The following is a 134062-nucleotide window of genomic DNA, read 5'->3' on the forward strand; positions in this document are numbered from 1 at the left end:
TAGCTTGAAAACAATTAGCAGTTGAAAAGGATACATTCTGATTTTAGAGCTTTTAATTCAAATTCAGTAAATATTTCAGGTATGAGCTAAAATTCGCATTTATGGAATAAAAAGGAGCACACCTCACAGTTCTCCCTCTTTTTTTTATAATACTTTTTTTTTGTCTTTTTGCCTTTTCTAGGGCTGCTCCTGCGGCACATGGAGGTTCCCAGGCTAGGGGTCGAATTGGAGCTGTAGCCGCCGACCTACGCCAAACTGCAAAGAGTCACACAAGACAGAATCTCTATTTCTTCCTCTTTACAATCTCTGTGTCAGCATTTACTTCAAAACCACCGTTTTAAACAGAGCAGGGAGGAGTTCCCGTCATGGCTCAGTGGTTAACGAATCCGACCAGGAACCACGAGGTTGCGGGTTTGATCCCTGACCTCGCTCAGTGGGTTAAGGATCCTGCATTGCCATGAGCTGTGGTGTAGGTCACAGACATAATTCGGATCCCACGTGGCTGTGGCTGTGGTTGTGGTGTAGGCCGGTGGCTACAGCTCCGTTTGGACCCCTAGCCTGGGAACCTCCATATGCCACGGGAGCGGCCCTAGAAAAGGCAAAAAGACAAAAAAAAAAAAGATAAGGACCAGAAAATAATTTAAACATGCTAATTATATGTGCATATATACATTATGTATGCATGTCTATGCATATATGCGTAGGCATATATATATATACATACACAAAGGTATATGCACATGTCTGTATATGTGTGTATGTATTTAAAACCCCGTGGTAACATTTGCAGCAAATGTTCAGAACATCACTGAACAAAAGTTTTCTTGGAGATTCCCTGGTGATCTACTAGATAGGATTTGGTGCTTTCATCCCTGCGGCCCGGGTTCAATCTCCGGTCTGGGAACGGAGATCCCACATCAAGCTGCAGCACGCTGTGGCCAAAAAAAAAAAAAAAAAAAAAGGCTGTTTTGCAGGGGTGGGTACTCTGTCACAGACCCTGCTAACAATTGCCTGCGCGTGGTAAAAGTGAAAAACAGACCAAACTGTAGTGGGTTTTCTTCTTGCTTTTATATCTTCTGTGTACAATATTCCCTTACTGCCTGCTAATAGGGGAGACCCCTTCCTCCCTGCCCTCCTCAGCCAGGCGACACAGAACTTAGGAAGTGGTTGAGGACGAGGACGTGGGGAAGCGAAGCCCCCTAGGCATTGCTGGGAGGGGGTGTAGATGGGTGCCTCTCTGGGGGAGCGGGATGGACGGCCTCCCTGGGGTGTGAGGCTCCCCCTTCTGGCTGCAGACCCTATGCTGGGCACCTTCCCTTTTCTGTCTCTCTCTGGGTCCCCCCTGCTGACTGTGTCAGCTGCCCAGGTTCAGCCCCTGGGAAGAGGTGCAGGCAGGTGGGTGGTCAGAGGCTGGAGAGCGGAAGGGCAGGTGTCAGGCTTCTAGCTCCCTCCTGGCCAAGCGGCCAGCTCGGCAGTGGCAGTGACCTTCAGCAACTCTCTTCAGCTTCCTTGAGCCCCAGGTTCCCCGTTTGTCGGGTGGGGGTGGGGCAGGTTGTACTCCTCACCTCATTGGTCTGTTGCGCGGTTATTTGCTGTGTATCTCAGAGTCCAGAGAGGGAACTGCCCAGCTGCTGGGCATCTCTGTCCCCTCTCAAAGGCCATGGGACGAGGCTCAGAGATATCATTCATCGATGAATTAACAACGGGCACAAAACGTTCAGCATCTACCGTGTGCCAGGGAGGGCCCTAGGCTCTAGGAGCCCAGCGGGAAAACCCTGGTGTGGGCTTTCACCCTGGTAGAGGCTGCACATGGGTGGGGACAGTGTTGTGGCTTGAAGCCCTGACCCCCAGCACCTGAAGGTGACTTTATGTGGGTATAGGGTCATTGCAGGTGTGATGACTTAAGAGGAGGTCCACAGAGTTCCCATGGTGGTTCAGTGGGATAAGAACCTGACATAGTGTCCATGAGGATGCGGGTTCAATCTCTGGCCTTGCTCAGCGGATTAAGCATCCAGCGTTGCCATGCGCTGCCTAGCAGGTTGCAGATGTGGCTCCGATCTGGCATGGCTGTGGCTGTGGCATAGACTCTATGTGCAGCTCCGATTCAACCCCTAGCCTGGGAACTTCCATATGCTACAGGTGTGGCCCTAAGAAGAAAAAAAAGTGGAGATCCTACTGGATGGAGTCGGTGGGCCCTGACTCCAATATGACTGGTGTCCTTACAACAAGACGGCCATGTGAAAACAGCACCACCTGCGACTAGGAAGGTGGAGATTAAACTGACGCCTCTACAAGCCGGGGAGGCTGGGATGGCTGGGCGACCACCAGGAGCTAGGAGGAGGCAAGGGAGGCTTCCCCTGCAGGTTTCAGAGGGAGCACATGACCTTGGACTTCTAGCCTCCAGAGCCGCGAGACAATACATTTCTGTGGCTTTAAGCCTCCTGGGTTCGGGGACACTTTGCTGGGGGGGGGGGGGGGCAGGAATCCAACACAATGGACTGGCCAGAAGCAATTACATAATTACAGAAACCCACCAACTCTGGCAGTGAGGGCCCTGAAGGAAACCAAGCAGAGAGGCTTGCACGTCTTTTCTCTGCTGGGAAACCAGCCACCATGAACGGGGCCGCTTACACCCGCAGCCGTATGAGCTCACAGTTGCTGGGAGTCAGCAGCCTAGGTCGGCTTGACTGGGCTCTCTGGGGTTGACTGGAAGGTTCCCAGTTCCTGGCTGGTTGTTGGGCAGTCTGCTCTGTCTTCGGAGGCTGTCCCCTCCACCTTCAAAGCCCACAGGAGAGACTCTCCCTTCTGTGGAAACCCCTTTATGCTTTGAGTCTCTTTTCGGGAGTCACCTGATGAGGCCAGGCCCACCTGAGCACCGCCCCCCTTCCGATCCGAGATGGGAAACCTGAGTTCCAGCTGCCCTGTCCCTTGCCAGCCGCCCCAAGTCAGCATCTGACTGGGTAACCGGGAAGAGGTGTGTGGACCCCAGGACCGGGGCTCCTGGAGGAGGCGGGAGGGGGGGTCATTCCAGGCAAAAAAGGGTCGCCCGTCCAAGGCCACGAGATGAGATAGGCTGGTGTGTTCTAGGAGCTGGCCGAGCTGTTGTGGAGAGGAAACCAGACAGCAGTGAACCGGCAAGACTAACTCACTAACTCGGAGCTACACGTTCGACGTGTCAGCAGATGTCTGCGGGGGGGCCCGGCTCTCTCTCTGGCCCTCCCTCTCCGTGTGACCTTGGGTGGGTCACTTGCCCTGTTCCACCTCTGGATCCACCCATGCCCCCTCCCTCCTGGAGACGAAAGAGCTGCTTTGGATGGAGGGCAGAGAAGGGCAGCCGGGGCCTGGGCAGCCGGCTGGGCAGCAGCAAATATTTATGGAGCGCGGGTCGGTGCCAGGTACAGTGCTGGGCGTGGTGAGATAAGGGGCCTTGGAGCCCCAGGGACTTGGCTTCAGAGGCTGAATTCCAAGCCACCCGCCTGGGGGGCCAGGATTGGGGAGTGGAAACTGCTGCCGGTCTGGTACCCGGGAAAGGATGGCACAGCTCTCTCTGGCTGCATGTCCGTGGCCAGCTGGCCGTCCCCTTGGGGCCTCACAGCCCCTCACGTGCTCAGCCCCCAGCTCACCTGGGTCAATGCTCCATGTCCCTGTCCTCAAAAGCCCTCCTCCATCACATCCCCTGCCACGTGCCGGCCAGAAGCCCCGGCTCCTCACTCAGCGCTGCTTCTCTCTCTCCCCCACCACTCCGTCCGTCCGTCCGTCCGTCCATCCATCCGTCTCCCCCTCTCTCTCTTTGGCACTGATTTTTTTTCACATTGAAGCATAGTTGCTTTACAACGCTGTGTTAGTTTTGGCATACAACAAAGTGATTCCGTTAGACACACACAACACATTCCTTTTTTTTTTTTTTAAGATTCTTTTCCCTTCTAGGTTATTATAAGATATTGTATACTGTGTTTGTTTCAGGCGTACAGCAAAGTGATTCAGATATATATATATATACATACATTTCAGATCTGTTTGCCTTCTAGGTTATTACACAATATTGAACCCAGCTCCCTGTGTTTGCTTCACTCTCCCGTGACGGCAGCTGGCATCTAAAAACATGTAGGCTTGGGTTCCCAGTGTGACGCAGCGGAAACACATCCAACTAGGAACTGTGGGGCTGCAGTTTGATCCCTGGCCTCGTTCAGTGGGTCGGGGATCCGGCGTTGCTGTGACTGGGGTGTAGGTGACAGTGGCTCAGATCCAGCGTTGCTGTGGCTGCAGTGTAGGCCGGCAGCTGTAGTTCTGATTGGACCCCTACCTTGGGAACCTCCATAGGCTGCGGGTGTGGCCCTAAAAAGACAAAAAAAAAACCAAAAACAAAAAAACAGGTGGGCTTCAGTGGAACACATAGTGTCGTGTTGGGCTATAATATACACTGTTTATATAAGATTACATAGTATTTGTCACCTGATCCGCACGGATGCAAATAATTGACTCAATAAATAAATAAACGGGATGGAGAGGACAGAGCAAGTCCCCTGCGTGTATCTGGAACCCACCCCTCCAGAAGGGGCAGCGCCCCCTCTCCAATGGGCTGCACGCAGCGACTTGTTTGCAAAGAGGGGAAGGGTCACCTTACCACGTGGAAACCTGGCAAAGGCCCACCTCCCGCCAGGTGAGGCCGGTTAACCGCCTCAGCGAAGTCACGTGAGTACCGTGCCCTCCCCCAGAGGACGTGGTACCCGCGCCAGCGGCACCAGGGTCTGTCTGCCAGGGATGCCTCGAAATGCACCTGAGAAGGGACCACAGGCCAGTGGAGGTTCAGGAGGCAGGACGTAAGGCCATGGGGTGTCCTGGGTGGGATCCTGGGAGAGAAAGCCTTTCGGGAAGATGAGTGAAGCCTGAGGAGGGGGTGGCATTGGCTGGTAGAACTCTGCCAGGCCTGGTTTCTTGGTTTCGTACGGGAATGGGCGGGGACGGCAGGGGAACTTGGCTCCAGGCAGACAGGACAGCTCTGCACCACCGTAGCAGCTTCCCTGAAAATCTGAAACACGTCTAGAAGAAAAGGGTTCAGAAGAAAAGCAGGTGGGCTTAAGGGGGCTTTTGCTCCCACCCCTCTCCCCCACCCCAGCCTGTTCTCTAAACTCAAACCAGAGGGAATCTGTCGAATCAGGAGAGGGTGTTGTGCTTTCAGTATCCCTCAGCATTTATCCCACGGTAACATGCAACATGTAGGCATGCCACTGAGCGTGCATTTATTTTATCAAGGACGAGAGGCTGAAATAAATATTTGATATCTTGTTATGATAGGCCTGCTGATGTGTTTAGGGATGGTGTGGACTGCTGTTTGCAAGTTACTTTGAAATGAATTTTTTTTTTTTTTGCTGTGCCCAAGACATGTGGAAGTTCCCAGGCCAGGGACTGAACCTGCACCTCAGCAGCAACCCAAGCTGCTGCAGTGACAACGCCAGATCCTTAACCCGCTGCGCCACCAGAGAACTCCTGAAAAGAATTTTTAAAGGATCGATGTGTGAGGTCTGGCTGTAACTTCCATTCCGTTTTTCTGTGAACCTAAAATGGGTCTAGATAGTAAAATTTATTTTTTTGAAGAGCTGAACGCTGGGGTGTTTCCTGATGGCCTAGCGGGTTAAGCATCCACTGTTCTAACTGCCGTGGCTCAGGTCACTGTGGTGGCGTGGGTTCGATTCCTGGCCTGGGAATTTCTGCATGCTGTGGGCGTGGCAAAAAAATAGGTGGATGATGGTGGGATGAAAGGATGGCTAGATGGAAAGGTTTGCTATGAAAAACAGCAGAACAATAGAGCAAAATGCTAGGCGTGGACTCAGAGTGAGCGTGTATGTATTCATGCTATAATTCCTTCCATTTTCTATATGTGTTAAAATTTTCTGGACTTCCTGCTGTGGCGCAGAGGGTTAATGATCTGGCTTGTCTCTGGCATTGCTGGTTTGATCTCCACCTGATGCCTGGCCTCGGAACTTCCATATGCTGTGGGTGCAGCCCAAAAAAAGGGAAAAAATTTTTTTCAAGGTGTATATTTAAAATTTTTTTTCAGAGTTCCGTCACGGTGCAGTGAAAACAAATCTGACGAGGAACCATGAGGTTTCGGGTTCAATCCCCAGCCTTACTCAGTGGGTTAAGGATCCGGCATTGCCGTGAGCTGTGGTGTCGGTCTCAGACATGGCTCAGATCTGGCGTTGCTGGGGCTGTGGTCTAGGCCGGCAGCTACAGCTCTGATTAGATCCTTAGCCTGGGTGCCTCCATATGCCACAGGGGTGGCCCTAAAAAGCAATAAATAAATAAATACTTTTAAAAATTTTTTAAAAATTTTCATAGTAAGCTTTATTTAGTCATTTATTTGTTTTTGTCTTTTTAGGGCCCCATCCATGGCATGTGGAAGTTCCCAGGCCAGGGGTCGAATTGGAGCTGCAGCTGCCAGCCTACACCACAGCCATAGCCACACAGGATCTAAGCTGCATCGGCGACCTCCACCACAGCTCACGGCAACACTAGATCTTTAACCCAATGAGCCAAGTCAGGGATTGAACCCGCATCCTCATGGATACTAGTCAGGTTTGTTACCACTAAGCCATGACAGGAACTCCCATAGTAAAACTGAAAAGGGAAGTCAGGAGTTCCTGCTGTGGCTCAGCAGGTTACAAACCCAACCAGTATCCACAAGACGTGGGTCTGATCCCTGGCTTCGCTCAGTGGGTTAAGGATCTGGCATGGCTGTGGTGTAGGCCAGCAGCTGCGGCTCTGATTGGACCCCTAGCCTGGTTACTTCCATATGCCTCAGGGGCAGCCCCCCCCACCCGCCGAAAAACCCAAAACAAACAAAAGGAAAATCAAATAGTGCCAGCCTCTTCATGAGGCCCTCTGAGGCCCTCTCCTCATCTCATTTGGTGTAACGTCCTTGCAAGTGGCTACTGGATCTGGACCCACCCTCTGCCGTCTCCTGCCCCATCGCTCCCTCCCTCCGCTCAGGCTGGCCGCCCTGCCCCCTGGACACACCCATCACACCCCGACCTCAGGGCCTTTGCATCTGCTGTGCCCTCCCCAGGACACGTCCCCAGTTATCCGTGCGTCTCCCCACTTCGGCTCCTGCTGGGACAGGCCTGTAGTTCCTACCCCACCGGACCCAGTCCGGCCCCGCCCTGACCCTGCGGGCCCCCCCACCCCACACCCCAGATGCTTTATCACTTACTCGCTCACTGCGTTTTCATGTCTGTCTCCTCCCACCAGAATGGAAGCCCCACTGGGGAGAGGTGTGTGTCTGCTGTCCTCGGCCACTGGATGATCAGCCTCTTGGAGGGGTGCCCCACAGAGCTGGAGCGCAGTAAGTACCTGTCAGATCCATGCCCTCGGTGTACTTGTTTATCTGCATCTCCTACCACAGCGTAACCTTGACGTGTCCACTGATGTTTCGCCCACCTCTAAGCACAGGGCACTCCGCAAAGAATTTAGGATCATGGCGCAGTGGTTAACGAATTCGACTAGGAACCATGAGGTTGTGGGTTTGATCCCTGGCCTCGCTCAGTGGGTTAAGGATCTGGCGTTGCCATGAGCTGTGGTGTAGGGTGCAGATGAGGCTCGGATCCCGCGTTGCTGTGGCTCTGGTGTAGACCAGTGGCTACAGGTATGATTCAACCCCTAGCCTTGGAACCTCCATATGCCGCAGGAGCGGCCCAAGAAAAGGCAAAAAGTTTTTAAAAAAAGAGAAGAATTTAGGGTCACAGTTCTCCCTGTAGTGCAAGGGGTTAAGGATTCCCTGTGACCTATGCCACAGATGCAGCTTGGATTCAATCCCTGGCCTGGTAACTTCCGTAAGCCGTGGGTGTGGCCAGGAAAAAAAAAATTTTAGGATGAATGAATGAATGGAAGAATGAGAGTTCCCATTGTGGCTCAGTGGAAACAAATCTGACTAGTGTCCATGAGGACACAGGTTCGATGCCTGTCCTCGATCAGTGGGTTAAGGATCCCGAGTTGTTGTGGCTGTGTCCTGAGTTGCTGTGGCTGTGGTGTAGGCCAGTGGCTACAGGTCTGATTCGACCCCTAGCCCTGGAACTTCCATATGCCGTGGTGCAGCCCTAAAAAGCAAAAAAAAAAAAAAAAAAAAAAAAGAAAGAAAGAAAGAATGGGAGTTCCCGTCGTGGTTCAGTGGTTAGTGAATCCAACTAGGAACCATGAGGTTGCAGGTTTGATCCCTGGCCTTGCTCAGTGGGTTAAGGATCTGGCGTTGCCATGAGCTGTGGTGTAGGTTACAGACACAGCTCACATCCCGTGTGGCTATGGCTCTGGCGTAGGCCGGCGGCTACAGCTCCGACTGGACCCCTAGCCCGGGAACCTCCATATGCCACGGATGCAGCCCTAGAGAGGACAAAAAAAGACCAAAAAAAAAAAAAGTATGAACAGGGTAAGAATGAATCCTTGTGTCGGGGTTAAGAGCACAGGCTTTGGCGTGGACTAGACCTTGGTGTCTGAAGTCGAGGAGGGGAGATGCCTTCTTGTGGGACAGCCCTTAAACGGTGGCATCTGACGTCTCCAGAAAGACAGTGTGAGAACCGAATTGCATTGCAGACACCCAGCTGTGCTGCAGAATTGCTTAATGTGCCACCAAAGGTCACGCACATTTGGGGGTCGGAAGGGTCGGGAATGAGGGTTTCAGGAGTGGTGTGGTCCTAGGGAAGAAAAACAGGAGAGGCGTCCCCATCGCGGCTCAGTGCCAGCAAATCTGACCAGCATCCAAGAGGACGAAGGTTCAGTCCCTGCCCTTGCTCCGTGGGTTAGGGATCCGTTGTTGCCGTGAGCTGTGGTGTAGGTTGCAGACACGGTTCGGATTTGACATTGCTGTGGCTCTGGTGTAGGCCGGCGGCTCCAGCTCCGATTCCACCCCTAGGCTGGGAACCTCCATGTGCCTCAGGCGTGGCCCTAGAAAAGGCAAAAAAAAAGAAAGAAAGAAAAGGAAAAACAGGAGAATTTTTCTTTATATAGCTGGAGTAGCCATATGCATAGGGACAGAAAGTAGAAGGGTGATTGCTGGGGGCTGGACGGAGGGGAAACGGGGAGTCATTATTGTGTAATGGGGACTGAGGTTCAGTTGGGGATGATGAGAAAGTGCTGCAGATGGAGGACAGTGATGGTTACACACCCAGGTGACTATCCTTAATGCCTCCGAGCTGTACACTTAAATGGCTCACTTGGTAAATTTTATGTATGTTTTACCTCAATTAAAAAAAAAAAAAAAAAAAGAACTGGAGGACTTCCCATCATGGCTCAGCAGGTTAATGACCCAACATAGTATCCATGAGGATGTGGGATTGGCCTCGCTCAGTGGGTTAAGGATCCAGTGTTTGCCGTGAGCTGTGGTATAGGTCGTAGACGCGGCTGGGATCCTGTGTTGCTGGGGCTGTGGTGTAAGCCGGCAGCTATAGCTCCGATTTGACCCCTAGCCTGGGAACCTCCATAGGCCGTGGGAACAGCCCTAGAAAAGGCAAAAAGACAAAAAGACAAAGAAAAAAAAAGAAAGTAACGATGTGCTAATACAATTTACCACGTGGATGGACCTTGAAGACATTACATGAAGGAAGGCAGACACCAAAGGCTGCATGTTGTATGATCCACGTCTATGAAACATCCAGAAAAGGCAAATCTACAGGAACAGATAATACATTACTGGTTGTCCAGAACTGGAGGCGGACGTGGCTTCTGACAAAGAGGCACGAGAAATCTTGGGGGGCATGGAAATGCTCTAAATCCTCTGAATCGCCTAAAAATCATGCAATGGCTCACTCACATGGAGTGAATTCTGGGGGATCTAAATGGTACCTCGAGAAAGCTGCGGAAGAATTTAAAAAACAGAACCCATAATAGTATCTATCAAATGGTGCCGGTGTGAAGACCCAGGGCGCTAATCCCCGTAAATCTCCTTAGAAAGAGACAAGGGGTAACCACTCAGAAATGTGTCTTGGGTTCTGATGAACAGCGTGTGGGGATCCTCGATGTCCGACGCTCAGCACAGGGAACCACGAGGAACTGGGAGAGAGTCACAACCTCCACTGCTCTTGCTTCGTAAGGATAGGGACCCCTTGGTTATTTTATCACTTCCGGCATCTGTCCCACGGATGTGGACCTCAGTTTTCTCATCTGCAAAGTGGGAGAACGGGGCCCCATCTCTCAGGCCCGTTTCTTGCCATCGGTTCTGTATTTTGTTCTCGGAAGGCTCCTCTTCAGATGCAGCACATCTGCAAGGATGAGTGAGCGGGTGGGGGGGGGGAAGGTGGGGAGAGTACCTCTAGAGGGAGGGGGATGCTTTGGGGCTTGGGGACCAGGATGTGTGCAGGGAGGGGCCTTGGAAGTCGGGTCGTGTGGCTGGGAGCTGATGGTGAAAGTCGTCCCCGCCTGGGCCGGGTGCGGGGGGGCTCAGGGCGTGGAGCTGGTCCAGCCTGGGTTCAAATCCCATGTCCGCCATTTCCTAGCTGTGGGATCTGGACAAGAGACTTCTGCTCCGAGCACTGTTTCCACTTCTGGAAAATGGTGAGGATATTTCCTTGGTCCCAGTGGGGACCTAGGATTCCTGAGACCCTCTCTGTCCCAACCCGGGAGAAGAAGAATAACGAGGCCACGACAGCAAGGACCTCCTCCCAGCAGCCCACCCCTTTCTGCAGCCCTCGCACAAATGCAAAGGGCTTGATTCACGGTAGTGATCACGGGAGAGGGACAAGGGCCTACTTAGCATTCATCCTGTTGGCCCCGTCTATGAATGGGGCTACACGCTTGCCTCCTTCACTGAGTTGTGTCGATGAGATTGTGCAGAAAAGGTGTCTGGCCCACATTTGGAGGAGGTACCAGGGAGCCACTGAAGGTTCGGGGGGGAGGGAGGTGGTGGCTTGCATGTTGGGAAAGCACCTCCCAGCCCCTGCTTCTCCCCAACACCGGAGGTTTAGTTCCTGCTGCTGGGAGGATTTAGTGCTCTTCCTTGGAAACGCTGATTTATTCGTGCCCATATTTCATTATCCTTCATTTTCCCCCCTCGTCCATAAGCTCCATGAGAGCAGGTGCTCGGCTTGGTCTGTCTCATCCCTGGACCCCCGACTTCCAGCCCTGGGTGGCAGTGAACACAGAGATGAAGTGTCCAATGGGCCAGGCCTCCTTCCAAGGGCTCATCCAAGGTGTGTGGTTCAGTCTGGGGCAGTGGGATTCTGCAGAGCTCGGGGTGCTCCCTCCTCTCCCCTCCCTGACCGCCCCACCTGTCCAGCTTCCCTCCCGCCTGTGTTTTCACCTTCCCTCTCCAGCCTGGGTGATTCTGCTTGCTCCCCTGGAAAATAAGGATGACCCCCGCCCCCTCTCTCACCCCTGGCCTTACAGGCATGAAGATACCTGCATGGTCAGTGTCATTATGGGCATAGGGCCAGAGAGCTCCATCGGCAGGCCTGGGGTCGGAGGAAGAGGAGTTTAGGGAGAATTGACTTAGAGCCATCGTCGTCCCCCCCCCCACTACTGGGACCCAAACAAATGGGTTAAAAAAACACACATACACGCAGCTGGAGGATCTGGAGAAAGTGACACTTCCACCCGACCCCCAGGTCCTTGTGGTGTCTCAAACGTGCAGCCCCCACCCACCTCCACGTGGCCTTTGCCCGCGCTGTGCCCTCCCTCCTCCTGGCTCTTCCTTCAGGTCACAAGGTCAAATGCCATCTCACCAGAGGCTCTGCCTTCCCAATGGGTTCTCTCATCACAGCGCCCTGTAGTTTCCTTGGAAGCCCTTATCAATACCTGATGTTCGACTGCAGATTGGTTTATCATCTAGGGCAGAGAGGTCTAGTGGGATTTTTTTGCCATGTGGAATGTTCTAGATCTGTGCTAACAGGGTAGCCACCGGCCACGTGGGGATCCTGGGCACTTGAAATTGCATGATGGAGGAACTGAACTTGTCGTCTTAAAATTTTAATTATGTTATTGTAAGTGGACTGACTTATTCTCAATTTAAATGGAAACAGCCCCCTGTGGCTTGTGGCTAAACCATGTTGGATTGTGTAGGTCTGTGATTCCAGCTTCTCCTCGAGTGGCCTGCTCTTCTCTGCATCCCCAGGGCCTGCACTGTGCCTGGTCAGTGCTTGATGAGTGAATGCACGCAGGGATCACTGAAGATGCCCCGGGGGCAGATTGCAGCGTGTCTTCTCCCAGTGCTGTTTGTCCTCCGGAGCGTCTTGCTTGGCTGAGGGCCTCCTGTGGCCTGATGTGGGTACCTGCATCCTTCCTGCTCTGAACCCCAGCTCAGGGCCTGCTGGACAAACCCTGCTCATCCCAACGCCCTCAGCCAGCCCTCCCCCCACAGACAGCCTCACTCTCTCCAGCTCCACGAACTCACATTTATTCACAGACAAAGGGACAGGGGCAGACCTTTGCTCACGGGGGACCCCCAGGGCCTGGCAGTTCCAAAGAGGTGACGGTGTCCAGTGTGTGTAGTGGGGACAGCCAGGCCGGGGTCCCCCTCAGTCTCCATTCCTCTGGCTACGTACTCCGCTCCATCTGTGCATCAGTGTTGTGCCTTCAGACGTGTGCGGAGAAGAGCAGTTTCTAACCAGCATTGGGGGGCGGGGGGGCCTGGGGGTGGGCTACTGGGAGGGAGGGGCGGTCCAGCCCCTCCCCTTAGTGTCCAGGGCTGAACGGGGAGGGGTGGGTACACAGAGGCGGCGCCTCTCCTCAACTGCCCTCCTTCCTCTCGCAAACCAGGGAGCCGAACTGGAGGGGCCAAGAGCAGGTGTGAGGGTCAGGAGGCCAGGCCGCCCAGTCCCCGCAGGTGAGCCTTGCTGTCAATCTCTTCCTCCTCCATCTCGAAGGCTGAGTGGTCTTGGCTGTCGAAACACGAGGCGCTGAGGAAGACAGGGGGTGCCGGCGGCGACCGGGGCGGGGTGCCCGGGGAGGGCGGCTCTTCCTTGATGTGTGCGATGGGCAGCGGGAGCCCGTCTCCCTCCTGGCCGGCCGGGGGCGGCGGGGGCAGCGGGGGCGACGGCGGGGCCTGGGCCTGGAGCGCCTGCTGCGCGGCAGCGGCCCTCTCCAGCTCGGCGCGGTGGCAGCGCTGGTGGCGCAGGAGGCTGTAGGCGCGCGAGAAGCGCCGCGAGCAGTGCGGGCACGGGTGCGGGGCCGGGCCCCCCGCGTGCACCTGCGCGTGGCGGGCCAGGTCGGCCAGCCGCTTGAACTCCCGCTGGCAGCGCACGCACTGGAAGGGGCGCGCCCCCGAGTGGGTCACCCCGTGCTGCCGCAGGTGCGCCCGGCGCCGGAAACCTTTGCCGCACTCGGGGCACCAGAAGCGGGGCTCCCCGGCGGGGGGCCGGGCCGGGGCCGCGTCCCCTCCGTTCTGCCCGCCTTCTCCACCCTCCGCGGCGGCCCCGCACTCCGCCCCTTCGCCCCCCTCGGGCCCCTTCCCTGAGTTCCGTGCACCCGTTGCCTTCTCGTCCTTCTTGCCCGCCGTGGGCAGCGGGGCCAGGAGGCTGAGCGCGCCGTGGACTCGGCGGTGCTGGCGGAGGTAGGAGGCAAGGCGGAAGGCCAGGCCGCAGTCCGTGCACACGAAGGGGCGGTCGGTGGAGTGGACCAGCCGGTGACGGGACAGCGACCAGGGCCTGGCGAAGGCCTTGAGGCAGATGGAGCACTGGTGGCGCTTGGGGCGCGGCGGCGGCCCCCCTTCGCCCTCTTGTTCACCCTCGGGGCGCAGACACGGGTGCGCTTTGAGCTCGCCCTTGGTGGCGAAGGCTTCGCGGCAGCGGAGGCACAGCAGCGTCCAGTCGGCCTGGAGCAGAACCTGCTTCTCCTCCTGCCGCCCGGCCGCCAGCGCCAGCTCGGCCCTCAGCTCCGCTGCTCCGGCCTCGGCCTCCTCCTCCTCGGATTCGCGGGGCTCCACGCTCGTGGCCGCCGCCAGCGTGGCCGGCTCCACCGTGGACCACGTCTCAGGCCGCGCCACCGCTGCCTCCTCCTCCGCGGCTCCCGCTGCAGCAGAGGTGGGCTGCTCGGCACCCTTGCCCTGCAGGCCCCAGGCGGACTCGGCTGCCTCCTTGGCCGCCCTCTCGATGGCCAGCTCCACCCCGCCGCCCGCGTGCTCCTGGGCCAGGTGACGCCTGAGCTGGGCGGGCTCGGGGAAGGTGCGGGGGCAGGCGGCGCAGCGGAGCGGGGGCTGCGGCCCGTGGCCACGCAGGTGGCGCGAGAGGTGGGCAGGCCGGCGGAAGGCCTTGGGGCACAGGGGGCAGGCGTGGGGCCGCAGGCCCGAGTGGCTCAGCCTGTGCCGGGAGAGGTAGTAAGGGAAGCGGAAGAGGCGGCCACAGGTGGGGCAGGGCAGGGGTGCCCGAGGGGCTCCAGCGCCCCCCCTGCCACGGCCCCGGCCTCTACCACGGCCGCGGCCACGGCCCCGGCCCCGGCCCCGGTGAGGTGGGCTGCCCTGGGCTGGTGGAGGAGGCTGCGGATCCATGCCTGCAAAGAGAAAGGGGAGAGGTGGGGGGCGTGCAGAGACACAAGCAGCGAGAGAGAGACGGAGATGCAGAGGGGGTTAGACACTTAGCCCCCGAGGGAGAGAGTGGCGGACGAAAAAGGCAGAGGGGAGAGGCAGAGACCGGCAGAAACAGAAAGACAGCAGAGTGAGAGGCAGAAAGCGGGAGAGAGGGACGGGGGGACACCCAGCAGAGACAGAGATGAAGAGAAAACAAAGAGATGTGGGCAGACATGGTGCAAACAGAGATCAGAGGGACCAGGGCAGGGCCGAGGGAGGGAGAGATGGGAACAGAGGGAACAAGGCAGAGAGAGGCGCAGGAAGGGACAGGAGCAGACGAAGTCAGGGACTTGCTTTTTCTCCAGGGACCCCGCTGGAAGGGTTTGGGAGGGGCTGAGAACAAGCTTTTGGTGCCGGGACTGGAGAGGTGGGTGGGATTCAAAATCAGGAGGCCCGGAAATGGAGTGTGGGTGCCCAGATGCCAGGGGCTGGGAGAGGCCGGGAGTGGGGAGGGGGCTGGGGGCCCGGATTCCCGGGCTGAGGTTGGGGCCTGGGGGCAGGGAGGGTTGGGAGATGACTGGGAGCCAGCACCTGGGCTTCGGTAGGTGCAGTGTAGGGATTCCTGGGTCCCAGCCGGGAGAGGGCTGGAGGAGGGGGCTGGGCCCTTGAGACAAGGGACAGGAGGGGCCTGGGGGTCCCCGCTGCTCCAAATGTCCAGGGAGAAGGAGGCTAAGGGCCAGGCCCTGGACCCCCCAGGAAGACTGCTGGGGATCTGGAGCCCTAGGTCCCAAGGGGGGGGGCCCAATCTCCCCACTGGGCCCAGCCTGCAGCTCCCCGCAGGCATGATCAGCATAATTGGGGCCACCATCGAGGCCTCGCAGATTTCTGACCCCAGGACCTGGGGTTCGCCCCGATGGCTGGCGCCCCGTTCTTACCTCCGCCTCCTTTGCTCCTTTCTTCCTTCCCTGCGGCTGGCCGAGCCCGGACGGTGGTGGCGGGGAGGGAGGGCCCCGTGCGGGGTGGGGGGTGGAGGAGGCTGGGCTCGGTGTCACCGCCTAAGTGGTCCCCCCGGAAACCCGGCCTTTCATCAGAGCCTGAGAGAGGAAAGACTGGCTGGGAAGCCGGAAGAGGGTGGACGCGGGGACCCAGGGGGCGGAGGGGGAGGGCAGCTTGGACTCCAAGGTCCCATGAGGGGAGGGGACTGGCGGCCTGTCCTCTCGTCTCGGGGAGGGAGGAGGGGACTGGGGGCCCGGGAGGCTGGGTCCTGCCCCCCTCCCCTCCCAAACAGACACACACATTCATTCATTCCTTCAACAAATACACATTTATCAGGTCCTGTCTGTGCCAGGCACTGTGCTGGGCCAGGGAGGGTGGCCAGGAAAGGAGATGAATGAGGCAGTGACGGACGCTTCAGGGAGAGTACCGGGAATCTGGACCAGATCCTGGCTCCAGCCTCCCTGTGGCTGCCTGAGCACGTCCCCGTCTCTGCGCCTCCGTTGCCCCCTCTGCCATAGACCTTGCATGTACTCACTTGACTCTAGGAGACCAGTTCCTCACGCCGCTACATTATTCACTCAATCCTAAACCACCAGAATTTACTGAGTACCTACTATGGGCTAGCTCTGTCCTTGGTGCTGGAGCTGCCGAGGCAAAGACAGATGCCCTTGGACCCTGTCCTCAGGGAGCTCACAGTCTGATGAAGGAGGCAGAGAGACACAGACCCAGTTACCCTTCTGGACAGTGAGTTCTAAAGCAGTGATCAGGATGCGGTGGGATTGCGGGGAGGAGAGAAGGCAGATGAAGAGCGATTCCTTGAAAGCTTCCTGGACACAGGATATTTTGGCAGAAGCCTGGAGGAGGAACGCCAAGGGTGAGGAATGGGGGAAGCAATGGAAATGGGAGAGAAATGTCCCCGCATGGCCATATCTCAAATCCCAATGTGCAGCAGCAGAGGCTTGCCTGCTGCAGGAGTATACCTGCAGCTTAATGCTGATCATTCACGTGAAATCCATGCTAAACACTGTTGACCAGAATATGGGAAAGAGGAGTTCCTCTCGTGGCGCAGTGGTTAACGAATCCGACTAGGAACCATGAGGTTGCGGGTTTGATCCCTGGCCTCGCTCAGTGGGTTAAGGATCCATCGTGGCTGTGAGCTGTGGTGTAGGTTGCAGACGCAGCTCGGATCCCGCGTTGCTGTGGCTGTGGTGTAGGCGGGAGGCTACAGCTCCGATTCGACCCCTAGCCTGGGAACCTCCATATGCTGCAGAAGCAGCCCTAGAAAAGGCAAAAAGACAAAAAAAAAAAAAAAGAGGTAGAAGAAGAAGAATATGGGAAAGAAGTTTTCATACATGGCTGGGCGGGGAGTAAAAGTTGGAAGAGTTTTAATGAGTGAGCAATTCTGGAACTTATCCTTTGGCTAGATCTACTCATAAACATGCCCCAGATGGTACCAGTCAATCGCTGCAGTATTGTGCTTCCCTGCAAACGACAGGAAACTCACTAACTGGCCATCGGTCAGGGATTTGAGCGATTAATCTACCCAGCAGAATGACATGTATCCATAAAAAAAATGAAGACGTCCTCTGTGTCAAAATATGGAAAAGCTCCAAGTGATAACTTGAACGGGAGGAGAAACAGAAGGAGCACAGCCTCAAGTCTGCTCTATCTGCGCTTATCCGCGGGTTGTGTCTGGGAGAACTGGGAGGAGAGGGAAGAAACTGGCAACATTGTCTACCTCTTAGGACTGAAACTTACTACACTCTGTCCCTCGGTGCTTTTGGAATCTGAAGTCCTGGGAGTATGTTCTGTACCCAACTAAGTAAAGGAAAACAAACAAGGGATAATAGAAATAAATAAAATGAAAGTATATGATAGCTTCCTCTTGTACTCTACAAATACAAAAATATTTTTTCCTCCTTACATTAAGGAGTAGTAACACGATTCTCCCATTTCGCAGGGCAGGAAAGTGAGATACTGAGAGTTTCCAAGTAGGGAGTCTAAGTTTTTGCATTTCACAAAGAAATGGGAGAAATGATAGCGGGTCAGGAGCATGATGTTGAAAGGCACCTGGTCAGCGTTCCCGTCGTGGCTCAGTGGAAACGACTCTGACTGGCATTCATGAGGATGCGGGATCGATCCCTGGCTACGCTCAGTGTATTAAGGATCTGGCGCTGCTGCGAACTGTGGAGTAGGTCGGAGACGTGGCTGTGGCTGTGGCTTTGACTCCCTAGCCTGGGAACCTCCATGTGCTGTGGATATGGCCCTACGAAGCAAAATAAATAAATAAATAATTTTAAAAAAGCACCTGGGGGGGGGTTCCCGTTATGGCTCAGTGGTTAGCGAATCCGACTGGGAACGATGATGTTGTGGGTTCGATCCCTGGCCTTGCTCAGTGGGTTATAAGATCCAGCGTTGCCGAGAGCTGTGGTGTAGGTTGCAGATGCGGCTCGGATCCCGCGTTGCTGTGGCTGTGGTGTAGGCGGGCGGCTACAACTCCGATTCGACCCCTAGCCTGGGAACCTCCATATGCCGCGGGAGCGGCCCAAGAAATGGCAAAAAGACAAAAAAAAAAAAAAGGCACCTGGTCCATAATACTGTATTTTTAAGGGTTTATACATATGGAGCAAAAGTCTAAACACATCCATGGAAACAATAAACACCACATTTGGGGGTAAGAGTTACCTTGGAAAAGGGAGGGGCAAGCAGCTCTTGGGGGGGGAGGGGCTATGCCAGGAGTCAGGCTTATCTCAGGTTTTAAAGCTGGCGGACCATATAAGGGGTGGGTGCACTTTTTTAGTGGTTACATTACATTTTCACCATTTGAAGTGTGCATCTCAGTGGCGCCAAGGACATCCACAAAGTTGTGTAGCCATCCTCATTATCTACTTCGAGACATTTTCATCCCTGCAAACGGAAACCCAGATCCGTTCATCCGTCATTCCCAGTCCCTTCTCCCCCCTCCCCTGCCCCCCAGCTACTGGCAACCAAAAATCATCTTTCTGTCTCTATGGATTTGTCTGCTATGGATATTGCTATTGAGTCATCCAGCATATGGTCCGGATGACTGGCTTCTTTCAATTAGTGTTTTCGAGGTCCATCCTTGTAGTAGCCTGTGTCAGCACTTCATTCCTTTTTTGCTTATTTTATTTTATTTTTGTCTTTTTTGCCATTTCTTGGGCCACTCCTGCGGCATATGGAGGTTCCCAGGCCAGGGGTTGAATCGGAGCTGTAGCCACCAGCCTACGCCAGAGCTACAGCAACGTGGGATCCGAGCCTCGTCTGCGACCTACACCACAGCTCACGGCAACGCCGGATCCTTAACCCACTGAGCAAGGCCAGGGGCCGAACCTGCAACCTCATGGTTCCTAGTCGGATTCGTTAACCACTGCGTCACGACGGGAACTCCCTGCTTCTTTTCTTTTTATAGCCACACCTGCTGCATATGGAAGGTCTCAGGTGAGGGGTCCAGTTGGAGCTGCGGCTGAGGGCCTGCACCACAGACACAGCAGCACCGAATCCAAGCTGCATCTTCGACCTATGCCGCAGCTGAGCAGCCACCAGATCCCTAACCCAGTGAAGGAGGCCAGTGATGAAACCCGCATCCTCAGAGACACTATGTAGGGTTCTTAACCTGCTGAGCCGCAGCGGGAATGCCCTTTCATTCCTTTATATGGCTGAATAATATTCCATCGTATGGGCATACTGTATTTTATGTATTCATTTGCCTATGGCCGCTGGGTTGTTTCTAGTTTTTGGCTGTTGTGAACAGTTCTGTCACAAACATTTGTTACACGTTTTTGTTTTAATGGCTGTTTTCAGTTCTTCTGAGTATATACCTCGGGTATGTGAATGTGTTATTATTTTATTCTATTTTGAAGCCTTAAAATATTTTTTTTCCGCAATAAAAGAAACGGGAGTTCCTGTTGTGGCTCAGTGGAAACGACTCTGACTAGTATCCATGAGGATGCATGTTCAATCCCCGGCCTCACTCAGTGGGTTCAAAATCTGGCATTGCCCCGTGAGCTGTGGTGTAGGTGGCAGACGCCGCTCGGATCTGGCGTTGCTGTAGCTGTGGTGTAGGCCGGCGGCTGCAGGTCTGACCCCTGGCCTGGGAACCTCCATATGCCTTGGGTGAGGCCCCCCAAATAAATAAATAAATAAATGAAACGAATTCAGGGATGAAGGTGACGGGAAGGAAATTTCAGAGCGATCAGCATGTTGTGTGTGTGTGTAGGCAGGGGAGGAGGTGGGGATCGTGTCTTAAGGGAGATTTGGGGCCGCATCAAGGGCGATCAGAGCTGCTCGAGCAGCTCTGTCTGGCCGCCTGGGCCAGGCTGAATGCTGGATGCATTCCGAGTGTACTGAGAAGCCATTGAAAAGGTTTTAGGCTGGAGAGTCACATGATCCGATTAGTGTTTTAGAGACATTCCTGTGGGACTCGCGCGGAGGCCCCTCCGGATGCTGGAGAGCCCCAAGCAGGGAGCTGGGAGGCGGCGGGGCCGGGGTCCAGGTGAGAGATGGGGGCCTGAGCAGGGCTGGCCTCGGGTTGGGCAGGAGGTTCCCGGGCAGGGGGCGGGGCCTGGCGCTGATTGGCTCAGGGCTGCACCCCTGGCTGCCATTCCCGCCTCAACCGCCCCCTTATTGGCTCTCCCGCTTCCAGCCCCCTCCCTCTGGGATGCAGGAATCCACATCGTGTCAGTCCTGCCTTCAACCCCATTCCGGTGGCCCGCACCTCTTCCTCTCCACCTTCCTCACCTACAGCCCCCGCCCTGCGTGTCTGCACCCTGGAGCCTCCCTGACCTGATTCCTCCCTTTCTGCCTCTGCGTCGCCCTACGCCAGCCACGCTGCCTTCTGCGCTCGTTCGGACTCAGGGCCTTTGCACGTGCCGTTCATGGCCTGGAATGCCCGTCTCCTAGATGTTCACAGTGTTCCTGCTTCTTCCCAGGACACCTGTCCTGCCCACCTTACCTAACAGAGCTGGCCCATCATCCTCTTTCTTGTCCTTGCTCTGCCCTAATTGTCAGCACTGTACTTAGGGCAATCGAACATTAGGCTGCTTGTCGACTACCCTCCCCCCCTTGGCCTATTTCCCCTTCCACTGCAAAATCAACTCTCTGAGGTCAGGGGTTGGCTTCGCCTGTTCGTTTAATTGCTCTCTCCTCTGAAAGTCTCGCATCTAGACCAGTATTTGTGGGTGAATAAAGAGGGACGAAGGGTGGGAAGACATGAGGGGCACCCTGGAAGGAAGACTGCGGTGGCGGGTGTGCAGAGCGCAGGTGAGCGGGCAGGGCCTGAGGCCGGTCCACCCTTGCGCGCGCGGCGAGTCAGCTCCACCCACAGAGGTGGGAGTCGCCCTCATCTGGCCAGTGATTGCTGCTCTGAAAGGGTGGAGATCGCCCCCAGGATGAAATCCGCTCCCTCGGCCCCCGAACGTCAATGAACACATCGATAAAATGGGGCCACGGTTTCAGGAGTTGGGGACAAGGTCCAGCCCACCACCTGGCACTGGGAGACACTCGTGAAAGGGGGCTAGTCCCCTTCGCTACCGTCTCAGAAGAGAAGGGATTGGGGTGGAGGTGAGCTGAGGCGGGAGGTCCCTATTCGCTCCTCCGCCGCCAGGCGGCCATCTCCATGACAACCCTGGCCCTTTTCCAGGCCCTCCAGGGACCCGATCCCTGAGGGCGGCTCCTGCCCCTGGGGGCGGTGGCTTGTCTAAGGAGGCGGGTCTTGTTTCTCCAAGGCAGAGGATTTTTTTCTTTTTCTTTCTTTTCTTTTTTTTTTTTTTTTTAACCCCGTCTGATTTCCCCATCCTGAGCAGTAGTGGCCGAGTGGAAAGGACTATTTCTAAGGTTGAGGATTCCTAGGGGCCGACATAGAGCCTCGTCAAACGACAATTGTGGATCTCCAAGCAAAAAATGCTGGCGTTGAATGCCGAAGTCTTCCTTCTCCTTCTCTTAAACTTAACGCCCTTTTTCCTTGTGAAATATAAGATGTACAGATTAAAAGGGCACGGTATAAACGCACAGTTTAACACATAATTACAAAAGAATCACCAGATTAAGAAATGGAATGTTGGAGTTCCCGTCGTGGCACAGTGGTTAACGAATCCGACTAGGAACCATGAGGTTGTGGGTTCGATCCATGGCCTTGCTCCGTGTGTTAAGGATCTGGCGCTGCGGTGATCTGTGGTGTGGGTTACAGATGCGGCTCAGATCCTGCGTTGCTGTGGCTGTGGTGTAGGGCAGCAGCTATAGCTCTGATTAGACCCTTAGCCTGGGAACCTCCGTATGCCGTGGGAGCGGCTCAAGAAAAGGCAAAAAGACAAAAAAAAAAAAAAAAAGAAAAAAGAAAAGAAAAAAAAAGAAAGAAAGAAAGAAAGAAAAAAATGGAATGTTGGCGACCACCGCAGAACCCATAGACGTTTCTGCAATGTCCCATCCCGAGTTCAACCCCTCCAAACCCACCGTTCCGAGTTTCATGGAAAAAATGTTTTCCCTGCTCTTCTCGCACCCACAACGCATCCTCAATAATTTGACAATTTAGTTTTGCTTGCTTTTGTCTTTTTTTTTTTTTTTTTTGCTATTTCTTTGGGCCACTCCCGCAGCATATGGAGGTTCCCAGGCTAGGGGTCCAATCGGAGCTGTAGCCACTGGCCTACACCAGAGCCACAGCAACGCAGGATCCGAGCCGCGTCTGCGACCTACACCACAGCTCACGGCAACGCCGGATCGCTAACCCACTGAGCAGGGGCAGGGACCGAACCCGCAACCTCATGGTTCCTAGTCGGATTCGTTAACCACTGCGCCACCACGGGAACTCCTAGTTTTGCTTGCTTTTGAATGTTACGGAAAGGAAATGGTACCCCGTGCATCTGGTTGCTTGTATCTGGCTTCTTTGTATCTGTCATTCATATAATAGTGTGTATCTGTACTCGTTTATTCTCTTGCTGTATTCCACAGCATACTTTATTAATCATACGTTACGATCCATTCTGTTGTTGATGAATGTCTTAATCCTTTTGGTCTGATAGAACAAAACATTACAGACTGGCTCGGATCTGGCGTTGCTGTGGCTGTGTCTGCCAGCAGCTGCAGCTCCAACTCAACCAGCACGGGAACTTCCGCATACTGCAGGCACGGTCCTAAAAAGGAAAAGACAATACAAAAAACAAAACAAACAAACAACCCCCCCCCCCAAATCAGAGTTCCCATTGTGTCTCAGCAGGTTATGAATCAGAATAGTATCCACGGAGATGTGAGTTCGATCCCTGGCCTCAGTCAGTGGGTTAAGGGTCTGGTATTGCCGTGAGCTGTGGTGTAGGACACAGATGTGGCTCGGATCTGGCATTGCTGTGGCTGTGGTGTAGGCTCTAGCATAGGCCGGCAGCTGCAGCTCTGATTCAGCCCCTAGCCTGGGAACTTCCATATGCTGCAGGTGTGGCCCTAAAAAGCAAAAAAAAAAAAAAAAGACCCACAGACTGGAGGGCTTATACACAACAGAAATTTATTGCTTTCAGTTCTGGAAGTTGGGATGTCCCAGATCAAGATGCCAGCATGGTCATCTTCTGGTGAGGCCCCTATTCCTGGTTGATAGCCATAGGCGTTTTTGCTGTGTCCTCCTGGTGGCAGGGGCTAGGGATCCCTCTGGTGCTTCTTCTTTAAAGGCACTAATTACATTCATGGGGGCTCCACCCTCATGACTTAAGCATCTTCCAAAGGCTCCACCTCCAAATACCATCACATTAGGCATGAGGAGTCTGACAAATGATTTGTGGTGGGGAGACACCAACGCTCAGACCTTAGCAATGGACATGTCCATTGTGCTGAGTTCAGGGCCGTATATTTTTCTGCCGTGAATGTTCTTATAAGCAGCTCCTGGGGCGGGTGAACACGAGCTTCTCTAGGGTTCGTGCCTGTCCGTGGAACGTGCACAGCTTCAGCCTTATTAGAGCCTGCTCATCTCTCAAGCGCCTCCAACTTAAGATGCTCAGAACTCTTAATCCCTCCAGCCTCCACCCCGGCTTGTTCTCTCTCCGTTTTCTGGTCTTAATACAAAGAGCTACCACATAGCCAGTCCTTCCTGACTCCTCCTTTTCCCTTGCACACGCACACGCACAATGCACGCTGGTGCATTCCGCCTCCAGAATTCATCTGGAGCCCACCTCTTTCTGTCTATCCCTCTGCTCCCGGCCCCCAGCCCTCTCCCCTGGGGGACTGCAGTAGCCTTCACTCTGCCCCTCCAGGCCCTCGTCCACTCAGCAGCCAAGGGGAACCCTTGGAAATTGAGAGCGTCCTCACTTCCCTTCACACTTAAAATCGTGCTTGCCATTGCCCACAAAGCACAATCCAATGGCTCTCTTGGCCACCAAGGTGAGTGCCACCCTGTTTACCTCTGTACTCATCTCACCCACCCTGTCTTGTGCTCACTCCCGTCCCGGATCCATCCACGAGCCCACCCCGCCAGCCCCTCCTCACTTGCCTCTGGCCTCAGATCAAATGCCAGCTCTGCAAAGAAGCCCCCCTCTACCCCTGCCGGGCCACCCCACCTAAGGTGGCACAGTCTAGCCACAGTTTTCTTAACGACGTATTTTGTTCACTGTTGGATCTCCAGAGCCGGTTCCGGTTCTCTCTATAGGGAAGACATCTAGCTGGTAGGAGACATCTGAAGGGACCGCCCATTCTCAGATGGGCGGAGCCTAATCTAGGGGCAGGAGGTAGCTGGCTAAGGTACAAATTTGGTTGCCTGGGAGACAGTGTCTCAGGGGCTGGGTCTCCTCCTAGAGGCAGGACTTGGCTGTAGAGAGACAGTTTGGTTTTTAGGGGGCATGTCCCATGGGATTAGTCATTTCTGGTCCTATGGTTGGGAGTGGATCTTGTGTTTAAGGGCAGGGCTTCCATTTGGGTGATGTCTAAACCATCTCTGATATTAAAAGCGGTAAGCACTGTGTAAAGGGTTGAAAACTTCTCGGAAGGGAGGAAGGCGCTGTCTCTATGTAGGAGGCCTGTCCTACGTCAGGGAGGGAGGGAGGAACCCCCCTCCCTAGAGCCAAGGACCAGAAAATGAGACGGCAGTGGCTGACAGGACGAGGTTTATTGGGGTCCGGGAGACAATGGGGAGTGGGACGAGGGGGCGAGGTCGAGGCTCACGGGGGGAGTTCCCCTAGCCAACCCCCCTTCCCCTTGGGGCTGGGAGGAACACAGAGACTGACAAGCTGACAGAGATGGAGAGAAAGACCAACAGGTGCTACAGCTGAGCGGGAGGGATACCTGGATGTCCACCACCTCCCACTCATGAGTTCACAGAACGGGCAATGATGCGTACTGGCCCACACACCAGAGGAGGGGGAGGAGTGTCTGCCTTATTCACTCTAGGAGGGTGGGGTGCAGGCTGCAACCCCGACCAGCCCTTTCCAGTGGACAGGAGGTGGGAGTATGTGTACCTGGACCAGTCCATTCTACTGGGCAGGGGGATTTTGAACCAGCCTATTCTAGTTGGGGGGGGGAGTTGGGCAAGATCATTAGGATCGATCCATTCGGCAGTAGGGGAGGGAGACCTAATTGGGGAAGGGGTTGAGGGCAGGGGGCAACTACCCTGGTCCTCTTTCTGCAAAGGGAATGAAGTTGGGGGGGGAGGCAGATTCCGGCTATAGTCATTATGGGGGGGTGGGGGAAACAGGAATTCTGGTGGGTAGCGTTTGGAGGGAATCCAGGGAAATCCGGGGACATGGTTCCCCCACTTTTCTCCAGATTAAGGTCGTTGGAATGATGGCTCTTAGGGAGAGGGGCAGTCTTCCCTCGGGGGAGGGGTGCCCATCTTTTATTATTAGGGCCTCAAGATGAGAAGTACGTAGGGAGACCCATGTCTCATGCCTAGGGCCCCATGGCTTAGGAGCCTACTGATTGAGGGGTGCTCAGCACGTGTCCCAGGAGCCTCGCGTTCAGGAGCCTCTCCATAGATCTGGGACCCTCGAGCTGAGACATCTCTCCATTTATTTGCTGCCCCTTAGCTCAGGGGCCTGGGGACGTTCGGTGGCCCCATCTCTCCAGCCAGGGTCCCCTCATCTCGGGGCCCGGGTCTGGATGTGGAGGGCCAGGGCCTCCCTTGCGGTCCCTAGGTCCCCTGGCCCCTGGGCCCTGAGGCCAGACCCTGGTAGGGGTGGTCGGATGGAGGGGCGCGCCGCCTGGCCATGTCAGTCCATGCCCCGGTGCAGCTTCAGGTGCCTGGAGAGGTTGCTGAGCGTGATGAAGCCCTTGCCGCAGATGTGGCAGGGGAAGGGCCGCTCGGTGCCGTGGAGCAGCCGGTGGCGCTTGAGGTAGCACTCGTGGCGGAAGAACTTGCCGCACTCCAGGCACGGGAACGGCTTCTCGCCTGTGTGCACCAGCACGTGCCGCTCCAGGTCCCGCGGCGAGCGGAACAGCTTCTCGCACTCGGAGCAGCCAAAGATCTTCTTGCCGCGGCCGGAGGCGGCCGCGGGCTCCCCAGACGCGGGCTCCCCCTCCGGGGCCGGCGCCGTCGACTCCGCGCCGCCGCCCTCGCCGTGGCTGGCGCGCCGGTGCTCCTCCAGGGCGGCCAGGGCGGCGTACAGGGCCCCGCAGTGGCCGCAGCCGTAGGTCGCGGGGCCCGAGTGCGCCTCCAGGTGGCTGGCCAGCGCCGCGGCGGACGCGAAGAAGGTCCCGCAGTCGCACTGGTACAGGGTGTCTTCCGACGGCTCGGCCGCGGCCGCGGCCGCGGGCGCGTCCCCGCCGCTCTCAGGGAGCAGCCCCCCCAGCTCGGGCACGGCGCCCCCGCCGCGGCCCAGGAGCAGCCCGCCGTCCCAGGCCGGCTGAGCGTCGCCCGCCTCCGCCGTGCCACCCTCGCCAGCCGTCTCGGACCCGGCGCCTGCCCCCGCCGCCCAGGCCTGCGCTGGGGGCGCGCCGGGCCCCTGAAGGTCGTGCGTCAGCTTGTGCCGCTCCAGCAGCGCGGGGGCGTTGAAGTCGCGCTCGCAGCGCGGGCACTTGAAGGGCTTCACGTCGGTGTGCGCAGCCCAGTGGGCTGCCAGCTCGCGGCCCTGATCGAAGCGTCGCGCGCAGGCACCGCACGCAAACGGGGGCAGGGAGGCCGCGGCTGCGGCTGCCGCCTCCGCCAGACCCCAGCTCCCCGGGCCTGCGCCTGTCCCATCTGGGCCTTCTCCGCCACCGGCTCCCCCGCCCCCGCACACCGAGCAGGGCCCCACGTTGCAGCAGACGGAGCAGGGAGCACTCAGGGCGGGCAGGCCTGGGCCGGGCTGCAGGGGTGTCGGGAGCACCCCTCGGTGCTGGCGCTTGAGGTGGCGGCCCAGGCTGGAGCGTGAGGAGAAGCGGAGCTCGCAGACCAGACAGCAGTAGGGCTTCTCACCAGTGTGGACGACCTGGGAGGGCAGGAGAAAGAGCCTGGTATCAGGGCTGAGAGTCCAGCCCGCAGGGCAGATTCTTGGCCTCTGAGAGGGATCGGGAGGAGGCTCCCTGCCAGGCCCACAGGACCAAGATGTAGCTTCAACCCTCTCGTTCTTATTCTCTGCTTGGGGCCAGCTGGCATGTCTTTGGTCCCTCCAGACTCAGGACCTTTGCACGGGCTATTCCCTCTGCCTGGAAGGCTGTTCCCATGATGGTTTCTGGCTCATACGTCAGATCACAGCTCAAATATCACCCTGCCCTGTCCTGCCCTGTCTTGTCTGGTAGCCCATAGCTCTCCCGTCTTTACTCCTACAGATCAGATGGTTATTACTGCTGTTGTTCTAACTTCTTTCTGGACACGTCTCCCTTCCCAGATCACCCTCAGCTACGTGTTTGCTTGTTTGCTTGCTTGCTTTTTGAAAGCCATGCCCATGACATGGGGAGGCTCCCTGGCCAGGCATCAAACAGCCATGCCACAGCAGCAACCCAAGCCACAGCAGTGACAACGCCAAATCCGTAACTGCTAGGCCACCAGGGAACTCCTGTATTTGCTTTCTTGCTGACTGTCTACATGGCTCTGGTCCACTTTCAGTGGAATTTAAGTTTTCCAAAGCCACAGACTTCATTGATTTCACTTTGGCAACCCGGGTATTGGGAACAGGGAAAATATCCAGGAGATAAGTGCTGAGCAAAGGAATTAAGTACCTACACAGTCAATCTACCTTTAAAAACCATAAGGGAATGATAAACACAAAGTTGCAGATGCTGGCATTCGAGCAGGGGCATGGGAGAGCGGGTGAGGCAAATTTACTACGACTGTTTTAATTCCTGGGTTGGGTGGTGACTGAAAGAGAAGCACCTCATGCTTTGACTGGTCAGGGTGCTTTGATGGGGAGGGAGGGAGAGAGAAATTTTCCTAAGGCAAGAGATAGGTGAGTGAGCCTTGGGCCAGCTGTCTGGTGCTCCGAGTGGGTCCCAGGGCCTCCAAGGGTGAGTCCAGCCCAGGGCGGCCAGCAGGACTCACCTGGTGGTGCAGCAGGCCCGTGGAGTCTCGGAACCCCTTGGGGCAGGCGGAGCAGCGGTAAGGCCGCTCGCCGGTGTGCGAGCGCAGGTGGTTGGCCAGGTTGAAGCTGTGCTTGAAGCCCTTGCCGCAGCGCGGACACGCGTGGGGTTTGAGCGCAGTGTGCCGGGCGAAGTGGCGCCGCAGGTCGGAGCGGTAGCGGAAGCTCTTGCCACACTCACTGCAGTGAAACGGGACGCGGGGAGCAGCAGCGGGAGGAGCCGGGGCCGGGGCCGGGGCGGGGACCTGGGGCGCTGGCAGCGGGGCGTCATCCATGGTGGTGTGGCGCGAGGGCAGTGGAGGGTGGGGGCTCTCTCTGAAGCAGGGAGACATGGAGGGGGGTGAGGGAGTCACCTCCCCATCAGCCTCCGCAATCTTTGGACACACCTGCCACCAGTACCTGGGAGCCCCGCCCACTACCGTCCAAGCCCCGCCCGCCCACTCTAACCACACCCACTCTTCTTTAAGCCCCTCCCACTCTCCTGCAAACCCTTCCCCCACTCCGCTGCCAATCTTTCTAATCCCTTCTAAGCCACGGAGTGTTAAGCCTGTCCCCACTTTGAGAAGGGACTCCCGCTCCGCTCTAAGCCCCGCCCACTCATGTTCGGGTCCCGCCTACTTCTTCCAAAGTCCCCCCGTTTTCGGGAAGCCGCTTGTATTCCTGGACAAGCCCCTTCCCCTCCGAGAGCCACTCCCACTCTTCTTTGAAGATGAGAGTCACCTTCAGACGAAGACTCCCATTCTTAGCCAAGGAAAGCACAAAGATTTGGAGCTAAGCGCACTAGAGTCAGCCTTCCAGGGCGAAGATAACTAGTCCTGGAAACTTGAATAAACCCAACTGATTCCTTCATCTGCGAAATAGGGATAAGAGGAGGACCTACCTCTTCTAGTGGTAATGAGATCTAAGCAAAATTGTGGCCAAGCGTGCTGCGTGCTCACTTAGGCCTGCGCACAACAGACTCAACAGGTAAGCTGTTTTCATTACTAGTGTCTGCTAAGTTCCTCCAAGGTCCTCTTGAAGTCCCGCCATCTCTTCCCCACCAAGATCCTCCTAGACCCCTTTCAATTTGTCCTTTAAACTCAGCCTTGAAGCAGGCCCCATCCTTTCCAAGACCCTCCCTCCAATCTACCTCTCTTGCCTTCTCAGTCCTTTCAGAGACCCTCCCCATCCGAAGACTTTTTACCTGCATTATAAAGACGTGCTATTTCCGCTAACGAGCCCCAAATCACACTCTTAAACCCCAACCTCTTTACTATGCCCACCATTTGCTGAAAAAAACTTGCCTAAACAAATTCCGCCCCTTCTCTATAAGCTCTTCCCACATCCACACTGAAACCCATTACCCAGCTCTGCCCAGATTACGGCTCTTCGACCTCCTCCTATTATTGCTGAGCCACGCCCCTTTGTCAAACCGCACCCCTTTGCCTACGCTCCTCCCATTTACACTATAGCCCCGCCCACTTCAACACTATACCACGCCCGCCGAGGCTCCTCCTAGTCGTTGCTCCGCCCCAGCCACCACTAAGCCCCGCCTCCTCCCCACCCAGTCGCCCTTGGGGTTGGGCCCCCCCCTCCCCAGTCCGCTCCAGGACCCAGGTCCCGAGAGCCAACCTTTTGTGCCCCTCCCCCCTGTCCCTAAAAGGTGCAGCCCCGGGCACCCGGGGCGGGGGCAGGTCAAGCTAGACCCGCAGGCGGGCGAGTCCACCTCGCTCATTCGGAGCAGGGGTTCTGGAGCCCTGAGGCGGCCCCGGGAGGCCGAGAAAGTCAGTCGGCTTTCCTCTTTAATTACTTACACCTCCCTCTGGGCGCCGACATTTTGGGCAGCGGGGGCAGCGTCACTTCCACCCGGGGGGCCCCTCGACTTCCGCCTGGGCTCCCTTCTCCCCCGCACTCCCCCTTTCTCCCGCCTTCTTGGTTTCCCTCCTCCCCACCGCCCTCCCTTCTCCCTTTTTCCCGTCCCTTTCCCAGCCACTGGAGGTTAGAGAAGCCAGGGTGGCGCCATCTTGGGTGAGGGCATGGCGAGGGGGCGGGGCTTAGGCTCTTCTCAGCGCCATACAGAATAAGGGCAACAAGCTCAGCGCGGGTGGCCTCCTCCCCGCGGTGTCGACGCTAGCAGGTGTTAACATAGATGAGGGCAGATTTGATTCCCTCTTAGCAACCTCAGGCTCTTCCTAGGTATGATGTAGCGTTGCCTCAGGAGAAGAGAGAAATAGAAGTTCGCCGACTGCGACAGAGATAGGAGGAAAGCGCAGGCTCCATCTTGTGCTTAGCCTTCCAGTGGGCTTTGAAGCCCATAGGGCGCCATGTTAATTACGGGAGCGAGCGGCCATTTCCCCGCTCCTCGTCCTTTCGGTACCTTTCTTTGATTGGGTCACCCGGTTTGGTGTTTTGTGGGGGGAAAGATATTTCTCTGTGTTTGGGATGTGTTGGTGGAATAATTTCCCGCTCGGGGCCAGCGAGGGCGACGGGTGCGCAGACGCGGCTTGCCGGCGGCGACTCGACCGGCCTTTAGGACCCAGCACGTCCCTTTTGTTCCTGGCGGGCGCAGGCCCGGCGGGGAGGAGGGAGGGAGGGGCCGCCCGGCGTCCGCTCCGAGGGGCGGGGCAGTCCCGCGCGCGCGCGCGCCGCGGAGAAGCAGGGCCCCCTCGCCCCCGCCCCTTCCCACGCGCCGGCCCCGCGCCCCCGCGCCCCTACTCGCGAGCCCAGGCGACATGCAAATGAGGTACCCGAGAGGCGGGGGTCCGGGCTGGGGGAGGGGAGCGGAGGGAGGGGAGGCCCCCGGCCGCGCGCTCCTGGATCGCCCCCCAACCTGCTCCTGCTCACGCGCCCGCTGAGGCGCGCGCGCGCGCGCCGACCCAGCGCCCCGCGGAGCCGGCCCGCCTGGGTGCGCGCGCGCAGACCCCCTTCTGGAGGCCCTCGCCGTCTGCGGCCTGACGCCGCTCATTGGCCGCCAACCCCGCAGGGCCCGCCCCGCGCGGTCGGAGCGGACGGGCGCGCGCCTGCACCCGGGTGGAGTCGGGAGAGGGTCGGGGGCATCGTTCCAGAGTCCCGGGTTCTAGTCCAAGCCCTCACGGAAAGGTGGTTGCCCTTCTCCGGACCTCAGTCAGTGCCTTTTCTAATGGGGTGCAGTGGTACCTGCAGCCCCCAATCCTAACTGCACCTGTGCTGTCCTCCCCTCCCCTTTACTTCACCCCGGTCCCAGGGTCCCAGGCTCTGCTGCTGACAGTGGTGTTGGTGGAGGTAGTTTATTTGGTGTTTACTATATGCCCTCTGACACCCCTACCATATCCATTTTACAGAGGTGGGAACTGGCTCGGAGAAGTAAAGCCACTTGTTAGTTAATGGCAGCGCTGGAGTCACATGCCCAACTAAGGAACCCCACGTCTCTTGGATCCATTTCTTCTCACTCGCCAGGCCTTTGGGGTCCATCAGATCTGGTTCACGTCGTGGCCCTGCCCCTTCCCGGCAGAGGGAGCTTGGGCAATTGACTTGGCCTTCCTGTGCCTTGGTTTCCCGGTTTGCAAAGTCGCGGTGGTCTACCCGTAATTCAGACGTTTGGTGTGAGGCTTAGCTACCCACCCTGATGATAAGTGCTAACGTTTCCTAAGCACTTCTGTATACACAGCACTTTATGTTGTTATCTTTAGGGCAAGTCTGTGTGAGTGGGTGGAAATACCATTTTCCAAAAGGCCGAGCTAAGGCCCAAAGAGGGGAGCACCTTGCCCAAGGCTACACGGAGAGGAAACAACAGACTCAGGAATTGAACCTAGAACCTCTGGAGGTCTGATAGATGTCCTTGTCCACAGCTGGGGGGCAGATACCACCTGGTGCCACTCCCTTTCCTTTTTCCAGTCTTCAACCCCGTCCCACTTCCATCAGTCAGCAGGAGAGGCAAAAACAGTTCTGAGGCCTCTGGGGCTTTTTGGTTTGATGGGCTCTCTGTTTTGAGGGCTGAAATACTGGCCCGTTCCCTCCGTTGGACTCTACCCTCCCTTGAAAGCTTTTCTTTCTTTTGGCTCAAGTTGACCCTGAATGTTTAGGTCCAGGGGAGGGCTTAGGAGGTCCACACAATGCCTGTGGGACTCAGGCAGTGCCTGTTGCTATTGACTGCTGTTGACCCACTAGCGTGGCTTTGATTGTGTGTCCAAGTGATTGTCAGCCATGCCCAGGTCAAGAAACTCATCCCAGATGGGGAGGTGATGGGGGGCAGGGGGTGCTCCACATCCTCCCTGCACTGATGGCTGCCCCCTCTCTCCTTTTAGCCCGGCTCCAATTTCCAGAGCCAAGCCCCCTGCCGCTCAATGGACACCTCCAGCCCAGACGCGTGGCCTTCGCCTTTCCCCAGGGAGGAAGAGAAACCTCTGGCCTTACCTCCTCCTGTTCCCCAGGGCCACCGAGGCCAACGTCCTGCGGGGGCCACCTCCTCCAATCAGACCCTCAAGACCACCCTCCCTCGCAAGCGGGGCCGCCCCCCCAAGTCAGGGCAGGAGCCCCCAGTGGCGCAGGGGGTCACCGCCCCAGTGGTCAGCGATGGTGGCAGTGACCTCCTGTTGATCGATGATCAGGGGGTACCCTACACAGTCTCTGAAGGGTCTGTGGCGAGTGGGCCTGAGAGCTCCAGCCCTAAGAAAGCCCCGCACTTCTGCCTGGTGTGCCTTCGGGCCTTCCCCTACCTCTCCGACCTGGAGCGCCACAGCATCTCTCACTCAGAGCTGAAGCCGCACGAGTGCAAGGATTGCGGCAAGACCTTCAAGCGGTCCAGCCACCTGCGGCGGCATTGCAACATCCATGCCGGGCTTCGGCCCTTCCGCTGCCCGCTCTGCCCACGCCGCTTCCGGGAGGCAGGCGAGCTGGCCCACCACCACCGCGTCCACTCTGGGGAGCGCCCCTACCAGTGCCCCATCTGCCGGCTGCGTTTCATGGAGGTCAACACGCTGCGGCGCCATATCAAACGCAAGCACCCCGAGGCCATGGAGGTACCCCTGTGTCTTCCGGACCCAGAGCCTGAACCACTGTGGGATGACGACGGCATCCCAGCCACGGCAGAGGCGGAGGAGGAGGGGCTGGAGGGGAAAGAGCTGGCCTGCCCCAGGCCTCCGGCCACCGCTCCCCAGGCTGGGATTAGAGCTGGGAGTCGGGCTGGTGCTGGGCCTGAGCAGGGAGGCCCGGACACCCTCACATCTAGTGGTCTTCCCATTGTGGGAGGGGGTTGGGGGTGCGGACCTCAACTTCTGGATCCTGCTGCCTTCTGCCACCCTCCCCCGGACTGACAGGCCTTTGGAGGCAGGGGCTGTGGAAATAAATCTCTGCCTATTGGCTTCCTGTGTGTGTTCCGTAATGGTCCCAGGGCCGCCCCCCGCTTCTCCTCCAGATGTCCTCCTGCCAGTTACACCACCCCATGGGAGGACCCCATGTCGTGTACCTCATTAGCTGGGCGCTGAAGACCGGCTTGGGGGAAGCCTTTGCCCCCCTCCCATCTCCAGCAGACCCCAAAGCACCCCCGCCCCCAAATATCCACTCTTTAAGTAGAACATTGAACCTTCTGTGCAAACGCGACTCTAGGTTCTCCTCCCCTGTTTCGGCCAGATTCCCGGGAATTCTGCAGCCACCACATTGGCCCTTCTCTTTATCCTGGCGCTTTTTTGCAGGGAAATACTGACCTGAGAGTGGCCTGCAGGGCTGACAACTTTGGTAGGGCTCGGGTAGAGGAGGGGCGAGCTGGAGGGGCGGGGCAGCGGGGGCGGGGCTTGTTGGGCAGTTGGGTAAAAACTGGGCTAGGCTTAGGAAAAAGGGCCGAGAAACGAGAGGGGCTTGAAGAAGTGTAAGGCTTGGCCTTCAGAAATTGAGACCATTTAGAGGGAAGGGGTTGGGTTTCTCTGAGGGGAGGAGCTTCAAGGGGAAACTGCAGGAGAGCAAGGTGTTGGGAGAGGCAGGACCTCACTGTAAGGATACTGGGCAGTGGGTATGACTGCTATGCACGCCAAGAGGAGAGAAGCGAGGACCTAAGAGATGGAAGGTCCCTGACAGAGGAGGAGCTTGGAAGGAAGGGCTGAATTTGAGTTCCCGCTGTGGTCCGATGGGTTAAGGAGCCAGTTTTGCCATGGCTATGGCAGTCGGTACGCAGCTGCGGCTCGGATTCAATCTCGTCCCCAGAACTTCCATGTGCCACAGGGTGCGGGCCAAAAAAAAAAAAAAAAAAAGGCTGAATAGAATCAGGCTTAGCTGCTTGAGGTGAGGCTGAGTTAGGAGCGAGGCCTGCAGATAGTATATGAGAGGGGCCGTGCAAAGTGTGGTAAAGATATCTTTGGAAACTTCAGTCCATCAGAATCACCTGAAGGGTATTTTATTTTATTTTTATGTCTTTTTAGGGCCGCACTTGCGGTATATGGAGGTTTCCAGGCTAGGGGTTGAGTCGGAGCTGTAGCCACAGCCACCTCCACGCCAGATCTGAGCTGCAACTGCAACCTACACCACAGCTCAGGGCAACTCCAGATCCTTAACCCACTGAGCGAGGCCTGGGATGGAACCTGAGTCCTCATGGATACTAATAAGATTTCGTTTCCACTGAGCCACCAAGGGGAACTCCACCTGAAGGGTATTTTAAAACACAGGTCCCTAGGCCCTACGCCCCAGGGTCTCTGATTGTGTAAGTCTGGGGCAGGAGCCTGAGCATTTACATTAATTTCTAACAAATTTCCTGGTGATGCCGACCATACTTTAAGACCCACTGACCTCAGGCACCGCTTTGGAAGCGCCAGGCAGAATTATCCCAGCATGAACATTGAGAGCGGGAGCACAAATGCTACCGCAGAGGGGGCGGGGCTTAAGCAGAGGGGCGTGGCTCAGCCCTGAGAGGCGGGGCTTAGGAGGGAGAGGCGGAATTCTAGAGCGTAACGGATTGGAGGAGGGGAAGGTGAAAACTTCAAGGGGCTGAGTCGAGGAGCACAGAATCTGAGGCGATGGGCGAGGCTTATGATAACTAAGCTCTGAAGTAGGCGTGATTCGCAGGGCGGGGCGGGGCTTAACCGGAGGTCCGAGCATGTGGGTGGTGCCCTAAGAAGAGGCGGGCGCACACGGCGCAGGCGCACTGTGCTCAGCTCGCCCACCGGAAGCGGCTGAGGCTTTCCCCGCCCGCGTTCCCGAGCCAGCGCGCAGGCGCACTTCCCCTTCACGGTCGCCGCCGCCGCCGCCTCCTCTTTCCGCACCTCCACGCCGGCGCCTCGGAGACGGGCGCGATTTCCGCTTCCGGGCGGGCGGGCAGGCGGGCGGGCGGCTCGGGGCTGCCGGGGAGGGGGAGGGGGCGGCACTTCCGGTCGGGCCCTCGGGTCTCCCCGGAGCGGCGGCGCCTCCTCCGCCTCCTCGGCCTCCTCCCGGCGGAGACCCCGGCGCCGGTGAGTGACGGGGCGCGTGGCCCGGGGGCCTGGGGGCAACGTGGGCGGGGGGCCCGGTCTTGGCCCGCCCTGGTCCCCAGAACGTCCCCATCAGTGCTTCTCCCGCCGGGCCCTCGCTGGCCCCCCCACATCAGCGCTCCCCCATAAGACTGCTCCAGATAGCTCCCCATTAATGCCCCCATGTAGGACTGCTGCCAGGGCGCCCCACTATGCTTTTTCATGGGTCCTTTCTACATAGTCCCCTGTCATTGCTTCCTCCAGGACAGCCCCCCACATGCCACCAGCATTGCCAGTTCCCACGCAGGGCTGCTATCCACGAACCCCCCTTTAATATCCCGTATCGGCTGCCTCGAAAGAGTGTTGCATCCGTGCTTCACAGCAGATCTGTCCCCCAGTATCTCTGTGCACACACAGCAGCCCCCAAAGATCCAACACCCCCTTCATTGGTATTAAAATTCTTTGCATTTTGGTCAGCGGCCACGAATGCCTTTTTGCCTTCTCCATCCTTCCCGCCCCCCAATAATTCCTCTTAAGAATATACTCCTTTCAGTTCACTGACACCCCCCCCCCCCAACAGATCCCTCTAGAGTCATGCTCTCACCCCTACATCCTCTCCCCCTTCAGGTAGAAATAGCTTCCAGTTTAGCCCCGGCTTCCATGAAACACTTCTGTCTGGCTCCTACCCCACCCTCTGGGTCAGCTCCTGTCTGCTGTCCTCCCACAGAGCAGAACTGGATGTGAGGCTTTCCCTCCCAGGATGCTCCTCTCCCCCTGGCACTAACAGCTCTCTCCTGACCTGCCACTTCTCGCTCTCTCCTCCTGGACCCCCTGAGGAAGCCTTCCAGCCTCACTAGGCCATGACCTCTTTTTCCCCCAGACATTCATTCATTTGCTCTTGGCTGACCGAATATTCACAGTCCTAGGTTCAGGGCGTAGAGCAGAGAAGGAGAGAGACATGCAGTCTTTGTTCTGTGGGTCTTTGCAGTCTAGTTGAGGAAACAGATGAAAAGCAAGTGAACAAACAAGATTGGTGCTGTTTTCTGGGTTTTCTGAGAGCCTTATGAGATACTTCTGTGGTGAAACCTGAATTAGCAGAGGTCACTTAGCCGTGGAAAGAGCTGGGTGAACTGTTCCAGGCAGAGGAAGAGCAGGTGCAAAGGCCCTGAGGTGACCATCCTTGCGGTGAGTGGCGAGACGGCAGGAGAGGCCAGTGAGGTTGGAGCGAACGAATGGAAGGGAAGAATGAGGGAGGTGAGGTGCGATCTTCTGGGCCTCAGAGGTGAGGGCATCGTGGTCAGTCATCTGGCCTTTGTCAGCTCTACGTGCCCAGAATGTTCTTCACTTGTGCATTCACACCTTTGTTCAGCTGTTTAATGAGCACCTACCTACTGGGGTGCCACAGAGAACAAGCAGACAAAACTGTCCTTGTGGAGTGTAGATGCTCGTTCATTGGGCAGAAAATAAAAGAAAAAGGCAGAATACATAGGCATGTGTGAAGGAAATACAGTGGGATAAGGGCGTAGAGTTACAGGGTCCTCCGTGTTGGAGGGGGTGGTAGGAAGGCCTCTTTCAAGAGATTCCTGTGGTCCTCTTGTCACCCCCGAGAGCCACCTGTCCACAGGTAACACCCGTGGGTAAACTCGTCTCCTCTTGGACAGTGGTGGCCCACCAGGGGGCTGGCTTAACGGCTTCCTCCCCCAAGAGTGAAAGGGTTCAGAGGATGAGCCCTGGTATCCACTAGTGTTCCTGTCTCTGAGCAGGCCACGCCCTCTTTTCCTAGCTTCATGTATTTACTTATTTCACACATATTTGTCAGGACAGGCCCTGTTCTTATCTAGGCCGTGGGCCTAGAGCAATGACCAAGACAGAAAAATCCTTGCGTCCTTGAAGCTGGCCTCTTCATGGGGGAGGCCAGCAACAAGAAGACAGAACATAGGGTTTATAGGGTGGTGCTGATGGGAAAGGAGAGAAGTGAAGGAGGCGGGGGTGAGCGGGAAGGTTGGTCTGGGGGACAGGGTACCGTGCTTACAGAGCGTCTCCCTGAGCAGACTGTGTTGGAGCAAAGATGGGAAGGAGATGGGGGCGCGAGGGAGCTGCATCCCTGGGAATGAGAGCTCTCCAGGCAGAAGCAGCAGCAGGTGCAAAGGCCGGGGGGCAGGCATGGTGTTGGCACATTGGTGTGGCAGCCAGGAGGCTGCTGCGGCGTGTGCAGGTCATCTTTGACTTCCTGAGGTGGTGTCACTGCAGGTTTTGAGCAGAGGAGTGCCAGTGACATGGCTTGGCCTTAGCCCCCTGTGTACTGGTTGAGGAGAACAGCAATGCTTATCTCATGAGTCTGTTGGGGAGTTTGACGGAGACAAGCCCCATTCGGCACCACGTGCCGAGTTCATTAGTATTCAGGTAATGCCAGTGGCTAGTGCTGGGCTTGGGTGGCAGGGAAGTGGGGGAGCAGAGGGTATTTCCAGTACGAGGGGGTATGAGGGCTTTATTTTGGAGAGAGAGCTACTGAAAGACAGCATGTTGTAAGGATCACAGCCCTTCTCTCTGCTCGCCTTCAGCTCCTGGCCCTGCCGCTTGTTAGGGGTCTGACTTTAGGAAATGCGTGGACCTTCTGACCCTCGGCCTCTCCCTCTGTAAAGTGCAGTGGATGATCCTAACCAGCTGCTAGGGTTACTGGGAAGATGGATTGAATCAGCACGCATAGAAAGCCCGCAGCCAGTGTTACATGCTCCTGTGTGTTACTGTGATTGCTACACCTGCCTAGGCTATCCTCCCAAGGCAGCTTTGTTGCCACAGAATGGCCCCAGGTCCTGGCATCAGAGAGACCCACTTTCTCTCTCCCTGGCTCTGTGACCTTGGGGAAGGGACCCCTCCCCCTTCTCCTCGTTCCCCACCTTATAAAACAGGACGGCACACGGTGCAGGACTGTTGCGAGGCATCAGGTGCTGGTACTTGTGAAACTGGTCAAACAATAAACATGAGTTGCTGTGGCTGTGACTGTGGTCGCTCTGGGGCTCCTGCCCCTTGGGAGGAGGCGCTCCCTCATCCATGGTGCCAGTCTCTGCCTGACGTCCATGACACACCTGCCCTTAGAAAGATAACAGTTTAAGGCGGGGGTCCCGAGGAAAGGTGTCTCACTTCCCAGTGGAAGCAGTCACGAGCCGGACCAGCTGTGTTCCCCAGTACAGCTTTCTGGGCCTCTCTCTGCACCAGCCCACCAGCATCTATCTGCCAGCCTGCCCTCGGGGCCCCCTTCATTACCTCCCTGCCACCGGAATTCATTCTGCTGGGGACACCCTGCCGGTCAGCTGTCTCTGCCTAATGTCTCCCTCCCTCCCTCACTCAGGGAGTTCTGGTCAGCATTCACTCATTTAACAATTATTCATCAATAGACATTTACAGCTATAAATTGACCTCTGTCCAGCTTTAGCTGCATCTGCTAAGTTTGGGGCTATGTTGCTTTTCCATTAAAAAATTTTTTTTTTTTTAATTTGATGTTAGAGTCCTCTTTATTTTTTTGCCACTCTCGTAGCATGTGAAAGTTCCCCAGCCAGGGCTCGAACCCCTGCCTCAGTTGCAACCTGCACCAGAGCTCAATCCGAAACCCACTGTGTCACAAGGCAACTTCCTGCTTTTCCATTGTTTTTCATCTCATTTCTCTTTTGATTTCATTGTGGACCCACTGGTGATTTAGGAGGGTGCTGTTTAATTCCCACATTTCAGCAAATATTTACTTGGTACCCACACTGTCAGGTGCTGTGCTAGGTGCTGTGGGGCCTAGTGGTGAACAAGGCAGGACAAGTCCTCACTCTCTTAGGTGAAGAGGCCAGACAGTAAACACATAGCATGGAGTTCCCATGTTGGCTCAGTGGTAATATCCTTGTGGACACGGGTTCAATCCCTGGCCTCGCTCAGTGGGTGAAGGATCTGGCGCTGCCGTGAGCTGTGGTGTAGGTCATAGATGTGGCTAGGATCCTGCATTGCTGTGGCTGTGGTGTAGGCTGGCAGCTGCAGCTCCGATTCAACCCCTAGCCTGGGAACCTCCATGTGCCTCAGATGCGGCCCTAAATACACACACACACACACACGCACAGCAAAGGAAATAGACACAGTAAGTTGGTGGCAATGACAGATGAAAAAAAGGAAGCAGGATGAGGGGCTGGGGAGTGGTGGAGCCAAGACCGTCCCCTCTCTTGGAGATGACATCTGAGCCGAGACCTGAAGGAGGCCGGAGAGGGAGCTCTGGGAAGAGTGTTCCAGGCAAGAGGCGAGAGTCTGACCACATCCCTGCTCCATTGCTCCATCCGTTCAGGATGGTAACCACCTCCTCTCCCACCCGGCCCATGGTATAAATGCCCCTCGTAACCCAGAGAGAACCCCAAATAAGGCTCCTGCTCCCACAGTTCCACCCTCCTCTTCCTCCTCCCCAGCGAACAACCCTGGGGTGGGGCGGTCCAACTGCAGACTTGCTCTGTGACCTAAGCCAAGTCACTTGGCCTCTCTGTGCCTCCATCTCGTCAGCAGGGGTAACAGCAGTCCCTACATCATAGTCTCAGAGAGCTGTGGGGATTCGGTGTGTCCATATGTGAGCCTGACTGGGAGGGTGCTGGCCCAGTCAGCACTAGCTGGTACCGCATGCCGTAAGGGGGGTGAGCCGGGCAGGGCTTCAGGCTCAGGACCCCTTCCCCGCTCCTTCTGTAGCAGCCCGACTGCGCCCTGCCTCCCCGCAGCCTTCTTCCACGCGCTTTCTCCCGGTCCACGCAGCCCCACTCCTGCGCTGCCTGCCGGACTCAGGTTCTGCCCACAGGCTTCCAGCCACGCCTTTGCTCCTTCCAGAGATCAGATTAACCAGGGGGTGTGAAGGGCAAAGGATATTGAGTCCCGTCCAGGGACACCCAGAGCTAGAGGCTAAAAATACTGACCTCTGGGTGGGGTGGAGGAAACACTCACCTTTCACCTGTCTGGGGAGAGAGCCAGCCAGCCAGACGGGGGCTGCGGGCCCTGGCCTTGGTGGGCCCCGCTGGGCCCTGTAGCGGGCTGGGTGCAGAGCCAGGCAGGCCCCCAGTGAAGGGGACGATGGCCAGGAAGCTGCCAGGCCGTGTAGGCCCTTCTCCCACAGACCCTCCAGCCACCCGGTGGAGGGCAGTTCCTGAGGCCTGTGGGTGGGTCTGAGGCTCAGAGATCAGTTGCAGGGGCCGCTGTTGTGGGGGGCGGCGGGGGGGAAGCCGTGGACAGACGTGGACAGCTGCAGTCTGGAATGAAGAATCCTCTAAAGGAGCTGCCCAGAGAATGATTGCCAGGGTGGAGGGGCAGGACCCCCCCCCCCCCCCCCCCCCGGCCAGGGGCAGGTCAGGACTCTGCGCTCCCACAGCATCTGCCACCAGGCTCCGCCCAGGTGTGCGAGGGTCACTGAAGGTACAACTAGCTCCCGGGGCTGAGTGGGCTCTGCCCACAACTGTCTCCTCGCATCCTTCCAGCCCCTGGGACATCTCCCTGCTTTCCAGGGATTCCCGCCCCCTTGTGGAAGCAGAGAAAGTGGGCATCAGGAAGGAGGTGGGACCTGAACCCGAGTCAGCCCAGGCCCAGGGCCCGCGTGTTTCGCGCTGTGTGGGGCTGCCTTTTCTCGGTGCCAGTTCCCTGCCGTGACTTGTTTCTCCCAGACAGGCAGACTCTCCTTCCTCCTCTGTAGTAAAAGAACACACCCCTGCCCCCCGCTGACGTCATTCGTCATTCGGGCTCTCTGGGTTTGTCTTTGTCTTCGCACTCCTGGTACTAGAGCGATAACTCTAATCCCTTCCGCTTCTGGGGTGCTTACCTCGTCGCAGAAGCACCCGCCTGAGCAGCCTTACACCTGTGAGCTTGTCAGAGCCTCAGAGCCGCCTGTGAGGTGGCGATGTGCTTTGTCACTTCTATTTGTAGAGGAGGAAGTCCAGGCACAGAGAGGTTCAGGAACTCGTCCGTGGGCACACAGCTAGGGACTGGCGGGGCTTAGGATTAAATCTGGCCACCCTCTGAACCACTCTGATAGAAGCGATTACTGTTATTTGGCAAAGGCAAAGCCTGACGGGACAGAGCAGAGGGCCTCGGGGACGTCGAGTGGAGGCCTGCGAGTTTGCACAGGGGACAGAGCAGAGGCCAGGGCTGCTGGGAGAGTTAGACTCTTGAGGAGCGAACGTCCAGGGCCTGCGGGAAGTCTGGGGGATGGAGGGTCTGCAGGATGGATCGAGACGTGTGAGAAAAAAGGGGAGAGATGCAAGGAGTCAGAGAGGAGGGAGACAAGGAGCAGAGAGGACAGGAAGGGGGCGATGGGCCAAAAGGGAGAGAGAGAGAGAGAGACAGAGAGACAGAGACAGAGACAGAGAGAGAGAGACAGAGACAGAGACAGAGACAGAGAGAGAGAGAGAGATCCCTGGGGCCCGCGGAGCCAGGCGGAAGGGCAGAGGGACGGTGCGCGCGGCCGGATGGACGGTAAGGGCGCCCGCTGCAGCGCGCACAGCTGCCGAGGCCCCGATCGCGCGCGCGGCCCTGCGGCCTCAGCCCCCTCCTCTTCTCCGCAGGGTCCCGCGTCTGCCATCCGCCCACGATGGAGGCCAACCCAGCAGGCAGCGGCGCCGGGGGCGGCGGGACCAGCGGCCTAGGGGGCGAGGACGGGGTGCACTTCCAGAGCTACCCCTTCGACTTCCTGGAGTTCCTCAACCACCAGCGCTTCGAGCCCATGGAGCTCTACGGGGAGCACGCCAAGGCGGTGGCGGCGCTGCCCTGCGCCCCCGGGCCCCCGCCGCAGCCGCCGCCGCAGCCGCCGCCCCCGCAGTACGACTACCCGCCGCAGTCCACCTTCAAACCTAAGGCTGAGGCGCCGTCCTCATCGTCGTCGTCCTCGTCGTCGTCCTCGTCGTCCTCGTCCTCCTCCTCCCAAGCCAAGAAGCCCGACCCGCCCCTGCCGCCCGCCTTTGGGGCGCCCCCTCCACCGCTCTTTGATGCCGCCTTCCCGGCCCCCCAGTGGGGCATCGTCGACCTCTCGGGACACCAGCACCTGTTCGGGAACCTGAAGCGCGGAGGGCCCGCCTCCGGGCCGGGGGTGACGCCGGGGCTGGCCACTCCCGCGGGGACCCCCGGGCCGCTCCCCGCCCCCTCGCAGACGCCGCCGGGACCCGCCGCGGGGGCGGCCTGCGACCCCAGCAAGGACGACAAGGGCTACTTCCGGAGGCTGAAGTACCTGATGGAGCGGCGCTTCCCCTGCGGCGTGTGCCAGAAGTCCTTCAAGCAGTCCTCGCACCTGGTGCAGCACATGCTGGTGCACTCGGGCGAGCGGCCGTATGAGTGCGGCGTCTGCGGCCGCACCTACAACCACGTCTCCAGCCTCATCCGCCACCGCCGCTGCCACAAGGACGTGCCCCCGGCCGCCGGGGGCCCGCCGCAGCCCGGAGCGCCGCTGCCGCCGCTGGGCCTGCCCGCGCCCGCCGCCGGAGCCCCGGCCGCCGCCCCCACCTCGGCGTCCTCGGGCCCCCCCGCCACCCCCGCCGCCCCCGCCGCCGACGGCAGTGCCGCCTCCGCCGCCCCCGCGGGGGTGGGGGTCCCCCCTCCGCCGGCGGCGGCGGCGGCGGGGGGCGGCGACGGCCCGTTTGCTTGCACGTTGTGCTGGAAGGTCTTCAAGAAACCCAGCCACCTCCACCAGCACCAGATCATCCACACGGGCGAGAAGCCCTTCTCCTGCTCCGTGTGCAGCAAGAGCTTCAACCGCCGGGAGAGCCTCAAGCGGCACGTGAAGACGCACTCAGCGGACCTGCTGCGCCTGCCCTGCGGCATCTGCGGGAAGGCCTTCCGCGATGCCGCCTACCTGCTCAAGCACCAGGCGGCCCACGCGGGCGCGGCGGGGCCTCGGCCCGTGTACCCCTGCGACCTGTGCGGCAAGTCCTACTCGGCGCCCCAGAGCCTGCTCCGGCACAAGGCGGCCCACGCCGCACCCGCCGCCCCCGACGCGCCCAAGGACGCCGCGGCCTCCGTCCCGCAGCCCCCGCCCACGTTCCCCCCGGGACCCTACCTCTTGCCCCCCGATCCCCCTGCCACAGACAGCGAGAAGGCAGCGGCGGCCGCGGCCGCTGTGGTGTACGGTGCCGTGCCGGTCCCGCTCCTGGGGGCCCACCCGCTGCTGCTCGGCGGCGGCGCCGGGACCAGCGCAGCCGGAGGCTCCGGCGCCAGCGTCCCGGGAAAGACGTTCTGCTGCGGCATCTGCGGGCGTGGCTTCGGGCGCCGCGAGACCCTGAAGCGCCACGAGCGCATCCACACGGGCGAGAAGCCGCACCAGTGTCCGGTGTGTGGCAAGCGCTTCCGCGAGTCCTTCCACCTGAGCAAGCACCACGTGGTGCACACCCGCGAGCGGCCCTACAAGTGTGAGCTCTGCGGCAAGGTCTTTGGCTACCCGCAGAGCCTCACCCGCCACCGCCAGGTGCACCGGCTCCAGCTGCCCTGCGCCCTGGCCGGGGCCGCCGGCCTCCCCGCCACCCAGGGTGCGGCGGGGGCCTGCGGCCCGGGCGCCTCGGCCACGTCCGTGGGGGCCGCCGACGGACTGAGCTATGCCTGCTCGGACTGCGGCGAGCACTTCCCGGATCTCTTCCACGTCATGAGCCACAAGGAGGCGCACATGGCCGAGAAGCCCTATGGCTGCGACGCCTGCGGTAAGACCTTCGGCTTCATCGAGAACCTCATGTGGCACAAGCTGGTCCACCAGGCCGCTCCTGAGCGCCTGCTCCCGCCCGCGCCCGGCGGCCCTCAGCCCTCGGATGGCTCCGGCAGCAACGATGCGGCCAGCGTGCTGGACAACGGGCTGGCCGGAGAGGTGGGGGCAGCCGTGGCGGCGCTGGCAGGGGTGTCTGGGGGCGATGACTCGAGCGGGGCGGCGGTGGCCGGGGGCGGCGGGGGTGCCAGTGCAGGCGCTGAGCGTTTTAGCTGTGCCACCTGTGGCCAGAGCTTCAAGCACTTCCTGGGACTGGTGACTCACAAGTACGTGCACCTAGTGCGGCGGACCCTGGGCTGCGGCCTCTGTGGCCAAAGCTTCGCGGGTGCCTACGACCTGCTCCTGCATCGCCGCAGCCACCGGCAGAAGCGGGGCTTCCGCTGCCCGGTGTGCGGCAAGCGCTTCTGGGAGGCGGCCCTGCTGATGCGCCACCAGCGCTGCCACACGGAGCAGCGGCCCTACCGGTGCGGCGTGTGTGGCCGAGGCTTCCTCCGCTCCTGGTACCTGCGGCAGCACCGCGTGGTGCACACGGGCGAGCGGGCCTTCAAGTGCGGCGTGTGCGCCAAGCGCTTTGCGCAGTCGTCCAGCCTGGCGGAGCATCGGCGGCTGCACGCCGTGGCCCGGCCCCAGCGCTGCGGCGCCTGCGGCAAGACCTTCCGCTACCGCTCCAACTTGCTGGAGCACCAGCGGCTGCACCTGGGCGAGCGCGCCTACCGCTGCGAGCACTGCGGCAAGGGCTTCTTCTACCTGAGCTCCGTGCTGCGTCACCAGCGCGCGCACGAGCCGCCGCGGCCCGAGCTCCGATGTCCCGCCTGCCTCAAGGCCTTCAAGGATCCCGGTTACTTCCGTAAGCACCTGGCGGCCCACCAGGGCGGCCGGCCTTTCCGCTGCTCCTCCTGCGGCGAGGGCTTCGCCAACACCTACGGCCTCAAGAAACACCGCCTGGCCCACAAGGCCGAGGGCCTCGGCGGGAAGGATACCTGACCGTGGGGGTGGGGTGTTGGGGGAGGTGCTCCCCATCCGCTACTCCAATCAGATGGCCCCTTCTGGACCCGCCCCCTCCGGGACGCTGATCAGACTCTTCCGCCTCCTCTCCGTTGCCCCATCTATCCTTTGAAACTTCAGACAGACTAGCCTCCTTCAAGGCCCATGCAAACTAAAGACTGAATCACTCCCACCTGGACCTCTCTGGCTCTCTCCTCCTCCTCCTCTCCTCGGACGCGGACCTTGATCCTCCGTCCACCCCTGATTTGTAACCCTCATCAGCCCCCCGCCCCGGCCGCATTCTGTCCCGCAGGGAGCTTGGTGGCGATGAGTCAGAGCTGCCCCTCTCCTCTTCCCTTGAAACCCGGCTGGACAGTGGAGTATGAGTGGTTTGGGAGGGCACATGGGGGGACTGGGTGCTCTTGGTTTGTGGGGGTGGGGGGCGGGGTGGCAGACGCGGCTTGTACAGAGCGGAGAATAATAAATCTTATCAACGGGCCTGCTGGAGTCCTTTCTTGCATCCCGGGGGGAGGGGATGAAGCTGCAGACAAACGTAACGTTTGTTTCCTGGGCTTCCCACTTCCCGCCGCCTTTTGCCTCACCCTCCCTCTCTCTGCTCTTCCTCATTCAGCCGGTACTCACTGAAGGTTTACTATATCCCAGCTCTAGCTTTCTGGTGGAGCAAATGGGAGATGCACGAGCCAGGTAAGTCGCGGCTCTCGGGACCTGGAGGCGTGCCTGGACGCCTTCCCCTTCGGATGCTTTTGGCATTTGTGCATCTAGCCAGCATTTTCCCCAGGGCCTCTGCCTGCCGGGTCTTTCCGCAGACACTGGGGAAACAGGAAGTGGATGTGTTCCTTGCCCTGGAGTGAGATGGAAAGAACTGTTGGACCGTCGCTGTGTTCCAGCCTTGTGCCGGTGCATGCTTAGGGTTCAGCTCCAGGTCGGCCCATGCCACGGCATAAAGGACGTGGACGTCTCACTGGGGGCAGAGAGCGCGGAGGAGCCACCTTAGCAGACTGGGGGGCTAAGCAAGCTTCCTGGATGAAAATGATGCCTGAAGGATGACAAAAAGCCACAGGAGCGTGCCAGGTAAAGTGGGCCAAAAATTCCAGGTCAGGGGTTTAGTGCATCTCACTCAACCCAGATGTTCCACAGAATTTCAACGAGATTGGCATGGCTGGACAGGTTGCAGGCTGGAGGTTGGATCCTGAAGGGCCAGATACCAGAGCGTGGATGGTCTTGTGGGCCAAGGGGTGGAAGCTGGCAGCTTCTGGGTATAAACCATTGGCGCATGTGGTTGAGCCCGCACATTAAAAATAGTAAGCGAAGGCTGACTTAGTTGCCAACATTTGAAAATCAAGCGATTTTCCATGATAGGAACTAATGCAACTTCTGAAAAGTTGAGAAGGTCCAGCAATGCAGTCTGCATGGTCGGGGCTCATGGGACCATCCATTGCTGTGGATGTGGCAAATTGTCTCCCATCTGCTGCTAGTTCCCTTCACGGCCGAGACCCAACACTGCGCCCGAGCGTCCGTGGCCACATCTCGCGCCAGTGCTGGTGTGTCCTCCTCATACCTGGTCTCCTTCTCCATCTGTGTTTTTTGAAGGATCCACATGGAGAACGAGAAGGGCAGGGTCTGGACATGTGAGATCTTTGCTGGCTTGGTCTACCAGCCTAGTGATAATGAAGTCTTAAGCTTTGGAGATTTGGCTCAACAGTGGGAAGTTGAGAAGGGATTAAATAAGTGGATGAGGTATGCAGAAGGCTTAAGGAACATGCCAGTGTTTCTAGCTTGGGTGGGGATGCTGGTGATATGTGATATGGGCGTTTCCTTAGTGAAAACGATGGATTCCATTCTGAGTTGTGTACAGTGTATCTTATGGGGGGGTGTTGGGTGATGGGTGAGCAGGAAGGGGAGCACATCCAGGGCTCTCCCTCCTTAAGGGTGCTGATCACAGGAGCCCCTTCATCTTGCCAGACTGCCCTGACCCCCACTCCTGTAGCTGAACCACGTAGTTTCACTGAATAGCCAGGCGCTGGACCCCTCTTCTAAAGGAACAGGTTTGGAGAGAGGGACGCTGCAACTCGCTGCTGGGAACAAGACCACAGCTTGGCCCTTCCACCCCCAAAACACAAGACCGACAGAGAGAAACCCTTCAGAAAGTCCTTTAATAGGAACAGAACTGGAGGCTTCCCACCTCCAGCTCCCAGGTCCTCCTCTGCCCCCCACCCCCAGTTCTTGTCCCACACCTGCCATACACAGGAAGCCAGGCCACCATGCTGCCATCTGCCAACCCTGCCTTGGGATCGCCTGGCACCAGGCGAGAAGCTGTTTGGTTCAAAGTGGGAGTGGAGGAGATGAGAGAACCTTGAGGCTCCTTTGTAAACTTGGGGGACCATGGGCTCTGATCCTAAAGCTTTAGGAGGGGAACGTGATTTTCAGCTGCCTGGGAAGAGGAGTCTAGGTGGCTTAGGGAGGGACCATCACAGGAACAGGGGTGGCGGCTCGTGGAGTCAAAATCCTTAGGGTCAGGCTTACATCCTTGAGACTCAGGTGCTCTCGGCTGGCTATGACCCTCTGGCTTTGAAGTGATAGGATCCCGGTGTGCGTCTTCTGCCTGAGGATGGGTGGGCATCCCAGGTTCAGTGCAATCCAGTGAGGTAGGCAAGGTTCCATCCTGGTCCACCCTGGGCCCCAAGATAGTCCAGGGTTCTGCCCCTTCCACTCAACCCTGGTCCCCTCTCTGCAGGGCCCAGGCTCTGCTGCGATAAGCTGGGTCTTCCACAGAGACAGGCAAGCAGGGCAGCAAACAGGGGAATGAAATCCGGCCCGTGTTCCTGGCATTTAGCTGGGCATCCATAGGGCTGTGTCGGTGCCTTTCTCTGAATCCCACAGGGGCACTGTGTGGTGAGCCTCCAGAACCTGATTCTGCCCCTGCTCGCCCACACGGGCCGCTCACTGCCATCTCCCTTAGCTCTTACGTCCTCTCTCCGACCCCTGCCTCCTTTTCCCTCCCACCCACCCAGTCCCCTGCACCTGCCACCTGCTTCCCATGGGCCTGCTCTCCCAGACTACTGGTCGACCTCCACCTTCACTTGGGCCGTCTCCCCGCGCCCCTCTTCCACAGTGTTTCCTGCCCCCCACCCACGCCCCGGCCCCTCGGCCCCCGATGCCGGCTGGCTTCCAGAGTCTCCCAGCCCAGGCCCCGGCCCGTGGAAGTGGGTGCGCTGGTGCTTGCGGAAGTTGGAGGAGTTGTTGAAGGTGCGATCGCAGAGGGTGCAGCGGAAGGGCCGCTCGCCGGTGTGGATGCGCGCGTGGCCGCTCAGCACCGAGGACTGGGTGAAGCCCTTGCCGCACACGCCGCAGTGGTAGGGCCGTTCGCCCGTGTGCACCCGCTCGTGGTCGCGCATGTCTGAGGAGCGGCGGAAGGGCTTGGCGCAGAACCTGCAGGCGAAAGGCTTCCCCACCGCCGCGCCTGCCGCCGCCGCGGCCATCACCACCTCCGACCTCTCCTGCGCCAGGCCGGGCCGCTGTTCCCGAGCCGCCGCCGCCTCCGGAGGCCGTTGCGAGGTCCCCGGCTCCACCCCGTGTCGGTGCTGGTGCCGCAGCAGAGGCGCCAGGGCCTTGAAGGCCCGGGGGCAGAGCGGGCAGCGGTAGGGCCGCTCTCCCGTGTGCAGGCTGTAGTGGGCACGGAGGCTGGCGGGCCCTGGACAGCTGCGGCCACAGACGTGACACCGGCTCGGGTCCCCACCCTGCCCGCCGCCCTCAGCTCCTGCCAAGTGGCCATGTTCGTGGAACAGCAGCTCGGAGACCAGCCGGAAGACAGCTGGGCACAAGGCACAGTGGAGAGAACCTGGCTCTGGGGGCTCAGGTACCAGCGTGGTGTCGGTCACCTTCACCACCTGGATCTCGACGAGGTCGCTCGGGGGGGTGGCCGGGCGGCCATCATCAGGCACCAGGACCTGGGTGAGGGGGAGAAGAAACAGAGGAGCCTGTGGCCTCTGCCTCAAGGTCTCCCCACCTGATTATTAAAACACCTCCCTTTTGTAGCATGCTGGACCCCTCGATTTCTAGATTCAGCTCTCCGCTGCTTCCCCGGCCCGGGATTCTGTCACGTGCCTTTGAAGACTTCCCCTCCCATCCGAAATGGTCCACAGATCCAGCCATCTCGCTCCTCCATCCCAGTGAAAAGCCAATTATACCTCACTGCACCTTTTTTTTTTTTTTGAGGGGGCCTCCCTCGCAGCAGGCCTATGATCCTGGGCCAGGGATTGAACCCGTGCCACAGCAGCGACCCAAGGTGCCACAGCAGCAACGCAAGCTGCCACAGCACTAACGTGGAATCCTCGGGCCACTGGGGAACTTCATAAGCCAAACATTCTTTGCCAAGTGTCCTGAACCTCTGACTGCCTCTGGTCCTCTGCCTGGTTCCCTCATAACCCATTTTCCCAAAGCAGCCTGAATGACCTTTTGAAAACGGGAACAGATGGAAGTCATTTTCCCATTCTCAACCCTCCCATGACACCCACTGCACTTAAAATCCAAAGCCTTAATTCATATCCATCACGATCTGCCTCCCGCTTATCTCTCTGGCCCCAGTGTAAATATAAGCCAGCGCACAGCTGACTTCTCTCTCGACTAAATTTAGCTCCCCTCCGCGCCGCTCTATCAGCTCACTCTTTATCGAACATAACACAGTAAGACTTCTTTATTGTCTCTCTCCTCTTCTGGGCTGCAAGCTCCAAGAGGATAGTTTATTTGCCTTCTTCACCTCTCCATCTGTCTAGCCCAAGTGGGAGCACAGTAAATATCTGCTGAATGAAAGACTGTCCTCAGATACGCTCTCAGCCTGAGTGGGATCCAAAGGCAGCTGGAGCAGGCACTTCTGCCCCCAAATCCTCTCTTGGGTAGCACTTAGACTCTTGCAGAATCATCCCCCTACCCCGACGTGAGTGACCCAACCACAACCCCACACCCTTCTCTTTCAGGGTCACCTTCCCAACCTTCCACCCAGGTTCCGGAACCCTAAAATTCATGAGGTCCCGCCCTCTGAAGGCTCCGCCCCCTCATTAGACAAACTCAATCCCTGGGACTCCTCGCTCGGGTGGATCCATCTCCAGTTCCGACTTGGCCCGCCCACCCTCCTCCTCAGGCCCCGCCCCTCCAACCTCATAGGCTCCTCCCCGAGCCCCGCCCACGGCCCCCACGAGAAGCCCCGCCCCCAGGGCCATAGCCCTAAATACCTCCCCCGTCCAGCTCTAAGCCCCACCCCCACCCCTGCGACCTCCTGCCGCCTAGAGCCCCAGCGCCGGGGCCCTTCCTCGCCCGCACCAGGTCCGGAGGTTCCGGGGATCGCGGCTCCGGGCCCGCTGAGCTCAGACTCGGCGACTCCGGGCGCGCGGCAGCCATCTTGTCCCCAGGCCCCGCCCCCAAAGCCAGAGGTCGATCCGGAGGGGGCGGGGCCTAGGCTGGCGTCGGGGCCCGCGCAGGCGGCCTGGAGGAGGGGCGGGGCTTCCCGGGAGCCGGCTCTCTCCATCCCCAGGGAGAAAGTGGTGAATTTCTTCCTAATTGCCTGTCAGTGCCCCCAGGAGACAGCCTGCGTGGGGCGCTGGGGTGGCTCTGAGCTAATTCTTTTGTGTACGCGTCTTTTTAGGGCGAACCCGCAGCGTATAGAGATTCCCAGACTAGGAATCGAATCGCAGCTGCACCTGCCGGCCTGCACCACAGCCACAGCAACGCTGGATCCTTAACCCCCTGAGCGGAGCAACGGATCCCACCTGATTTTGTCGGGTTCGTTTGTGCCAGGCCACGACGGGAACTCTCCTGTGAGCTAATTCTAATTTCTCTTTTTAATCTCCATGAGTAGGCTCTGGCGGTCACTTGACACAAGAATTGAACAACCTTTGTTGTGTTCACACTACACGTTTTTGTGGTCACCTACTCCCTGGTTCGAGATAACTCAGTGAGGCAAAGGTTACAAATGTAAGGACTTTTAAGTCCCTTTGCAAAAATATACTGAACCGACTGCCACACTAGTGGTACTGGGATTCATTAGCAAGTATCCGCAGGTTGTGTGAAGTTTGGGAAATGCGCCTTTGAAGGAAAGAGCCCAAGGGCAGGGGTTTTTGGCAGTACCAAGGACAGGGCTGAGGGCTCAGCTGTCCAGTTACTCATTCCTTGGCCCGGCTGTGTGACCTTGGAGAAGTCATCGCGCTTCTTCTGACAGTGCCTGCATTTATGCATACATCTGTAGAGGGTTGCAAAACCCACTAAAACAGAGAGATGCGAGATCGCTGGAACACCCTTAAATTGTTTTCCTGGAAGGGCAGGGTGGATGACTGAACGTGATGATCATGCCCAAATTCGGTTCTCCCTCTTTAGGGAACATGATAGGGTTGTATTTTCCTTTGCAGTTAGACGTGGCTACGTGGTTTTCTTTGCCCAGTGAAATGACAGTGGAAGCGGTGGGTGTCCACTTCACCACAAGGTAAGAGTCTGCTGAAATGTTCACCGTTTTTGTTCCTGCTTGGGAATCTGTTTCCATTAGTCGGAATTCCAGGGTGTGTGACCAGAACCTGGTGCCAGTCTTCCTCGGGTAGATAGCATTTAAAATACTCATTTGGGGAGTTCTCTTCGTGGCTCAGCAGTTAAGAACCTGACTAGGATCCATGAGGATGCATATCTGATCCTTGGCTTCGTGCAGTGGGTTAAGGATCCGGCGTTGCCGTGAGCTGTGGTGTAGGTTGCAGACGTGGCTCAGATCCCGCATTGCTGTGGCTCTGGCGTAGGCCGGCAGCTACAGCTGCGATTCACCCCCTAGCCTGGGAACCTCCATATGCCGTGGAAGCAAAAAAAAAAAAAAGAAAGAAAAATTCAGAAGTATATAAATAGCTCCCTGTACTCCTTAATGAACTTAAACCATACAACTTTACAGATGCAATCTCAGCTGTCTGTGTAACATCCCCTTCTCTTGCCTCCATCCCCTTATGAGATTTTGCATTTTCTTTCTTTCTTTCTTTTTTTTTTCTTTTTTTGCTATTTCTTGGGCCGCTCCCACGGCATATGGAGGTTCCCAGGCTAGGAGTTGAATCGGAGCTGCAGCCACCGGCCTACGCCAGAGCCACAGCAACGCGGGATCCGAGCCGCGTCTGCGACCTACAGCACAGACCACGGCAACGATGGATCGTTAACCCACTGAGCAAGGGCAGGGACCGAACCCGCAACCTCATGGTTCCTAGTCGGATTCGTTAACCACTGCGCCACGACGGGAACTCCCGAGATTTTGCATTTTCTGTTTATCATTCCCACACACGTCTTCTTTAGTTTGCTCCGTAGATGAAATGATGCCATATTGTTCTGCTTATGCTAACACTTTTGGGATAAATGATATCACTTCAGGGGAGTTCCCGTCGTGACGCAGTGGTTAACGAATCCGACGAGGAACCACGAGGTTGTGGGTTCGATCCCTGGCCTTGCTCAGTGGGTTAACGATCCGGCGTTGCCGTGAGCTGTGGTGTAGGTTGCAGACGCGGCTCGGATCCCATGTTACTGTGGCTCTGGTGTAGGCCGGTGGCTACAGCTCCGATTTGACCTCTAGCCTGGGAATCTCCATATGCCGCGGGAGCGGCCCAAGACCAAGAAATAGCAAAAAGACCAAAAAAAAAAAAAAATAGTGCAGCAGAGAACATTGGGGTGCACTATCTTTTTGTTTGTTTTGCCTTTTCTAGGGCCACTTCCTGTGACATATGGAGGTTCCCAGGCTAGGGGTCCAATCGGAGGTGTAGCCGTCAGCCTATGCCAGAGCCTCAGCAATGCCAGATCCAAGCCTCATCTGCGACCTACACAGCTCACGGCAATGCTTGTTCCCCAACCCGCTGATCAAGGCCGGGGATCAAACCCGCAACCTCATGGTTCCTAGTCGGATGCATTAACCACTGCGCCACGATGGGAACACCCACTTTTAGTTTTTAAAGGAACCTCTGTGCCATTCTCATTAGTAGCTGGACCAATTTACAATACATTCACACCAACAGGGTGATAGGGTTCCCTTTTCTCCATACCCTCTCCAACATTTATTGTTTGTAGACTTTTTGATGATGGCTATTCTGACTGGTGTGAGGTGATACCTCATTGCAACAATTTTTTTTTTGATAGGCAAGAAATAGATTTATTAAGATAGGATGCTTGTGAGAGATGCAGGCGAGGAGGCTCTGCCCAATTTTGTATTATTACAAACAATGTGCCATGAATATCCTTGCTTACATCTCTTTGAACCCAAAAGTGAGTTTTCTCTAAGTTATGTAACTGAGAATTGAGTTGCTGTATCAAAGGGTGGGACCAGCCGTCAGTGTCAACTGACTGCCAGAGCCTACGCATATAGGTTAAAAAGAGAAATTTGAATTAGTTTGTAGCCACCCAGCACCCTATATGATCCAGCAATTCCACTGCTGGGTATACGTTTGGGAAGTACAAAAACATGAATCCTAGGGAGGTCCCTTGTGGCCTAGTGGGCTGAGGATCCATCATGGTCACTGTTGTGGCACAGGTTTGATCCCTGGCTTGGTAACGTCTGCATGCCATGGGCACAGCCAAAAACACTAATTCTAAAATATTTATGAACACCAATGTTCATAGCAGCACTATTTATAACAGCCAAATCATGGATGCAACCCAAGTGCCCAGGCAAAAGGATGAAGAAGATGTGGGTGTGTGTATATGTATGTATGGGCGTGCGCGCGCGCGCGCGCGCGCGTGCGCACACACACACACACACACATAGTTTCGATTAGCACTTCTCTAATTAGTAATGTTGAGCATCTTTTCATGTGCCATTTGCCTGTCTTTGGAAAAATGTCTCTTCAGCTCCTCTGCCCATTTTTTGACTGTGTCTTTTTTTTTTTTAAATATTGAGTTGTATAAGCTGTTTATATGTTTTGCATATTAACCCCCGTTGTTCATATCATTTGCAAATATTTTCTCCCATTCCATGGGTTATCTTTTCTTTTTGCAAAGGTTTCCTTTGCTGTATATAAGCTTTTAAGTTTAATTAAGGGAGAGGTAAGATAGTGATATAGGATAGATACAAATTACTATGTATAAAATAGATAATCAACAAGGATGTATTGTATGGACAGGAAGATATAGTGATTATCTGTGATGTAATAACTTTTTTTTCTTTTTATGGCTGCACCTGCGGCAAATGGAAGTTCCTGGGTAGAGGTCAAATGGGAGCTGCATTTGGCGGCCTGTGCCATAGACATAGCAACACTGGATCCAAGCTGCATCTGCAAACTACACTGCAGCTTGCGGCAACACTTAACCAACTGAGAGAGGCCAGGGATTGAACCCGCATCATCATGGAGACTATGTCAGGTTCTTAACCACTGAGCCACAACAGGAACTCCTGCAATAACTTTTAATGGTGTGTAATCTGTAAAAATACTGATGTACTTATGTACACCTGAAACTAATATTGTCCAGAAAGGGAAACCCATAGAGGCAGGAAGTAGATGAGTGGTTCCTTAGGGTGAAAATGTGGTTGAGCGGAGTTCAGGGAACAGGGAAGTGACAGATAAAGGGTACAGGTTTTCTTTTTGAGGCGAGTTCCTTCCCTATTCTTGGCCTCATTTTCCCCAGTCCGGGTAATGAGGTGGGCATTTCCCGGCTTCCTAGTCTGTCTCTGACGCTGTCACAACAAAAATGAAACAAGAGATGGGCAGCTCCTATAGGGAGTATTCCTTTTGGGATCCCACTTATTAGAGAGGGGGCCCAAACGCAAAGCGGATCCCTCCTCTACGGGCCTTGTGTTTCCAGCCGGAGCAGTTTCCTAAAAGGACCTGAAACGCGCAGCCTGGGCCCAGGGTCTTCTTAGAAGTCCCGAGTCCTTCCTTGCCGGGCTTTCTGTAAAGGCGCTTCCCCGCTGGCCGTCGTTTCTGCTCGGCCTGCCCAGAAAGACAGCTCAGACAACCGCTCCGATGGAGGCGGAAGGCGATGGCCAACATCGAAGCGTTTTGAGAAGGAGCGGCTAAGTTGAGAACGAGAGGCGGGAACCATAGAGTTGTTGGCGGCGGCTAGGGGGCCCGGGATGGGCGGGAAACGAGAGGAAGTGTGTGGCTAGAGGGGGAACCATAGAGAGGCTCGCGGGCTAGAAGGGCCACGGTGGGCGGGAAACGTAGGGAGCTATGGGGAAGGGAATTGCCCCCCAAGGCTGGAGGTACTGACCCAAAGAAAAAGACTTGCTTGGGTGGAGGGATTAGGGGGTTTGGGGTGAGCGTGTGTTGGGCCTCCTTGTCTTCCTTTGTCGTGTCCTTTAGCACTGAGCTCCGTTTCTGCGCCTCAGTTTTCCTCACAACAGAGAGGATTAACTCTGGGAAAATCATGTATGAAAGGACCTCGCGTAATAATGCTTTTGAACGGACGGTGTGTAGCACGTGGGCACTAATGCCATTATTATTTTCGCGTGTTCTGCAGCTGTGAAATCCTGGAGGGCATTAAAATCAGGCAGTTGAGCCTTAACACTGGGGTTGTGGCCTTCCCCATGTTGCTGCTCTAGCGTTCTCCCCTTCCCCAGCTCAAACCTTATTCTTTCTCCTCTAGGTTTTAGCACCACCTCCGTGGTCCCCCAGCTTCCACTCTTGAGCCGGACGACACACGGAGACAGATCTTTCTAAAACTCAGAACTGATATTGTCCTTTCCTAGCTCAGAATCCTTCTAAGCCTGCTTCTTCTTCTTCTTCTTCTTTTTTTTTTTTTGTCTTTTTGCAATTTCTAGGGCCACTCCCGTGGCATATGGAGGTTCCCAAGCTAGGGGTTGAATTGGAGCTGTAGCCACTGGCCTACGCCAGAGCCACAGCAACATGGGATCTGAGCCGAGTCTGCAACCTACTCCACAGCTCAGGGCAACACTGGATCCTTAAGCCACTGAGCAAGGGCAGGGATCGAACCCACAACCTCATGGTTCCTAGTCGGATTTGTTAACCACTGCGTCATGATGGGAACGTCTAAGGCTGCCTCTTGATTCAAGACAAAACTCTCCACTCCTTTGCCTGGCAGTGGAAGCTGGTTGTGATGCAGTGCCCACCAAGCTCTGCAGCCTCCTCTTTCCCCACTTCGTGCATCTTCCAAACACAGCGTGTCATACCCCCATCGGAACCCTCACACTTTCATTTCTCCAGGTGCCAGGTCTTGGGCTGTTCTTGCTCCACAGAGTAACCTTTCCCGGGAAACCAGGACTTCTTTCCTCCAGAAAGCAGCCTCTGATTTCTGCCTCCCTCCAGCTCTGGGGCTGAGTGAGGCACCCCTTCAGGCCACCAGTGGCACAGGCATCCTTGCCAATCCTGGATTAGCTCCAGACTCTCCCATGATGCCTGCAGCACAAACTCAAGTTCTTCCAAGTTGCCTTTTGGTGTCTCCAGATCTGCACGTGATGCTTTGGTGGCTCTGAAAGAGGGGTCATTCCTTAGGCTGTTTTCAGTCCTGGCTTTGCCCCCACTGTTCACTCTGCTTGGAGCTACATTTCACTGTTCACAAAGCTTGGCTGCCTTTCTTGTTCTCCAAGACTGAACTCTGATGTCAGCTCCAGGAGGGCTTTCCAAAGCTGTACCCTTCCCTGGTTGGGTCACATGCCCCTTCTGGCCTCCTGGAGCTGTCCTTGCACTTAGGACTTTCCTTGTAGGTGCTTATTAGTTGGGCTTCTCCAGATTTGCCTTCCAATACGGTGGGCTCACTCTTGAGCACTTGAACAGGAGTTAGGCCACACTGAGAGGTGCTGTAAGTGTAAATACACACCGGATTTCCCAGACTCAGAATAACATAAAATAAGTGTGAAATAACACAGTAATTTCTCGTAGTGACTACATGTCTAAATGATAATATTTTAGGGAGTTCCCTGGTGGCCTAGTAGTTAAGGATCCAGTGTTGTCACTGCTGTGGCTCAGGTTTGATCCCTGGCCCAGGAACTTCTGTATGATGCGGGCATGGTTAAAAAAAAGGAGATAATATTATAGATATTAAATAAAATGTTACATGCATTTCACCTGTTTTTTTACTATTTATTTATGATTTATTTTTAGGGCTGCACTTGCCGTATATGGAAGTTCCCAGGATAGGGGTTGAATCAGAGCCATAACCACTGGCCTACACCACAGGCACAGCAGCATGGGATCCGAGCCACATCTGCAACCTACACTGGACCTTGTGGCAGTGCCAGATCCTTAACCCACTGAGTCAGGTCGAGGATTGAACCCGTGTCCTCACAGAGACGATGTCAGGTTCTTAATCCACTGAGCCACGACAGGAGCTCAACCCATTCCTTTTTATTGTCGAATCATATTCCACAGAATGGATATGCCACTCGTGGTTTATCCACTTATGAAAAGGCTGATGGACCTGCGGATTGTGGCTGTGTATTGGCTGTGCTGAGTAATGCAGCTCTGCACATTTCTGTACAAGGCTTTGTGCGAATGTGTGTTTTCAGTTTTGTTGGGTGTGTACCTAGGCGTGGACTTGCTGGGTCACAAGGTCACTTTTCGCTTGAACTGCGTTTCGCTTTTTGAGGCGATGCACCACTGCTCACCCCACCTGCAGCGTGTGAGGGTTCAGTTGCCCCCCTTTCTCATCACAGTCTCCTTTTCTGGGGTTCAGCAAACGGCCTTTCCCCTCAAATCCTGCAACACCTCCTGCTTGGACTCAAGGCTTCCGGGCACACGTCCTCATCCGTCCAGCTCCTGTTTCTTGCCCTTTTCCTCAGGCCTGCTTCTGGGGCTCTTGATACATACCTTAAACTGGGGGAGCACGCTTGGTAGGGCTGCATCCCACCGTATTCGTTATTAGAGACTCAGGCACTAGGACACAGATTATGGATCTGTCCTTGCTTTGCTGTTTCCATGGACGAGCGTCCCCCGCATTCTTATGTTGAAAACCAGCCTCCACTTTGAGAGTAATAAGCGGTCGGCATCTTTGGAGATGATTGGTTCATGGAGCTAGAGCCCTCACGAATGGGATTAGTGCCTTTATTTTTATTTATTTATTGTCTTTTTGCCATTTCTTGGGCCGCTCCCGCGGCATATGGAGGTTCCCAGGCTAGGGGTCCAATTGGAGCTGTTGCCACTGGCTTACACCAGAGCCACAGCAACGTGGGATCCGAGCCGCGTCTGCAACCTACACCACAGCTCATGGCAACGCCGAATCCTTAACCCACTGAGGAAGGCCAGGGATTGAACCTGCAACCTCATGGTTCCTAGTCGGACTCGCTAACCACTGCACCACGACAGGAACTCCAGATTAGTGCCTTTAGAAAGACTAAATTCCGGATTAGTGGCTTTAGAAAGACCCCAGAGAGCTTCTGCCACGTGAGGTTATCCCGACAAGGTGGCCATCTTGCTCTCACCAGACACCGAATCTGCCAGCACCTTCATCTTGGACCTGCAGCCTCCAACACAACAAGAAATGTCTGTTGTTTATAAGCCACCTCTCCTCCGACTCTCTGTTAAAGCCCCTTGAGCAGACTAGGACAGCCATGGGATACGAGCGAGTCACTGAGCTGAGACCTCGATTTCCCCAACCCTCTCAGCCTCTTACCCGGCCACCAACAATGAGATTCCAACATAAAAAGAAGGGAGGGAGCTCCCTTCATGGCGCAGCGGAAACGATCTGACTCAGAACCATGAGTGTGTGGGTTTGATCCCTGGCCTTGCTCAGTGGGTTCAGGATCTGGCATTGCCATGAGCTGTGGTGTAGTTCGCAGACGTGGCTTGGATCCTATGTTGCTATGGCTGTGGTGTAGGCCAGGAGCTGCAGCTCTGATTCCACCCTTAGCCTGGGAATCTCCATGTGCCGCAGGTGCGGCCCTAAAAAGACAAAAAATAAAAATGAAAAGAAAAAGAAGACGGGAGGGAGTTTCTGTTGTGGTGCAGTGGAAATGAATCTGACTGGTATCCATGAAGATGCGGGTTTGATCCCTGGCCTCATTCAGTGGGTCGGGGATCCAGCGTTGCTGTGAGCTATGGTGTAGGTCACAGACATGCGGCTTGGGTCCTGCCTGGCTCTGGCTGTGACATAGGCTGGCAGCTCCAATTCAGCCCCTTGCCTGAGAACTTCGAGATGCCGCAGGTGCAGCCCTAAAAAGCCACAGCGGGAACTCCAAAGGATGTTCAGTCTCAAGTGTTGGGAAGGCTGTGGAGCAACTGGACGTCTCAACGCTGCTGACAGGACTGTAAATGGACACATCACTTGGGAGGAGTTAGTGCTGTAGCTGAGCAGACACACACTGTAGGACCCAGCACGTCCATCCCCAGAGAGGCTCCTCCATCCCCGGGGATGGGTGCTTTTCTCCACCAAGTTGCACGTGCAAGAATATTCCTAGTAGTTTTATTCACAACAGACCAGAATGCAAAACAAATATCCACTGACAGTTAAAAAAGAAGCTGTGGGGAGTTTGCATCTCGGCACAGCAGAAACGAATCTGACTAGGAACCAGGAGTTTGCAGATTGGATCCCTGGCCTTGCTCAGTGGGTTAAGGATCTGGTGTTGCTGTGCGTTGTGGTTTAGCTCACAGACAGGCTTGGGTCTAATGTGGCTGTGGCCGTGGCGTAGGCTGGCAGCTGTAGCTCCAGTTTGACCCCTAGCTTGGGAACCTGCATAGACTGAGGGTGTGGCCCTAAAAAGCTAAAAAAAGAAAAAGAAACTGTGGTATAGTCATTCAATAGACTCTACAGAAAAATGGTTTAAAAAAATATTGAGTTCCCTGGTGGCTCAGTGGCCTAAGGTTCTGGCGTCACTGCTGTGGCTCAGGTTGGATCCCTGGCCCAGGAACTTGTGTATGCCATGGGGGTGGCAAAAAAAAAAAGTAAAAAACTATTGATTTGCATCAACTGTATGGATGATCTCGTGGACTTAAAATGACTGAAAGAATCCAGACTGAAAAGAAATTTTGTTTATATGAGATTTAAAACAGGCGAAAATAATCTTTGAGAACAGAAACCACAATACTCGTTCCTCTTGGTGGGGGTTAATGATGCCTAGGTGCCTTCTGGGATGCTGGTGACATGGCTGTGTATATATGTAAAAATTTGTTGATTTGTAACTTTAGGACTTCCATACTTTGTTTTTGTGTTTTGTTTTGTGTTGTTTTGTTTTTGCATGCAGAAGCTCCCAGGCCAGGGATCGAACCTGAGCCACAGCAGTGACAACACTGAGTCCTTAACCACCAGGCCACCAGGGAACCTAGTGCTACATACTTTAATCAGTGTAACTGTCAACAAAACTTACCAGTAAGAATTGTATAATAGGGAGTTCCCATCGTGGCGCAGTGGTTAACGAATCCGACTAGGAACCATGAGGTTGCGGGTTCGGTCCCTGCCCTTGCTCAGTGGGTTAACAATCCAGCGTTGCCGTGAGCTGTGGTGTAGGTTGCAGACGCGGCTCGGATCCCGCGTTGCTGTGGCTCTGGTGTAGGCCGGTGGCTACAGCTCTGATTCAACCCCTAGCCTGGGAACCTCCATATGCCGCGGGATCGGCCCAAGAAATAGCAGCAACAACAACAACAAAAAGACAAAAGACAAAAGAAAAAAAAGAATTGTATAATAGGAAAAGAAGGGAGTCTTTATTCAAGCCAAACTGATGACTATGGCCTGGGAGACAGATTCAGGAAGCACTTGAATTGTGTTCCACCAGACTACAAGACGGGGAAGGCTTATGTAGGTAAAAACTACAAAGTTACAGAAGCTGTTTGTCAAGCACCAGGACGGGAGCTGGCGGAAGGTAAGGGTGCTCATTCAGCAAGGATTGGCTGGGGTCTGACATGGCTGCATAGTTACAACAGAGACCTTGAGACTGTAACACTGCAGCTGGCAGCTGCTAGCAGATACTGATTTGGGACCCGCTGGTGGTGACCGTGCATCTGATAGAGTGCAGAAAATGCAACTCAGTGATGCAGGAGTGTGTCTACAACCACATCCACAGTGGCCACTTAGCTCCTCCATTTTGGATGCCTGAACCATGGTTACTCCATTCTGATTTGTAAATGCATCCTTTTCTTTAAGGCTTAAAGCAGATGTACAGCGTGTGTTTGACAGGCCATAAGATAGGCTGTTGAGTTAGCATGAAGTTTAAACAGAAGTATGTGTAAGCCAGAAGGACCCGCCCCCCCCCGCCCCCACGCACACACACCTCAATGTGTGAAATTCTTCCATCATCACTTACATCTCAATATAGAAAAATAACAGAAGAAGGAAGAACAAAGAATGGAGGCCTGCCTCTCCATGACAGATGGGGAAACTGAGTCACCAAACAGGGAATGGTGCTGTCACAACGATGCTTCTCAGGTTTGCCTGGAGAGACTTGAGGTCTGACTGTTTTGAGACCAGAATTGGGTTCCTACCATTTCTGAGCAGCTTCATTAAAATCTGGCTTTTTGGCACAAAATCCACACAGGATGCCTAATCCTTTCAGACAGCTGGTACTGAGTCAGGAAGGCGGCTCTTGATAAATTCACAGGGCTCTGTGGGGGTGGGACCTCGAAAGCCCAGCCTGCTGATTTTTTCCCTCACCAGCACCCGCAGCCAGCCTTGAGGATGGGTTTCATGCTCAGGCAGGTCTTTCCCTAAACTTCTTCTAGTTTCCCCCTGTAACTTGGGGGAAGGGAGGCGGCAGGCATAGAACAAGTTACCCCAAAGGAAGCTATTGGGATGAGAAAGTGTAAAGACCTCCCCGATTTACGTTGTAATCTTGGTTCTGGCAACCACTTGCTGTGGGACTGTCAGTGTCTCACGTAACCTCTCTGGGCTTCATCTTTGATGCACTAGGGCTGAGTCTGAGACAGTTGCTTTTTTTTTTCTTTTTAGGGCCGCATTCGAGGCACAAGGAGATTCCCAGGCTAGGGGTCCAATCGGAGCTACGGGGCCAGCCTGCACCACAGCCACAACGCGGTATCTGAGCCGCGTCTGCGACCTACACCGCAGCTCACAGCAACGCTGGATCCTTAACCCCCTGATCGAGGCCAGGGATGGAACCTGCAAGCCCATGGCTCCTAGTCGGATTTGTTTCCTCGGCCATGACCGGAGCTCTTGAGACAGCTTCTTGCTGAAGTCCCACTCTGGGGACGCTGCCTCTCACTGAATGTCTGTCCAGGTTGCCATCCCTTCCTGCTTCTCCCAGGTGCTGAGGTTGGGGGAAACATTTCAATATTTTGGCCTCTGTCGCCCCCAGGAGGCCCGGGAGAGTTCCTTGTTGCAGCAAGGGTACAACACAGATAACACTCGTCTGCGTCTAAGGTAGAGGAAGGCGGAGACGGCCTCGGTCTGGTGGCAGAAGCTGGCAAAAAGGAGACACAACAAATATTTGTTGAAGAAATGACTGAGATTCCGGTCAGCGGAACAGGAGGCTCCCGGAACTGTTCCTGGGTGAGTGCGTGTTTCCGGCCGGAAGACTTTCACACGCGAAATGCCCCCCCCTCCCCCCCAGCCGTCAGTCGCCGCGCAGCGGCTGCCTCAGGGCTCCCGGGACTCGTCTTTCCTTCTTCCATCCGCCGGGGCCGACTCCGGGGGCGCCGCTGCTCTTCACGCGCACACGCCAAGCGCTGAGGTCCGAGTAGGAACCCGGAGCGCGAGGCCGGGTGGGGAGCCACGGGGGTGGAAAAGACCGGACGCGATGGCCCGCTGGGGGGACGATCCGGCTGGACCCCTGGGGACCTGAGAAGGGGTGGACACCGGGGAGGCCCCGGGGGCCTCGTCGGGGACGGTGGGGAGGCGGTGGAGTGGGTGGAGGGACAGGCTCCTAGGGGGCGGGGGGGACACGCTTAACTGGCGTCGCAGGGCCGGCCTGAAGGGGGGAAATCCTGGAGCTGGGGAGAAAGGGAAGACTCGGGGAGCGTCATGGAGAGAGTCTGGCAGAGAGCGGGGTTGCCCTGATGGGGAGGAAGGGAGATGAGGGAGGAGGACGCCCGCCATCCTGGGGCCGGAGAGGGGAGACCGAGGGCAGTATAGCCAAGTGTGGCCCGCAGATCCTTCCGCGCGGAGGTCCCTCAGTGCACGTTGCAGACGTTGGTTCCTAGACGCAAGAGGCCTGTGTAAATCGCGGGAGCACAGAGAAGTGGTGAAGGTGGAAAGTCTAGGGTTTGGGCCCTGACAAGCCCCCCAGCCCCTTGGAGAAATGACGGGTTTCAGACGAGGATGAGCTAGTGGGGCAGATTATTAACTCAGGTCGTCAGTGTGGGAACCCTAGTTCCGATATATTCTTTTTTTTTGTTTGTTTTGGTTGGTCTTTTTTATGGCCACACTTGCGGTATATGGAGGTTCCCAGGCTAGGGGTCCAATCCGAGCTGTCGGAGCTGTAGTCTCGGCCTACCCAGAGCCACAGCAATGCCAGATCCGAGCCACGTCTGTGACCTACACCACAGCTCAGCCAACGCCGGATTCTTAACCCACTGAGCGAGGCCAGGGATGGAACCCGAAACCACCTGGTTCCTAGTCGGATTCCTTTCTACTGAGCCACAATGGGAACTCCCGGATACGTTCTTTTGATAGGGATATTGATTAACATTTATGTCTTGGAATTCCCGTCGTGGTGCAGTGGAAACAATCCGACTAGGAACCATGAGGTTGTGGGTTCGATCCCTGGCCTTGCACCGTGGGTTAAGGATCCTGCCTTGCTGTGAGCTGTGGTGTAGGTCGCAGACGCGGCTCACATTCTGCATTGCTGGGGCTGTGGAGTAGGCTGGCGGCTACAGCTCCGATTAGACCCCTAGCCTGGGAATCTCCATATGTCTCGGATGTGGCCCTAAAAAAGGCAAAAAAAAAAAAAATTTATGGCTTCAGGGCTCCAGGGAGTAACACCTCTGCAAGGCTCATTTTATTATAGGAAATGCACATTCCCCACTGGCTTTGTTTACTATAGGAGATGCGAATCTTTAGCCCACTCCTCAACTGATAGAAAAGGAATGAGAGGAATGGTGACAATCTAAGGGAAGAAAAAGATAAAGAAACCATAAAACTTACAGGACATTTCCAAGCCTAAAGCGCGTGTTGGACAATGACTGACACAGGTAATTGAGCAAGGCCAGTGGGGGAAAGCCACATCCTCTGGACCCCACGCTGGTGCCCCTCCCCACCTTTAAGGAATACTAACCCTTATGGGACAATAAAGAAGGAGGTTTTTCTCCCCCCTCCCAGCAGCCCTAGGAGCTATTTGCTTTCCTTTTATTTTTTAAGATTTTTTTATTTTTTAGGATTTTTAAATTTTTCATTACTCAATGAATTTATTACATTTGTAGTTGTACAATGATCATCACAATCCAATTTTATAGGATTTCCATCCCACAACCCCAGCGCATCCCCTCACCCTCCAACTTGTCTCCTTTGGAATCCATAGCTTTTTCAAAATCTGTGAGACATTATCTGTTCTGCAAAGAAGTTCATTGTGTCCTTTTTTCAGATTCCATATGTCAGTGAAATCATTTGATGTTGGTGTCTCATTGTCTGGCTGACTTCACTTAGCATGATCATTGCTAGGTCCATCCATGTTGCTGCAAATGCTGTTATTTCATTCCTTTTAATGGCTGAGTAATATTCCATTGTGTATATGTACCACATCTTCTGGATCCACTCCTCTGTCGATGGTCATTTAGGTTGTTTCCCTGTCTTGGCTATTGCAAATAGTGCTGCAATGAACATCGGAGTACATGTGTTTTTGTGAGTCATGGTTTTCTCTGGGTAGATGCCCAGGAGTGGGATTGCTGGGTCAAATGGTCGTTCTATGTTTAGTTTTCTGAGGCATCTCCACACTGTTTTCCACAGTGGTTGCACCAGTTTACATTCCCACCAACAGTGTAATAGGGTTCCCTTTTCTCCACACCCTCTCCAGTACTTATTGTTTGTAGACTTTTGGATGATGGCCGTTTTGGCTGGTGTATGGTGGTACCTCATTGTGGTTTTGATTTGCATCTCTCTAATAATGAGTGATGTTGAACATCTTTTCATGTGTTTTTTGGCCATCTGTATGGCTTCTTTGGAGAACTGTCTGTTTAGATCTTCCGCCCATTTTTTGATGGGGTTGTTTTTTTTTTTTGGTATTGAGCTGCAGAAGGTGTTTATAAATTTTGGAGATGAATCCCTTGTCTGTCGATTCATTTGCAAATATTTTCTCCCATTCTGTGGGTTGTCTTTTTGTTTTGTTTAGGGATTTCCTTTGTTGTGCAGAAACTTTTTAAGTTTGATTAGGTCCCATTTGTTCAGTTTTGTTTTTACTAAGAGGTGGATCTGAGAAGATGTTGCTGTTGTTTATGCTAGAGAGGGTTTGGCCTATGTTTTCCTCTAAGAGTTTGATAGTGTCTGGTCTTATATCTAGGTCTTTAATCCATTTGGAGTTTATTTTTGTGGATGGCGTTAGGGAGTGTTCTACGCTTTCCTTTAATAAAGACTTTGCTTGCTTGCTGCCTGCGTGTTCGCCGAGTTCATTCTTGGACTTCTGTGAACAAGAACCCGGATTCCGTTATCACGAGGTAAGCTAAGATTGAGGGGTGCAGAGAGGGCCTCTGGTCATCCCTACCCTTAGCTTACCGCTGTGCACCTGCAGTTAACGCAGCATTTCCTTCCTTTAGCTGCCCCTCTGGGTTCAAGGAAGGCCATGACTCCTCGTACACCCAAGGATTCTCCTCCGCCCTTCAAGGGCCCCTACCCCCGGCTGGCTCCTCCTCCTCCTCCCCCTCTTTCTCTAGGGCTTCAGGCTCGTTTCCTGTCCTGAGTCAAGGCCAGTAGTTGCTCGCACAGGGCGAGCAAGCAGAGGAGCCCAAGGACAACGAGGGTATTTTGCCCAGTTTACAGCTGTGCCCAGTGCCTGTAGTTCTTCAAGAATGTTTTCTAGGAGTTCCCTGGTGGCCTAGCGGTTGTCACTGCTGTGGCGTGGGATCCCTGCCTGGCCCCAGAACATCTGCAGACCCCAGGTGTTGCCAAAAAAAGAAAACAAAGAATGCTGTCTCTCTGAAGGCCCCTGGCCTCTCCTACCTGGACGTTCAGGGAGTCACTGCACATCCTTCATCTGCGAGGCTTGTGGCAAGGCCTTCAAATGACCCAGCAGGCTTTGCCAGCCCCAGCTCATCCACCCGGCTTCCTCTGCCTGCTCCTTCTGCTCCTGGTGGGTCAGGCTCACCAGGGAGCTGGCTGAGCACGTCGTGGTGCGTGAGGGCAGACTGAGTCTACAGTAATACAGGCACAAAATTGATGCCTTTAGAGAACCACGAGCCTGGAATCTTTCCCAGGTCTCCAGGATCCAGCTTGAGAGATGTCAGTTGTAGAGCTAGGCCCTGGCATCACAAATGGGCAATGCAGTACCCTTTTCTGAGCTGTTCTTTCCAAGACTGAATGACCTCCAACCTTGGGGTGTGCCGCAAGCCTATAGCTGGCAGGGAAAGCAGGAGAAAGCAGCAAGAAAGAGGTCCTCGCCTCCTAGGGCATGCACTAGTCTCCTTTTCCCCTTTAGCCTCACCCAGGAGGCGGGGACCCTGGGAATGAACGGCATTGCATGTGGGCTTTGTGACCGGGTGGCTCACTCTCTGGCCTCCGAAACCCACCTGTAAACCAGGAGGGGCTTCTCCCTTCCTGTCAGCAGCCAGACGGTCTCAATTTGCCACATCTGTTAAGACCTTTGTTTTTTTTTGTTTGTTTTGTTGTTTTGTCTTTTGTCTTTTCTAGGGCCACACCCACGGCACATGGAGGTTCCCAGACTAGGGGTCTAATTGGAGCTGTAGCCGCCGGCCTACACCACAGCCACAGCAACACGGGATCCGAGCCGCGTCTGCAACCTACACCACAGCTCACGGCAACGCCGGATCCTTAACCCACTGAGCGAGGCCAGGGATCGAACCTGCAATCTCATGGTCCCCAGTTGGCTTTGTTTCCACTGTGCCATGATGGGAACACCAAGATGTTCGTGCTCTTGTCTGGTTCTTCTCTGTTTCTTCCCCTCGGTTTTAAGAAAGGGAAAGGCTCAGGATTCATCCCGGGTCACCTGTTTTGTCCTCACCTGCGCCCCCAAGCTCAAGCGGTCACTGTCTGATCACCGTGGGTGCTCCACACACATCCCGCTGAGGAAGCAGCTCAAGACGATGCAAAAAGGGAATAGCCAGCTCCCACTGCGCCTCTGCCCTGTGTGTCTCAGACCCGTAAGAGCTTGTTTTATGTCAGGTAGCTGTTGACACTCAGGAGACAAGAAAAGACAGTCAGCTGGAGCAGTGAGGTCCCAGGCAGGTTTTATCTTATCGACCAGAGAGCTGGCTGGGGGCACTGAGAAAGGAGAACGCAGGCACCCGCGCCGGTTTCAGAGAGCTGAGGTTGAGTCACGTAGTCATGGGATGGTGGCTGGGGTCTGGTCCAGGTGGTGGGTTTAATCTCGAGCTGGCCAGAAGACTGTCTTTTCGGGAACTCAATCTTCCCAGATGGAAACGTCCAACAGTGTTTTGAGGCTATGGGACCGGGCTGGAGCAGGTCTATAGCTCATGGTGACACTTTTGTACCTGCTTTCGTGTTCAGAAGTTCCACCTAAGAGTAGCATTTGAACTTGAAACTTCCCCTAAGTGGGTAGAAAGGCCTTCAAGTGATCCAGCAAGTGTGGCCGGCTGGGCTCACCCACCCTGGGTGGGATGGCACTGTCCAGGGGGTTGGCTGGCCTCAGGTGGTGTATTGGTCAGAGGGACTTTCTGACTGGCTGTGGAGACTCAGGCCAGGGGTTCAGGGGTACTGTAGACCCAGGTATCACTTCCCTGCTTCATGCCAGCCCTGTGAGGGGGGCTGGCATCATGCTAAGCCAGCCCTGGTTACCTGTGTGACCCAGGCCTACTGACTACCCCTCGCTGGCCTTGGTTTTACCGGGAGATTGGTCCTTGACTCCGTTTACTTGCCGTGTACCTGGCTGAATACTTCTGGTCCTTTGTCTTCACTGGGTAGAAAGGGACGGGTCACTCGCTCTTTCTGCTTTTGGATCCTGTTTGTAGATGGACTTTGTCATTTCTTTTCTGCTGTAGAAGAACGGGTTCCTTCTCCAGCCCAGAAGGATAAAGTGACTTTTAAGGACAAATCACGACCTTTCGGACAAAAAATCATCCTTTTGGTCTTCTCCCTCTCTACACCCACCACGCTGCCAAATAATGACTTTATATTGGCTGTCGTCTCCTCCTTCCTTCCGAGAAGTGAGGCGCGCAGACAACCGGAACCCTTGTCCCTGGTGTTTGTTTCCCTCCAGCGCGCATTTCAGGAGCCCCGCCTGGCAGCGGGGGCGGCGGGCGCCGGAGCCGGGTGGGCGCTGTCCGGGTCCATCGGCACCGCGCTCGGACCTGAGGGGCGCCCGCAGGGCGAGCCGGCGCCGGGAGGTAGGCGCTGAGCTCCGGGAGGCTGGACCGGCCCCGAGCGGCGCGTCCGGCGGGTCGCGGTGTCTCGGGCGCGGGACGGAGAGGCTTCGAGTCGGTGCGTTCTGGCGAAGGGACCTCATCTAACCCCTCTGTCCTCTCCTCGGGCCCCCAAGTATGCCCTGACCCCGAATCTCTCTGGAGGCCACGGGCCCTCCTCCCTGGGGGGGGGGGCGCCTTTAAACTGGCGCTCACCTCTCTTTCCCCCCGGCCATCCCCACCCTGGGGCCTCGCTGATGGGAACGGTGCTCCCTACACGTGCACACGGGGGAGGACCCTTGCCTGGAGCCCGAGCCCCCCAAGGGCTCCAGTTGTCCCCAGGGTTTCCAGGCCTTCGGGAGCTGCCTGCCCTGGAGCTCCAGCCCTACCTCTGTGACGAGGCCTTCAAGTGGTCCAGCGAGGTATCCTTCAGGCCCCAGCCTGGGTTGGGTCCGCTCACACCGGCCTGCTGTGTCCTGGCGTTTGCAGGATGCTGAGCAACTGGCCCAGCACCTCGGGGACCTGACTCCGCCTAGATGGTGGAGAAGCCACAGAATCTCTTGTTTGTGGTGTAGAAGGTAGAGGCTGGGGTCCTGTCCTCATTGCTTCCTCGTGTGTGACTCGAAGCAGGTGGCTGCCTCCCTGGGCCTCCGTTTGCTCATCCTGAACTATGGAATGGCTCGTGGTTCCCAGCCATCCCAGCCAGGGGAGAGAAGCAGGAGTCTCTTGTTGGGTCCCTGACTCTGCCTCAGCCTCGAGAGCCTGGGATCGGTCACCATCATCCCTTTCTGGAACTTGGTTTCCCAATCTGTAAAATGGGATTGAATGAAACACCTTGATGAGGTGAGCTGCCAACATGAGATACTGTAGGGAGGTAGCTCACGGTGCTCCCTCTCGTCTTTATAGCAGCTCGTGCTGCCTGCGTAGACAGGCGTGAGTGTGTTTTTTAATTTTGATCCTTTTTTCACTGTGGGGTTAGGGCTGGAACCCAAGCGAGGTAGGACCCTTCCTTCTGTGGCTGCGCGTTGTTGAGAGGAGTGCTTTCCTGGGGGCAGCCCCCTAGGTCTGGTCAGGGGCCTGTGAAATGCCCTGTGCCGCCCAGGGAAGGTGAAGAGGCTGGGCCACCTCATGAGGGGCCTCAAGTCACAGGCTCAGGAATGGGGGGCTTGGTCCTGAAGGTCTTGGGAGCTGAGATGAAGTTTTGTGCAGGCTGGGAGACAAGTGTTAGGCCAGAGTAGGAGGAGAACTGGGGGCCAAGATAGCAGGAAGATGGCTGGACAGGGGCTGGCGGGGAGAGCAAAGGGCCAGAGCCCGGGCTTGGAGGGTGAAGGGGAGCACACAGCCCTAAGAGCTTTCAGGGTGAGGGAGGGGCAGAACTGGAGCCTGTCTGCTTTGGGGCGTGGGGCAGTGAGGGGCAGAATGAGGAGGTTTTGAGTTTCCTCATGATCCCACCCCCGGAGAGAAGCAGGGTTTAATTTTCTTTCTTTCTTTTTTTTTTTTTTGTCTTTTCCTAGGGCCGCACCTGCGGCATATGGAGGTTCCCAGGCTAGGGGTCTAATTGGAGTTGTAGCCGCCAGCCTACGCCAGAGCCACAGCAACACCAGATCCGAGCTGCGTCTGCGACCTACACCACAGCTCACGGCAACACCGGATCCTTCAGCCACTGAGCAAGGCCAGGGATCAAACCCGAAACCTCATGGTTCCTAGTCGGATTCGTTAGCCACTGCGCCACGACGGGAACTCCAAAGCAGGGTTTTCTGTTTGGATGGGGTGATTGAATTCATGTATTCATTCCGCCCCTATTGACTTGGGCCCGACCATCTCCCCAGACCTTTGCCGGACTCTGAGAGGCTGTTGCCCAAGACAGAGCGGGAAAGGCGGACAGTAAAAGCGCAACTGCGTAAATAAGCTGGACCTCCACGGACTGCAGTCCCAGGCGCGGGGGAGCGGCCTGATCACACAGAGCAGGGCATCCTGTCTGACACAACCAGCGACACTGCAGTGGTGGATTACCCGAGACCCGAGTGGCCTAAGAGGACGTGTCCTTGTGATGGGCTGGGAACAACATTCCAGGGGGAGGAGCCGCAAACACAAGGCCCTGGAGGCACCATGGCGAGGGGGGCCAGCTCACACATGTCCCAGAGGGTTTCTGGGTTTTATTCTGGGTGCAGCAAGGAGAGGTTTAGGTCAGGGAATGACATGACTGCGGGTTTACAAAAAATATAATAATGCTGAGATAAGGACCAGAGGAGGCAGAGGGGCAGAGGGAGGCTGTCACCAAAGGCTGGGCTGGCAGTGGTGGTGGGCGAGGGAGGAGCGTGAGGTGCTGGCAGCCAGTGGTCATGAACTCTGGTTCAGGCAGAAGCAGGTGCTGTCCTGGCTCTCCCATCTGCAGATGTAGTTGTTTTTTTTTTTTTTTTTTTTTTTTTTGCTTTTTAGGGTCGCAGGTGCAGCATATGAAAGTTCCCAGGCTAAGGGTTGAATCAGAGCTGCAGCTGCTGGCCACAGCTGTAGCCACAGCAACGCAGGATCCAAGCCACGTCTGCGACCTACGCCACAGCTCATGGCAATGCCAGATCCTTAACCCCCTGAGTGAGGCCAGGGATTGGACCCACATCCTCATGGATACTAGTCGGGTTCAGGAACTCCCAGATATATGACCTTGATCATATGACCTCTCTGAGCTTCTGTTTCCTCATCTATAAAATTGGGGTCCTCATGGGACCTGCCTCTTGGGGCTGCTCCGAGGATTTAACAATGGCTGGCACTATAGAAAGAGCCCAATAAATGTTGGTTGTTGTTGTCATTTTTTCCAGAGATGGGCGCACAGTGGGGTGGGATGGGGTGGGTGTGGCTCTCATGGATGAAGCTGGTTTTATGGGGTTGAAACTCAAGAACGGGATCTGGGGGTAGTTCCTGTCGTGGCTCAGCGGAAACGAATCTGACTGGCATCCATGAGGATGCAGGTTTGATCCTTGGCCTCGCTCAGTGGGTTAAGGATCCAGTGTTGGCCTCAAGCTGTGGTGTAGGTCACAGACCCAGCTCGGATTCGGCGTTGCTGTGGCTGCGGCAGAGGCAGGCAGCTACAGCTACAATTAGACCCCTAGCCTGGGAACCTCCAGATGCTGCAGGAGCGGCCCTAAAAAGACAAACAACCAAAAAAAAAAAAAAGAAAGAAAGAAAAGGGATCTGGGTGAAAGCGTAGCCCAGGATCTATGTTGCCCCCTGGGGGACATTTTGCCAAGTCTGTTGTCACACTGGGTTTGAGGGGGTGGGGTGGGGGTGCGTGAGAAACAGTGCTACTGACATGTGAAAGCTGGAGGCCAGGGTTGCTGCTCAACATCCTACAACGTCCGGGGCAGGCGCCCCCCCCCCCCCCAACAATGATCTCAGTAGTTCCAAAGCTGAGAACCCTGGTGTAGACAGAAAGTGAAGTTGCCGCTTCAGACTCGGCCCAGGTTCCCCAGTCTCCATTTTCCTCACTGCAACCCACCCCCAAAATGAAGTTATGAAAGATGAAGCACCAGGACAACGATTTCCAGGTTGTGAGCCACACTTCATGATATTGTTTCTTTTCTTTTTTTTTTTTGCCAACCCACAGCATATGGGTCAGGGATCAGATCTGAGCCACAGCTGTGACCTACACGCCAGCTGTGGCAATGCGGGATCCTTTAAACCACCATCCCCAGCATGGTTGGAATCAGGGTGCTGGTGCTGCAAAGCCACCGCTGATCCTGTTGCGCCATAGCCGAACTCCGATGTGAGCCACACTTTAAAAAGTGGAAATGAACAGCCCAAATTATTTGTCTCTTTAGGGCTGCTCTTGTGGCATGTGGAAATTCCCAGGTGAGGGGTCCAATTGGCTAGGGGCCGGCTCCACCACAGCCATGGCAATGCCAGATCCTTCACCCACTGAGCGAGGCCAGGTATTGAACCCGCATCCTCATGGATACTAGTTGGGTTCATTACTGCTGAGCTGCAATGGAACTGCCCGAAATTTATTTGAACAACATACTTAACACAATGTACTCCAAGTATCTTTCCTAAATGTAACCGATCAGTCACACGAACTACCTCCTTCCTGAGGTGGTTTGCACGCCTCTGACTCAGTCTTCAGAATCCCCTGGGTGACTTGCACACCTTCATTCAGACCAGACCCATGTCATGTGCTCAAAAGCCACAAGCGGCCGGTGACTGCCCTTTTGGACAGCACAATTCTAGAGGATCTTTAGTTTTAGCCTAATATCAAAATTGTTGAGTCACTTGGTGGGTGGGTGTGTGTGGGGGGTGTTCTTGATAGTTTTCTGGAAAATTCTGTCAGTTCCAATTTGTTGTTGGCACAGCTAGAGACTTTTTTTCCAAATGTGCCTGGGAATTGGTGTGTGCTTTTTCTGGCTTTTAAAATATCGCCTTGTAAAACATTAAAAAAAATATTTTGTATTCCAAACCAAGATACAACTGAGTTCTTTCTGGCCGGTGGGTCTCCGGTTTACAACTGGTTGGTTGAGGGTGGACTTAGGAGCTGGAGGCGGGCAGCCACTAGCTACCTATGGCTATTTAGAGTTAAACTGAGAGAAATGAAATAGTATTTAAAACTCAGGTCCTCAACCAGTAGCCCTATTTCAAACGCGCAGTAGTCCACGTGGGTTGGAGACTGTGCAACCCACTGGTTGGACAGCTAGCAAAGCATAGATGCGCCTCATCGCAGTAAGTTCTTTTCCACAGCTCTCTCAGACCCCAGCTCAGGCGACCCCAGGGTCGCTGGTCTGGGCGCGACAGTAACACCCAGTTCTCTCCCCTCTGTGCCCCATCTACCCCCACCCCGCCAGCTTCTCTCGCTGCGCCCCCCTGGGGTCCCCTCAGCGCCAGGACCTGCCGTGGACACGCGGGACCTGCGCTTCTAGTTCACCGCGGAGTTGGAGGAGCTGCACTCAACGCTTCAGCCCTCCGCGTGGGCCGCCTTTCTGCCGCTCCCACTCTTTGGCGCGGCCCGGCACCGACCCCTGCACCGGCTTCCAGACCCTGCCTGGCTGCCCTGCGCCTCTCTGGTCCACGCGCGCCTGCACCAGGATGCGCCGCCGGGCCTCGGTTTTCCCTCTGCGCTCGGGCGCGTCGGGTGCCCCGCGTCCTCGTGCCGGCATCACCCAGACACTGTCGCTGCCGCTCCATGCGCCTGGGTTTTCCCACCTGCCCGATGAGAAGAGCCACCCTTGTCCACCTGTGTAGCTGGCGAGGTTTGGTCCTCTCTGGGCCTCGGTTTCCCTATCTCGGGGAGGGAGGGTCATGGCAGTGTCACATCAGCGCCCACGGCTGCTCCCTGGACCTTGGTTCCCCATTTGTCCGACCGACAGAAACGTCCCTCCTCCCGCCCTCGGCCTGGAGGGGCGCGGGGTGCGGGCGGGACGTCCACGGGAAAGAAGAACGGACTGGGCGCGCCCCCTCCTTGTGGGACTTCGAGCAAAGACAGCCTCGCCCTGCCTGTCTACGGAACCGCTCTTTGTACCAGAGATCGAACTGTTCCCGTCAGGGATGGGAGGGGAGCGGGGGACGGGCTGTCTCTATGGTTCCCGCGCCTCCGCCCCGCGGAGATGCTCCAAAAACGCAGGCGGTTAGAGAGGCGGGCTCAGGGGCGGCGGAACCTTCGTCGCGGCTCACGCACGTTTCCGGCCGGCGCCCTTTCCCAGGGACGCCACCGCCCCTCGCGCCCCTGCGCCCGCGCCCCCCGCGCCCCGCGTCCCCGGCGCCGCCGGCCCGGAGCCCCCGGAAGCCTCGGTCCCGCCGCCGCCGGCGCTCTCGAGGGGAAGCTCGGGCCGCTCGGGACCTGGGCCCGTTCCTCCGGACCCGAGAGGCCGCTGCACCGGGTACGGGGGCCGGGATGGAGGGAGGAGCCTGGCTCCGGGACCGCGCGAGGGCGGGCAGGGCTGGGGGAGGGGCTGGTGCTAACGGGGTTGAGGATGGGGCCGGGGCACGGCCTGTAGGGGACCAGGGGGAGCGGGGCGGGGGACAGACAGGATCGAGTGCGGGAGCGAGGGGGGCCTGGGGTGTATGGGAAAGGGGGCAGAGGGGCCCTGGGGTTGCAGAAGGAAGCAGAACAGAGAAGCAGGGTGGAGCCGTGTCGGGGAGGTAACGATGCCAGATGCCTACAGAAAGGAGGGAGAAGGAGGCTTTGGAGAGGCAGTTTGGGAAAGGGACTCCACAGGCCTGGTGTGTGTGTCACGGGGAGTGGGAGGAGGCCCCGAGGGGTATAGGGAGGAACAGTAGAGATGTCAGCGGCTAATACGTAGGGGCCGAGAAGAGAGAGGGACCCTTGGGTGGGGATGCAGCAGGTGGCAAGGTTCGCGGGCTGTGGGCTATGTAGAAAGCAGGCGGTTGAAGTTTCCTAGGTATGCGTACCTGACATTGCGCGGGTGGGTTAGCTTGTGGGAAAGGATGTTGACACCTGAGGCCCTAACTATAGGAACAGGATGGCGGAGACCTGGGTGAAAAGTGGGGAACTGGGTTAGTGGGGCTCTGGGAGTGTACTTAGAGAGGAAATTGAGAGACCACGGATGCATCTCGAGATGGGAGGCCTTCTGGGGAGTCTAGCGGGGATGGAGATGTAGGAGGGTCTGGAGGCCAGAGGCAGACCGCTGCGGTGGTCCTGGGGAGAGAGAATGCTCCCTGAGCGGGGCTGGGAAGAAGAGGGAGTGACCCGTTAGAGAAAGTCGGGAAGTAAGGGCCCTGGCAAGTAAGGGCCCTGGCGTGAGATGAAAGGGCCCTTGAAGATGTAGAGGGAAAACAGGCTTGGGAACTGATAGGCTGTTGGGGAGTGGAGGAGAAGGGAAGTGGCCAGGCGATGCCCTCCCGTTCGGCTGGGGGATAAGAGAAGGATCTGGGAGGAAAGGCAGGTGGGGGCTGGGAGATGCTGAGCTTAGTTGCAGGAGCCCCCCGAAGCTGCTTGTGGAAGCAGAGCGATCTGGCCTGGAAGCAGTTTCTTTTTGGTAAGGGAGGTAGGTCAGTAGTACAGAGAGGATAACAAGCAGTGAGAATGGGGACATTTTCCCCAGGAAGTGGCGATTTTAACTTCTCTCCCCTCCGCCGCTCCCAGCTGCCGCTCCAGATGCTGCTGCTGCCGCCGCGGCCACCCCACCCTCGGTCCTCCTCCCCGGAGGCCATGGACCCACCGCCCCCCAAGGCTCCCCCTTTCCCCAAGACGGAAGGCCCTTCCTCCAGTCCTTCCTCGGCTGCGGGGCCCCGACCCCCGCGGCTGGGCCGCCACCTGCTCATCGACGCCAACGGGGTCCCCTACACGTACACGGTGCAGTTGGAGGAGGAGCCCCGGGGCCCGCCCCAGCGCGAGGCACCGCCGGGAGAGCCCGGCCCTCGCAAGGGCTACAGCTGCCCGGAGTGCGCCCGTGTCTTTGCCAGCCCTCTGCGGCTGCAGAGCCACCGCGTGTCGCACTCGGACCTCAAGCCCTTCACGTGCGGCGCCTGCGGCAAGGCCTTCAAGCGCTCCAGCCACCTGTCGCGGCACCGTGCCACGCACCGTGCCCGCGCTGGCCCGCCGCACACCTGCCCATTGTGCCCACGCCGCTTCCAGGATGCAGCAGAGCTGGCGCAGCACGTGCGCCTCCACTAAGTTCCAGACCCGGCCTGTGCTGCCCTGCCCCTAGCTGGGCCACCACGTCTGACCCACACAGCGTCACTCCCACACGTACTCCCTGACTCTGATGAGGTTACTGCCTTACCCTGGACCTCAGTTTCCCCAATTGTCTAAAGGGAGAAACATTCCTTCTTCCCTCCCTTTCTAGCTGTGTGATGTAGAACAAGTCGTTGCCCCTCCCTGGGCCTGGGAGCCAGTCGGAACCCAGTTTCTGCCCAGCTGTGCTGTGTGAGCCTTTGCAAGTGGCGTAACCTCTCTGAGCCCTGGTTTTCTGCTCCGAAGTGGTGAACGGTTGTTGTCTGCGTGGAAGATTTGACAAAAGAACACGGGCACGGTCTGGATTATTTCTGTATCTCCTTCCTTACACCCCCTTCCCCCTCCCCCTTTACTCAATAAACATTCCGCACTCCATTTTAGGGCTCTTATTTGCGTGTTGGGAGTGGGGCGGGGCGAGGCGGCGGGGCTGGGGAGGATGGCAACCGGACCACAAGCACCTCGGAACCTTCATCTTCGCCCGTGTTTCTGGCCGGAGCCGGTTCCCGAAGGCCCAGGCGCCCCGCCCCCGCCCCTCTCCCCTGGACCCTCTTCTGTGTCCCCCGGTCCTCTCTCCCCTTGCCCGGCGCCGCCAGCTGCTGGGAGACACCCCGAAGCGCCCGCCTCCACCCGCGGTCACCTGCAACCACCCGGGGAGCCCGGGGCCGTTCCGGAGTCGCCCGGACCCGAGAGTCTGCTGCACCGGGTACGGGGGCCGGGAGGCGGGAGGGGCCCCGAGCGGGCCGTGGAGAGGGGCGGGGCCGCGCGAGCCGGTACCTGTGCGCCGGGCGGGGAGGGGCTGTTCTCAGGGCTTCGAGGGGGCGCAGCCGAGAACTTGCGTGGAGTCTGGAAGGCCGGGGCCGCGGGGGGACCCATAGAGAGCGCTGGGACACTGACACAACTGGGGGGGTGGATGGGCGTGGACCACAGAGACCCTGCAGGTAGCCGGGGAAGGGAGGGGCACGGAGGTGTTGAGAGAGGTGGCTGGGGGTCCCAACGTGACAGCCCATTTGAGACGGCTTGAGCGCATATACAGGGGCTAGAAAAAGCGTCTGGGTGAAATAAGTAGGATGCAGTGATACCCATGCGGGGGTCAGTGGCTCTAGACCAAGGATAGACCTGGAGGTCTATGGTGCGGGGGGGGGGGGGGGGGCTAGAAACGCCCCGCCGGGTGGCGGGCATAGAGGGGCAACTGGTGACCTGTAGCGGGCACAGGGGGGACGATAAAGCGAGGCCCTGGTTGTACCTAGAGGGGTAAAGGGAGCCTGTGCCTACAGTGAGCGGTGGAACAGAGTAGGAGGTTCCCCCTGAGGGAGCCCCTGGGAGCCTTACAGCGAAGGCCACAGGGTTCAGCTTAGAAAGACTGGAGAATAGATGGCTGGCTATGCAGACATTCGGAACAGGGTCCATAGAGGGAAAGAACCCCCCACCCCGCCCGGCTGAGCTTCCCACCTCTCTGTCAACTTGGCATCCTCTCTCCCCTCCACCAGGCCTCAGCGACCCCTCCGGATGCTGGTGCTGCCAACCCCCTGCCCCCAGCCCCTGGCGCTTCCCTCCGCTGAGGCCATGGAGGCCCCTCCCCCTCGGACAGACGGGTCCCCAGAACCTGGACCTTCCTCCTCCTCCACAGGATGTGCCCAGACCTCCCCCACTTCGCGGCCCAACCACTATCTGCTCATAGACACCCAGGGCGTCCCATATACCGTGCTGGTGGACGAGGAATCTCAGAGGGAGTCCGGGCCGGATGGGGGTTCGACCCAGAAGAAGTGCTACAGCTGCCCCGTGTGCTCCCGGGTCTTCGAGTACATGTCTTACCTTCAGCGACACAGCATCACCCACTCGGAGGTGAAGCCCTTTGAATGCGACACCTGTGGGAAGGCATTCAAGCGGGCCAGCCACCTGGCGAGGCACCACTCCATTCACCGGGCAGGTGGGGGGCGGCCCCATGGCTGCCCGCTCTGCCCTCGCCGCTTCCGAGAGGCGGGTGAGCTGGCGCAGCACAGCCGGGTCCACTCGGGGGAGCGCCCGTTTCAGTGCCCACACTGCCCGCGCCGATTCATGGAGCAGAACACGCTGCAGAAGCACACTCGGTGGAAGCATCCGTGAGCCAGGCGGCAGGGTACCCCATGGACATGGAATTCCGGGGGGTGAGCGTGGACTCCTAGCGAGCGCCAGAGGCTGGGCAGCAGGGGCCCCGGACGTAAACACAGACCTACTGTGCAGGAGGCTGGGCCCTGCCTTAAGGAGAAGCCCGCCAGTCATGTTCCGGTCCTTGGTGTTTTGGAGACAGGGTGGGAACAGACCTCATATTTACAGAGTGGAGTCCTCTAACCTCAGAGACATCAGCTATTTCATGGCTGAGCCCTGGGAGCCTGTGGCCTGAAAAACATGGTGAGGGGCCACCAGGAATCTGCACCATCTTCCAGAGGCTTTCCTGTGATGCTGGGGGTGGGGGGGGGAGCGGTCTCCGACCTGCCTCCCACTCCCCAGCCAGGGCTTGAGACTGAACACCCAAGACTTGTTTTGAAGACTAAGTCTCTGCCCACTGCCTAGCAGGGAGACTCAGTGAGTGCCTGGCCCCCGTAGGCCTTGGTTTGTCTGGCTGGGGAATGGGAAGATTGGCACACACTTGGGTCAGCCCTAGCTTGGCTCCTGACCCGGTGGCATCTAGGCAGTGTTTGCAAGCTTTTCTTTTCTTTCCCTCTCGTTCTGCCACAAGTGTGGCATATGGAAGTTCCCAGGCTAGGGGTTGAATCAGAGCTACAGCTGCTGGCCTACACCACAGCCACAGCCACATGGGATCTGAGCCGTGTCTGCGATCTACACCAGAGTTCAAAGCAACACTGGATCCTCAACCCACTGAGTGAGGCCAGGGATTGAACCCGAATCCTCATGGATACTAGGCAGATTTGTTTCTGTGAGCCACAACAGGAACCCCTTTCTTTCTTTTTGACCACGATCCATTGTAAGAAACACATTTTACATGCAACTCAGTATACAGATACACAAAGTAAAAGCAAAACAAAAATTTAAAAATAGTTACCTCTGCCATGTGCTGGTCTCTCATTTTTTCCCATGTGCTTTTTTTTTTTTTTTTTTTTAAACTGCCAATTCCAGATTTCATTCTACTATGTTACATTCTCTGCACAGGAACCTGTAGTTTCAAAAACATCCATGGGGGGCAGGTGCTGTCCCCTGGATGTTTTGACTCAGGCTGCAGTTTATCTGTAGGTAATGTGGAGTGGGTAGGAGAGGACTGTGGCCTCGGTTTTCTAGGTGGTAGTCGCATTTAGGTTTGCCCCCTGCAGAGTTGGAGCATCCCTCTCATAAGGGCTGGCAGAAATTCCAGGGCGTGGATCATACTGGAGAACGGGAGGGGAAGAGGCAGGCAGCGCTGGGCCAGAAGCTGAATAAACATCTACCCTCCTAGTTAATTTTCCTTGCAGTCGGTTTTGTGCCAGGCACTGTCCTGGGCGTCATTTCTTCTTTCTGCTTCTTTTTTTGGGGGGGACGAGCACATCAGCTGCCTTTACTTCCCAGAGAGCCTCCCCACGGGCTGACACTAACAGTGCCCGATCCTGAGCTCTGATTGCGGTGGGACGCTGGGGTGAGCGGTCTGCGTGTGTCTCATCATTCTTGCCCCACAACGAACCTAGAAGGGATTATATTACAGGTGAGTAGACTGAGGCTGCGGAGGAGGAGCGCCTAGGGCTGGGATCTAGTTACGAATGTTCTAAAACCAGCTCTTAATCTCTAACACGGGTGAGGGTGGTGGTTTCTAGGCCTCTGTTTTTGGGGAGGGGTAACTACCCCGGGATCCCAGGAACCCTGGGGTCTGCCTGTGCTGAAGCGCAGAGGGAGACGAAGGAGCAGGTGTGTGTGGGGGGGGCGGTCCACACCGCCAGTTCCCAGGGTATCGCTTAATGGGATTCTCCCTGTGCTTCAACTTTCCTGGCTCTTTCCTACATTTCCCCGCTTCTCCCGGGCCCTCCTCGCACGTCGTCACCCACCCGGGGGATCACAGAGCCACCAGCTCTCCAGGAATTGGGAATTTCCTGACGTTCCCTGCCCAGGCTTCGCGGAGGGCGGGGGGGTGGGGTGGGGGAGTGCAGCAAGGGGCCATCGCGCAAGTGCGGCCCCGGTTTCTGCCGCAAACGGCCGGCCTCACCTGGGCCCGGGGACCCACAGAGAAGGCCCGCCAGTTGGCGCACCGGGCGGTCCTAGCGTCTCTGCCCTTCCAGTCGCCCGGCTCCAAGACTCGCCGCCTCTACTGGCCCGCCCGCCGGTGTGTGGTCGCTTCCCTCCGCTTTCCGTTATTCTTTGTAGACGCTCCCCGGCGCCGGGCATGGGCACCGCCGCCGCCGCCGTCGTCCCTGGGCCGGATTCCGCGCGCGGGTGGGTGAGCGTGGGGCCTCGGCCAGTCCGACCCCGGGCACCTGCGGGGGGTGGGGTGGTGGTGGCGGCGTAGGCATCCGGTGCATCCCTCGCTGGGACCACTTGTCACCATCGCTCCCCCTCCCACCCGCGGGACAAAGGGCGGGGGCGGGGGCGCATCCCCACGCATGACCTTCCCCCGCACTGCGCACGCGCCCAGCACCCCCAACGGGGGACAGGCCCTGGTGGCCCAGACGAGTGCGTGGGAGGGGTGTGGGGGTGCCCGTGGATGGGGGAGGCGCCGCGCGCGGTTTGGACCCCTAACCCAACGTATGGAAGTTGGGGCACACGCTACCTCCCCTGCATCTCTCACTTCTCTTGGCCCCAAGACGACCTGTGATGAGGATCTGGCCTATTTAGGCCAGGATGTCCCCACTCGGTCGACCCCACGGGTCTGGCCCCTCTTCCTCCAGCCCCCTCATTCCCTAGAGCCCAGGAGTTTGTTGCCCCAGGTGTCCTGCGTCAGACCCTGGAGTCCTGGCCCTTGGCACCCCTTCCCCAGCATGTCCCCAAGGAGCCCATCTGTGTCTCTCCATCTTGGCTGCTGTTTCTGTCCAGTGCCCCTGAGGTGCTCAACTGCAGGGGTTCGCAGGAGGCCACACCATGAATGACCGAAACAGCCGGAGGAGGACAGGTGAGGAAGCTGGGATCCGGCTCCGCCTTTGGCCCCCTGCACCTGCCCTGCCTTGCCCCAGCCCTTCCGGCCCCAGGGCGACTTGGATGCAGGCTGGTCCGAGGCCCTGGGGGACTGCCCTGGGCTGACCCTGGCCTCTCTTCTCCAGTGAAGAAGGACAGTGAGGCCTTCGAGATTTCCATCCCTTTCGATGAGACACCCCACCTAGACCCACAGATCTTTTACAGTCTGAGCCCCTCTCAGGGAAACTTGGAGGGTGAGTTGATTGGTGGGGTGGGGGGGGGGGGCTTGGGTCAGGTGGGGTCCAGGGCCCTTGAGCCCTAGGGTGTGACCAGGGTTCCTCCGCTGTCCCTAGAGCCTCCGGAGGCTGCATCCCCCACTGTGGCCCTGATGCACGGTGTCAGGGCCCAGCTGCACATGGCCCTGGAGAGGAACTCGTGGCTGCAGAAGCGCATCGAGGACCTGGAGGAGGAGAGGGACTTCTTGAGGTGTCAGTTGGACAAGTTCATCTCCTCTGCCCGCATGGATGCAGGTGAGGGGGCCGGTCCCCTCCCCATGTCACTGCTGGGCCCCTGCACCCAGCTCTGCCCTCCTCAGGGACACACGCATCCTTTGGTGGCTCAGGGGGACGTGAGGACTCTGTGCCCTGCTTGTCCGTATTTTGTGAACACTGCCCCTTGCCCTTCCCCAGATGGGGCTTCCCTTGCCTCATCTCTGGTCCCTCTTTTGGAGGATCCCGCCCCCACTCTCCCATTCCTGGTGTTCAGCCTCTTTTGGCTCCCTCGAGAGCTTCCTCTGCTGCCCTCTCTGGGAATTCAACTGAGAGTCTGGGCAAGGGACCTGCATCTTTTCCTTCTTTTTTAATGGCTGCACCAGTGGCATTTGGAAGTTCCCAGGCCAGGGATTGAATCGGAGTCACAGCTGCGGCATCACCAGACCCTTTAACCCACTGCACTGGGCTGGGGATCGAACCTGCGCTTCTGCAGGGTCCCAAGTCGCTGCACCACAAGAGCAACTCCAAGGACCTACATTTTTTTTTTTTTTTTTGCCATTTCTTGGGCTGCTCCTGCGGCATATGGAGGTTCCCAGGCTAGGGGTTGAATCAGAGCTACAGCTGCTGGCCTACACCACAGCCACAGCCACATGGGATCTGAGCCATGTCTGCGACCTACACCACAGCTCATGGCAACGCTGCATCGTTAACCCACTGAGCAAGGCCAGGGATCGAACCCGCAACCTTATGGTTCCTAGTCGGATTCGTCAACCACTGTGCCACGACGGGAACTCCTGCATCTTTTTTAATACCTATATTATTGGGGACCCTCTGCTCTGGAAGCAGTGCTAGCCTGGGTTGCTGGGGCCAACAGGAACCCACCCAGAATGCTCAGGCTAGGGGGCCTCTGGACTTTCTCAGTGGGAACCCCAACACTAGACCTCCCAAACACCCTTAGGAGGCCCCTGCATCTGAATCTCAGCTCTCCTTCTGAGTGGAAGTGGTGCCTCCCTTTCCCAGAGCACTAGGCCCAGAGACTGAGATTTCCTGTAGGGTCTGAACCCCCCACCTCCACTGTGGAGTCACAGACTCTCCCGAGGTCCCCAGTTCTGTCTTGGTCCACTGGGCCCGTCTCCCGGACTTCTTGCCACTGAGTTTAGGAGTCAGCCCAGGGACCTCAGCCTATACCCCATCCCCAAATCCCCATGGCCTGACTGTGTACCACCGTCGGTAGGGACCTCTGTGTCTCTGGTGCACTTCCTGTCTCCTTGGGGATCTCCCTTCCTAGGGACCTCTGTGGCCTGATGTCTGTCCCCACCTGGCAGACGGAGCTCTTGCCTCTTCGTCCCTCCTGTCCCCACGGTTCATGCGTGTGCGTCTCTTCCCACCTCTCTGCAGAGGACCACTGCCGGGTGAAGCCTGGGACCCGGCGGGTCGAGGGGGATGGTCGAGGTGGGGCTGGGGGTGAGGCCTCAGACCCCGAGTCCGCTGCATCCTCGCTCAGTGGAGCATCTGAAGAAGGCAGTAATGTCGAGCGGAAGAGGCAGAAGCAGAAAGGAGGCACGGGCCGGAGACGTTTCGGGAAGCCCAAGGCCCGGGAGCGGCAGCGAGGTGAGTGAGGCATGGGATGGAGGCTTGGGGGTCTGGGCTGGGGACTAGCTGTGTGACCTCCAAAGAACTCTCCCTTCCCCGAGCCTGAGTCTCCCATTGGCAAACAGAGATCTGATTCTCCTGTCCCTGCCTCCCTGCTGGTCGGTTCTCACTGCCACCTGCCACGTGACCTTCCTGAGCGTCAGGCTCCTGTCAGGAAGAGGGGAGGGGGTGATGGCTTAGGTGGGTTGGGAACGCATCCCTTTACCCACTCCCTCATTCGCTTTCCTGCCTCATCCCCGTCTCTGGGCCCACCTTCTCCCGTTTTCTGGTCTGCCCTGTCTCCATTTCACCCACCTGGTGTAACTCCCATTGCTCTTTCTCCTGATCTGTTTTGTTCTCCTGGTCTCCCCTCTGCTCCTTGCCTGTCTCTGTCCTTCTGGCGTTTATGTCCCCTCTCTCCATTGCTTTCCTCTTGTCCCCCATGGCTGCATCCCCTTCTTGTCCCACTTCCTTTCTCTGCCCGCACCCCCCCCATTCTGTCTCTCTCTTTCCGCCGCTTGGCCCTGCAGTGAAGGACGCGGACGGTGTGCTCTGCCGCTACAAGAAAATCCTAGGCACTTTCCAGAAGCTGAAGAGCATGTCTCGGGCCTTCGAGCACCACCGAGTGGACCGCAACACCGTGGCGCTGACCACGCCCATCGCGGAGCTGCTCATCGTCGCCCCCGAGAAGCTGGCCGAGGTGGGCGAGTTCGACCCCTCCAAGGAGCGTCTGCTGGAATACTCGCGCCGGTGCTTCCTGGCCCTGGACGACGAGACCCTGAAGAAGGTGCAGGCCCTCAAGAAGAGCAAGCTGCTGCTTCCCATCACTTACCGCTTCAAGCGGTGATCCCGCCCCATCTGGCCCAGGACACACCCTCTGGCCCCCACTTCCCTCCTCTTCGGCCCCCCGGCACCCGGGCAAGTGTGTGCATGAGTGGTGCACCCATGACGAGGGCGTCGAGGGTGGGCGGCTTGTTTCTGCGCGTCCTCTCTCCTTCCCCTGCTGTGGACCGCCGTTCCCTCCCCAGGCTCCCTGTACATAGATCTGCCCCCTCTGCCTCCCACATTCCTAGCGTCCTCCCCTTTCTCCGCATTCCCGGGGTTGGGGGCGGTCCTCCTTTAGAAAAAGTTCCCAAGAACTATCCAGGGGCCAGATCCTACCCTTTCCTAAACACTGGTACCCCCTCCCACTTGAGCGGGACTGTCCTGCCCTCACAGGGCCCTTCCTCCTGGGAAAACTGCGGGACCCTGCGGGGCAGAGGGGCACTGTACACATCCCGTCTCCGCCCCCGGACCCGAGGAGTGGCCGGCCCACCAGCCCGCCCTGCAAGGAGCTCCCCACCCGCATTCCGGGACAGCCCTGAGTCCACGTGAGAGAGAATTATTAAGAGAATTTAAATTAAAAAGAGGTGATAAAATTTGGAATAAACCAGGCCCCGGTCTCTTGCTGGGAGGGGGTGGCTGTTGCCGCGGAGACAGTGACGGGGGCTCCAGGGGGGGCTCCGGGGAGCGGATGGTCAGGCGGGAAATGGGGAGGTTGGGGAAACAGGGTGTAATTAGTCCCCCAGAGGCAGGAGTGGGAGGAGAGAAGCAGCTGTGCCCTGAACAACTCGGAGGAGCCGAACTCCGGGAAAGAGGCATGAGCCGACTTGGACCAGAGGCAAGGCGGCAGAAGGCGGGACTCAATGACTTTTGGGAGAGGCGACCATCGAGGGGAGCGGGGAGCTCTGAACAGAGACTGCCGCCAGGAGGCGGTAAAGCGAGATTCTCTGTTTCCCGGAAGGGCCCGCTGTGTGGCTTGCAGCGTCGGCGCGGTCGGGGGGGGGGGGGGGGGAGGGGGGGGCAAACGTTCGCTTGTGTGATTGCCACAGCAACCGCTAGAGGGCGGCCTTGCTCAACGGTCGGGAATGTAGTCCCTTCCCTGGAGGAAGGAAATCTCGCGCACGCGCGCTCGGGGCTGTGGCCCCGACGACCCGCCCCCTTCTCCGAACAGTGAGAGGTCTCGGTTCAGACCGAGCTCTACGCAGGCGCAGAAGCTCTCTCGCGCTCGCCCCTTCCACTTTGCGCATGCGCACAAAGCCGCGCTGGCAACCTCCGCAGCAGCCGCGCGCACTCTTCACCCCGCTGGCTGCTTTTGTCTCGCGAAACCTTCTTAGGCGCTCCTCAACATCGGTCCTTCTTTTCCTCCCCTCTCCCCACCGGGAGAGCCGGGTGCTGAGAGCCGAGACCCTGCCTCTTCTTTTCCCTTCCCCTGACCCACCTCGCCTCTGTCCTCCCTCCCTTTTTCGTTCCCGGAGCCGGAAGGAGCCGAAGCGCCCACGGAAAAAGCCGAAGGTGTCTGCTGTGAGTCCTTCCCCAGGCGGTGGCGGAAGGAGCCGAAGTTCTCCGAAAGGGGGAGGAGGTCGCGCTTGGAATCTCCGGAAAGAGCCGAAGTTTGGAAACGGGTTTAATCTCTGGTTGGGCCCGAGGGGGAGCGCCAGAGACCTTCGGGAAGTGCCGAAATCCGGGACGGTTAGGATTGTCGGAAGTGGCCGATTGCTTGGACAGGGCCGTCGGGAAAGAGCGGGTAGAATCTGTGGAAGCAGCCAAAGACGGACGGTTTGAGTTCTTGGAAGAAGCTGAGTTCTAAGGGGGGAGTCTGGGTGCTAGGAATGCGAGGACCTACGGAAACATCCGAACGTTGAAGAGCTACTATCCGAAAAGTTACGAAAACCTGAGAAGCCTGCGAAACCCTCGCTTCGGGTGTTTTCGGAAGCAGCCGAAGTCGCCTCTCCCTTCGCTCCTCCACGGTCCGGAAATAGCCGACGCGTTTCGGAGCCAGGCCCTGGGGGGAGGTGCGCCTCGTGGGCGGGCCGGCGGGGAGAGGGGCGGAGCCGGGGCGGGGCGGGGCGGGCGGCCGGGGCTTGATTAGGTAGGAGGCGGTGGAACGCCGGCAGCGGCCGGAAGTAGCCGAAGCAAGCGGCGGAAGTAGCCGAAGCGGCCGGATCGGGCGCGCGGCAAGGCGAGGCGAGAGCTACACAGGGCCCTACGCGGCCGCCTCAGCATGTCGGACTTCGACGAGTTCGAGCGGCAGCTCAACGAGAATAAGCAAGGTGAGGGCGCCGAGGGTGCGGGGCGGCGGGCGGGGCGGCTCTCGGCTTCCCCCTGCGTCCCCCGCCATTTTCCCCCTCGCTTCCTCCCCCCCCTTAGGCCCGCACGGCGCCCCCCCCACTCCGCGGTGCGCGCCTCACTCACGTGACCGCCCGGCGTGCCGCCTCGCGGGAGGGGAGGGGGCGGCGGGCGCATGCGCGCCGCGTTCGGTTCCGCGCCCCACGTGGCCACTGGCGCGGGCGCCGCCTGGCGCCGCAGGCTGTCGGGAGTCGGTTGCGGACTTATTTTCTATTTTTTTAATTTGGAAAGGATATTATGTAGATTGGGTCCCGCAACTCCTCCTTTTCTCCCGATGCCCTCGCACTTCCGCTTCCGGCCGGCCCGCGGCCGGTGTCTCCACGCCCCCTTTGTTCCAAAATGGCGGTTGGAGCCCCCCTTCACGTGGGCGCAGGCAGGGCCGCGGCGTGGGCCCTTTCTCGCACCGCCGCACTTTGCGCCTTTCCTGGGGGCTAGTCGCCGGGGTCCCTTCCGGCCCAACGTGGGTGATGCGGTCTCTCTTGGGAGAGGTCCGCACTGTGCGTTTTCAGTGTTCCTCCCGCACGCGCGGTGCTCTGTCGCGCCGTCGCGCCAGGCACAGTGTGGCGTGTCTGCCCTCCATCTCTCTTCAGTTAGATAGGTCCCCTGTGCTGTACGAGCCCACCTTCCGGGCGCCGCGTGTGTCCGCCTTCTCAACGTGGCAATAAAGAGGCTCGGAGCGAGTAGGGAGACTTAGCTCAGTTGGGAGGGTGGGAGGCAAGTCCCTCCGGTGATGCGGAGTCCAAGTAGGAAGCCGAGCTAGTGCCGACTAGTTTGGACACCCCACGAATGTTAGAACAAACTTAGGCCTGGAGGAGGTGGCGGGCGCGAGGCCTAAGCTCCTTGTGGTCAAGAGGGCTGCACGGGGGGCGGGGGGCGCTGGGGTCCCCCTTTCAGCCCAGTCTGCAGTTGGGAGCAGGTGGCTGGTTTAGGAGGAGACAGCGCCTGGGGAAGACGAAGTCGGGTTTCGGAGTGCCCACGGGGTGTCTGTACACGATGTAGCGCTTCACAGCACAGGCTTTGGAGGGGAGCAGACTTGGCTTCTAGTACCTGCTTTGTTGCTGAGTAGTTGTGGGACTTTAACACGTCTATGCTTTTTTTTTTTTTTATCCTTTTCTTGTGTGTAGTGGCTGTTAAATAGGTATGTGTCTTTGTTACCGGTTTCTGGAGTCAAGGGTGATGGCAGTACTGATAGTTACAGTTAAACTTTGAGCATGTGCTGTGGGGCAGGTGCTTTGCTAAGCTTTTACACGGCTTATCTAAGTAGATGGTCACCAGCCGTAGGGGACTGACGTGACTTCCTTTCCTTTGCAGAAGAGGAAGCAGGCTCAGAAAGTTTGAAAAACTTTCTTTGGTTTTAGCTGGTGAGAGTTGCAGCTGAGGTTAAGTGAGGTAATGTGTGTACAGTGTGTGGCATACGGTCTGGCATTCGTTAAGTGCCTAACGAGGGGTACTTTTTATTGTGAAATGATCCCTAGTGAAATTTCTTAGGAAGGTAGTGGAGAGGCTGCCCTGAGCTGCCTCAGAGATGGTGTCAGAGCTGGGACAGCAGGGAGAGGTGCTTTCCCAGCGTCATTATCCCATGTCCCACACTTGGGGCGGGATGAGCGTCGTTTAAAAGACGGGAACACTGAGGTTGCAAGGTACGGTTGCTGTTTTGTGGTTTTATGCAGTTGGTAGACAGGAAAGCTGAAGCTGATCCTGAGTCTGGCTGCAAAACCACGTGCCCCTAGGCTGGACTGCTAAATGGAACTGATGGAACCTTCCTTGGGGCACTTGCACACGTGCTGCTTGGTTTCTCTTGGGTGTCCCCACTGGTACCGGCACGTCCCTTGGGCTGGTGGAGTTGTTCCCACAACAAAGTGATCACAGCGTTTTGAGCAACCACAGCTGCCTCTCCTTCTTGACCTGTGTAGGATCAGTGTGTGGGTTGAGGCAGGGAACTTACTGTTGCTTTAAGAGGAAGCTTTGCCCTAGTATCATTGTGCCTGTGGGTCTTTGTCTCTGTGGTCCAGCCTCCTCCAAGCCTCAGTCCCTGCCTCCTGCACCTGTGTCTCCAGGGAATTAATTTCCTTGTCTGTGTCTCAGGCACCCAGCAGGCGCCACTTCTTCCTCTGTGTCTGTTCTTCTCTGCCTGCTTGTCTGTTTCAGAACCAAAGCCACAAAAGACGCTGTTTTTATAGTCGGCCCATCTTTCAAGAGTGGAGCCAGAGGCCCAGAGCCTCAGGCCTGCACACCTTTGGGCCCTCAGTGTCATGCTTACCTGCTACTTCATGCTACTTGCCTCCTGGTTCCAGGCTTTGATTTGTTTTTCGTGTTTAGTCTGTGTCTTCAAGGAGGTAACCGCTTGTCTTTAGGGGCTCCCGCCGGACCCTGGAGTGTTCCGGCTGCTCCATGTTGAGTATTGCCTAGTGCTTAACTGCACTTGTGGGCATTTCAGTGTTCACAACTTCCTTGTTTTTTGGCCAGGGGCAAGTCACGTGACCTCCCTGAGCCTCAGTTTTCCCATCTGTCAGGTGAGCCTCTAGCAGTGTCTCCCCAAAGTAACAGGATTAAGTACAAGTAGAGCTAGCACAGGATCTAGTCTTAGGTACCATTGCAGTGTTGGCTGGAATTTTTTTTCTGTTTTCCAAGGTGCGTGTTTTTCTATCTTTTAGTGGTTCTGGAGTTTGAGTTCACTTGTGAAAAGTTTTATGTTTAATTGCATCAGAAAAACACGTGAGACAAAAGCAGTAAAGGTGAGGTTAAGGTCCATGCTGACGTCTGGTCCTTACTGCTTTTCCTCCCTGTGTCCGGACAGACGGTCAAGTTGAGAAGCATGTTGACGTGCGTCTGAGGGGTGGGGCAGCATAGCTGGGTGTTGGTGTCTCGAACCAAGGAAATAGAGTGCCGCGTGGCCCTGGAACTGCCCCTCCTTCAGGGGTGAAAGGTCTGCTGGGAGCCGAGGGTTCTGTGGTTCTCCTGGGCAGGGAGGCAGAATCTGCCCCCGAGGGGAGGGGAGGGGGTAGAAGGAGCCAGCTAGCGGCCAGTGGGAGCTCTGAGAAAGCGTCCACCCTGGTTTCTCCTGTCCCTGGCTCTGAGGGCCTATGGGTCTGGGGGTCCTGGGCGGGTCACCTCCCCTTCAGCCCGGATTCTGGAAGGGGCGCCTCCCTGGAGGAGGGTGTCCTGCGCTCTTCGCCTGGTGGGGAAGGGCTGGGGCGGGGTGGGTTCCGCTGCTTCCCAGGCATCTCCGAGCCTGCCTGGCATCTGACTTGGGGCCTGGGTGTGGGGCTGTGGGGGCCAGCTGGTTGAGGAGGTCTCTCCTGAGGGGCTGCTGGGTCCCTGCAGGAAAACATCATTGGGTCTCTTGATTCCCCAGCCTCTAGCCCTGCCCCTCTCAGGGACGACCCTGGGGTCAGGCCCCTCAGCCCTGGAGGGGGACCAGGAGCCAGCCTCCTCTGTCTTCTCTGGCTCCCCAGCTCCTCCTGAGCATCCTCAGGTACCTTACACCCCGGGGCATCTCCAGGCCCTGCCCCTCAGGTAACCAGCTCCCGCCCCTGGCGCCCCAGGGTCCTGGACGCCTGTGGACCCAGGAAGCCTGCCGTCCCTTCCCCGTGGGGGGTGGCCTCCCTGGGGCTGGGCCGTAGGTGCCAGTGCGTGGGTGGGCCGGGCCGCAGCCTCCCTCAGCTCACCCTCCCCGCCCCTGCCCAGAGCGGGACAAGGAGAACCGGCACCGCAAGCGCAGCCACAGCCGCTCCAGAAGCCGGGACCGCAAGCGCCGCAGCCGGAGCCGGGACCGGCGCAACCGGGACCAGCGGAGCGCCTCCCGCGACAGGCGGCGGCGAAGGTACCGGTGGGGCCGCTCTCGTCCCGGGGGCTCTGCAGTTTGTCTGTCTGGAGCTCGGGGTTCCCTGGCCTGGGCTTCCTCGGGTTTCCGGTGGGTTGTTGGTGCAGCAGCGGGCGCTCGGGTGTGGCTCGGGCTCCCTCCCGCAGGGGCTCTGTCGTCCTCCCTCTTCCCCTGCCTGGTCCTCGGGGGCCGCCCCGGACCAGGGGGTTCTTGGAGCCTGTCTCTGCCCCGCCCGCCCGGGCGGCTCTTCTCTCTTCTAACGCCTCTTCCCTCCCTCGGCTCCTCTGTTCTCTCTGCCCCTCAGGTGAGGAAGGGCGGGACAGGTGAGGTCCTCCTGCCTCCTCCCACCTCAGGCTCCAGCTAGAGAGTGGTCTGTCGGGCCCTGCTTCCCTTCCTCTGGCCTGGGTGGGGGGCTGGGGGGAGACGCGGGGCCGAGGGGGCCTGCTTGCCTGGGGTTCACCTCGGCCCTGCCCCAGCCCTGGGGCTCAGTGCCCTGGGGGGTGGGGTGGCGTGTGGGGAAGACGAGGGTCCCCAGTCACCCCTCCCCATGCCTTTCCCTCCCACCCCCCAGCAAACCTTTGACCAGAGGCGCTAAAGAGGAGCACGGTGGATTGATGTGAGCTTCTCTTCCTGCCCCTTCCACCCCACGTCCAGTCCCCGCCTCCCTCCGGCCCACCTGCCCTGTCCCTGTCCAGCCCCGGCCCGAGCCCTGGGGAGAGAGTTCCCCCCCGCCTTGGAACGGCCCCAACCCGGATCCTCTCCCTCCTGGAGAGACCGCTGGGGTGGGGGGGCGAGGGGTGCCTGGGGGGACCCGCAGGCCCACCCTTGGTCAGACTGAGGTCGCCCCGCCCCGCTCTCCCCTCGCCCTCCCCCAGCCGGTCCCCCCGTCATGAGAAGAAGAAGAAGGTCCGCAAGTACTGGGACGTGCCACCGCCAGGCTTCGAGCACATCACCCCCATGCAGTACAAGGCCATGCAAGGTGGGCGCCTCTCTTTGGGGGCGGGGGGCTTTCGGGCCTCTGCCTTTGGAGTCCTTGGGGCGGTGGGGCCAGCGGGGAGCCGCCGCGGGCTGCGCTCCGTTGAGGAGCGTGCTGCTGCCCCGCGCGTCCACGGGTACCCTGCCATCCTCTGGTTCTTTTCTTTCCTCTCGAAGCTGCGGGTCAGATTCCAGCCACTGCCCTCCTCCCCACCATGACCCCTGATGGTCTGGCCGTGACCCCAACGCCCGTGCCTGTGGTCGGGAGCCAGATGACCAGGCAGGCCCGCCGTCTCTACGTGGGCAACATCCCCTTTGGCATCACTGAGGTACTGCCCTCCCCCTGCCCTGCCTCTCCCTGTCCCCCCCTATTCCTCCCCTCCCTCCCCTCCCTCTCCCAACCTGCACGGGTCAGACTCTGTTCCTGCAAGACCCCCCGGCCCCCTCCCAGACGGACGATGGAGTTGAGCCAGCCAGGGGCCGGGCTGGGGGTGGCCCTCTCCCTCCCTCCTCTCCCCTCCCGTCTCCCCTCCCTGCCTCCTCCAGCACCCAGGGATCAAGCACACACGTACCGTACCTACGCATCCACGGATCCGAATCCATATGGAGAGACAGAGAGGGAGACTCGGACACACACACACACTCACACACACTCACGCTCACACCGACGCTCGCTCCCCTCCAGTTTCTCTGACACACCTCTTGTTCTCTGCCGCCTGTCCCGTCCTCTCCCCACACTCTCGTTTTTGATCGCCCTGAACGCCCCACCTTCCCCACCGCTCCTCTCCCATCCCCTCTCCCCCACCCCTTCCCGTGGCACCCCTGAGAATCCCGAGATCAAAGAGTTGTTTCCATTTCTCTTTAAAGTGAAATATTGTGGGGCTGAGATCCCTCGTAGCAACAAAAAGTTTGCTACCGTCGTTGAAGGCAAGTAAGGTCCATTCTGACTTTCTCAACCTGCACTTTGCTACATTTGATGAACCAGCCCCCGGACTCCAGGGCCAGATCCCTCCACATCACTCTTTTCTCCTCCCCTCCCTCCCCCTGCCCCTCCGCCCTCCCCGCCCTCTGCCCCCCGCCCTCCGCCCCCCTCTGCCTCGGGTTTCTCTGTCCTGCCTGCTCCCGCTGCTCTCCCACTGTGCTGCCGTTTTCCTCTCGCTGTCACCTCGACGTCTCATTCGTCGACTCACGTGTTTCTTCTTGCTCTCTCTCGTTTCCTGACTCTTGGACGATCTCTTGCCTTTCCCCTGGTTGGGGCCCATGGCTCTCCCCGACCTCCTGTCCTGCCTCCTGGACCCTGGCTGTCTCCCGCTGCTGCGCCCCCCCCCTCCCCGCCCCCGTTTCTCTCATCTTCCTTCTGCTTTTGTTTCTGCTGCGGTCTCTGTGCCCCGACCCCTACTCCACTGTTCCTTCCCTCCCACCCTGCCCTCGTCCCTCTCCCCTGACCCCCAAACCCCTCTGTGTCTCCCTCTCTCACCCTTCCCCTCCTCTCTCCACCTCCCCCCCCCCCCCCCCCCCCCCCCCCCCCGTCTCCTCTTCTCTTTGCAGGAGGCCATGATGGATTTCTTCAACGCCCAGATGCGCCTGGGGGGGCTGACCCAGGCCCCCGGCAACCCCGTCTTGGCGGTGCAGATTAACCAGGACAAGAACTTTGCCTTCCTAGAGGTGAGCTGGGCGTGCGGTGGGGTTGGGCCATGCCCCCCTCTGCAGCAGCCCTCGTTCCCCACCCCGGGCCCTTCTGCAATCCCAGCACTGCCAGCATTGCCCCTCACCGCCGTCTCTTGCCTGTAGTTCCGCTCTGTGGATGAGACCACCCAGGCCATGGCCTTCGATGGCATCATCTTCCAGGGCCAGTCCCTGAAGATCCGCAGGCCTCACGACTACCAGCCCCTGCCTGGCATGTCGGAGAACCCCTCTGTCTACGTGCCTGGTGAGTGGCTGTCTGTCAGCCCAGCTGGATCTCTCGGGGAAGCGGTGCGTGTGCTTCAGAAGACACGGGTTTTCCCACCTGGCCCCTGCGCTTTGGGAGGTGGGTGTCTCTCCGTTTGGCAGAGCTGACGCCCAGAGAGGGTGACCTGTGATCTGCTTGAAGATGCACAGCTCAGCTCGCAAGGGGCCGAGCCAGGACCTGACCTGGCGTTGGTGTTGTGGAAAGCGAGGGGCCCAGCTCTGGCCCCCGGGGGTTGGTGTGCGCGTGTGTCCCCCCAAGGTGGATTGACACTGTCAGCAGAGCTTGGAGTGTGAGCTCTGACGCCTGGGTACCCCTCACCTTGTTTTTCGCTGTTTCTGTCCTCCTGGGTGCCGCTGGGTTCAGTACGTCCCAGTTGGGGTACCGCTGCGCGGACTTTGTTCTGTGAGGGCAGAAGAGCGAGTGTGTTTTGCCACGCAGGGTGTGGGGTCTCTTGAAATGGCTGTTCTGCAGATGCTGCAGGAAAAAACAGCCACAGGTGATACCCGAGCAGGTGGGTGTGTCTGGGGTCCATGTGCCTTAACTTTTACGGGGACCGTGCGGTACTCACATGCTGTCGAACAATCGCTCAGAAAGCTTGTAACTGTGCGGAAACCGGAAGCAGGCTGGCCCTGACCCGTCGGCTGTTTGCCAACCCCTGTGCTTTCGTGGTGGGGTATCTGTGTGGCTTTGGGCCTGTGTGGCGTCTGGTTGGGGTGTGGGGGGTTGGAGGAGCCATTGCTACTTAGCTGTCCTGGGCCCAGGTCTCAGCCCCTGGAGCTGCTTTGGCAGAAGCGGGGGGAGCCCTGGTGTGGGCTGCCTGTGGGGCGTGGGTCATGCCTGTGGGGTTCTGCTGGCGAGATGTCACAAAGAAGGGCACCCCTTAGAAGTTGGGTCTGTTCTTTTATTCACGTGGAAACGGGCATGGGGAGTCCAGAGAGGGTGGCACCTTGGGACTCGGGGCTGGGTCCCTGGCTCATATGTAGTGCTTTCCACTGAAGCACTTTGGGTCATTTAGCACATTTCTCTTTCTTTTTTCTTTTTTTGTCTCTCTGCCATTTCTTGGGCCTCTCCCACGGCATATGGAGGTTCCCAGGCTAGGGGTCGAATCGGAGCTGTAGCCCCCGGCCTACGCCAGGATCCGAGCTGCATCTACTACACCGCAGCTCACGGCAACGCCAGATCCTTAACCCACTGAGCAAGGCCAGGGACTGAACCTGCAACCTCATGGCTCCTAGTCGGATTAGTTAACCACTGCGCCACGATGGGAACTCTTTCTTTTTGTTTTTTAAGGCTGCACCTGAGGGATATGGAGGTTCCCAGGCTAGGGGTCGAATGGGAGTTAGAGCTGTCAGCCCACATGTTAGCCAGATCCAAGCCACGTCTGCAACCTACACCAGAGCTCACGGCAACACCAGGTCCTTAACCCACTGAGCCAGGCCAGGGATCAAACTTGCAGCTTCATGGTTCTTAGTCTGATTTGTTTCCGCTGCGCCCCAACAGGAATTCCTAGCACATTTCTTTCACGTGCAAAAGCCCTTAGGTGTAGCTGATATAGACATTGTGTGTGACCGTGTGACTGTTCTCTAGATTGTGCTACAGAACCTTCCTTCTTTTGGGCCTTTTCTTGGGAAATTCACTGTGTTTTAACTTGTATCAAAGGAGCCTACTAGTCACCCCTGGCCAGGCCTGGTCCCAGGTGTGCCCTGTGGATCAGGCGTTCACTGTCAGGTTGTAAAGGCCCGGCGGGTGACAGCTTGGGGCGGAAGGTGGCCCATTCCCTGCCTTTATTTATTTATTTTTTTGCTTTTTAGGGCTGCAGGTGTGGCACATGGAGGTTCCCAAGCTAGGGGTTGAATTGGAGCTACAGCAGCCAGCTTACACCACAGCCACAGCAACGCCGGATCCAAGCCACATCTGCAACCTACCTCACAGCTCGAGGCAATGCCAGATTGTTAACCCACTGATTGAGGCCAGGGATCAAACCTGTGTCCTAATGGATATTAGGTTCATTTCCACCATGCTGCACTAGGAACTCTATTGCCTGCTTTTTAAATACGGTTTGTCGGTGCATAGCCACTCCTACTATGCATGGGTGGGGCTTCTCAGTGGTCCTTTTTCTGCTCCGGTAGGCGCTGGGGTCTCCTTTCACCCAGGAGGAATGTGGGGCAGGGAGCGAGCACTCAGGTGTGATGGGTGGGGTCTGCGTCCTGTGGAAACAGGTGCGGCAGGGACAGGGACGGTGGTCCAGGGATGGCGCCAGTCCTTTCCTTCCTTGGGGCTGGGGGGGAGGGGGTGGTGGTGGTGGCAGAAGGCAAGAGTCCGCCTGCAGATTAAGTGTTTCGGTTCCACCTTTTCTTGGTACTAAAGGTAATGTCTTGATTCCCCCTCTGCTCCGACCAACGTCACCTTGGTGATGGAGGGGGAGAAGTATTTACAGACATTGTTGGTGAGAAAAGGAACATTTGGGGCACCTGGAAGACAGCTTTCCCACCTGGGTGGCAGGGGACTGATCTGGAGCCAAGTGTGCGTCCCCTGGCGCTGGGAAACCTCAGCCACGGTCCCTGTTACCGGGCCCGGCTGCCCAGGGCTGATGTGGGGTCCTGAAGCCTGGATGGACACTGGGAGTGGGGACGGCACAGTCACCTTGGCCTGTGTGAATTCAGCGGAAGCCTGAGCCAGCCCCTGGTTTCTGCCTGTGGGGCTCCCCCCCTTCCCAGAAGAACCTTAAGCTCCAGGACCGGGGTGCCGGGCACACGGTGTTTGACCACTTAGAATAGCAGACGCCGCTGAATCCCACGTGACTGAGCTGGAGAGTAGCCTGGGCAGCGTCGTAACCGTGCTCAGCGCAGGACCACAGCGCCAAGGGTGGGGAGGCTTCATGGGGAGGCTGGTAGGAAAGGGCTCTGCGTTGAGGCCTGAGGGGCGAGGAAAGGCTTGTGTATCGTTGTGCCCTCTCGCCAGGAGGACCAGAGCCGAGGGGACCTGCCCGGGCCACACAACAGCAGGTGGCAGGTTAGGGGCGTGAGCTCGGGTCCCTGTGACCCCAGGGCCAGCAGGTTGTTGCTGAGCCATGCTGGTGTTTGTCACAGTGTGTGCCGTGGAGGGCTGCTGGTGTGAACCTTGCAGGCTGGGCAGGCCTGGGAGTCCCAGTCGCCCGTGCTGGGTTAGGTGTGTAGATGGACAGGAGGAACCCGGGCCTCTCTCTGCCAGCCGGGTGTCACCGGTTTCTCCTGGAGACGTCCCCAGCTTCCGGGTAATGACCTTAGGCTGGGGAGTCAAAGTCCGTCTGCTCTCTTCCCTCTAGGAGTCGTGTCCACCGTGGTCCCGGACTCTGCCCACAAGCTGTTCATCGGGGGCCTACCCAACTACTTGAACGACGACCAGGTAGACCCTTCGGCTTTTCCTGCCACCTCCTCCCTTTCAGCCTCTGCCCAGACAAACTCACGGAGTCTTGGCCTGCTGCAGGTGAAAGAGCTGCTGACATCCTTCGGGCCTCTTAAGGCCTTCAACCTGGTCAAGGACAGCGCCACGGGGCTCTCCAAGGGCTACGCCTTCTGTGAGTACGTGGACATCAACGTCACGGATCAGGTGAGCCCTGGCCCCCACCCTGCCTCGCACCCACGCCGAGGTCGTCCCTCCCTGGGCTGGGCGGGGGGAGGCCAGCCTGCAGCAGGGCCTCGCACGCGCGCGGGGGGGGGGCCTTCCCCTTGGTTCCATCTCTATCCAAGCTCTCAACCCTGTGCCTTCCCCGTCCCCCACCAGGGCCCAGCGTTGGGCTGCGGGGGCTTGAGGGGAGGTGTCAGGCTCTTGGCCTCTGACCTGTACTTTCCCCTGCGGCCCCCGACCCTCCTCCCCCCAACACAGGCCATAGCGGGGCTGAACGGGATGCAGCTGGGGGATAAGAAACTGCTTGTCCAGAGGGCGAGTGTGGGAGCCAAGAATGCCACGCTGGTGAGCCCCCCGGCACGTCATCTTCCATTGGCTAGAGGGGCACCTGGGGGTGGGAGGGGCGGGGCCGGGCGGGTTCTCTTCAGCCCTGCTCCCAGCTCTCCTGGGCTGGGCTGGGGCCGGGCGCCTGGCCTTTGGTGGCGGCGGCGGGCGAGGTCTTCCCTGCCGCGGAAGGGAAGGCGTCTGAGGCGGGGCTGGGGCCGGCGGGCCTGGAGGGCTGAGGGCCGGGCCGCCCCGTGACGCCCTGCCCCTTGCCGCCCCACAGAGCACCATCAACCAGACCCCGGTGACCCTGCAAGTGCCTGGCCTGATGAGCTCCCAGGTGCAGATGGGCGGCCACCCGACCGAGGTCCTGTGTCTCATGAACATGGTGCTGCCCGAGGAGCTGCTGGACGACGAGGAGTACGAGGAGATCGTGGAGGACGTGCGCGACGAGTGCAGCAAGTACGGCCTCGTCAAGTCCATCGAGATCCCACGGCCCGTGGACGGCGTGGAGGTTCCCGGCTGCGGAAAGGTGTGTGTGCGCGCGCATGCGCCTCCGCACGCGTGCAGGAGCTTGGGCGAATGGCTCCCCACCTCTCCTGGGCACGTGCAACCCCTCACATGCCCGCTGCTCTGCCCCAGCCTGCTGACCCGCTCCTCTGACTCTCTGACTCTCTGGGCCCTGGTGCGTGCGTGTGAGGGGGTGTGTGAGTGTGCGTGGCGCTGCTGTGTGTGTGCGCGCGCGAGCGTGCTTGCGCGCTGCGTGTTGCAGACCAGGACTCGCCTCTGTGTTGAAGCGACGTTGACTCCCAACCCGGCTTTCGTGGGGTCTTGCGTATAGGGAGTAGGGAGAGAAGCGCTGGACGTGGCCCCACAGCCAGCAGCAGACCGTCTTGTCTTCTGCCGAGCTCACCCGTGCTGACCCTGAGCTCTCCCAGCAGCTCCCTGAGCCCTTCTTCCCAGTTAGCTCTCTGACTGCGGGGCCTGAGTCGGAGCCCCCTGAGGGACGCTGCCTCTGGCACCCTGCCAGGTTCAGCTGCTCCCACCACCCACGGGTGGCCGGGAGTGGGCGGGGCTTGTCTTCAGGCCGTATGCTGCCTGGGATGCCATGGGCGCCTGAGGCAGTAGCTGGTCAGGGGGCCCAGGACTGCAGGGGGACGGGGGTGATGTGGTGAGGCCCCGAGTGCCGGATGCCCAGTTTCCAAGCAGGCGGCTGGGGTGCTGGGCACGAGGCGGCGAGGAGGCGGGGTAGCCGGAGGGCAGTAAGCAGAGGGCAGCGGGGTCCGTCGTGGCTGACCTTGTAGGGTCACATGGGTCCTAGTGAGAGTGTTGGGTGTCCTTTTGAGTGAGAAGGGAAGGGGTTACTGCGAAGTCTTCAATGGGGGGAATGCTTGGCACGTAGAGGTGGTTCCTTGTAAGGTGGGGGTGGGCATGGGTGCGCAGCCAGTGGTTAGCCTAGCCCTGCAGAGCTGGCACCTGCTGGCTGGGGATTGGAGGGGCCGAGGGACAATCTTTGGAGCTTTGGGAACTGACAGCTCGTGGTCACTTGGGTGAAAGCTGGTTCCCTGATTTAGAGCAGTGGCAGGGGATGCAGAGAAGTCCATGGCCTCTAGATGCCCAGATCGTGGGAGCTGATTTGGGTGTGTCAGGAGTGGTGAGGAGTCAGGTGAGAGGCAGGGGAGATGAGCAGGTTGAAGAGAGGGGAACAGTGTCAGTCCTGGGGGGGGGCTGGCTTTGAGGTCCTGAGACACCCCAACAGAGATGTGGGGGATGGCGGGCTGGACAGAGCTCCTTCCCAAGTGTGAGGTCAGATGGACATACTGGTCCCCAGTGTTCAGGTGGTGGTCTGGATACGCTTGCCCAGGGAGCAGCGGGGGACAGCATCACCGCTGGGGGGCAGGGGCCAGAGGAGGAGGGCAGGCAGCATTTATTTTCACCTGCTCTCCTGTTCCCTCCTCACCATGCCCTGGAGACACTAGGTCCCCACTGGCTAGTTTCATCGTTGCACCGGAATGGAGGATCCTGGCTTGCTGGGGTGCTGGGAGAAACTAGGAAGCACCCTGCCAGGTCTCTGGGATCAGCATGCCTGTTTGTTTGTAAACTTCATCATTCTTTTCAAGCACGCAGGAAGGGGAGAGAGGGAGGAGCCGCCATGGCGATGGAATAATGTTACAGCATAGTATTCATCCTATTGCGGTGTATATAGTGGTGGTACACATGCCTCACTGCCCAGTTCAAGTTACCTTGTCATTAATTTGTATAATCAGCCCATTTTTACTGAAACAAAGAATATTTCACATATCATGTTTCCCCCAAGATTCTTTTTTTTTATTTTTTTGTCTTTTTGTCTTTAGGGCCGCACCTGTGACATAAGGAGGTTCCCAGGCTACGGGTCCATTTGGAGCTGTAGCCGCCGGCCTACGCCAGAGCCACAGCAACGCGGGATCTGAGCCATGTCTGTGACCTACACCACAGCTCATGGCAATGCTGATCCTTAACCCACTGAGCGAGGCCAGGGCTGGAGCCTGAGTCCTCATGGATGCCAGTCAGATTCGTTAACTGATGAGCCACAGCAGAAACTCTTCCCCCAAAGGTCTTAAGCGCACTTCTCTATCTCAGCTACTGATAATTGGTGGCCTGGTAACTCTTGCCTTCGGGTCTGTGCTGTGTGCTGTAGGATGTTTAGCCTCATCCGCAGCCTCCACCCACTAGGTGCCAGGAGTACTGTGCATGCCTTTGTGACTGTGAAAAACATCTCCAGACATTGGCAAATGTCCCTTGGGGACACATTCACTTGGTTGAGAATTACTGCTGTGAACAGTTGACTTTAAAAAAATGTTACTTTAGTGAAGCCACGCTATACCTACCATCAGTACATTAACTAGAGAATCATTAAGATCCGCCTCCCCAAGCCACGTTCATGTTTCTCACTGTTTCAGAACATTCTCACGGTTGATGGAAATAAGGAACCCGAGGGACCCCTGCCATTTGGTTTCAGACTTTTTCTTAAAGTTCATCAGTTCTTTACCCCACCCTAGCTCTTTTGCTTGTTGAGGCAATAGGGACATTTGTCTTACAGGATTCCCCAGGCTCTCAGGCTGCTTTTACCTCCTCTCTCTACACTTCCGTAAACTGGTGGCTCAGGCAAGATGAGAAGCCTGAGGAGATCAAGGTTTCAGGTTTTGTCTTTCCAGTCAACCTGGGTTTGGATAGAAATTTCCAAGTTTTCCTCACTTCATCCCTTGTCCGGGGGAGACATCCATGTCCTTGGGTGGCGGAGGGACTCCCCCCCCCCCAGCATGGTGCCTGATGCAGGGGAGACACTCAACACAAGTGGCCTCTCTCTGAGTTTACGCCTGGCCTCTGTCCTGTGGGGCTCTTGACTCCAGCTGCCTTTGCAGGTCTTTCCTCCGTGTTTCATTCTTTGATCCTGGGGTGCTGGAGGAGGTTTGGATAAATGTTCCCACACCGGTAGTGAGCCCCCTCTCGCCGCTTGGGAGTTCTGAGTTGGGGGTAGATGCTGGCTGGTTGCTGTGAGGGAGCCAGCTCATCCTCGAAGGCAGAGGCTGGTTGGTCTTCACACCTTGGCTCTTGTTCCCACAGATCTTCGTGGAGTTTACCTCTGTGTTTGACTGCCAGAAAGCCATGCAGGGCCTGACGGGTCGCAAGTTCGCCAACAGAGTGGTTGTCACAAAGTACTGTGACCCCGACTCTTATCACCGCCGGGACTTCTGGTAGAGGCGGCGGGGGAGGGCAGGGGCAGGGCTGGCTGGGGGCTTCTCCCCCTCCCGCTCCCCCTCTTTTCCCCCTCTGAAGACGATGGGCAGAGGAGTGACAGCCGAATGACAGCCTGACAGCCGGCAGCAACTGGAATGGCAGCAATTAAGGGTGGGGGGGTGGGGTGGGGCTTGGGGCGGGGAGGGGACGGGGGAGTGCTCACACAGGCCCACACAGACACACACACACAGAGGGAAGGGGGGGGCGGGGTGCACAACAGGGCTGGGTCGGATCCCCACGGCCCCTCTCCGAAACAGTCTTTCCTTCCTTACGCTCCCTTTCTCTTCCTCTTCCCACCGTAGAAACGTAGCGTGTTTATATTTTATGGCCAAACTATTTTGAATTTTGTTGTCCGGCTCCTGTTACGCTGCCCTCTCCCCTTTCAGGACCACAGCTCCCGTCCTCTTGGCCTCTGGTCCTCTCCCCGGTGTTGTCCTTGGTTTCTTATGTAGCTGATTCTTTCCACTTTAGTTCCTCCAGACCTGCCCCCCAGCCCCGTCACCCCGTCCCTCTCCTACTCTCTGTGGCAGTTTCATATTTGCTAAGACGAATTTGCTCATTAAACATTTTGTTGTATTTTACTTTATGGAGCTGCTCTTTGTCTGGTGTATGTAACCCCCACCCTTCCATTTCTCGGGGGTTCCTTTGGCCTAGGCTGAGGCGTGGGTCCCGGAGGCCTGGCAGTCCTCAGCGTCACCCCGGTCAGGACGCCCCGGCGCCCTTGGCACGCTGCAGGTGGCACACCCCGCCTGCGTGGCCTGCTGGTCCAGGAGGACGGTGTAGGGCGTGGCCCTGGAGAAGAGGGTGCCGAGCCCGCCTGAGGTGGCGGGTGGCGGCGGCGGGAGCCGTCTGGGCTCGTGGGCCTGGAGTTCAGGTCGCCCGGAGGGTCCGGCATTGGCGTGCGGGGGCGGTCTGGGGACAGCGCGGCTTCCCGGTTCGGTCGAGCGCGCCCGGCGGCCCCGCGCTGCGCCCCGCCCCTTTCTGTGCGTTCCCGGGGTCTGGCGGCTGCGGCGGCAACCGGGCGAGTGGCGCCTGACGATGAGGTCAGCGCGCCGGAAGTGACGCCGCGCGGCCAGGTGGGGGCTGGGGGCTGGAGGCTGCGCAGGCTCGCCGCCGCAGAGGGGCGACCGGGCGGGTCGAGCAGCCACTTCCGCTTCCGGTCCATCGCCTTCGGTTGCTTCCCGTCTGTTCGGTGGCTCCCCTCCCCCGCCCGGCTCTCCGCGCCCCTCCCGGGCGGCGGGGCGGCGGGGCCGTCGGCGTGCGGTCTTCCGTGTGACCGCGCGTGCGCCCAAGCGCGGCTCCGCGTCCACCGCCCGCGGCCCGGCGCGCGCCCCGCGACACCGAGGCCGAGCGGGGGCTAGCTGGGGGGCTGCCCGCCATGACCCCCCGGAGCGCGGCTTGAGGGGGCCCAGGTGAGTGCGAGCGGCGGGCGGTGGGCGGGCGCGCTCGGGCGTCTCCACGGTCTTTGTGTGTCTGCGCTGGGCCGGCCTTGGACCGCCCGCGGCTCCGACTCTCCCGCGTCTCTGTCCGCGCCTGGGCCTCCCGCGGGCCTCCGCCTGGGCCTCGCTGCCGCTCGGGTCCGTTTCGGTGCTTTTACACGGCGCTGTCCTTGCCTGTCCGTGTCGGGTCTGGTTCTGCGTTTCTGTCGCATTTCGGCGTGTGATGGGCAGGATTAGTGTCCGTGTCTCGGCTCCGCAGCTGTCTGCGCTCTGTCTCTGTGCATCTCCCCCGGCCCGCCGTCTTCCCCTATTACTTCTGTCCTGGTACCCTTGTCCTCCAACCCCGACTCCCTCTCCGGGGGTCTGTCGCTTGGCCTAGGATAGCCGCTTCCCCTGGGTTCTTGAGTTCCGAGTGATGAAGAACCCGGCTCTGGAATCAGAGGCCCATTTTTTGTAAGCCTGTAATATTTGTCTGGTAATTCATCTCCAGGCCACAGTTTCCCAGTCTTTAAAGTTAGGGTATTCAGAGTTCCTAAATAATAGGGCTGCTGTGATCATTCACCAAGGCAAAGTGCCCAGCCCTTGCGCATAGTAAGTGTGTGGTGAACTGCTGGGAGCTCTGGGTTCCGTTATTATTACTTACAGATTTTCTCTTGCATACACTTAACGTTTGATGTGGGTCATTGGAGCACCCCTTGGAGAATTTTGCGGTATCGCTTGTCTTGTATTTAGCTTAATAATTATCTTTGGGTCAGCTCATTTTGGAAAAACCTGGTTTTCTCCTCCATAGTATCTGTGGAGTCTTAGGTTTGCCGTGTCAGTTGAATGTTGCTTCAGCACACTTGTATAAATACACGATGTTAAGATACCACATTTTCTGATGCCTCCCTTTTGGAAATACTGTTTTTTTTTTCCCCCCTATTAAAATAGCAGCCAACATTATTGAGCTCCTGTTATCTGTGGGGCGCAGTGCCAAGCACTTTATGTACCCATTGTATTTAATCAACAAGCCTGCCAGGTAGAAATCCTTTCCTTGATTTAAGAGTTGAGCAAACTGAATCTCCAGAGGGCCAGGATTTCATGTTCTTTCCATTCGCTCCCATTTTCCTTGTCTCCTTTTTCGCAGTCCCAGCTTACTGCCTCTTTTATCTTCAGGGCCTCTGTCCTTGCTCTTTGCCTGCCTGCCCCGATGTCTCCCCATGTTCCTTTATCTGTTTTCCTGTGTCTTTTGTCTGCCCAGGTTTCTCCGTGCCTCTTTCTCCACTTTCATGCCCTGTCCTCTTGGTCTCCTGCTCTGTTGGTCACATCAGCTCTTGTTGCCAGTGTGTCTGGCTGGGCCTGTCTTAGCATCCAGGCCGTTGCTTTTCAGCTGTTCACATCTGTCTCCAAGTGCCTGGCTCTCCTGCAGTCAAGGCAGGGGCCAGCTGCCTCCCCTGGGACTCCGGTTGGGGGAGGTCTCCGTCTTGGGCTAGTGTGTTGGGCGAGTCTGTGGACGGTGTGCCCAGAGCCTGCTGGGAGTGAGGCCCGTGAAGCAGGGTGAGGGGCGGACCACCGTCTGCCTCATTTCCTCCCCTGTGAGGTGTGGGGCGGAGTTACGTCTCCAGGTGTGAGGCACTGAGAGGTACACCTGGCGCAGGCAAAGGGCTGTGATGGCCTCACTCGCCCGATCCCTCCTTTGCCTTCTTCTGTTTGTTTCCCATCGCCTTCCTCTCAGCACAGGTTAACTTAGACATGTGTTTGGGAGTCACACCGGCCGGGAGTTGAGTGTGCACTGCCAGGCCTAGCGTGTGACCTTGGCTGGGTCATTTAACCTCCAGAGCCCCATCGCCTCCTCTGTTAGAACCCCACCCGCCCGCTGTTTTTAATGAGATAATGCACGTCTTGTGCTCTTGCTCCCTGACTGCCTGGCACCAAGAGGGCGCCTGGCCCGTGGGCTGTGCTGTCCTTATCTCTCCTGCCCTGAGCCTCCCCACCCGTGGGACCCCTCGTCCCTCTGGCATTCCCTCCTGTCCGTCTCTGCTCCCCTTGTTGGCCTCCCTCCGCTCTGTGTGTCCTTGTTTCTACAGTGGGTTCTGTCCTCCAGGCCCTGCTCCAGAGGTCTTTCCTGTCCTGCCTCCTTCTCTTCCTTCCTGTGCTGTTTATTGAATGGCCCTTCCGGGCCAGCTCCTCTAATGGGAAAAGCCGTGTCCACAGCCCCACAGGGGCTCTTGGCGTGGCTTCAGCCGCACAATCAAACAGTAGGAAAATCATGAGGAAGGAGTTCCTGCTGTGGTGCAGTGGAGTAAGAACCTGACTGTAGCGGCTTGGGTTCCTGCGGAGGCGTGAGTTCGATCCCCCGCCCTGCTCAGTGGGTGAAAGGATGTGGCGGAGGTCTCAGCTGTGGCTTGGATTCAGTCCCTGGCAGGGAACTTCCACATGCAGAGGGTGTAGCCACTTAAAAAAAAGAAAAAGGGAAGGAAAAGCACAGGGCGACTCAATCTGCTGTCTGGGTGGCCCTGGGAGCGACAGCTGCGGTGTTGGGGTGGGTCAGGCCTGGGAGGTTTCAGCGGAGTCCTGTGGGTGAGTGGCGGGGGGGGGAGTCCCCCTGTGAGAGGGGGAGGAAGAGCGCGGGGACTGCCTCCTGACAGCACCCCCCCCCCCCGCCCCGCCCCTCGGATCGCTGGCTTCTTTTCAGTTCTCTGGTTACGGAACGCAGCCCCATTTCCCAGAGGAGAAAACCGAGGTGCAGGAGTTGCTGGGCTGGGAGGTGGTGAGCCCCCTTGGGTCTGCGGTCGGCCCCTGTGTACTCCGCCTGGCTCCGCGGGGCCTCAGGCCGGAAGGAGCCGGGCGCCTTCGAGGAGCTGAGGGATGCCTGGAGACCTCGGGCGGAGGTCAGCAGGGCCGGAGACAGGACCTCGGCCTCCGCCCCTCGCGCACTGGTCTTCGGCCGGGTGGCCATGGGTCCTCTCCTCTCCGCAGATGTGGTGACCCGCAGTCACTGCTGTGGCCTCCCCCCCAGCTGCCCCATCGCTGCTCGCCCGGGGGGCCGCCCCCTTTCGCGCCGCCCGCCACCATGTCGACCTCATCGCTGCGGCGCCAGATGAAGAACATCGTCCACAACTACTCGGAGGCCGAGATCAAGGTGCGCGAGGCCACGAGCAACGACCCCTGGGGCCCGTCCAGCTCCCTCATGTCCGAGATCGCCGACCTCACCTACAACGTGGTGGCCTTCTCGGAGATCATGAGCATGATCTGGAAGCGGCTCAACGACCACGGCAAGAACTGGCGGCACGTGTACAAGGTCAGTGCCTGGCCCGCCGCCGCCGCCACAGACCCCTCCGGGTGGGCGCAGAACCGGGGGGCGCGGACCCCCCCTTCCTGGTGGCTCAGAGGGGCTGGGGTTCTGCATCTTCGCGTAAAATCTCTGTCTTGTCCCGTGACGGTGACGGATGTAATGTTTTAGGGATTTTGAGCTTTGGGGTGTTGGGAGAAATGGCATGTTCACAGGATTGAGCCCTTAGAAGGCTCCGCCCTTCTGGGTTTGGAGCTCAGTTCCTCCCCCAGGGGCAGCCTGTGTCCCCCGCTTCTGCCCTCTGCGGTGATGTGTGTGTGGCTCTGGGCAGATGGGCAGCGCCGGGACTCCTGGGGATCCGCGGGGTGGCTCTGTGTCTTCGCTGCCGCAGTGGCTCTTCGGTCACGTGAGTTACCAGAGCTTAAGACTGTACATGAGAAAGAGTGTGTTTTACTCTGTGTAAGTTATGCTGCAGTTTTAAAAAATGAAAAGCATCTTAGGGACCATTTTCTGTTAGGGCAACAAAAGCCTGTTCCTTTTTTTTTTCTTCTTCTGATTTTGTACCTGTCCACCGTATGGACTGGTCGTGATTGACGTGACCAGCTGCCTTGTGATGGATTGTAAGTGGCTTGCAGTGTTTTGCTCTTACAAAGCAGACGGCCGCAAATACCTGTGTGTGTTTGCAGTTTTCCAGAGTGAGTGTGCGTGTGTCAGTGGGCGCTTCAGCCCGTTTACCAAAATGGCACAGTGAACAGGTGGACCGACAGACCACAGGTTTTGGGTACAGGGAACTTGGTTGCAGGCGGCACTCAGTGGCTGAGTTTCCTGTCTGACTGCTGCCCTGGAGACCTGGGGCCTGGTGTCCCAAGGTTGAGTCAAGAAGGGGCCGAGGTCACGGGCTGAGGGCCAGGCCCCCCTCCCAGCGATGCGGCCTCAGGCCAGTCCAGGGTCTCCGTGTGTGCATCCAGCTCCTGGGGCCCAGGCTGGCGAGCGAGGCCCAGAAGTGTGGGTGAGTCCTTTTGTCACCTGCTCTGTGTGTGGCGGTGGACAAGACGGGTTAGGCTCCCGGTCTCAGGGACCAGACTGGTGCCTATGCCGGACTCTCTGTCTCTCTAGGCGAGGAGGCTGAGGCCAAGGGCAGATGGCAGCTGCCGTTGGAGCTGGGGGTTGAGCCTCCTGGCCCTGGCTCCTCTCTAGGCCCTCCCTGCAAAGCGGGCTTGGGCGGGTGATTTGAGTCAGTCGTGAGGCAGTGGGCAGGGCAGCGGGGGAGCTGGGAAGCCTTGGTGTGGAGGGGCGCGGCGGGGAGGGGCCTGAGGGCTTGAAAGAGGGGGAGGAGCTTGGTGGGGTTGGGGGGACTGGTGGGTGAGGGGAGGTGAGTCCTGAGGCCCAGGTGGTGGTTCTTGGCTGGTGGCTGGGGAAGCCTGCAGTGGGCAGAGCAGTGGGCAGAGTAGTGGGCAAAGCTCAGTGGAAGTACTTTTTCTGAGTGAGGAAACTGAGGCACAGAGACTGGGGGGCCTGGAGGGGAGCCCCGAGCCCACCCGTTAACTCTGGGCTGTGTCACCTGACTTCTCTGGGGACTGCAGGGCCTCGGTCTTGGCAAAGTACGGCCCTCGGGCCCCCGCCCGGCTTTGTACATCAAGCTTTACCCGCACGCGGCCGTGGGGTGGGGTCGCATTCGTGGGATGGAGACCGCAGGGCCCCAGAGCCGGGGCGTCCGTCACCTGGCCCCTTGCAGAGAAAGCGCGCCTGTCCCTGCTCACACTGCGGCCCACTCGACGCAGGTAGACGGTGCATCGAGGCGCGCGTCCTGAGTGTGCACAGCCCTGCAGCCCCCGCCGGGCGCAGGCAGGACGCTCGGCCCGAGGCGCCGCACTGGCCGTCTGCCTGCCGAGCCTGTTCGGGCCGTGTGGGCCCCGGGCCGGCCTCCCGTGTTTGCTGTTGCATCGGGGAGGTGGAGGCGTGCGTGTGGCGGCGGCTCGCTGTGTCCAGGGCCGTGTGCGGTGGTCCTTCTTATGACGGCTCCATGGCCCACAGGAGTTCCCTTCACCCTTGCTGGACACATGGTTCATGCCCATGTCCTCGGTCTCTTAAACTGCAATTCCACAGTCCCCAGAGCTCTGAAAACAAGTTCGCAAAATTTGTTGGGTGCCCAGTCCCTGTCTCCACTGGGGTGAGGACGTCTGTCTGGGATCCGTGGGTCCCACGCAGCATGATGGCTGTTAGGTGTGGTGTGTGTGCGTCTTTGTGGTCTGACCTCCAAGGCGCAGGCTGGCCCAGGAGTTTGGAGACTGTTTTGTTGGCAGGTGTCATTTTTGCTTTTTCCTTTTTTTCTCTTAAGATGTAGACGGGTCTGGGTCAGTTAAAGACTCATCTCCAGTTGCAGAGGTAAATGCTGTTAACTCCTTCAGGAGCCCTGCCAGATTCGGGTCTGGCTCCCTCCAAAGGCCGGTGAGACGTTACTGACCCGTAGCCGGCTCCCTGGCGCGTCCTTGGTGGCTCAGAGAGCTCACTGGGCGGGCCTGGCCTCCCTCTGCTCTTTGCTCTGCTCCGGACTTGGGAGCCCTGGCTGGTGCTGGTGGCTCTGAGGCCCGGGGGACACCCGGGAAGTCTGCGGTGTGCCCTTTTTCTGAGGACAGTGGCCGTGGCCTCCCACCGGGACCCCTCGCCTCCCTCCCCAGCCCACCTGGAGCCTAGGTTCAGACCACAAAGGCCTGGCTTGGGGTGGGGGGTGGGGCTAGTTCCCATCTAATGTAAGATCATTGAAGGAGGAGTTTCTTGCTTTTTCAAAAAATGCGGACGATGTGAGAGGGCGGCCTTTCTCTCTGTGGGCCATGCCTTCTCCCCAGAGCCCAGGCCTGGACAGGCCCTGCGGGCACTGTGCCTGCCTCCTGCCACCCTTGTCTTTAGATTGGCTTGGGTCACTGTGCAGTTTTATGTGCAAGAGGACATGCTTCAAACTTGGGGAAGGTACAGAAAGCAGGGAGCCCTGCCTGTGTCTTGGGTGCACATGAGTGTGACCTGACACGGGTGCCGTTCGGCCACATGCTTTCACATCCTTAACGGATTTCAACAGAATGGAGCAGGGTCCCCGCCGCTCGGTTTCCCCTTCCCCGGGTCTGTGGAGATGCGCGTGGGTCATGGGCCACACCGCCGCCCTTCTAATGCTCGGCGGCATCGAGAACACGTGGCGTCGTGCCGCCGTCGCACTGCCTTGGTCCAGGAGATGGTCCCTCCAGACAGAAGCCCCGATCCCCCCGGGCGTCACCCCCCAGGCCCCGCGCCCCCCGCGGCCGGCGCCCGGGCGCGGCCTCACGTCCGCGGTGTGTTTCAGGCCATGACGCTGATGGAGTACCTCATCAAGACGGGCTCGGAGCGCGTGTCCCAGCAGTGCAAGGAGAACATGTACGCCGTGCAGACGCTCAAGGACTTCCAGTACGTGGACCGCGACGGCAAGGACCAGGGCGTGAACGTGCGGGAGAAGGCCAAGCAGCTGGTGGCCCTGCTGCGGGACGAGGACCGGCTGCGGGAGGAGCGTGCCCACGCGCTGAAGACCAAGGAGAAGCTGGCGCAGACCGCCACAGGTGAGCCCCTGGGGCGGAGCTGTGCCCTTCCGCTTGCCCCAAGCCTTCTGTGCCCTGTGCCGGGGCGGGTAATTCAGGGAGCAAGGGGAACCCCAGGAGGGGGCCGACTCCTGAGGGGCCTGGGGTCCGGGGGGCCGTTGGCTGGAGGTGTCTTAAGTTGTTGGAGCTGCACTGGGTGGTGGGCCACCAGCGTTTAAGAGTTAAAGCAGAGGGGGTGGGGAATCCGTGTGTCCGTTGGGGGCAGGAAGGGGAGAGATTGGATCCGTGCCGTGAGAAGGGCCTGGCTGCTCACGGACGGGGAAGGGCCGTGGGGACGTGTAGGGGACCCGAGCGGTTTTCCAGGTGGTGGTCAGGATGGGAGCCTGCGCTGGGGGGCCTGGGCCTGCAGCAGGGCACCCGCGTTCCCCAGGTCTCTGCGCGCTTGTTCTCTCTGCCCCAGCCGTGCCCTGGGTGGGCGGGCGTGCAAGTGTTGTTCCTGCCCAGAGCCCAGCTGCAGACCCCTGACCTGCGGCTGCTGGGAGCTCCCCCGCCCCCCGTGCCCCCCAGACCGAGACCTGAGAGCACTGCCCCAGGCAGGCAGGGAGTCCCTGGCCCCACCTCGTGCTGTGTCACAAGCTCAGAGCTTCCCAGGGCCCTCCCCTTCTGTCAGCCGACTTTTGCTCCTGGGCCACAGGGCTGGCCTTTGGCCAGGCGGGGATGTGTGCACACTGCACCCCGCCCTGCCCGGCTGTGGGGAGGGCGCCAGGCCCCAGGGGTTCCCCCTCATCCTCCCTGGGTCTCAGCCTTTGTGTCCCCTCTCCCCTCAGCCTCTTCCGCAGCCGTGGGCTCCGGGCCCCCACCCGAGGCAGAGCAAGCCTGGCCGCAGAGCAGCGGGGAGGAGGAGCTGCAGCTCCAGCTGGCCCTGGCCATGAGCAAGGAGGAGGCCGACCAGGTGGGGGCCGGGGGCCGGGGGCGAGGGGCTGCCATCGTTCTGCCATCCATCCCACCCCGCCCTCCGCGCCCGTGCTCATCTCCCTCCCGCCTCGTCTGCTCGTCCTCCGACCCTGTCTCTTCCTCTGTCTTCACTGTCCAGTCCCCCCCCTCCCCTTCTGGCTGCGTGGCCTGCCCTGCTCTGTGCGCTCCTGCCCCACACCGCAGGCCTGTCTCCATGCTTCTCCCCCTGTTCTTCACCAGTTTGGGGGCCCTGCCTCTGGGGCTCAGGCTCTCTGACCCTCGCTTTCTGTGTCCATCTGTGTGTGTGGGTGTCCGTGTGTCTGTGTCCCTCTCTTGGCCTCTTTTTCTTGCTCCCCACACCCGGCCCGCCTCTCTTGCCCCCACCCGGCCCCTCACACTCTCTCTCTCCCAGCCCCCGTCCTGCGGCCCCGAGGATGACGTCCAGCTCCAGCTGGCCCTTAGTTTGAGCCGTGAGGAGCACGATAAGGTCAGAGCAGCCTCCCAGCCTCCCCCAGACCCTCCCTGGGTCCCCCCATTCGCTCACTTTTCTCAAGGGCCCCCACTCACCCACAGTCACACTGCAGCATTTTTGGCATTTTTAGTGGGACCTTGTGTCAAACATCCCCAGACAGGATCCAGTCTGGATGCTGGGTACGTGAAACAGATGCCCTGTCGCTCCTCCTGGTGGCGAAGTCCCCTCTCCCTCATCGCAGCCCAGGGATTCGCCACCTCTGCCCCGGGCAGAAGACCCTGGGGTCAGGCCCGAGCTGCCCCAGCCTGCCTGTCCTGCACGGCCCCCTCCCGTCGCCCCCGACCCCGTGTCTGCCCACCCCACACATTGTCCGCGTCCCATTTTAATTTTCCGTCGCCTTGTTTGGGTGGGCGAGGGTCTGGGGGGGGGGGCGGGGCCTGCCATGTCAGCCCGGCTCTCAGACTCTGCCCCCTCCCCTGCCTGCCGCCTCCGGCCGAACAGGAGGAGCGGATCCGCCGTGGGGATGACCTGAGGCTGCAGATGGCCATCGAGGAGAGCAGGAGGGAGACAGCAGGCCAGGAGGAGGTGAGCGGAGCCCTGGGCCCGGGCGGCTGCGGTCCCTCCCACAGCCGCTCCCCCCAGGACGCGCAGGGAGCGTGTTGACGGTGCCCTGGGGTGGACACAGGGTGGGCTTCTGGGGACCTGGGCGCTGTAGGTGCAGGGTCTGGGGGTGGCCGTGGTCCTCATTCCTTCAGGGGCTGGTGAGCTTGCCTGGGGTGGGGTGGACTTGGGAGCGAGGGTCGAAGGGCCAGGCGCCTGCCGTGCGGAGCGTGGGGCTGGCTGATGGGGACTGGCGAGCGTGGCGCTGCCAAGAGCGAGAGCGGGGTGTGCTCCTCTCCCACCCGCTTTCTGGAGGCTCCGTCCTCCGGCTGCAGGTCTGCCTCTCGGCGTCCCACTTGCCCTCCGGTGCTGTGGCCCCCTCACCCCGCCCCTGGGGCTGGGATCTTTCCCCCTCACCCTCGCGCTTTCTCTTCTCCCTGTAGTCGTCCCTCATGGATCTTGCTGACGTCTTCACGGCCCCAGCGCCTCCTCCGGCCACAGACCCCTGGGGGGGGCCGGTGCCCACGGCTGCAGCCATCCCCACGGCTGCCCCTGTCTCGGACCCTTGGGGGGGACCCCCTGTCCCTCCGGCTGCTGATCCCTGGGGTGGCCCGGCCACTACACCAGCCTCTGGGGACCCCTGGAGGCCTGCTGCCCCTGCGGGGCCCCCGGTGGATCCTTGGGGTGGGACCCAGGCCCCTGCGGCTGGAGAGGGGCCTACCCCTGACCCGTGGGGGAGCTCAGAGGGTGAGTACACACTGGCTGCCAGAGCCTGCATGTGCTCTGTGACCCTGGGGTGGGTGACGGGCAGCTGCCGGGGCCGCAGTCAGGCCTCACACTCGCGGCCCCTCACCTGGCTGGGGGCCTTTGCTGTGGCTTCCTGGCGGCCTCAGGGCCAAGGCTTTGCCCAAAAAGCGGGCATGTGTGCAAAGGCTTGGCAGTGCGAGCGCCCCTGGCTGGAGGGTGGGGACAAGGTGGGAGAGGCCAGCTGGGCCTGGGCTGAAACTCCGGGCTGCCTGACCTTTGGGGCCTGGGTGGGCTTCTGGGGGAGCAGCTAGACTCAGTGGAGACAAACCCTCAGGCACAGGGCAGGGGGTGCCGCCTGCTGCTCAGTGTCTCCTTCCTCATCCAGGTGGGGCCCCGGTCGGCGGACCCCCGGCCTCCGATCCCTGGGCCCCGGCCCCGGCCTTCTCAGACCCCTGGGGGGGGTCACCTGCCAAGCCCAGCACCAATGGCACCACAGGTACTGGGCGGGCCCTGGGGTGGGGGCCCGGGGTGGGGGTCCAGGCACGAGGCTGTGGAGCGTCTCGTCCCCTGGGTCCCTGGGGAAGCTGAGCCACCCTGCCCCCCGCAGTGGTCGGGGGCTTTGACGCAGAGCCGGACGAGTTCTCCGACTTCGACCGACTGCGCACGGCCCTGCCGACCTCCGGGAGCAGCACGGGTGAGCTGCCCCCCCTCCCCCCCCAGCGCCCTGGCCTTTTTAACAGCATTCGTCAGGAGCAGCTCTCACGCGCCCACCTTTAGAAAGGGACCTTTAACTTTGTTTTGAGATAATTTCAGACGTGGAGAAGAGTTTTGAAACGTGCCAAGAATTCCCTTTTTCCAGCTTCCCCAAACGCTGCCCTCTCTGTCGCCCGGGCACGTTGGAGTGCAGCAGGGCCTCCCGGCGGCCTCCTTGCCCTGGGCTCCCCAGGGTGGGGTGCCTGGAGGGGCTGCCCCTCAAAGACCCCCTCACTTTCCGCACCTGCCCCCCAGCGTGGGGGGCCCAGGGCAGGGAGGCCGCATCCAGGTTCCCTCTTGCTGCAGCCTTGGGCACCTGTCCCCTGGCTGCAGAATGTGTCTGGGTTTGGGGTTGTGCTCGAGAAAAGACTCCGGGTCTGTGTGGTGGGGGTGCTCTTGTTGGAACACGTTTCCCACCACAGTGATGTTCCCTTTGATGCCTTGGGTTTGCCGCATACCTGGGTGAAGCCGACTTTACGGGGGGAGCAGGCCGGGCCCCAGCGACGCCGCCTGCCTCCCCAGCTGAAGGAGCAGCTTAGGTTACCGTGCAGTCTGCAGCAGTCGTTCTTCCAGGCCCTTCTCCGTCAGATTTGTGCATTTTTCCAACGTCAGATGGGGCTCTTAAATCTGTTAAAAAAAACCCAATCAGTCCTCACACTAGGCGTCACCCAGGCTCCTGGCCAGAGGGTGCCTGTGGTTGTCCCCCACCTGCAGGCAGTCGCCAGCCTTGGGACTGTGAGCATCCCCCAGGGAGTCCCTTCTGCTGGGTGCGCCTGGTGGCTGGTTCTGCCCTCGAGGCCCTCAGATGGCGTCCCTCCCTCCTCACCTCTTGGCCTGGCGCTCCTTCTTGGTCCCCCCTCTCCCCGCTCTGCCCGCCGTCTTGGTCCCCCCCAGCAGACCCCCTGAGTGCCCTCTGGCTCCTTCCAGGGGAGCTGGAGCTACTTGCTGGAGAGGTACCTGCCCGCAGTCCTGGTGCCTTCGACATGAGCGGGGTCGGGGGCTCTCTGGCGGAGGCCGTGGGGAGCCCGCCGCCCACAGCCACCCCAACCCCCACGCTGCCCACGCGGAAGACACCAGAGTCATTCCTGGGGCCCAATGCAGCCCTGGTCGACCTGGACTCGCTGGTCAGCCGGCCGGGCCCTACGCCGCCGGGCGCCAAGGCCTCCAACCCCTTCCTGCCGAGCGGTGAGTGTGGCCTGGGAGCAGGGGTGCTGCCCCGCCCAGGCAGATTCCTGACTGCGCCCTGTCCTCTCCCTGCAGGAGCCCCAGCCACCGGCCCCTCCATCACCAACCCCTTCCAGCCCGCGCCCCCCGCCACGCTCACCCTGAACCAGCTCCGGCTCAGCCCAGTTCCCCCGGTCCCTGGAGCACCGCCAACGTACATCTCCCCCCTCGGCGGGGGCCCTGGCCTGCCACCCATGATGCCCCCGGGCCCCCCGGCCCCCAACACTAACCCCTTCCTCCTATAATCCAGGGGGGAGACCAGTGTTGTGAGTGCATGTGAAGGGGGACCCCTGCCCCCACCCCAGCAACCCTCCCCTCGGGGCCCGCTCACACTACACCCTCTTCCCGCGTCCCCCGCTCCCCATCCCTGGAGAGAAACTGGACGTGGGGGATGGGGAGGGTGCTGGCCGGAGGAGGACCCTTCGCATGGCATTAGAAGGGAGAGGGACAGCTGGGGGTCCCCCACCCACGCCCCTCCCTCCACCTCCTGGCTGGCCCCTCAATCAGTGTTTGAGCCTCCTTGTCCCCTTATGCACCCCTTGGTGAATCCTTGGTGATGATTTTGGCAACTTCGGGAATAAATGGCAATTGTCATGGGCATGGCGCCCCCACGTTCCCATTCATGGTGCCTGTGACCCTTCACCTTGGGGACCCTGGACGCCGGCGTCTCTGCTTCCGGGGGCAGCTGGGAGCCAGCACCTCTTAAAAGCCTTGATTTCCCTGAGCTTGGGGTTCTGTGGGGGCTGTTGGGGGAGGTGGCCCATGGGAGTCCTGGCGGAGTTGCAGCCTCCTCGGCTGGAGGCTCTGCCTTGAAGGGTCAGGAGTCCCTCTGGACACTTTGGGGTCTAGGGTTTGGTGAGGTGGCGATGAGGAGCGTTCCTGCCGAGAGGTGGCATCCCTGCCATCGCCCGTGCCACCCGTGCCTGTCTCAGCCTCTGCTGGGGGAGCAGAGGGCCTGCCTGGCGAATCCCACCCGGCGTCTGTGTCTCTGCTCTGGCCTGGGGTGTTTGCACACCACTAAGTGCAGTCCTTGGGAAGGGCCCTTTTCCACCTGTTCCAGGCCTTAGCGTCGCTGCCTGGTGATGGGGTCCCGTGGGGGTCTGGTCCTGGACCACAGCATGTCCCCTCAGCCCTTGCTCTTACCACACACTCCAGGGCCGGGGGTAGGCTGTGCCCACTGAGCACCTGGAGCTTGGTTTGTTCTTTAAGGCCCAGGGGAGGCCCTGGGCATGGGGCATGGGGCGAGGGGCCAGGCAGGTGCAGACCACTGAGTCCCAGGGGCCGCGGGGGTGGGTTCCCAGAGCAAGAGCAGCAGCGAGCCAACAGGGTGGAGGTGGGGGCTAGAATCACTACCCTGCCGGCAGAGGGTGGTGGGAGCATGTGGGGGTGGATGGACTGTTGCAGGGGCGGACACCCCGTCCCAAGGAGGAGGGGGCCCACGGACTGTGGTCCGGTCCGTTGGTTCAGGGCTCGAGGTGCTCCGGGAGGGCCTCTTGGGTTTCCGGGAGAAGCGGAGTGGGGAGGTGGCAGGGGAGGGGGCCGTCCTGACCACTGCCCCAGCTGCGGGGGCTCCCGATCCCTCCTGCTCCATCCCCGGGATCTTGTGAGTGTGGGGGAGGGTCGTGTATGGGAGCCTCTGTGTCGGGGGGGTGGGGTGGGTGCAGACAAGGGCTGTTGTGCGGCGGGGCGGCTGGGGCCCTGCCTCTGGCTGCAGTGGGGGTCTGGGGACTGGCGGGACCGGAGCGGCCTGTGGCCAGCGGGTGGCGCCCGAGACCGAGGCCGTGCCGCTCGGCTCGGCCGGGCCTGACCGCCGCCGCGCACCCGCACCCGCGCCCCGGGCCTGACCGCCGCCGCGCGCCCGCGCCCGCACCCCGTCTCCGCACCTCTGTACTGCCTGCCCCTGGCCGCACGCGCTCACAGCTTTTCAGGCTCAGCCCGTCGCAGCCAGCCTCTGCCTTGCCTCACGGGTCCCGTAAAACGCAAGTGCCCTCCTTCAGAGCCGTCTGCTCTCTGCAGGAGGCCGGTTTTGTGCTGGTTGCCCTTCCCGCCGCTCGCGAACCACCACGCTCGTGGTGTCAGGCGAGGTGACGTGCCCGTGACTATGCAGCCGCGAACCCCGCACACACCAGATAGCGCTCCAACTCGGGCTCGCCAACGTGGAGGGGGGAAAGACGCTCGTTTTGCTGATAAAGATTTATGGGAACGCAGTCACACCTCTTGCCTTTCTACTGCCTAGGGCAGCGTTTCCTCCAAAGGCAGGCAGCCTGAACTAGGTGTGGCAGAGACCCTGCGCCCCAAAGTGTTGTCAGAATCTGAGAAAGCTCGCTGTCTACCCACCAGCCGAAAGCCCGTGGTGCCACCAGAGGTTTCCTGAGGCTTTTCGCCGAGAGCTGGTTCTTTTTGCTGTTTGTTTTCTGTGGTGTGTTTGATCCCACTGTTAGGGCCAATTGTTGTTTCATCTATATCGTTTTATTTGAATCCTTACAGTTTCCCAAAGTACTATTTAACACTTGCTCCTTAAAATGCAGTATTAAGGGACGTTTTCAAGCACACCCAGCTGCAGACAACAGGGTCCCCACCCACCCCTCAAGAACTGCTTGTCTCCCCCCCAGCCACTTTGAGCAGGTCTAGTTTCATCTACACAACCCCTCCCAGTCCCCTTGCGGGAGTGACTTTATTCTTAATTTTTTTGGACTTTTTTGCCATTTCTTGGGCCGCTCCTGCGGCATATGGAGGTTCCCAGGCTAGGGGTCTAATTGGAGCTGTAGCCACTGGCCTACGCCAGAGCCACAGCAACGCGGGATCCGAGCTGCGTCTGCGACCTACACCATAGCTCACGGCAACGCCAGATCGTTAACCCACGGAGCAAGGGCAGGGACCGAACCTGCAACCTCATGGTTCCTAGTCGGATTCTTTAACCTCTGCGCCATGACGGGAACTCCATCGTCTGAGTAACTTTAAAGTGACAATGACACTCTGGGTGGGAACAGTTTGGTGTTAGTGCACATACAGGGCCAGGGGGCCGTGCAGCAGTTGATGCAGTGGGTTCACAGGGAAATAAAGAGTGTGTGGGGGGGTTCGTGACATGACAGATGAAATTGCCTGTGTGCCGACCGACCCCTCAAGTACACTTCAATGGCACAGGCAAACCTAATTCATCATCCCCACCTTCCATCTTGATAAAGAGAAGTACCGAGCATTTGAGGCCGCTTTCTGAGTTACAAGTACTAAAAGTGCTACCACGACGGCTGTAGCTGGATCTCCACTCAGACTCCCTTCACCAGCACGGCGTGCTCGGCCCCACTGTGACAGGCTCGCCAGACTGAAAAACTTCCCTCCACGGACAGCAGGAACCTGCCCCAATGACGGAATGGCAGAAACCAGTCGCGCATGTTACTCTGAAGAGGACTTGATACCCGGAATGCATAAGGTACTCCAGACAGCTAACCACCAGAGCCCTCATACAAAACCATGCAAGGGCTCCAATAGACATTTCTCCAAGGATGCACAGACTGCCGCAGAGTGCTTGAAAAGAAGCTCAACGCCTGTCGTTAGCTGCAGGGGACATGCACGTCAAAACCACAGCGGGATACCGCCTCGCACCTGCTGGCACGCACATAAAACACACAGAAAAAGTGTCGGCGCAAAGTGAAGAGACCTGAACACCTGTGCATCGCTGGAGGGCGTGTAACACACACGGTAGCAGCTGTGGAAAACGTGGTCTCCTCAAAAGGCGGAACACAGACACAGCCCAGGACACAGCCCATGTTCCTAGGTGTGTATCCAGCAAAACTGAAGACAAAGACCTGGCAGGTGTGTGCACACCCACGTCCACAGCAGCATTATACACCACAGCCAAAAGATAAAAATAACACAAGCACCCGCTGGCCCCTGAATGGATAAACAGTGTCGTAAATACACAGAATCGAGCCGGTGTCAGCCCTAAGCATTTAATTTTGGTATGTGTGTGCCACAGTGCGGAGTGACCTTGAAGACTTTCCAGTTAGACAGGGCAGCATGACCCTGAAAGCGTTATACTTGGAGAGACGAGGCAGATGCAGATGGAGAGGTGCGATACGATGGCACTTCTGTGAAGGGCGCGGACTACCTTGGGCTGGGTGGAGAGCGGAATTTTAAGGGCTCCAAGTCTCTGTACAGGGGGTGGTGATGGCCCCTCAACACGTAAGGGGGGCTAAAATCACAAGTATGATGTCATATGTGTTTGATAGCGGCACAGACACGTTTAAGATGGTCACTGGTCAGTGATGATGAAACGTGACCATGGATGCTCCAGAAGCCGACGGATACATCTGCCCTTCCTATGGGGGTCTCCACAGCTCAGGAGCAGCACCTAGGAGATCCAGGCTCCCTCAGGGTCAGAAGGAAGAGGCTCAAAGTGGGGAAACATAAAGCCAAAAGATGAATGGTCTGCATCAGCTGCAGACGAGAAGCTAAAAAAGCAGTGATACCAAAAGTGGAAATGGGATTTGATATGGAGGAGATGACAAAGGTGACCCCCAGCACTGGGATGGAGTGCGTGGCTCTGGTCTCCGGGGGCATGGGTGGTGGCCAGTGGGGGTGCGAATACACTGCACCCCCTGGTGGTGTCTGTGCAGGAGGAGCACCATGGAGCCGCTGGACCAGAACCTGAGGCCAAGAAACATGGCATCAGAGATGAGCCACAGGAGGACGGTACCTGCAAAGGGACTTGAGGATGAGCAGACCCGCTTCCCTTCGGTCTCTGGATTATTTCCCGTGTTCTGTGGACCAGTCATTGTCACGGGAACAGAGATAGTTATGAAGGAACTGAACATTCAGCAGGTGAAACAGGAAGGACCATTGACCTTGGGGGCTATTTTTCTGAGCATCATCCACCCCAGTCTCCCAGGGATGAGAGTGAAGAACATATAGGTGCTCAGGTCACAGGTGGAGCTCAGGGCGGTGCTGCGAGCCACTCTCTGTATGTAATAGACACACTTCCACTCAAGCCTGGACAGGGGGTTCCTCTGTCACCGTGTGGGGAATCCTAGAGCCGAGAAGAACCAGGAGGTTGGCCATGGCCAAGTGCATGAGAATCATGTCTGTGGGTCTCTTGTGGCCAAGTAAGACTGACGAGATGTTGTGGAAGAAGAGAATGACATTGGCCTGAGACCCAACCACCATCTGTAAAAGGAAGATGGTTGTCATAGCCACCTGCCCTGGGTTTCTCAAGGCATCTTTGTGAGGAGACATGGCGAGGGCTTCAGAGCGGCCTGGAGCAGAAAGAGGCTGTGCTGGTATTGACATCAGTGGACATAACAAACACTGGACAAGGATTCTCACTTTTTCCATCTCCAGGAGACGCTGCCATGCTCCATAGGAGGTGCTCCGCCTGGAGAACACACACAGGACACTGTGTTACACTTTTCACTGTGGTTATTGTGTATCTGTTTCCACCACTTGCATGTCTTGATTCTGCACCTGCATGTAAGGTCCATGCATTTAGAAAGCGAGTCTGTCTGTCTGGTTCAACCTTCTGGTTGGTGCATAACAGACATTAAACAATAGTGCATCCTGAGTGTGTGACTAACGGACAGGAGACAGAATGTACTCTACCCCTCTTAGAATGCGTGGTCATTCTGCCTATTCGAAGAATTTCTTTTTTTTCTTTTTTGGCTGCATTCATGGCATATGGAAGTTCCCACGTCAGGGGTCAGAATCAAGCTGAAGATGCAGCCAATGCCACAGCGGCAGCAATGCCAGATCTGTAACCCACTACACCAGATCAGGGATCGAACCGGTGCTTCCACAGAGACAAGCTGGATCACCCACTGCGCCACAGTGGGCACTCCTGATAATTTATTAAAAAAATTTTTTTTGGCTGCACCTGTGGCACATGAAATTCCCCAGGCCGGGGACTGAACTAGAAGAAGCACAGTAGTGACCCCATGCCACTGCAGTGACCATGCCAGATCCTTAACCTGCTGCACCACAAAAGAACACCAATTTATCAACCTAAGAAGATGAAAGAAAAAGATGCAAAAATATCGAGATTACAAGACTGGCTATCTAATTTTAGTACTGTTTCAAGCGAATTAGTTGTCACCATTTGAGAGCTCATAACATCACAATTACTGGACACAATGTAACTTACAACAGTCAGCCCCAGACTTCTGATTTCTGGTTTTTCATGCAAAAAGCTTGGAAGTTACCACTTGGTCCTAACAAGAAGGAAAACACTGAATAGACTGAAAATCCTTGCGTCATTAAGAGAGGAGAGAAAGCAGGGGACATCCGTTCCTCCAAGGTGGGAGGGGTGGACAGGTGGAAAGAGAGCATCAAGGATTAGTAGACCCATGATGGAAGCACCTCAGCAACAAGACCCAGGGTCAGAAAACCTGCACTGCAATCCATGGAAAAAACGCCCCTTTGTGCTTTGGGCTGGGGTTGGGAGGGGAAGAACTACATCAAAGCCACTGTGTTCTTTTTTTGTTTTGTTTTGTTTTTGGTCTCTTGTCTTTTTAGGGTGGCACCCACAGCCTGTGGAGGTTCCTAGGCCAGGGGTCCAATTGGAGCTGAAGCTGCCGGCCTGAAGCTGCCGGCCTGTGCCACAGCCACAGCAACGCGGGATCCAAGTCACATCTGTGACCTACACTACAGCTCATGGCCATGCCGGCTCCGGATCCTTCACCCACTGAGCAAGGCCAGGGATCGAACCCGCGTCCGCACGGGTGCTCGTCGGGTTTACTGACCGCTGAGCCACGACAGCAACTCCTAAGAGCATTGTGTTTTCACAAGGTCTGCCTTCAGGAGAGACTGGTTAACTGGAGCCTAACCAGCTGGGGTTTTCTCAGATCCTAACTGGCCTGGGAAGGGAGACAGCCAACACCAGCCCACTCTGGCCATCCTGTCCCATCTACTGGGGAGAAAAAAATCAGAGAAACACGTGTGAGTTCACAGAGGCACAGGCTCACTGAGAGACTGAAACCTAATGGTAGGACAGTGGAAGGCTCCTCTCTCCCCCACTGCATCTGTGCATCACTAAGGGTTTATTACCAGTGGTTCTGTTTACCCAGGACGTCATGTCCCTGTATCACGAAAAATTACTAGGCATACGACAAGGCACAAAAATGATTGGAAGACACAGAGCAAGCATCAGACTCACACATGGCAGGAATGTTGGGATTATCAGACCAGGAAAGTAAATCCACAGTGACTAATACGCCCAGGGCTCTCATGGATAAAGTGGACAGCATTCAGGGACGGATGGGCCATGTGAGCTGGGAGATGGGAATTCTGAGAGAGAACCACAAAGAAATGCTAGAGACCAAACACACCGTCCCTAAAATGAAGAACCCCGATAGGCTTCTGAGTAGGTGTGGAAAGAAAACTTTCAATGGAAACCTGCAAACCGAAAAGCCAGGAGAACAGAGACTTAAAAAACACAAGCCAGAATATCCAAGGACGATGAGGGAACCACCACGGGGGTAACACATATAACTGGGTTACCGGAAGGCAACTTCGAGAGAAAGGCACAGAGGAAACACTTGAAGCAACAATGACTGAGGGCTTCCTCCAATGACAACGCCAAACCACAGGTTCAGGAGCCCAGAGAGACCCAAAGAGGAGCAATGCCTCCCAAACCCTGTACCTAGGCATATAATACTCAAAATACTACATATTTGGTGTTCCCGGTACAGCAGGTTAGGGATCCAGTGTTGTCTTTGAAGTGCCCCATTTCGATCCTGGCCCAGTCCAATGGGTTAAGGATCCAGCGTTGCTGCAGCTGTAGTGTAGATTGCAGCTATGGCTCAGATCTGACCCCTGGCCCAGGAACTTCCATGTGCCATGGGTGCAGCCGAGAAAGAAAAAACAAAAACCCCTCACAAAATACTGTATGTTCAAATACCAAGAAAAAAAGTCCTTGAAGAAACCCCAGGGGAAGAAAACTCCACCCAACCTATAGAGGAACAAAGTTAAGAACGACTTCCAGGAGTTCTCATCGTGGCGCCGTGGTTAACGAATCCGACTAGGAGCCATGAGGTTGCAGGTTCAATCCCTGGCCTTGCTCAGTGTGTTCAGGATCCGGTGCTGCCTTGAGCTGTGGTGTAGGTTGCAGACTTGGCTCGGATCCTGCGTTGCTATAGCCCTGGCAAAGGCCGGCAGCTACAGCTCTGATTAGACCCATAGCCTGGGAACCTCCATATGCCGCAGGAGCAGCCCAAGAAATGGCAAAAAGACAAAAAAAAAAAAAAAGACTTCCAATTTTTTTTTTAATTTGTGATTTTCATTTTTTCCATTATAGTTGATTTACAGTTTTCTGTCAATTTCTACTGTACAGAAAAGTAACCCAGATGTCTCAAAAACCAAGCAAAAAGAGAGTGGATGAATTATTTAAAAGTGTTGAGACTAAAAACTCACCAACCTAGAATTCTCTTTCCTGTAAAATTATCCTTTGCAAGTGGATACTGGGGGGTTCCCTTTGTGGCTCAGCAGAAAAGAACCCAACTAACATCAATGAGGATGCAGGTTTGATCCCTGGCCTTGCTCAGTGGGTTGGGGATCTGGGGTCGCTGTGAGCTGTGGTGTAGGTTGTAGATGAGGTTCGGATCCAGTGTTGCTGTGGCTGTGCTGTAGGCTGGCAGTTGCAGCTCTGATTCGGCCCCTAGCCTGTAACTTCCATATGCTGTGGGTTTGGCCCTTAAAAACACAACAAACAAGGAGTTCCCATCGTGGCTCAGCGGTTAACGAATCTGACTAGGAACCATGAGGTTGCGGGTTCCGTCCCTGGCCTTGTTCAGTGGGTTAAGGATCCACCGTTGCCATGAGCTGTGGTGTCGGTCGCAGACGCGGCTTGGATCTGGTGTTGCTGTGGCTCTGGCGTAGACTCGTGGCTACAGCTCTGATTTGACCCCTAGCCTGGAAACTTCCATATGCTGCCACAGGAGCGGCCCTAGAAAAGGCAAAAAGACCAAACAAACAAACAAAAACACCAAACAAAAAAACCACAACAAACAAACAAACACAAATATATACCGCTGTGTCACAGGTTTGATCCTTGGCTAGGGAACTCATACATGCTTCGGGTGTGGCAAGAAATAAAAAAAAGTAGGAGTTCCTGCTGTGGTGCAGTGGGTAAAGAATCCAACTGCAGCAGCTGAGGTTGCCGCAGAGAGTGGATGGGAACTCTAGCTTGGTGCAGGGGGATAAAGGACAGCATTGCCGCAGCGGTAGCTCGGATTCAGTCCCTGGTGCGGAAACTTCCACATACCGTGGGTGTGGCCATAAAGAAAAAAAAAGTCACGGAGAAATAGAGACTGGACTAAGTCAATTGAAAGACTTTGTTGCCAGTAGACCTGCTTTGGAAGAAAAGTTCAAAAAAGCTTTTTAGAGAGAAGGAAAATGATATAGATCAGGCATTTGGATCTACACAAATAAAGGAACAACACTGAAGAAGGAGTAAGTGAAGGTAAGGGGAGAACCTTTATTTTTCTTATTTGTAACGTTAGAAGCAAGTTTGTTGAAAATAACAGTGGCAGCGATTTGGGTGTGTCTGTACACACGCATGTATATATTTTTTGTACACGTGCTCATATGTAATTCCCATCCTTCTTTGATGGATTCAACGCAGAGAAATCCCTTTCCTGGAGTTCCTATGACAAACCTGTTCGACACAAGCCTCCACTCAGAAATTTTAATTGTGGGGGTCTCTCCTTTGATTTAAAACACCTGTCCATGCCTGTCCAGTATGTTCACTTTTGCTCTAGCCCCAGTGATCCCACAGAACCCCATTTATGGGCAGATGTATTAGTTGAATCTCATGGGCATAAATCCTCCTATGACCCTGTAAAGCCCCACTAATTTCTCCCTACATCACACCTCCCAGGGACGCCTAAGAGCATCCGGTCCCCTCATCTGCCTGCACCTCTCCCCTCCCACACAAGGCCTGTGGCCGCCTCCCTCTGGGGCTGATAGTGTAGTGGGATGAGTGCTGTGGTCACCCCTACACATTGTACGTTCTGTAGGACACACAGAGGTCAGTCCGACAGGTGAGGTGTCTCCCAGACACCATTCATCACAAACCAGATTTGCAGAAGGACACACCTGCCCCCACACACCCTGCGACCACCAGCCCCACACAGGCACTCATGGGGGCACCACCACAGCCAGAGTCAGAAAGGAATCCGAATAATTTGTCCTTGTGCTGTCACAGGAACACACATCCCAGTGCCTGCACCACTCCCCACCCCCCCATGAGCCTTTCTTTGTCGACTGGTGAGGGGCCCAGTGTGGACAGATCTCTCCATATATCTGGACAAGACGATACAAACCATCATTGAAGGAAAAATAAGGGAGAGAGAACTCCAAAGCCCGTTTTCCAACAATTTTCCTAATGACACAGCTCTGATTTCATGAAACAAACTTTAAGGCAGTTGTCTCTCTGGTGCTTGAGCATTTTTTTTTTTTTGTCTTTTTGCCTTTTCTCGGGCCGCTCCTGTGGCACATGGAGGTTCCCAGGCTAGGGGTTGAATCGGAGCCACAGCCGCCAGCATATGCCAGATCCGAGCCGCATCTGTGACCTACGCCACAGCTCACGGCAACACTGTATCCTTAACCCACTGGATGAGGCTGGGGATAGAACTTGCGTCCTCATGGGTACTACTCAGGGTCGTTACTGATGCGTCACGATGGCAACTCCCAGGCAGCACTGTTCTCATTCCATATTTACCACTTAAAGTACACTGCTTATTTTCCAGCATTTACATCATTTTGGAAGACTTGGAAATTAACTGGATTTCATTTGCCATGAAGCCTTTTTCCCTCAAACACCTATGGTCAGTTGATCTTTGACACAGGAGGCAAGAATGTAAAATGAGAAAAAGCAATCTCTTCAGCAAATGGTGCTGGGAAAACTGGATAATTGCATATAAATCAATGAAACTAGAACACACCCTCACACCATTCACAAAAATAAACTCAAACTGGCTTAAAGACTTAAGCATAAGACAAGATACCATTAAACTAGAAGAAAACACAGTCAAAAAATTCCCTGTCATCAACCATACAATTTTTTTTTTTTTGTCTTTTTGCTATTTCTTTGGGCTGCTTCCACGGCATATGGAGGTTCCCAGGCTAGGGGTTGAATCGGAGCTGTAGCCGCTGGCCTACGCCAGAGCCATAGCAACGCGGGATCCAAGCCGCGTCTGCAACCTACACCACAGCTCACAGTAATGCTGGATCCTTAACCCACTGAGCCAGGGCAGGGACTGAACCTGCAACCTCATGGTTCCTAGTCGGATTCGTTAACCACTGCGCCATGACGGGAACTCCCATACAAGTGTTTTCTTAGGTCAGTCTCCCAAAGCGAGAGAAATAAAAACAAAAATAAACCAATGATACCTAGTCAAACTTAACAAGTTTTGCAGAGCAAAGGAAATCATAAAAAACCCAAAAGACAACCTACAGAATGGGAGAAAATAATTGCAAAAGAGCAACCTATAAGGGCTTAATCTCCAAAATATACAAACAACTCATACTACTCAGCAAAAAAAGGAACAATCCAATTGAAAAGTGGGCACAAGAACTAAACAGACATTTCTCCAAAGAAGACATACAGATGGCCAACAGCCACATGAAAAAATGCTCAAATCACTGATTACTAGAGAAATGCAAAGCAAAACTACAATAGATGCCACCTCACACCAGTCAGAATGGCCATCATTTGTAAGTCCACAAATAACAAATGCAGGAGAGGGTGTGGAGAGAAGGGAACCCTCCTACATTGTTGGGATTGTAAATTGGCACAACCACTATGGAAAACAGGGGGAAGGTTCCTATGAAAACTAAATGTAGAACTGCCATATGACCCAGCAATCCCACTCCTGGGCAGATATCTTGACAAAACTACTTTCATTTAAAAAGATACATGCACCCCTATAATTCAATACATCACTATTCACAATAGCCAAGACATGGAAGCAACCTAAATGTCCAATGACAGATGAGTGGATTAAGAAGATGTGGTACATATACACAATGGAATACTACTCAGCCATAAAAAGAACAAAATAATGCCATTTTCAGCAAAATAGATGGAACTAGAGACTCTCACACTAAGTGAAGTAAGTCAGAGAGAGAAAGACAGATACCATGTGATATTACTTCTATCTGGAATCTAGTATTTGGCACAAATGAACCTACTTACAGAGAAGAAACAAACTCATGGACATGGAGAACAGACTTGTGGTTGCCAAGGCGGAGAGAGGGAGTGGGATGGACTGGGAGTTTGGGGTTAATAGATATAAACTATTGCACTTAGAATGGATAGGCAGTGAAATCCTGCTTTATAGAACCAGGAACTCTATCCAATCACTTGTGATGGAAGAAATTATAAGAAAGAGAATGTGTGTGTGTGTGTGTGTGTGTGTGTGTGTGTGTGGCTTGGTCACTTTGCTGTGCGGCAGAAATTGACAGAACATTGTAAATCAACTGTAATAGAAACCCCAACAAATCCTTTTTCTTCCTCCTGCATCAGGTTAAAGACAGACAGAGGGACGTTTCCTCACTCAGTTAGAGAGGTGAAAATATGGGCAGTACTACGCACATGACTCGAAAATGCCAAGAATGGTGTGAGAATATCTCAGCAGAAGTTACAGAGATGACTACATCCAAAGATGGGGACTTGAAGGAAATCATGGACCTCATTATAGGGTAGAGAGTGAGTGTGCGTGTGTGAGTGTGCGTGTGTGTGTGTGCGCGCGCCTGCCTCTGTCATTGGATCATTATCATGTTTCAGGATTTTTAAGTCCTAACACAACTCTGAATATTTGTCCTCCTACATTCAGACCCAACCTTAACGTGTTAGGTCTGAGAAAGTCAGTGGACTCTTTTATGCATGATTGATGAGCTCAGTGGCTCTGATGACATAAGTGTGTTCACAGATTCCACAGGGACCCCATCCCTCTCTCCCTCATTCTCAGGGACCCCAGGGCACAGGGATTTGCTGTGAACCTCATGACTCTGGCCCCTCTCAGAAATATGCCACACGAATATTCCCACCCTCTACGTGTCCAGTCAGGACATGGATGGGCACTCAGGACAAGGTAGGGTCAGCACCTCTCCCACCCAGTGGTACTAACAGCACAGCTCTGAGCCCCTCTTGCGCTGGACAGCCCTTCTCTCCTGTTTCTGCCCTGAGATTGAACACAAGGATGCGCTCACCTGCCTGGACATGGCTCCGAGCTCTGTGCAGGGACCTGTCCATCAGGATGAGCCACAGTTATAGGGACAGGGTCCCTGGACCTGCTCTCCCCACAGAAGTGCCGTTATTATCATGTCATCTGTAGTGTCGGTGACACTGTCTGCATGGAGAGGCTGGGGCGTCTCCAGTGAGGAGCAAATCTCATCCCCAGGGCTCATCACCCCCATCCACGTCTGGTGATTAGTGACAGTTGCTGGCAATTACTGGGAAGGTCTATGTGAGCAGCTGAGCAGAGGGCAGGGAAAGTTTTCTGCGTTCCCTGTGGGGGAATCCAAGTGTAGAATAAAGTCTTAAATGGGGTGGAAAGACACTCAAAGGTGTGCCAGGGGCTCCCCTCACTCTGTTTCCCGCTCGGCATTTTCCTTTGTGCTCTCACTTGTGCAAACCGCTCCAAAGTTTGTTCACACCCATCATCAGCCTGTGGTCTGGGGGCTGGTCTTTCCCATGAATTTAAGTCCCACAGTACTTGCTATTTGTGGTCTCAGGTCTGTTTAATCTGGAAAACAGCCCCTTGGCTTTTTTTTTTTTTTTTTTGCATTTCTAGGGCCGCACCGGCGGCACATGGAGGTTCCCAGGCTAGGGGTCTAATCAGAGCTGTAGCCACCTGTCTACACCAGAGCCACAGCAGCGTGGGATCTGAGCCGCGTCTGCAACCTACACCACAGCTCACAGCAACGCCAGATCCTTAACCCACTCAGCAAGGCCAGGGATCGAACCCACATCCTCATGGATCCTAGTTGGATTCGTTAACCACTGCGCCACAATGGGAACTCCTGGAAAACAGCCCCTTGAAGCCAGCATTTCCCTTCTCACAATCTTCAGGTCTCCTTCGAATCACGTAGCTCTGCAAGGAGATTGTATTTTGTTCTGAGACATACACGGATCCCTCTCTTTGAGTCTTTGATTGCACCACAAGCCTGTCCCTGTGTTCTGGGAAATGGGTGCAGGAAAGAAGCATTACTGGACATACAGACAGGGATCAGGAAAAATAACCGATTACAAAACATAGAGAGGTGGCACTAGAATTTTTTATTTTTTTTTTATTATTATTATTTTTTGTCTTTTTGCCATTTCTAGGGCCGCTCCCGCGGCACATGGAGGTTCCCAGGCTAGGGGTCCAGTCGGAGCTGTAGCCACCGGCCTACACCAGAGCCACAGCAACGCAGGATCCGAGCCACGTCTGCAGCCTACACCACAGCTCATGGCAACGCTGGATTGTTAACCTACTGAGCAAGGGCAGGGACTGGACCCGCAACCTCATGGTTCCTAGTCGGATTCGTCAACCACTGCGCCATGACGGGAACTCCTAGAATTTTTAAAAATTGATCATTGGAATTATCAATTGATAGTTGGAAATTTCAATTGGTAATTGGATCTTGGATACTAGTTCCCTCAGCTGGGAAAGAGTCATGATGTCCTTTGTCTGAGGACCACAGAGCAGAGGGCGCCACAATTAATTCCCCCCACTGGGCTACTTCTGCAGTGCATTCATGCACCGGGGGCAGCAGGCATACCCACATGTCAGACACATGGTTTTTTCCAGTTAAATCAGGGACATAGGACAGCTACTGTTTCTTTAAAGTGTTCAGTTGCTGTCCCTGCCTGTGGAAAATGTGCATGATAATGATTTTAATGTACTGATTATTCATTTTTGGAATCTGTCCCTACACGTTTAAAAACTTCGAGATACTACAGTGAGGTACCACCTCACACCTGTCAGAATGGCCATCATTAACAAGTTAACAAATGACAAGTGCTGGAGAGGGTGTGGAGAAAAGGGAACCCTTCTACATTGTTGGTGGGAATGTAAACTGGTACAACCACTATGAAAAACAGTATGGAGGTACCTTAGAAATCTAAGTACAGAACTACCATATGACCCAGGAATCCCACTCCTGGGCCTATATCCAGACAAAATTTTCACTGAAAAAGATACATGCATCCGTATGTTCATTGCAGCACTATTCACAATAGCCAAGACATGGAAACAACCCAAATGTCCAATGACAGACAAATGGATTAAGAAGATGTGGTATATACACACAACAGAATACTACTCGGCCATAAAAAGAATGAAATAATGCCATTTGCAGCAACATGGATGGAACTAGAGACTCATACTGAGTGAAATAAGTCGGAAAGAGAAAGACAAATACCATATGATATCACTTATATCTGGGATCTAATATATGACACAAATGAACCTATTTATGGAAAATAAACTCATGGACTTGGAGAACAGACATGTTGCCAAGGTGGAGGGGGAATGGGATGGACGAGGAGTTTGGGGTAAATAGATGCAAAGAATGGATATGCAATGAGGTCCTATTGTACAGCATAGCACCAGTCTCTTGGGCTAGAACATGATGAAAATAATATAAGAAAGGGAATGTATATATACGTATAACTGCTGCACAGCAGAAACTGGTACATTATAAATCAACTGTAATTCAAAAGTGTAAAAAAAAATAAAACCTTTGAGATTCTAAGGACCTACTGTGTTCCATCACTAGTTCCATCACTAGCAGTAGGTAACGAAGATCCAAGCAGAGGAGTTCCTGTCTTGGCGCAGCGGAAACAAATCCCACGAGGAACCCTGAGGTTGCGGGTTCGATCCCTGGCCTCGCTCAGTGGGTTAAGGATCCAGCGTTGCCGTGAGCTGTGGTGTAGGTTGCAGACAAGGCTCGGATGTGGTGTTGCTGTGGCTCTGGCATAGGCCAGCAGCAACAGGTCCGATCCCAACCTGGGAACCTCTATATGCCCCGGGTGTGGCCCTAGAAAAGATAAAAAAAAAAAAGACAAACAGAGATACTGATGTCCTTGGTTCTGATATTTGAAACGCTGGTTAGAAGCAAGATATGGTCCATGACACGAGCTGGTGAGAAGGTCCAGATCTGGGTGTCCGGTGTGGATGCCTCCAGTCCCAGGTGGCCACGCTGCACCTGAAATGGGCTATGGGTGTAAGATACACACTGGGTTTCAAAGTCGTGTCAAGTTAGAGGGATCCTAAACCATCTTGTCAAGAACTTTCCAGAACTGATCATAGCTTGAAATGACCATGTCGGGAGATTAAAATAATTGATAGCTTCCTTTCCCTTTCTTACTGCGGCCACGTGCACATCGTACTTCCATCTGTAGGTAAGTTTTATCTCTACTGGACCTCGCTGGTCAGACTCAGCATCTTTTCTACCCACCAGCCTGCGGGAAAACAGCACGCAGAAGCTGCTAAGCTGGGGAAGTCAGTGGAAAAGTCGAAGTCAGCCCAGGGATCCCTGGGCAGAGGACCGGTCCCCAAGCGCACACACTGTGCCTGCCACTGAGCTGGTCTCAGACAACACTCGCTGAATTCATGAATGAATTTATTCTGCACGCCTTGATCTCAAACCTGCCCATTTTAGAAACCTCAGAAGAAGAAATTCCATAAATCAGACGCACCTCAAGTCTATCGATTTCTCCAAAGGCTCCCACGTGCCTCCACGGACAGCTCAGCTCCGCCCTGAGACTCCACCTGCAGGGGGCGCTCTCACTGAAGGTGGTCCCTCCTCCGCTCTTATCCACACCCCGCTTCCTCTCCTTAATCTCATCAGAACTTGATTTATTTTTGGATGAAGTGAGATTTTATTGAGGACCTAGGGAGTTTACCACAAACAAAGGAGAACCATCTATCCTGAAAATAGCTTTATTTACTTTTTTTTTTAAGGGTGGCACCTGCGGCATATGGAAGTTCCCAGGCTAGGGGTCCGATCAGAGCTGCAGCTGCCAGCCTTCACCACAGCCACTGCAAAGTGGGATCCCCCACCCACTGAGCAAGGCCAGGGATGGAACCTGCATGTTCGCGGATACTAGTCGGATTTGTTTCTGCGGCACCACAGTGGGCACTCCTGGAGTATTGTCATTGTTGATGATAAGAACTGGAATATGGACACACATTGTATGTAGTAATATTAATCCTCATGAAATAAATGGAGCTAGTTTCCAACACTTTCTGCTCACCTCTGTAGAAGCTCCTCATATTTACATCATGAAATTAAACTTAGAAGTATTTTCTAATATCATACTCGCTAGATCACATCAGTTCTTTTTTGGGGGGGGCAAGTTGATCCACTTTTAATATGGAGTCAGAAGAAAAATCTGGTTTTGCCCCCCAAAACCCACTCCCCCTCAATTATTTGGGTTAACACACTTCAGAATTTTAAGTAAACAGTTGCTGTGGCTGGGCGAAGGTAGCCCGGGTCCATGCACCAGGAAGCGCTGTCATTATCTGCAGTGCCATCCAGCTCTCAAGGGGGCTATCCGCTTGGGTCTGCTCTGCTGTAATTATTTCAGATCTCCAACTGGCTCCAGGCGAGTCAAGAGCCTCCCTTTCTCGTGCATGCTCACTAGATCAGTGCATCCCCTATACACTCTCTACCGATAAAGACCTGAGATACTGTTCTGGCTCCCGTGAGCTGTTGCAGATAATCTTGAATTTCGCTGGAGTCCCTGGTGGCTGTGATACTGTCAAATTCCAGAAGCCCTTCTATGAAGGGCAATGGGCTGAGGAGCTTCTGGGTCTTTCTGCAGAAGGGGCAGGTGGGTTTGATGAAAACTACCACCTTCCCAGGCTGGATTTTGCTATTCACAGATGCTTGAGCCATGCTGACAGGTGGCCGCCCCTGTGGAGGAAACCCCAATTGCAGGTATTGCTTGGGTGTAAAACCACATCAGTTCTTCACAAAGGCTTTTCCCCGTGATTGGCAGGAATGCTGTACAAAGTGCAGTGACCACACTCCACCTCTGTTCCCCAACATCCACACGATTCCTGTTTTTGGCCACATCCACAGCCTGCGGAAATTCCTGGGACAGGGATCAAACCTGTGCCACCAAGGAGCTCCCCACACTCCCTTATACGTGTTCTAGTTATACCTTTCTCTGTAGCGTTCTCTCACCTTCACCTGTACACACCCCCCCTTTTGAAGGCGCCCCAGTGGTGATTGCCCCCTACTGCACACGCTCATGGGTCTTCAGTCTCCCCATCCCTCTCTCTCTCTCACTCACACACACCCTGTCTCAGCCTCTGCCTCACATTTCCCTTAAAGCAGAAATGCCTCGTTGCCGTGGCTGTGGTGTAGACTGGAAGCTGCAGCTCTGACGGGACCCCTAGCCTGGCAACCTCCATAGGCCGTGGGTGCGGCCCTAAAAAGCAAAAAAGAAAAAGAAAAGAAAGCATTTAATGTTCTACATCAAATCTCTACCACATGTATGAAGTTGTGGTAAGAGAAAAACAAACAAAAGAAATGCCTTCTCTCCCTAGAACCGCCCCCCCATTTTCCTTCACATCCTCCTGTCACATTGAACCCAGCACCGTTCACGCCAGTTGCTGCAAGATGCCCTCTGCCTCTCAGATGTGACGACTGCCTGAACACATCCGACAAGGGCCCGGCTCGGGGGTCCGCAAAATAAGGCCCCAGGACGTGTGCTCATCTTTTGAAATAGTTTTATTGGAACACAGCCCTATAAGGCTTCCTCACAATGTGACACTGCGTACGCATGACTGAGAAAAGCTGGCCCAACATCCAACTTGTTTTCCTCCTGACCCTGCTGTAGCAACGTCCTGCAGGTTGGTGGACTTCTGGCCCCACCACCCACCCCATGTGAAACCACCATGCCTCCAACCCCTGGGACAACCACACACTCCCCCCCCCCCCCCCCCCCCCGGATTCCAGATGCTCTCCGCTGAAAAACTGGTCACTTGGTGGTCATTTGTTTCCTATGGAGAACGCGTCAGTATTCAAATTTTAGGGATGATTCTTTCAGGGTGCATTACCACGTCATTTGCTTTATTTTATTTGGAATATTTGTAATTTCAAAGACTCTCCTTAAGAATTGATCCCTGAAAGATCAAAAATTACTCCCTGTGTTCATGTGCATCACAAAACTGCAGGCAGTGGTGCCCACCCCAACCCCACGTGCCTTGGGAACACCCGTCTATTTCTGCCCATCATTTACGCTGAGCAGGTCTCGTTTCATCCATTTCCTCCCCCCGTTTCCTTTCCCTGAGAATTTTATTTATTTTTCCATGACTTAAGTTATTTATTTAGGCATCTCCTGCCATAAGCAAAGGGATGGAAGATCAGTATAGTGGTCATCACCGGATGGCAAGGTGAGCCCAAGGTCCCATACATCTTCTGGTCCATGGATGCGGAGTAACAGTCCAAACCAGTGCTGTCGCCCAGATGGTTGTCCAGGTTCTCTTTATTCATCTTCACAGCCAGTTGGAAGTGGATGAGGGTTATGGAATACGGTATGGTTGCCACCCCCCACCAGGGAAGGGCTTGGACTTGATGCAGAGATGGGGGTAGGGGACAGACTTGGGTCTCTCCTCCTCTCCACGGTGTGACTTCAGGAGAATGCTCAGCATGCTCACTCCCACCCCGGGGAGCACCACGAAGTAGGCAAGGATGTTGCACATGTGAGCTGAGCCCTCCCCGCCCTGGGCGCCCCTCCACATAGGCTGCCTTGGCTACAGCTGGGAATGACGTGCCCCCCTGAAGCCCGGACCCAGCCGCTGACACCATTTTCACCTGGGTCACCACCTTTTCCTTGAGAATTTTATTTTTATTTTTTTTTGTCTTTTTGCCATTTCTAGCGCTGCTCCCACGGCATATGGAGGTTCCCAGGCTAGGGGTCCAATCGGAGCTGTAGTCACTGTCCTACGCCAGAGCCACAGCAACGAGGGATCCGAGCCACATCTGCAACCTACACCACAGCTCATGGCAACGCCGGATCCTTAACCCACTGAGCAAGATCAGGGACTGAACCCACAACCTCATGGTTCCTAGTTGGATTTGTTAACCACTGCGCCACGACGGGAACTCCGGGAATTTTAA

General features: G+C 57.1%; 10 protein-coding genes, 1 long non-coding RNA gene and 2 pseudogenes across 28 annotated transcripts; 7 read left to right on the plus strand and 6 right to left on the minus strand.

Moving 5' to 3' along the window:
* Positions 1-12360: 12360 nt before the first annotated feature.
* Positions 12361-15529, minus strand: ZNF579 (zinc finger protein 579). Its single transcript, XM_047792234.1, has 2 exons — positions 15418-15529; positions 12361-14466 (listed from the first exon to the last, which is right to left on the minus strand). Exon 2 carries the CDS (start codon positions 14462-14464, stop codon positions 12776-12778), a length of 1689 nt encoding a protein of 562 aa, XP_047648190.1. The 5' UTR covers positions 14465-14466; positions 15418-15529; the 3' UTR covers positions 12361-12775.
* Positions 15530-24553: 9024 nt separating this feature from the next.
* FIZ1 (FLT3 interacting zinc finger 1) lies at positions 24554-29872 on the minus strand. Of its 2 annotated transcripts, XM_047790693.1 has the most exons (3): positions 29748-29872; positions 27918-28269; positions 24554-26868 (listed from the first exon to the last, which is right to left on the minus strand). In XM_047790693.1, exons 2-3 carry the CDS (start codon positions 28227-28229, stop codon positions 25672-25674), a joined length of 1509 nt encoding a protein of 502 aa, XP_047646649.1. In that variant the 5' UTR covers positions 28230-28269; positions 29748-29872; the 3' UTR covers positions 24554-25671. The 2 variants fall into 2 exon arrangements, with proteins under 2 accessions (XP_047646649.1, XP_047646648.1); XM_047790692.1 differs by lacking the exon at positions 29748-29872 and having other exon boundaries at positions 27918-29505.
* Positions 29873-29905: 33 nt separating this feature from the next.
* ZNF524 (zinc finger protein 524) lies at positions 29906-33272 on the plus strand. 7 transcript variants are annotated; one of them, XM_047790695.1, is made up of 3 exons: positions 30570-30676; positions 31254-31735; positions 32217-33272. In XM_047790695.1, the coding sequence occupies exons 2-3, from the start codon at positions 31586-31588 to the stop codon at positions 33222-33224; spliced, it is 1158 nt and encodes a 385-aa protein (XP_047646651.1). In that variant the 5' UTR covers positions 30570-30676; positions 31254-31585; the 3' UTR covers positions 33225-33272. The 7 variants fall into 7 exon arrangements, with proteins under 7 accessions (XP_047646656.1, XP_047646654.1, XP_047646655.1 ...); XM_047790697.1 differs by having other exon boundaries at positions 31254-31470; XM_047790700.1 differs by lacking the exons at positions 30570-30676; positions 31254-31735 and adding an exon at positions 29906-29961.
* Positions 33273-35192: 1920 nt separating this feature from the next.
* On the plus strand, positions 35193-45522 carry ZNF865 (zinc finger protein 865). Its single transcript, XM_047791227.1, has 2 exons — positions 35193-35345; positions 41903-45522. Exon 2 carries the CDS (start codon positions 41929-41931, stop codon positions 45061-45063), a length of 3135 nt encoding a protein of 1044 aa, XP_047647183.1. The 5' UTR covers positions 35193-35345; positions 41903-41928; the 3' UTR covers positions 45064-45522.
* Positions 45523-48100: 2578 nt separating this feature from the next.
* Positions 48101-50518, minus strand: ZNF784 (zinc finger protein 784). The gene is made up of 2 exons (XM_047790691.1): positions 50401-50518; positions 48101-49031 (listed from the first exon to the last, which is right to left on the minus strand). The coding sequence occupies exons 1-2, from the start codon at positions 50476-50478 to the stop codon at positions 48141-48143; spliced, it is 969 nt and encodes a 322-aa protein (XP_047646647.1). The 5' UTR covers positions 50479-50518; the 3' UTR covers positions 48101-48140.
* Positions 50519-73533: 23015 nt separating this feature from the next.
* ZNF580 (zinc finger protein 580) lies at positions 73534-76494 on the plus strand. Of its 2 annotated transcripts, none has more exons than XM_047791897.1 (2): positions 73534-74302; positions 75529-76494. In XM_047791897.1, the coding sequence occupies exons 1-2, from the start codon at positions 74030-74032 to the stop codon at positions 76057-76059; spliced, it is 804 nt and encodes a 267-aa protein (XP_047647853.1). In that variant the 5' UTR covers positions 73534-74029; the 3' UTR covers positions 76060-76494. The 2 variants fall into 2 exon arrangements, with proteins under 2 accessions (XP_047647853.1, XP_047647854.1); XM_047791898.1 differs by lacking the exon at positions 73534-74302 and adding an exon at positions 74503-75421.
* Positions 76495-76625: 131 nt separating this feature from the next.
* On the plus strand, positions 76626-78870 carry ZNF581 (zinc finger protein 581). Of its 3 annotated transcripts, none has more exons than XM_047791900.1 (2): positions 76626-76822; positions 77607-78870. In XM_047791900.1, exon 2 carries the CDS (start codon positions 77626-77628, stop codon positions 78220-78222), a length of 597 nt encoding a protein of 198 aa, XP_047647856.1. In that variant the 5' UTR covers positions 76626-76822; positions 77607-77625; the 3' UTR covers positions 78223-78870. The 3 variants fall into 3 exon arrangements, with proteins under 3 accessions (XP_047647856.1, XP_047647858.1, XP_047647857.1); XM_047791902.1 differs by lacking the exon at positions 76626-76822 and adding an exon at positions 76867-76889; XM_047791901.1 differs by lacking the exon at positions 76626-76822 and adding an exon at positions 76936-77057.
* A 209-nt stretch (positions 78871-79079) lies between these two features.
* Positions 79080-80386, minus strand: LOC125133641 (uncharacterized). Its single transcript, XR_007136487.1, has 2 exons — positions 80285-80386; positions 79080-79768 (listed from the first exon to the last, which is right to left on the minus strand). It is a non-coding gene; the product is annotated as an uncharacterized LOC125133641 (long non-coding RNA).
* Positions 79650-84738, plus strand: CCDC106 (coiled-coil domain containing 106). 3 transcript variants are annotated; one of them, XM_047792011.1, is made up of 7 exons: positions 79650-79789; positions 80443-80511; positions 81109-81184; positions 81333-81440; positions 81540-81716; positions 83076-83288; positions 83840-84738. In XM_047792011.1, exons 3-7 carry the CDS (start codon positions 81154-81156, stop codon positions 84154-84156), a joined length of 846 nt encoding a protein of 281 aa, XP_047647967.1. In that variant the 5' UTR covers positions 79650-79789; positions 80443-80511; positions 81109-81153; the 3' UTR covers positions 84157-84738. The 3 variants fall into 3 exon arrangements, with proteins under 3 accessions (XP_047647967.1, XP_047647968.1, XP_047647969.1); XM_047792012.1 differs by lacking the exon at positions 79650-79789 and adding an exon at positions 79850-79989; XM_047792013.1 differs by lacking the exons at positions 79650-79789; positions 80443-80511 and adding an exon at positions 80339-80401.
* A 633-nt stretch (positions 84739-85371) lies between these two features.
* On the plus strand, positions 85372-101514 carry U2AF2 (U2 small nuclear RNA auxiliary factor 2). 2 transcript variants are annotated; one of them, XM_047790578.1, is made up of 12 exons: positions 85372-86401; positions 90165-90300; positions 90872-90916; positions 91176-91279; positions 91453-91604; positions 92824-92940; positions 93067-93205; positions 96531-96610; positions 96692-96814; positions 97091-97177; positions 97440-97688; positions 100760-101514. In XM_047790578.1, exons 1-12 carry the CDS (start codon positions 86353-86355, stop codon positions 100892-100894), a joined length of 1416 nt encoding a protein of 471 aa, XP_047646534.1. In that variant the 5' UTR covers positions 85372-86352; the 3' UTR covers positions 100895-101514. The 2 variants fall into 2 exon arrangements, with proteins under 2 accessions (XP_047646534.1, XP_047646533.1); XM_047790577.1 differs by having other exon boundaries at positions 86202-86401; positions 97091-97189.
* A 559-nt stretch (positions 101515-102073) lies between these two features.
* EPN1 (epsin 1) lies at positions 102074-114572 on the plus strand. 5 transcript variants are annotated; one of them, XM_047790573.1, is made up of 13 exons: positions 102074-102345; positions 104456-104693; positions 105047-105242; positions 105331-105652; positions 108975-109224; positions 110031-110155; positions 110570-110644; positions 111131-111214; positions 111673-111976; positions 112362-112472; positions 112584-112670; positions 113657-113914; positions 113990-114572. In XM_047790573.1, the coding sequence occupies exons 3-13, from the start codon at positions 105220-105222 to the stop codon at positions 114196-114198; spliced, it is 1848 nt and encodes a 615-aa protein (XP_047646529.1). In that variant the 5' UTR covers positions 102074-102345; positions 104456-104693; positions 105047-105219; the 3' UTR covers positions 114199-114572. The 5 variants fall into 5 exon arrangements, with proteins under 5 accessions (XP_047646529.1, XP_047646531.1, XP_047646530.1 ...); XM_047790572.1 differs by lacking the exon at positions 102074-102345 and having other exon boundaries at positions 103320-104693; XM_047790575.1 differs by lacking the exons at positions 104456-104693; positions 105047-105242.
* A 3719-nt stretch (positions 114573-118291) lies between these two features.
* On the minus strand, positions 118292-119185 carry LOC125133045 (vomeronasal type-1 receptor 4-like; annotated as a pseudogene).
* Positions 119186-131510: 12325 nt separating this feature from the next.
* On the minus strand, positions 131511-131830 carry LOC125132091 (glutaredoxin-1-like; annotated as a pseudogene).
* Positions 131831-134062: the final 2232 nt, after the last annotated feature.

This window comes from Phacochoerus africanus, chromosome 8, assembly GCF_016906955.1.
Source record: "Phacochoerus africanus isolate WHEZ1 chromosome 8, ROS_Pafr_v1, whole genome shotgun sequence".
Classification (NCBI taxonomy): domain Eukaryota; kingdom Metazoa; phylum Chordata; class Mammalia; order Artiodactyla; family Suidae; genus Phacochoerus; species Phacochoerus africanus.

Bases quoted from the DNA above. Each gene is read 5' to 3' on its own strand.
- ZNF579 (XM_047792234.1), bottom strand. From the start codon at position 14,464: ATGGATCCGCAGCCTCCTCCACCAGCCCAGGGCAGCCCACCTCACCGG.
- FIZ1 (XM_047790692.1), bottom strand. From the start codon at position 28,286: ATGTCTCCCTGCTTCAGAGAGAGCCCCCACCCTCCACTGCCCTCGCGC. The intron at 26,869-27,917 runs GTGAGTCCTGCT...CTGCCCTCCCAG, and splicing joins CGGGCCTGCTGCACCACCAG to GTCGTCCACACTGGTGAGAA.
- ZNF524 (XM_047790695.1), top strand. From the start codon at position 31,586: ATGTTGTTATCTTTAGGGCAAGTCTGTGTGAGTGGGTGGAAATACCAT. The intron at 31,736-32,216 runs GTCTGATAGATG...CTCTCCTTTTAG, and splicing joins TGAACCTAGAACCTCTGGAG to CCCGGCTCCAATTTCCAGAG.
- ZNF865 (XM_047791227.1), top strand. From the start codon at position 41,929: ATGGAGGCCAACCCAGCAGGCAGCGGCGCCGGGGGCGGCGGGACCAGC.
- ZNF784 (XM_047790691.1), bottom strand. From the start codon at position 50,478: ATGGCTGCCGCGCGCCCGGAGTCGCCGAGTCTGAGCTCAGCGGGCCCG. The intron at 49,032-50,400 runs GTGCGGGCGAGG...CCCCTCACCCAG, and splicing joins CCCCGGAACCTCCGGACCTG to GTCCTGGTGCCTGATGATGG.
- ZNF580 (XM_047791897.1), top strand. From the start codon at position 74,030: ATGCTCCAAAAACGCAGGCGGTTAGAGAGGCGGGCTCAGGGGCGGCGG. The intron at 74,303-75,528 runs GTACGGGGGCCG...CGCCGCTCCCAG, and splicing joins CCGAGAGGCCGCTGCACCGG to CTGCCGCTCCAGATGCTGCT.
- ZNF581 (XM_047791900.1), top strand. From the start codon at position 77,626: ATGCTGGTGCTGCCAACCCCCTGCCCCCAGCCCCTGGCGCTTCCCTCC.
- CCDC106 (XM_047792011.1), top strand. From the start codon at position 81,154: ATGAATGACCGAAACAGCCGGAGGAGGACAG. The intron at 81,185-81,332 runs GTGAGGAAGCTG...TCTCTTCTCCAG, and splicing joins AAACAGCCGGAGGAGGACAG to TGAAGAAGGACAGTGAGGCC. The intron at 81,717-83,075 runs GTGAGGGGGCCG...ACCTCTCTGCAG, and splicing joins CTCTGCCCGCATGGATGCAG to AGGACCACTGCCGGGTGAAG.
- U2AF2 (XM_047790577.1), top strand. From the start codon at position 86,353: ATGTCGGACTTCGACGAGTTCGAGCGGCAGCTCAACGAGAATAAGCAA. The intron at 93,206-96,530 runs GTGAGTGGCTGT...TCTTCCCTCTAG, and splicing joins CCCCTCTGTCTACGTGCCTG to GAGTCGTGTCCACCGTGGTC. The intron at 96,815-97,090 runs GTGAGCCCTGGC...CCCCCAACACAG, and splicing joins ACATCAACGTCACGGATCAG to GCCATAGCGGGGCTGAACGG.
- EPN1 (XM_047790573.1), top strand. From the start codon at position 105,220: ATGCCTGGAGACCTCGGGCGGAG. The intron at 109,225-110,030 runs GTGAGCCCCTGG...CTCTCCCCTCAG, and splicing joins GCTGGCGCAGACCGCCACAG to CCTCTTCCGCAGCCGTGGGC. The intron at 110,645-111,130 runs GTCAGAGCAGCC...CCGGCCGAACAG, and splicing joins GCCGTGAGGAGCACGATAAG to GAGGAGCGGATCCGCCGTGG.